Source organism: Rhipicephalus microplus, chromosome 1 (genome assembly GCF_043290135.1).
Source record: "Rhipicephalus microplus isolate Deutch F79 chromosome 1, USDA_Rmic, whole genome shotgun sequence".
NCBI lineage: Eukaryota > Metazoa > Arthropoda > Arachnida > Ixodida > Ixodidae > Rhipicephalus > Rhipicephalus microplus.
Window position 1 is genome coordinate 138798767 of NC_134700.1, and position 144179 is coordinate 138942945.

The 144179-nt window shown below is 43.4% G+C and overlaps 3 protein-coding genes across 6 annotated transcripts; 2 read left to right on the plus strand and 1 right to left on the minus strand.

Moving 5' to 3' along the window:
- The first annotated feature begins 5394 nt into the window (after positions 1-5394).
- LOC119177770 (neprilysin-1-like) lies at positions 5395-59892 on the plus strand. Of its 2 annotated transcripts, XM_075887435.1 has the most exons (17): positions 5395-5563; positions 6762-6821; positions 10570-10737; positions 11420-11503; positions 12350-12459; positions 13774-14077; positions 15455-15553; positions 16507-16584; positions 19054-19166; positions 20085-20143; positions 20704-20755; positions 23969-24033; positions 38285-38388; positions 39253-39312; positions 42872-42976; positions 44643-44701; positions 59634-59892. In XM_075887435.1, exons 1-17 carry the CDS (start codon positions 5516-5518, stop codon positions 59728-59730), a joined length of 1665 nt encoding a protein of 554 aa, XP_075743550.1. In that variant the 5' UTR covers positions 5395-5515; the 3' UTR covers positions 59731-59892. The 2 variants fall into 2 exon arrangements, with proteins under 2 accessions (XP_075743550.1, XP_075743551.1); XM_075887436.1 differs by lacking the exon at positions 42872-42976.
- A 2953-nt stretch (positions 59893-62845) lies between these two features.
- LOC119177836 (carbohydrate sulfotransferase 2-like) lies at positions 62846-77302 on the plus strand (the record flags this gene model as incomplete). The annotated part of the gene is made up of 3 exons (XM_037429024.2): positions 62846-62933; positions 68979-69433; positions 75098-77302. Coding segments are annotated over 3 exons (1101 nt in total), but the record flags the coding sequence as incomplete, so codon positions are not given.
- On the minus strand, positions 76262-120175 carry LOC119178265 (xaa-Arg dipeptidase). 3 transcript variants are annotated; one of them, XM_037429459.2, is made up of 9 exons: positions 120036-120163; positions 115574-115834; positions 114175-114297; positions 103232-103436; positions 99122-99291; positions 97224-97373; positions 83881-84010; positions 79207-79452; positions 76262-78230 (listed from the first exon to the last, which is right to left on the minus strand). In XM_037429459.2, exons 2-9 carry the CDS (start codon positions 115667-115669, stop codon positions 77935-77937), a joined length of 1416 nt encoding a protein of 471 aa, XP_037285356.2. In that variant the 5' UTR covers positions 115670-115834; positions 120036-120163; the 3' UTR covers positions 76262-77934. The 3 variants fall into 3 exon arrangements, with proteins under 3 accessions (XP_037285356.2, XP_037285357.2, XP_075743552.1); XM_037429460.2 differs by lacking the exon at positions 115574-115834 and having other exon boundaries at positions 120036-120175; XM_075887437.1 differs by lacking the exon at positions 114175-114297.
- Between the last annotated feature and the right edge of the window lie 24004 nt (positions 120176-144179).

Genomic DNA, 144179 nt, shown 5'->3' on the forward strand with positions numbered 1-144179 from the left:
GCTTGATCCTCAATACTTGGTAAATAAAACACTGATTCATTCAAAGTGGCCATTGTGCGAGGAAATCTTAATATATACATTTTCGTATATAGAAATAAAACACCGAATGTATATATCGCCTGGAAGGTTGGGTATGCGCTGTTACAAGAAGCAATCACTACACTTCCGTGACGCATTAAAAACCACCAGAGTCGTTGAAGAACTCTGGATTGCACACATATGTTCACTACATGCTTCAAGACATAAATTGGTCAGTATCTGCAAGTTTCTGCAAATGTAGTCAAAAGACGATAGTCTTGCGTGTGGAGAGAGTGAAGAAAACGTTTATTTGATGTTCTGCGCAAGAAATCGGTGAATGTTATTCTGGAGGCGCTGCGCTTGAGTGCCTCGTGCGTTCAGCGGAGGCGAACGAGCGCATCAAGTCACGTCACGCACGAGACATGACCGCTATCTGGCAGTTTTCTCGGAAAATGAAGCGCGTGGCTCTGAGACGGGAGTGCGCGCCCTTGTCAGAAGTGATTAGGTGTAGAACGCAAGGCGACGGGTAGGTGCCAACACCGTGTCGTCTTAGCAAAGCGTTGGAAACACTCACCTTTTCGTGCAAGCGTTGCATGGTAAGCGCAGCGTGATAAACGCTATGGTTCATAAAATTACCTATGTATGCCTTTTCTAGTAAACCACGCACATACAGAATGTACACGTGTTGTTATGGTGCCTAAGATATGCGCAATAATTGCTTTTTAATTGACAATCATACAAATATGAACACTGATTCTTGAGCAACATTGGTGGGTGCTGCGGATGGGGTGGGCCGTTTGGGGTATCGGCTGGTGCTGTTCAGAGCATCTGGCACCGTTAAGCGTGGACAAATAGACAAATATTCAGACAGACAGACCAAAACTTTTGCGTCGAAGGCCCTTAAGAAAGACTATTGTCTTTAAAAATAAGCATGCGATTGTAGCGGTAGCATATCTTACATTGGAATCAGCATGCTGTCGAAGTTTTAGCTTCAAGGCCTCATTATACAATAAATTTCACTGTATTGCAGCTTTCCCGAATTTTCCTGAAGTTGACATTTTCCTAAAGACGTATTGAGCCTTCAGGCCTTCATTTAATAACATTCAATCATTTAACGCGCAGATCAACATTATTGAGAAGCCAAAGAAAAACCACCGCCGTTGAAAACGCACGCGTAAGATGAGCTTGTTTTGCTAAATTTAGCAGCAAAAGGACATACTCTCTTGATTCTAGTTGGTAAAGAAGACGACAAAGAGCGCCATTTTGATACTTAGTTCACAACAATGTAGCGCGTGCGGTTCGCTGACGTTCTTCACCACGACAGAATTCTGCCTCATGTCTGAAAAGCTCCAAGAAGGTAAGCATATCAATATATTGTGAACACGTAGAAAGAGCCATGGGGAACCTGCGGTATGATTTTTGTGGCGTCGTTTAGCAGAGACGCTGAGAAAGAAGCCCGTTTCCGCGGTCCACAAAATTGTTGAGCTGCCAGACAAGGGTTGCGGAACGATGCGCGCGTTGTAGAATGGTATGGCTGCGGCATGCCTCGGTTCGCGCGCTTTTAGCGTTGTAATTGTTAACTGCTGCAACAGTTTTATAGGAAAGAAAGCCAGAAAAGCTAGTGCGTGTGCAGCCAGAGCCATGAATACTTAGAAGTTTTTCACCAAAAAAGCTTTGTGCCGCAAATCGGGTATGTTTCAAGAAGGAACGCTACGAGTGTATTTTCATAGAACTCACAGATCGTATTCATTGCAGGGATAGATAAAGCCATCTTTTATGGAAAGTGGGGCATGAAAAAGAGTTGTGCTCTTGTTTCACTGCGTTCAAGGGACTCTGAACTTGACCCAAGTGCTGATGACACCGGGGATGAAATTGCGCATGATAGTACTTCAAAAGCGCGCCCAAGCCAGGAGTCACTCAGGAGGTGCGGACAGACAGACGCAAGAACGGACAGACAGGCGGATAGGCAGACTGACAGACGGACGGACAAGCACACGGACGAACAGATGGTCAGAAAGACCATTGGACAGACAGATGGACGGAGAGACTGACAGACAGACGGACAAATGGATGGACAGATAGACGGAAGGACGGACACGCGGACAGACACGTGAACAGACAGACGAACGGACAGACGGAGAGATAGACAGATGGACGGACAGACAGACGGACAGACAAATGAATGGACAGACGCTTCGTCCCACTCATCATTCACTCTGTAGATACGCTGTGATACGTTTTTTGGAGCCCCGCCTTTTTACCGTTAACTGGCAGATCAACAAAATTGTTGACCTTCTCGATATTTTTTTAGTTTTTTATGAAACGTAATGAAACTTGTTTTGGTGGTTATGTGGTGGTTCTAGAGAAGAAGTAAACCAACAGAAAATATTTTCATTGTTTTTTTTATCTTGCCAGTTAAAGGGTTATTGCGGTTGCTCCTGTCTATATATCAAACTTTCGCCGAAGCTTGATGACCAGTAAAAGTATTGGTTAGTCGCTTTAGTACTCTTTCTGATGTTTCGCTTTTGAGCTTCCTGCGTGAGTTGGCCGGTCTACTTTGAACAAGTACGCTACCGGAAAAAAACTACCAGGCACCACACTCGTTGCTTGCGTAATCTTGATGAAAATGGTAACGTGTTAGCCCTAGACTGCTGGCTTCAAAACAGGTTGGCTTGAAAAGGTGACGTAGTGCTCCCCTTTTCTTTTTCTTGCTCCATGGGGCTGATACATCTGTGCTGAAATTGTCTACGGATTCGCGGCGGAAAGCTGCATTGGACTATCTGCAGCTGTGGTTGGCACTCCGATAGCTGATAGGTTAAATCGAAAACATCAGCATAAGGGCACACAATGGTGGGTTGAAACGAGTGTAGAACCAGAACTTCGGTGAGCTAAATGTCGAAGGAGGATACAGAAGGATGGCAGCGACGCGCTTTAGAGGTGGCAATGGATGCCCCGCATTTTATTTTGGTGACGACTTAGCAACTGATGCAACAACGTCAGTTAGTGTTCGCAGTACGAAACATTCGACAAGCCGTATCGTTTGGTTGGCAAACTGTGCTTTGGCTGTGAAAGTCCAGAAACATAAACAAGTAATGAAGCTGTTATTGGCATAACTGAGCCAGACCAAGTCACATTCATTTCTTCATGTACTGAATGCTGTGCTACGAATGCATTAATTTCCTGCTTTTGAGGTAACAGAAAAACCAAATCCTTATGAACAAGTGTATGCCCATTAAACAAGATGAGGAATCAAAGGGTTGAGCTACAACAGAAAACTGGTTCCTTTATACGTGTCTGTGTCCCATTTATATTGAACCAGAAGTCAATCAAGATGTCGCTCTGGCGTAAGATTGGTTTATTCTTAAGGTCAACCTCAAATAGACAGTCAATAAATAAAAAGCAATACATCACCAATAAAAAAGTGAGAATGTCTGAAAGGTTTGTAAATTATGTAGATGACTTTATTCAGGTTGGTAAATTCAGCACATGGATACCGTGGTAACAAAGGTGTTTTTTTTTAGAAAAGCTTTCACCGACAATCATATGCGGTTCGTTTGCAACTAACGCAGCTTTTTGAGTCACCTCATTAGTGTATCCACTCGCTCAAGACTGCCAAGCGGTGTTAGGAGAGCATGTAATACGAGAATAAAAATGAAAACGCGCCAATATTCATAAATGGTTTCGTCACCACACCACGACTGATGACAAGTGTAAGATAGGACGGTGCTAATGCTGTGCCTCACACATTTTGCAGGGCCTCCGTTGTCCGGCGTAATATACTGTAACACGTCATTCTGCGAAGCGGACGGTAAGAAAAGATTGATCTCTTTGTTAACTTGTTCGACAAAATTGTTATCCATAGCTTTCATTTACAATGGCGTTCTCCCATGCCACTTTTTCTCGCGCTCATCGTGTGCCCTGCATGGTTTCTTCGAAAATGTGGGTTCACCAGCAAGTTTGAGAAGTGGTAATTACGTGCTGGGTGCTGAAAACAGCCGAGTACTTGACTCATTGCATCTCAAATGACGTTCTGAAAAACATCGTAAACAAGTTGATTTGGTGAAATGAGTGAGCTACAGTGATAGCCACCCCAACATGCGATCCTATTACTAGAACTACCAACGTGGCGTATTTCTACTGGTCTCTTTATGTTTGTGAAAAGCAAGCACGTCTAGTTAGGCACCAGCGATTTTTGCGGTTTTATACAGTCCTTTTTATGATGTAGACCGAACGAAACTTTCATTTACCAAACTTGACTGGGTCCTTAATTTTCAATTTTTTAGGTATTTTTATGCATTTTTGCAAGCTGGTAGTAGCCTATGTATTTCATTGTGTATTAATGCAGAATCAGTAGAAACTTCGTAAAAATGTGCGATGCCAGTGTTGTCTGATCACTTGCGGCGATTTGGTATTTTTCAGAGATAAAGGAAGCGTGTTGGATGCAAAAAAAAGCCACAGTTTATGAAAGCTTGTCTCTGCATACCAATTTGCTGCATACCTCTGAATTATCGAAAAGTATTTTGTGCCACTGTTGTGTAATTACGCCTCGTGTTATGCAATTTTATACGCATCATATAAGGACGTCTATTCAGGAAAACGTTTTTCAAAGGAAACAGCTTGGCAACTGCTTGCTACTGGTAGAGCCAAAATAAGCTGAGGGCTTGTGTAGTCAAGCAACATCATGATGGCACAAAGGTAGCATTAAGCATTTATATATAGAGTGATTATAGTTTTTCTCGAAGATTGAAGTATAGTTGCTCTGGTAACCATATATTGCATGAAAAAAATGCATGATTGAATTAGGTGACAGAATCAGCCATGAGACGGGTTCGTAAATGTGTTGAGCTATTACTCACAAATTGTGATATTCGAAAATTGATAAATCATAGCAAGCTTCGACACGACCAGGGAGGGCCACTGAATGAAGGCAGGGTTGTTTCAACAATGATAAGTGGTACATTTATTGTCATCGCATAGCTCGCGCAACGTAAAGCTGCTCCAAAACTTGAACGGAGCAGGCGTTTTTTGGCAAGGCAATACAAAAATTAACTCCGGCTTACTTCATCAGAGAAGTGGTTGCTTATTTTTATACAAAAATGATGGGACTATCATTTGGAACACTTCTGAAAAAAAAAAAGATAAGGAGCAGTTTTGGTATGCATCGCACTAGCATTGAAGCTTGCGCTGCTTGGTCACAGCTTGCGTGCTCGGTGTTACTTTTGGAGCACCTATACATGATAAGTGGGTACATAAAGCGCCCCGTTATTTTGCAAGTCATCCAGTCATTCCACAACTTTAGTTGCGCTCACAAGATGTCATTGCCTAATGATGATCGCTGACTTTCCGGATATGGTCATTTACGTGTGTCCAGGGCAGTTCATCTCTGGAGTGGTGAAAGGGAGTTCAGTTGATCCGTGCGACAATTTCCACGCTTACGTGTGCGAACAATGGAGCCGGGCCTCACCGGACGCTACGACCGTGTACGCAGACGTGGCCGATGCTCTCGCTGGGACTACTGAGGAGACGGCCAGGCAAATACTCAGCGGTTAGGCACCATTATAATTTTGTTTACTAATATGTGACATAACCTCTCAAAACCAAAGTAAAACCAAATTCAACTTCAAAGTGGAAAAGTAAGCTAACCATAGACTGTGCCCTGTGAAACAGATTGAAGTGGATGGAAGCTCCAACTGTAACTTGCCCATTAAACGCAGGCTTTAAGCACTCAACTGTTTTGGACGCGCACAATCGTCCTTGCCAAACTATGCACAAGCCCTTAAGGACGAGGTTGGCTTGTCCGCTTGAGATATCTCCCAAGGAGTGGTTCGAATAGGAATCTCTCGTTTTCAATCTACTTTGCGTATCCGTTCACCGCTGGCAGCACTTGCCTGTCAATTTTTTTTTATTTTGAACACCATGCTCGTTTAGTCGCGACTTGTGTTTAGAAAATATTGTTCTGTGGTAATGCATGCGCTGATTGTTCATAAAAGAAACCACTTGTTCATTGTACAGCCTTATGGGTGTCAATTACTAGGATTCCCACGTTTACTGTGATGAGTTGTGATGTCAATGTCACCTGTTTCTCGGTGACAGCATTACTTTACTCATATTGTACGACACTAACAGGTCATGCAACAATAAAATTTGGTATGCTAATCATTATTATTATACGCTTAAACTACTTGTCGCCAATGAAATCATCCTTTTTAAAAGCAAATTATTGATTACCTTTTTGACAATAAAAAACGCTTTGGAGAGAAAAACTCGAGAAAAAACAGTTCAGTTTCCTTTATTCTCAAAACTTGTACCACAAACTAACACAATCCTGATCACCGTCAAATATCCAACGTGTTCACTGGTGCAGACAGCAAAACCACTCACTTGCAACAGTACGCTGCTCCAACAGCAAAGTGGGTTCACAACAGACATCTTGTCCGGCATTAAAGAAAACTAGAAAGCCACATGTTGGTGTTACAAACTTCACTTTAGAGTGCAAAGTTCACAGAAGTTTATTTTGATTCCGACCTCACCACGTAAAAGTTCAACACAAAATGTTATTGACAATGCAAGATTCAACGCTCGTTCAATTTTTTCCCAACAATCACCAATCTCAGATAACACAAAACGCGTAACAGTGTCACGAATCATATTTTTCTTTCGGAAATTTATTTCTTATTGTAAGCGAGAATAATATGAACTCAATATGGATTTACGATGGTTATTGACTACGAGTGCGTTTTCAGGTATTAAAGACGCAGACCTGCATCCGCTGCAAAAGCTGTGGGCTACATGCAATCAAAACGGTAAGAGAACGTTAATCATTACTCGCCGAGACAAGTTTATTCGTATGTGGTGACTAAGTTCACATATAAAAATATAGTGATCGCATTGATCCTTCGGTTTGATTCCCGTTAGTGAGAAGTTCTGCGTCCCCTTCAGAAACTGTTTCCTTCCTTTTTTACCATTACACTTTATATAAAATAAAAGAAATGCCTTGTTTGGTTATCTTTAAATAAGTATTCATTGGAAGCCCTAATTAACAAAACGTACTAAAGTTTTATATGATACTGTTTACACTCTTGGCGGCGATCTTTTAACATATATTGTCCTTACCCATACGCGACATTATTGTTTAGAAATTTTGCTCTGTGATGCGCACGAATATATTTGTGAAAAAGTTCACTTATAAGCCATACTGACAAAACAATGAAGGACGATGTGACAGACGTGTTCTTTTCAAAGAATGAAGTATTGTTGAGAAATAATCGATCTGTTTTCGGGGAGCTATCCAAGAGAATTCAGCTTGGTGTCGTCGCATAAGTTCGGAAGGCCGTGTCCATTGATGAACTTGATGTTTTTTTTCAAGAGAATCAGATACAAAGTATTTGGAAACGCAATATTGGAGTGATGCTTAGTGATTGTAATCATGACATTGGTACCAAATTTGAAAGAATAGTTGCGCACAAAACTACCAGTGGCTCGTTGTGAGTGACAGGCTCAAGGAGTAAAAGTTGGAATACCAACAATCGTAGCATAAATTGTGATTGTATCAATGTAGTAAAAAACCAGTTGCTGACATGGTAGTTCACAAAAGTCAGCTAACGTTTTGCTGAGTGAAGATTTCAGTGCTAATTGTTAGAATGATACGAGCTGGGTGAGATGAAAGATAAACTAGTGAACTTTATATTGCACAAACCAGCTTCCCTACTAGTATTCCTTCTTTGTAGACATTTATAACGTTTTATTTGTACATTATACATATGTTGTAAAGACATGATTATATTTTTACAGACAAATTTTATTTTATTTATTTATTTTATTTATTTTCTTTATTACATACTGCAGTCCGTAGACCAAGCAGGAGGGGCACAAAAAGGGAGCATAGCGAAAAAAGTGAACAAGTTATACAGCAAGTTAGAATACACAAAGCTACTGAAAAACAAGTCATACTAAATAGGATGCTTAGTTATACATATCTAGAAAAAAATAAATTTAACCGGCAGGAGGAAATAACACATTTTCTTACATAACAATACATAATATTCCCTAATGTTGGTAAATAATTTTTGATGTAACGTTAAAAAGCCAACATTACATTATAAAGGACGCTTTAGTTGGGGCTCCAGAAGTTTCTACCGCCTGGTTTCCTTTGACATGCACCTAATTCTAAGCGCGCGGGCCTCAAGCATTTTCGCCTCAATCGAAAATGTGGCTGTCGCTGCCGGGATTCGAATGTGTGACCTTTGGGTCAGCATCCCAGTGTCTTAGTCGCCACTCCACCATGGTTGAAGATAATATAGCTTGTACTAGATATAACGCATTGGATGTCAACAATAGGCACCTTTGGGACACAAGTACATTAGACGTATTTTTAGGCCGCCAAACGTAAAGCACATATGCATTATGGCATCTGTGCGCCCAACAATTCAATTTACAGCCTCAGCCACCAAAACCATGCTTGTTGAGGTGCTCTCTTCTCTCGGCATCGACTTGACGGACGTTCAAAAGGCCTCCTCCGAAGAGGCACTTCGAGCTGGAGGCAGTGTTCAATTCAAGCTGGGCGTGGCACCACTCGCGTTTGTCTCGATGGACTCGTACGTGGCCAAGGGTTACACGAAGATATTAGCGGTACGCTGAGCTTGCGTGTATATCCCTGTTTCATGAATCAGTGAGCCCTAATCTGGTTGGACTCGCATTCTGCTTTGAATATTGATTGATATGTGGGGTTTAACGTCTTAAAATCATTGTATGATTATGAGAGATACCGTAGTGAAGGGCTCCGTCAATTTGGACCCACTAAAGTTATTTACCCTGTACACAAATCTGAGCACACACTCAAGTTCCGCAGTGGTTCCATTTCACTACACTGAGTGAATCTCGTATATCTAAAGCGCACGCTGTGGATCAGTTAGACCTTTTTACCTTCAACGTGCTGCATTCATAACGAGTTTGCTTAGCACACTATCATAGCTGTTTGTCCTCACAGTGCGTGACGTATGCGACCACGCGAAAGTTACGAGGTGACATTAGCATGTCAAACAAGATAGTGGTCGTTCAGATAATAATTAGAGAAAAATAGTAGCCAATATTTATTATAGACTTCAACAAGGTGCACTTATTTTTACTTTGGCTAGGATGTTGAAATAAATTTGTCACTAATAAACACAAAAATATGTGAAGCTACATTTTTGATATATTTATGTCTTACTTTACACGCATAACATTCCATGAACACTCGTCTTGTCATTTAGCATCTTCATCACTGACATCGTGCCAGTCACCAAACAGTAACCAAACCGAAACCGAAAATCATTACGTAACAACAAACCCCCAGCATCCGAAAAGAAATATAAATACACGGTGTCGAGGTATCAGCTCATAGCCGTGTAAATCAAAGTTTTTTTTTGAATAATATGTAATTTCCGCGTCAGACAACGCAACAAGTTTTCACCATACAAAAAGAAAAAATGCACCTTGGAGTAGAAACATTCAGGTATTTGTAATGCTCACGATAAACAAAAAAAAAAAACCATGCAAAGGTTGAAATCACAAAAGAACACTTGTTTACTTAGCTGCACTTTTTTGTGTTCAGTATTCAGCCAGCGCCTACATTTTTTTTACGCATGTCATGTCTCAGAAGGGCCTAAACACTCGCAGTTTTCAGCACAAATATTCTCAGATATGTCAGGATTGTATCATAGCTAATATAGAGAAACAAAGCAGAAAGGTTGTTTTTGTTTACAGTGGTGGCAGCCCATATCATTTATATAAACTTTACACGTGTTTTAGGTTTCTTTAGATAACGCGATATCTGTTCTCATGCAGGTTTCTCATTGATAATACTGTTACTCATATTTACTGTAAACTTTAACATTTTCTCAATAATGTGCTCCATTATTATTTCGTTGTGGTATGATTGCTAAGAGTGTGCTCACATAAGCCCAAACACCAACTTCGCTTGCTCTCACTTTAGCTATTGTTTCATGATTACTCTCGGTACATGGCGATGGTGGTATATTGGTGTCTCGTAGACAAACCCTACAGAAAAGTCAAGCAACGTGAGGATAACGGCTCATCTGTAAAAATAAGCACGCGAAAGCAGACAGCGCAAAAAAACAACAGGAACAAATATACGGCATACCACATAAAGTACAGCGAATGCGCTGTGAAAAAGATGAACCAAATATGTGCAAAACTACACGCCAAACTGTTTATTCTGGAAGGCTCTGTATCCCCCGTCTTTCCACTTCTGGAGATCACAATTTCACAGTGGATCACCATTTCACAGGAATTTATGAAAAGTTTTTAAAATAAAATTCACTAGATGCACCAGCCTCTGTTCAAATTTCCGGCATCTGTGCAAATATTCGCATTCAGCACGCCATGGAATTCAAACAGTCGGAAAGGCTGTAGGAAGTCCTTATGCTTGCAAAGGGCACTGCGCTGATCTGTACTCCTTGTTAGCCAGCTTTAGTCGTTTGAATATGGTCAACCTAAGAAACAAACGAGTAATGAAACCTGGCAATATATAAAGTATCTCGAATTTAACAGCTCGAAGATGGCGATACCTTGATGAGCCCTGAAGATGCCGCCACAAGCGGTCAAATGGAGTCCATCTCTACTCTAGCCTGCGTCTACCTGCAAGCTGTGGCACCCGCGGATCAGCGCAGCAAAACCTTGTGTGACTCCATAGCCGATGTGGCTCTACAGCTGGCCAAAGTGAGCTCAACGTTCATCTGAAATTGCGTCTCCACTGTGTACCATTCTCCATGCTACACCTACCATGTACGATGCTTCCAGGTTTGGGACAAAGTCCACTGTAATTGCCATGGGAGCCCGGCTGCACTCGCAGTTCAATGTTTGGGGTGCATGAGTGCAAGAAAGGTGTGACAGTGATCGTGTTAGTCTTACCTGATTGTTGTTTAAATAAACTCTAGGGAGACAGAAAATACCCGTGAATTGATTAAGGCAGTTAGCACACCAAAAGTTAGGCAAATCAGTCTCCCTGTTATGCATTATCCCTACACATACACCCTGCTTCACTGTAATGCTATGATAGCGAATATGCGTCTTGTTTTACGCCGCCGTTTCTCTCGCACCAAAGGAAAAATATTTACCAGGTTTTATAAAACAAGTAAAAAAAGCTGTAACATGGTTTTCTTGCCTCTGACAAATATGAGACACTCTGGGATATCAGAGATACCTTATTTGAAGACAGGCTGTACTGATTTTGCCTTGCCTTTACCAGCCGAATTTCTCAAAGTATGCTCTTTAACATGGCTGCAAAATTTAACCAACCTTGAAATTGTTCATTTAGCACGGAGTCCGTACAAATGACCTGCAGCAATATCATCACTTTACGAACATTATGCGCTCTGCAAAATACAACTTCTCTGTGCAGATATCGCTTCTAGACAAGCCTCCCAAAGAGCGGATGACCAACTATAGCCTCGAAACCTGGGATACAGTAGCCCCGCTTGAAGCGGTAAATTTTTTTCTCCATGATTATTTGTACACATACACAATAAGTAACAAAATGTATCTGCCATTCTTCTAGTAATTCATGAAAGACAGGTAGAATAAAAATAGATTTGCAATTGAATCGCAAGCACGCATAAAAACGTTGCCGGATATTTACAGAAGTTCTGCATCAGCCAGTACCTAACATTAGAAGATAACAAAAACACGCGACTCATTTACCGATTCAACTTCTTACCACATGCCACTGCAAGTCGCTGAAACACATATGTTAGAAAAATACAAACACACCTTGAACACCTGAAAATAATTTGTCGGTGCATGTCTTCGGTCTTTTTCTTCCTGCCCGTTTTCTTTAACAAATGCTATCCACAAACAATTTGTATTTCTGAACGTCACATCACTGTAGCGTCAGCAGCAATCTGATATTAATGATGCAGATACATTTTGCCTTCTTTTATATTTATGTATTGTCTGCACAGAAGGTGACAGTGTTAGTGCGTGAGCAATATATAATTTACTATGCAGTTATGTTCCTGCTACACTTAGAATGAATGTTACAGTTTAAATGTGAATGTGAACGGTAACATAAATTCAGTTGTGACGCACAGGTACCAGAAATATTTTACAATGTGGTGGTATGACATGTGCCGCCACTGATGTGGGTGAACTTGAAGCAGAAAGAACGTGGGAGGTACACCCGTTAAATCGAATAGTTTGCAGCGGAAATTCGATATCATTGATTATTTGTATGAACGAGTGCTTTCATTCTGCAAATAGTGAAATTGTGGTGTTAATTCAGGCCGAATCCACCGAATAAAATGCTTGCATGATGTATTCTTTTGCATGGAAGCTCTTCCAAGCAATGAATGGATCCCGCAGCTACATGGGTGACAACAAGCCAGTTCTTCTCAAGAACCAGAGGCTGGTCGTTGTCATCAAAACCCTCAGCCAGACTATGCCGTGAGTTAGAACGTACATTAGTGAATAGAGACGGTAGTGCCCAGAACTGAAACTATTAAAAAATCAGCGCAAAAAAGTGCTCCCTATTGTTTATGAATACGACGCAATGTATCAGGAGACAGATGCTATAGGAAGAGGGAGTTAGAGGGTACTTAGCAGAAGTTTTACAGCTTAGCGACTTCAAGAACAAATCATTCTTAGATATTTAAAAACGCTTCTTGTATCTGGAACCCGTTTCGTGGCCCATTATTAGCGAAAGCACTGTCTAGTGGTGGATGTTCATGTGTGGTTCTGCTGGCTCTGAGGCTTACAGGTAGGCGAGGAAACTCTAGGTGCTTTTTCGCATTGAGAGTGAGTGCTCAGTTCAGCAAAATGCAAAAGCAAAAACATGGATATATAAATGATCATCAAATACTTATGCTACGCTAAGATATTTATTCATTGCAGTTATTGCACGATCAAGCAAAATGCGTGACGATTGTGACGCTTATTGGTGAAGACAAAATGCACTGCATTGACTAGCAATACAAGCTGCGCATTTCCATACACCAGGCTTTCATTAGGCATGAGAGCTGAAATCGAGTGCTTGGATATCTTTTCTTGAATGCAGAACAGGCGGTAAATAAGTACCTGCTTACAATCAGAAAACTGTGACAGCAATGTAGATCTACGCTCAATGAAAACGCCCTCAGGACCAGCCGACCAGTTTTGTCTACCCGTTCTGAACATGTCAAAATTGAAATCGATTGCGAAAACAGTATTTTGGTATGCAAGACCAGTAACAAGGATGGAAGGTAGAATGTGTCCTAGATGAATCAGGAGCATTGCCTGATAAAGTAATCGTTTGATGATGATAACACTAATTCATCGATATCTGTTCTTTGTTATCTCTGCTAACTGCAATAGGATTCAAGCACGCTAGCCAGTTACTACCGCTAAATTGGTGTTATTTGAAGTTCTGCCGCTATTATTGATATGAACGAGACAAATGATGATGAAATTTGGCAGGCAAGCTTGAATGAGAAGGTGCCCAAATAAAGAATTCCCAATGGAGTCTACAGATGATTACGTACTTTGACTTGAAGCCTCTACACTTATTTCTTTCTTTTTACCTGCTGTTAGATGTAACAGAAAATATTTTTTTCTATGAAATTCTAGCGTTGAGGGTATCTTAAATGAACGTTTTCTCGACGTACAAGCAAATACCTCACGCTTTTCATTGCACTTGTAGATTTACATTGTCTCTGTGTTGCTCGTTAGTCACTGCACGTGAATTATTGAAATACTCAAAAATGGTTTGCGTTGACATTACAGTGAGCACGTGTACCGATACGTTGGCTTCCACGCAACCGCCTACTTGTCACCGTACCTGGATTCCATGGAGGCATTCTGGGAGATGGCACTTTTTGCTACTGCACGACGCGTGCCACGCCGCAAGATGCCGCGGGAGCGCATCGGTCGGATGGTGGACGAGCTGTCACTTGACAACGCGGTAGGCCATTGGCCACCGGAAAAATGGCGTATTTGCCTTCACGTCATAGATCGGCTGCTTCCTGGGGTGCTGGTCGTGGCATTTTCTCGGAACGCGAATGACACTACCTTTTTCACGGAGCTTATGGTGAGTTCGCTGCTTGGTCCATAACCCATATATGCATGTCTAAAGGGGTGTACGCAGATATTTCTTTCCCTGGAAAAGGGGGCGGGTGGGGGTCGCCTTCTTGGAATGACTATTTCTACCTCTGTATGCCACTGCAAACACAATTTTTGGAGGGTGGGGGCACTGGCTCAGTATGTCACTGTCTGGTTGCGCCATTGTGTGAGTACGTGGTTTATAGTTTCAAGAACTTAGTTTGTGATTTATTGTGTAAAATATTATAGAATGATAAATTATTTCATTAGGTAACAGGTAGTGATACACAATATAAACTTTCCTGTCTGTGCAGCAATCACTAAGAATACCGTCCGAGAACTGTGATTGAGGAATATGTGACTCGCTAATTACTAGCCACCAAAGATTTTATTATGAATTATTTTATGTTTTCAGCTGTGACGTACGCAGACACTAACACCAAGGTGTCGAAGCGTCACCGTACGTGAAAGGCAGCAGTCACTCATTGATTAAACTTATTCCCTTGAACTGTCAAATTGTCTATTGCTCCTTCCCGATACTTTCAACACTGTTGTGTTCAATTACCATCCCGACATGCAAAAACCCTAGCGACAGGTGTAAAAAAAAGTTATATTTTCAAGGACCCTGAGCTTTGCTTTTATGTTCACCTTACCATGAAAAAAGTGTTAAACGAAATGCTAGGTGAAGAAACATAACAGATACCATGAATAGGATATACTTTTAAAATTCACAAATAAATCAACACGTGCACTTGTCCCTACATTTTTCATTGGAGAAGTGTGCCATCCCGAGCAAGCTCGCAGACAGCCACATGATTTGTCTCGATAGGTAGCAGCTTGGACGTTCACGATTGCCAGATTTATGTGCCGAGCTAGAGTCTGTCGCTGCGTACAGCTACGCCCAAGATGTCCACTCAACTGGTCAACGCCATTTGTCGATGCGGCGCAGGACTCTTTACCCGGTTGTTTACGCGCTAGCGGCATGATGGCGCTACAGGTGATTGGTTCGTACGATGCCTCTCGCACTCTGTAATGGGAGCGGCCTCGGAATCTGGTGACATTGAGCCAGATGACCAGAGAGGTCCCACGAATACGCCTAAGTAAACAGGTTTCGAATATTTTCGCTTACGTCCAAAATGTAGCCACTGCAGCCGGGATTCCATCCCGTGACCTTTGGGTCAGCAGCCGAGCGGCATAACCACTACACCACCGTGGTGGGGCGTGGACGCGATTCCGTACAATCGGATGTGTGTGCCATGGAACCAGCCGCAAGTGGTCGTATTGGATCACTGTAAATGGATAAACACTATTAGCAGCATACAGACCTTATTGAATGGCACCTAATGTTTTTTTGTCGCTTCCATAGGCTGACGTCATCGCCGAGGAAGTGCGAAGCACTTTCATTGACCACGTAGGACGAATGGCCCATTTTGACAACTGGACCAGGCGTGTGTTTAAAACGAAGGTCAGTTGTGATTTGTGTTTCACTCAACTGTTAACTTACAGCCAAAGTTGGTACAGCTAAAGCTGTCGTCTTGTAATCTTACACTCCTGTTTAGAGACAAAGGAACTAGCCTTAAAGAAAAATTCAAAGCGAGGCATTAAACTTGACAATGAAGTATGGCGACGCAGAGCCACACAGCCAGAATCTCCTCGCTCGTGTACATGCACCATGACTGGCAAAGATAGTTCGCATTGCCAGATATTTTATTAAGCTTAGTAGAAGAGAAGAATAACACCAGGTGTGACACAACACGAAGTGTGTAAATAGGTGGGGGTTTAAAGCTTAGCTCCTATCGTAGAAAGCTCCGCCCCAATGTTTAATTTGTTTTAATATCACAGTGCACATAGTGCCTAACAGACACTCAGCGAGTGCAGTGTTTCTCCGCATAATTACAAGTAATAGCATGACTCGCAGTCCAGCACTTAGCAAGTTTACGACCATTTATGGCTTAGTGGGTAACTACCAATCGTCCTTTTGTATAGTCACACCAATACAGTCTGCAGAGGCTTCTAGAAGGCTGCATGTCTAGCTTTTCTTTGCATTTTCGTTGCGGGCTCGGCGCAGGCCTGGTGATATTTATTATACTATAGCCTATAGCAGGACACACAGGGTGAATTGACTACGAGCAAAAAAAGCACACAACCAATGCTTCGTATCAACATTCCACCAGTAAAGCGCCTTAAATATAAATTAATTATCTACCAGGTCATCTGATACCAGTTTTTTTGTATATCTGGTTTTAGGTAAATGATTTTCTGAACACCTGGTTTAATTGTCTTCAAGGAAATAATGATTTTATGCTAGGGCAAGAAGGGCTTCTACACTTGTATAACCTATTATTTTTCTTTCTATGCAAGTTTGACACAAAACGGACCCTTTTTGTCGTAGTTGCCGATGGTCTGTCTATATTTCAGGCGAAGACAACGAACCTGTATTCCATGTTTCCTTTGCGCCAGTTCTTTCACGCGTCAATTCTTGAGTACGCAAAGAAGGTGAGCTAAAGCTTGGATATATTGGCATATCTTGTCTAGAGGATCAATCCTTGTCTAGAGGATCTTGTCTAGAGGATCAAAGTTTGTTTTGCGAGACGACAAATATTATTATCTACAAATTATAACATGTATTAGCACACAAAGCAATGGTATCTTTATAGCCAGAAGAGTGTCCGTGCGAAGCAATAGAAGCTATTCAAAGTGTACTGCGCCATCTGTTGATAAGCCCGCAGGCTCATACCACCATCTCTTCCTGGGTGTGAAAATCAAACCAGTATCATATCATGGCTGCTAGGGTGCAATATGCTGTTCTAAATGCAAAGCATTCCTTAGCGAACTTCAGCGACTTTGAGCATATCAATCAATCAATCAATCAATCAATCAATCAATCAATCAATCAATCAATCAATCAATCAATCAACCAATCAGTCAGTCAGTCAGTCAGTCAGTCAGTCAATCAATCAATCAATCAATCAATCTATCTATCTATCTATCTATCTAGCCGCCTACGGCTTTTAGCTCTCTTGGCTGTTTGGATAATGGTATCGATACCAAAGTTGGTATGGCATAAAATAACATGGCCAAAGTTGGTATGGCATAACATGAAAGGCACCGAAGTTCGCTAAGAAATGCTTCCTATTTAAAAAATGACCCTCTCAAAAGTGCTCTTCTACCTCTATGCATACTTTGCCATGCATTTTTTTTTTTGCTCAGCTATCATGTAGTCTAGGCCTACAGAACAAAATATTTATATACGCATTGTTAAACACACAAATCTGGCATGTCCGCGGTAGATGTCGATTGATACACATTTGTTTGGCCATACTGCAAATTGGCGAAAACGATTATTTACCGATGTATACGTACGTTAGAGTCCGTCCATGGCTTAGACCAAGAAGCACACGCAATAAAAATTGTCGTTACATATACTGCTTTGACCGTCCACTACCCCAACAAGCATCTCTGTCAGAGCTTCACAAAGCCCCCTGCGCAAAAAAAAGTTCTCAGCCTACACGACGCAAGCGGCATTTTTATACCCATGTATTTCTCAGCTTCTAATATGATTATTTTCTTACTTTCTTTAGTTAACCTGCGTGGCGAACATACTGGAGTTGTGAAGTTCTTGGTGTAAATTAAGTAGCTCTTCAAGGTGCACGTGAGCATGAATTAGGCCATCTTAGATAGATCATCGAACAGTTATCCTCACTAATCGCGGGCCCTCGTTTCGTGCCACTACCTAACACTGCGTGTTTGTGTGGATGTCGAGTTTTATTACATTGCGCGAAGGAGATTCTCAGTTATACTTGGTAATAAAGTTAGCCATCTCGAGTTTTCCACTGATTATCACAGGCAAAAAAAGCGCTTGCCATCTTTGGTGCGCAGATTATGAAATTTTCAGTGAGGGATAGTGCTTGGTATTTATCATCACTATATATGTCATCCCACCGCGGTGGTCTAGTGCTCAAGTACTCGGCTGCGGACCCACAGGTGGCGGGATCAAATGCTGGTTGCAGCAGCTGCTTTTTTCTTGAAGGTGGAAATGCTGTAGGCCCATGTGCTCCGATTTAGGTGCACGTTAAAGAACACAAGATGGCCGAAATTTCCGGAGCCCTCTACTACAGCGTCTCTTATAATCATATGGTGGTTTTGGGACGTCAAACCCCACATATATAATAATCAATCAGCTTTTTATGTCCTCACATGTATGCTTGGGGGAATTTGCTTGAATATAAAGTGCAGCGCATGTCCGTTAAATTTTCTTTTCTGTTCTGGACGCTTGTTTGAAAGAAGGTCATGTCACTTCCACATGTCATGGCTACAGCAAAGAAGACAAGGGGAATGTTTATGAGACACACCAACTACTAGCATAAAAAGAACAGGCGCATTGAATCCCGAGATCTAAAGGTATTTCAGTGAAGCCCTGATCCCAACAAAGGCTGTTTTGACATAGGAAGAAGACCATAGTAGAGCGGCCCTTCCTTCAGTTATTGGCAACAATTTTTTGAAGGAGATGCCTTCTCACGCCTACTACTGGCGTGTCCAGTGAGCGCATGTTTTCGACTGTAGCAAACACCGTAAGAATATAGTGAATAACTCTGAAACCATGACACAACCTGTGCTTCTGTTTGACAATTTGTACTGTTTCGGTATCAGTCACTCAACGCGTTATGTGCTCTAGAACTTGAGCAAGTTTCATTTCATCGTTCAGTCTTTCAACGGTCCAAGAAACACTTTGTTCCTATAAGCAAACAGATATTTCATAATTTTGGCTGGTATCCCGAACTATGAATTTTTAATTTTATTTAGGACAAAATTGCAATATTCATACACCCCTACCTGATACACTTCCCTTGAAGCGACAGCACAAGAAAAATGACAATTGCAGTCAATGTATACTAGCTCACATGTGCAATGAAAACTCACATACTTCATTCAAGTGAGATTGAAACTGCTTGTGATCTCCTCCAGGTGCAGGCAAAGGTGCAAAATGCAAATACGTCGCTCGATATTTTCCTGAAAGCTAGTGCCTTTGTCGGGTCTACGTGGAGCGACCCAAAACAGGACATCATGCACGAGAACAGGTACGAATTCATTCTTTGAGCACTGATCCTTCGTACGTTGTACAACGTTACCTACACGAAGTTGCCCACCCCTATTTGCAGCTTTTTAGAGAAACGTGGGTAGAAGGCGATGAGTAGCAAAGAGGTCTGCCAAAGACAGGTCCGGCGCTTCATGTGCGTTTTACGATATGTAAAAAGGATTCTCTCAATAAGTAGCCACATGTATATTACGTAGTCAAGATGTCATAACTGTCTAACTTCTATCTTAGTTCACGTGTACGGATGCCTTTTGTATGTTTATGTTCGCTGTTCAATTATTATTTAAATGTATCCTACTTACAACACTCATTTAAAAACATTCACTGAAGATTTTTATGACTCTCATCGCTGGCTTCAAGTAACCTCATATTTATAGTGTTGTCATTATTCGAATTTTAAATTACAAGGATGCAATATTGATAAATATATGTATGGACCTAATTTTGAAGGATTCTAAGCACGTAGTTACCAGCTGTATACGCTTTATTTTCCTCCAGGCAGTGTGGCTGAGAGGTCTGTGGTGCGCGATCTTCTTCTAGCCGTGTCCTTCTGAATGACTTCGGGCTGAGAAATCAGACAGCCCATTTAATAGCGATAGAATGATAATGTTGGATCTAGCAATAATAATAGTGAACATGAAGGGAAAAGTTATGTGTTTCGTGCAAGACATCTACATATATTGCGATTGTTATAACCTAGCAATTTTCTTTGTGCTCCCTCTGCAAGTTAGTAATGTATAAACTTAGTATACACAAATATGACTTAAAGAAGTAAAGCAACATCCCTTTGCAAACGAAAGACTGCAGGCCTTCTAAATCGTAATTATGAAGAAGCTTTGTTGACTTTGTATATCTGAATTTTCATGTTGGTGTGTTTTCTGACCTTTACTATTTTTTTCAGGTTCGGGTCAACATTGTTCGATACCGATTGTCTCGATTGGCCTCAGCACGACACTGTCAGTGAGTCATTTCTCCTCGTATTTCAAATAAATTTATTATGTTCAAATGCGTGCACACGCCTGAAGATAATACCATTGTAAATTCTTGCGCAGAAATAGATATTTCAGAACGAAGAAAACGAAATGTTGACAGAATCGCAATGCACTTACATCTTTTACATTCCTTTGAGCAACAGGTTACAATTTGCAGCCTTCGGTGTAATGTCCAGTTAATAATTGTTGCACTCGTAAGAACATCAACAGCTATAATATAGATTAGTCGATAAATTGGTCCATAAAATGCACATCAATGAAAGATAATAACACAAAGTGGTGCAGTGGGGGAACCAAACAGTGGTAACTTTTTTTTTATTCTGAATAACGTTTGCTAACCAGAAAATTACAAAAAATTCAAAGAGACTCAAAAGTATCGGTTCTAAGCATATTCAGGACCACTGGCATTGCCACCACCAAATCTCTCTTGTTCACTGCTTTATTGGGTAAATAACAATATCTCTAGATAAAAAATTGCTGTACGTTCTCTTAATTATTTCTGATTTTTGTTTCACGCTGCATACACAGTGATTCCCATGGGGATGTTCAATCATTCTATTCCGACTTCACCCAGTGAAAGGTAGGAATCAAAGGAATTTCCATTCTCTGTATGTAACCACTATTTGCTTTCAACCTTTCTTTTTTCATACTATATTGTCTTATCGGCTAAGATATAGAATGAAAAATTGTTACGGCAAGCTAAAGCTACTTTACTTATAGATCTCAAATTTAATTACCTGTGATCACGTTAAAGCCCAGGCATTATTACATATGCTGCACGAAAACTAAATACATATGCTGTGTTATAATAAAACAATTTGTCGCATATGCAATATCTAACAAGGCACAAACTGATCTGAAGAAGAGGACGCAGAAACAAGCACTCTACCAAACACATTTACTTAGAAGTGAGCGCACGTATTTCAACCTCAAGTTTTGCTATGAATGTTGTAATGGGACTTCGCTCATGCTGCATGAATGAAAATACAATTGGCTTATTATCACTCCACGTTTTCTTCGATTTATTCGTTTATAGATTTTTGGGGTTAGAAACGCCCTCTAAACTAACGGACTGAGCAGACACGGTTGGGCCAAAACCAAACAGGTTTTTGTTGAACTACTGTTACAACGATGATATCGTCAGCAGAATAAAAATACATCCCTAGTCATCAACCGGCTAAAACAACCTTGCACAGTATTCCCATACACTTAATCGAACATGCAAGCTAAAGAACTTGAACGAGCAAGCCCTAGGCAGCGCAAAGGTGGCCGTCGCCAATGCCCGACTCACCTCGAGGGCCCTTGGCAGACTGCCCGCAGTCTACTTGGAACCACCGCGAGATACTACCATTCGCGCAAGCCGCCACACGCCCAAGAGACTTGCCAATCTTTTCTCCCCGGTCTCGCTTCCAGGTGTGACTGGCGGCGTAACCGTGCTAACCAAGATGATGATGATGTCGATGATGATGATGATGATGATGGTGATAAACACTCGCGAGCACAATGCCAGCTACCGCTCGATAGTTGCGCACCCTAAATGCGGCCTATGCGCGAAATACTGTGCGCCACGAAGCGCAAACAACTTTACGGGGGGGGGGGTGTCAGCGCCTCCAAAGATTCCTAGAGTTATCCTAAGAGAGGTACAGAATGTTGTCTCTCTGAAGTGATCTCATGCTTCGCCAGTTCTTCACACAGTGATTATGAAACAGAATGGTGCAATACCTAGGGTGTAAAAATACATACAAGTTTTCAGGAACCCCGAATCAGTTGTATTCGATTAACCTTATCGGGACAAATACTCTGCGAGCATGTTAACTATTTTAAATTGCGGTTTTGAACTCCAGAATCACTGTTACCAGCTTTAATTTAGTGACAGTAGTGAAATTTTTGTATATGACAATTTTTGTGCATGTTTTGTACGGTACGCTTGGGAATAGGAAGCCACAAACCTTCGAGCACCCGTTCTGCGGATAGCGAAGTCACAAACCCCTTGTTTGTTTAAGCAACGTCTTAAAAACATTCACGAGCCTTGAGCGTCAAAAAGAATTGTAAATGCTAAATGGCACACTGGAATAACAACATTGCTTATTAGAACGAAAGCGCCATGCAAGTCAATGAGAATTTAGGGCAACGGACAGAAAGCTCAATTGAATTTTATTCTAGCAATAAGGAAATGATTACGTCATGTTAATTTGTAATTTAGATGTAATGCACATAAGATAACCTAATTATTTCAAACTTAGCCTTGTACTGTTTTGCAAAGCTTCATTCAATTATTTGTCCCGGGTGCTAACCAAGAATAGCACACGAAATTGTGTGGCGACTAATGCAACATGTACACAAAGTGATAATGAATTTTTTCAAAGAATACACACAGTAATAAGCTCTGGGATGTACAATCTTCACCCGATGGCACACACATAATTTTACATCAGATTGAAATACAATGTCATACTCGCTTTATTCAGGAGAAGTGCCTGATACTGGTAAATGATATGTCATATTTTCGTGACGCAGAACGTGTCAGTGTAAAATAATGATGTTGTATTGGACGAGAAGCGCTGTAAAAGTGGGCATTTGCAAATATACGGGGATTATTACTGATTTAGGGGGAATACTTGCGCCCTTAGCGGTAGTGGTACCATTACCACACAATGACATCACACGATTTAAGATGCCAGAATTGATGTTGGTGATTTCTGCTAAAAACATTGAACACAGAAAGATGGCAATAGGTTTAGGCATTTTTGTGTCAAGATGAATAGTATAAAACTAACATATAAAGAGAGAAATATCTTTATAAGTATATACATGAGCCACCCCTCACAGACACTATGGGTGGACTCCTCATTACAGAAGTTCATTAGCGTCCAACGCGACTCGGGCTTGGTTGACCAGTACCTTCCGGCTCGCTAAGTCAGAACAGCAGAGCAGGGCTGCCTCCCTGTCCTCCCGGGTGGGGTTCCATTATGTGTTATGGCGAGGAGTTGACCGACATGCCCAAACCATGTTGACGACTTCCGAAGACTTTTCCGCACAGTGCGGACACTTTTCTGCACAGGCATGATCGAGATATTTTAAAACTTCTGGACGCAGCAGTGTTTTGGTGTAAATGTGGAGGAGTAAACATTCCTCTGTCATTGTAAGGCCCTTGAAGAGTTTGGGTAAAATCGAGTAGTTAAACCGATATACTTCAGTCATTTCTAGTAATGTTGAGGTCGGATTAAGTTCGGGATAGATTAAGGGATAATTAGAAAGAAAGTGCGGCCACGGGAAGTGGCTTCAGCCATTTCATTTCCTTCGAAGCCCGTATGATCTGGAGGCCATACGATACTGTGGGACGTGGGGCCTGGGCGTAAATGCTGTTTTGTAAGATACGGTATGCCAGGTGTGGGACGTTCTCATGTTTAATATTTAAGCAGGCTCCTGTTGAGTAAGCAGTGATGACGCACGTGCCCTGGTCTGTGGCAGCTAGCCCGATGGCAACATAACGCGAAAATCTTGGAATGTTTTACCGGTAGTGTCACCCCTAACGGGACACTTTAGCGCACGGTCTCACCCAATTCTTCGAACAATAAAGTGAATTAAAGGCAAAACTTTCAGATAGCAATTAGGAGGCGCGTTTGAACGTTTCGAATACTTACCACGTTATTGAATCACTGAGACACGTAGAATATGTCATATGAAATTAAAAATATTGGTACGCACCCAACAGAAATTGGTAGCAATTTGAACGTCACCTGCGGTAGAATCTGTTTTAAATATAGTTATTTTACTTTTTATTCTCTCTCAGGATGTTTCATGTACCCTCAATCGGGTACCGTCTTGCCGCCTGCTTGTTCCAAGAAACATTTCCAGGTACGTGCTGCTTCCCCCGCCTCTCTTTTACTACATAAGAACTGCTCTTATAGTAACAGTCTTTTGGACCCGGTTGTCCCCGAATCTCATTAAGTATCTATGATCACCTGAGCTGTGCCTATTTTAGGAGCTCCTTCTGGGAATATTTCCTTCTGTAGTGCCATGTTTTTAGTGACTCCTAAAGATGTTAAAATAGTAAAAATGAAAATTAAATACTTTAGGTGCTGGGTGCACGTAGGTTAAGAAAAATAATATCACATCTCTGGTTGTTCTCGGAAATACTGTTGTCATAATCGTCGTCTTACAATAGTTTGGCACGTGTGCTGCTAGGCTTTTTGTTATAAGTTATACTGTTCAATTTCATTGACATTTATCACACAGCAAACATTCACAGCAGCATTTTTGTAATCTCAACCAGCTATATGCTCTTTTTCAAGCAAGGCTTCTAGCTCTACTTTCACAGGCTGCCTCTAATTAATGGGTGAAGCGGGCAATACATCACATAATGTAATTCTATAACTAATTCCGCCTGATTCTTTAAATTGTCTGCAACCACTAGAGTAGTAAGTATGAAGGCCCAACGAGGCAATATCACACCTAACTTCTAAGGAACGTCATGCGTTTCTTGGAAGACAAGACCTGAGATGAATTAATTTTTGACGTGCGCCAGACTGGCCGATGTTGAGCGGTTTCGCGTGGCTTGGTGAACAGTTCTATGAAAGCATGAGGAGCAGTGACGTCACACGGCGCACAATTTGCGCTCCGAAAGCATGGAAGCTTCTTGGGTGACGTGTCACTAGTGAACTGGAGCTGTAATTGCTTGAGATGACTCGCTCACTCGCTAGCACCTCCGTCCGTCTATCCATGGTCATCCATCCATCCGACCACCCGTTGATCGTCCGTTCATCCACCTGTGGTTCATACATTCATCTGCCTGTCCGTTCGCAGCTCATGCAACGTGTATCCCTGCATAGCCGAGCTAAGCTACAGCTAATGTTTTAATGTCCCTAACATTTTCTTCATCTACATAATTTTTATCAAAGCTGCAGCAGCCTATTTTGACTAAAAGAAATAGATTTCCTTCGGAACGTTAGCACACGTGTTGTTCATGGTGCGTTGTGGAGATGACTACGTGGTTGTTAGGTGGATTATGTTTTGTTTGTTTTGTATTTATCTTTTTTGTCAGATGCTGCCCAAGTATATGTAGTGCGGTTCTAGCAAATAAATTCTTGTTGTAAGTCAGTGCCGCTGTCTGCCTCCTTCTTTCTCTTGTCCCTCGTTATTGGCGCTGTTTTTTTTTAAGTGAATCATGTCGTACCAACTCGCCCAAGCAACCACGTTAGCTAGTTTTGACCAATTCGTTGTGCTGTTGACGAAACCGATATCACATGCATTAACTAGAAATCAGGCGTGTCAACACAACAAGCCAACCTCAATATTAGGGTTATCTGGTGATGCTAAAAGTGAGTTCGACGTCGAAAAAAAGATTGTAACCTGGCATCCTTTAATGGTCTTAGCTTGTTACGTACACTGAACACCACTCTTTGGCCACACTTTGACGACAGTTTTATAACTTATATGATTGAAGCTCATCAAATTGAATTCTGTTATTAGACACAAGGTTGTGGTGACCTCTCTGACTGATTCGAACGGATCTATTTATCAAATAACTATGCCTCAGTTTTAAGAACAATTGTTTATAAGAGCAATACTAACATGACTTCTTGTTGACGCTACAGAGCTGAACAGATATGAATTTCTCCTTGCATCAGAGTAACCAGTCAACTCTGTAGACATCATGGTAGGCATAGAGAGAACATGCAGTGAACCGATAGGATCGCGGTGTGTGAGGGCACAAAGGCAGCTGACATGTTCCGTGCGCCATACGTGTTTTGGAAGTGTGGTCTGTCGCGAGCACATAAGCGGCAGCATGTGAGGTGTTACAATATTGCGTACGAATCATAGTGTCGTAAACTGTAGCGCGAGCTTTTAGGGACTTCTCTTAGAGACAAAGTTTTATTGCGTAGCATTTCATGAGCGAGCTTTATCTGGTAGCTCCCACACTCCACTGCACATGCATGTGTCTTCGCCCTCTCCTACGCTCTATCCTCCCTTGCCTCATAATGCCGACGGAAGCAAACTCTGCTAGACTACGCTCACTCTACCCTCTTTCCTCTACGCATCCCTAACCAGGAGTTTCCGCCCTGTTGACCTTGCACGCCCTCTCTCGTTTTTTCTTCTCTCCTCCTCTCCTCTGCCTGTTACCTCCCAACGCCGATGCTGGCAGCGTCTGCTAGCGAGTTCCTTTACTGAAAAAAATTACCCTCTCCTCTCCGAAGGGAATCGTGCGGAAATAAAAAGGCATTTCTTGCGATGAGAGTACAAGGCGTAGTAATTTAATGGCATAAGCTAATGACAAGACGATGATTTTCACCGTAGCTATTCATTTACCTTCCCCTTGAGGGATAGTGACAATCTACCTGTCATAATTTGATAGTGCTTGCCAAATGTGCTCCACCCCATTCTTATTCTTCTAGTTACTTCAATCTCGTGGTTCGGCTCCGCGGTTATTACCTGCCCTAAGTAGACATAGTGTTTTACAACTTGAAGTGCACTATTACCTATCTCGAAGCGCTGCTCTTTTCTGAGGTTGTTGTACATTACTTTCGTTTTCTGCGAATTCATTTTAAGACCCACCTTTCTGCCCTCCTTGTCTAACTCCGTAATAGAAAGTTGCGATTCGTCCCCTGAGTTACTCAGCAATGCACTGTCATCGGCGAAGCGCAGGTTACTAAGGTACTCTCCATTTACTCTTATCCCTAACTGCTCCTATTCTAGGCATCTGAAAACCTCCTGTAAGCACGCGGTAAATCGCATTGGAGAGATTGTGTCCCCCTGCTTTACACCCTTCTTGATTGGTATTCTGTTGCTTTCTTTATGAATCACTATGGTAGCAGTTGATCCCCTGTAGATTTCTTCCAGGATGTTTATATGTACTTCATCGACGCCCTGATTCCGCAGTGTCTGCATGACGGCTGATATTTCTACTGAATGAAACGCCTTCTCGCAATCTATGAAGGCTATGTATTGTGGTTCGTTATATTCTGAGCATTTCTCTATTACCTGATTGATAGTATGAATGTGGTCGATTGTTGAGTAGCGTGTTCGAAATCCTGCTTGTTCCTCTGGTTGATTGAATTCTAATGTTTTCTTTACTCCGTTAGCAATTACCTTTGTAAATAGCTTGTATACTATAGAGAGCAAGCTAATCGGCCTGTACTTCTTCAAGTCTTTGTCATCTCCTTTTTTATGTATTAGGATGATGTTAGCGTTCTTCCAAGACTCTGGTACTCTTCCCATCAGGAGACGCCTCGTAAACAGGGTGGCTAGTTTTTCTTGCCGGCACTTAGCTACGGAGTAGAAACCTGGAGACTTACAAAGAGGGTTCAGCTTAAATTGAGGACGACGCAGTGAGCAATGGAAAGAAAAATGGTAGGTGTAACCTTAAAAGACAAGAAGAGAGCAGAGTGGATTAGGGAACAAACGGGGGTTAAGGATATCATAGCTAAAATCAAGAAGAAGAAATGGACATGGGCCGGGCATGTAGGGCGTAGACAGGATAACCGCTGGTCGTTAAGGGTAACTAACTGGATTTCCAGAGAAGGGTTAGAGGAGACAGAGGGTTAGGTGGGCAGATGAGATCAAGACATTTGCGGGTATAAATTGGCAGCAGCAAGCACAGGACCGGGTTAACAGGCGGAACATGGGAGAGGCCTTTGTCCTGCAGTGGACGTAGTCAGACTGATGATGATGATGATGATTCATTTACACACTCATCAGCCAGTGAATGGTCTGGAGCAAGGAGAGCGCTTCACTCAATTTACGCCATAAATACCTACGAGCGAGCGGACGGGAAAGTGGGGAGGAGATAGAGTGAACGGCGAGAAAAAGAGTGGCGAAGCACTAAACCTACCCTATCCTACACTCTTTCCACACACGCGGTAGCTCCGACGAACTCCCGCGATGCCAGCACGGGCACACGCCACAGCGCGCTTGTTCTGTCCGCTCTCTCACCGCTACTTCGACCATACCACCTGCTCTAGTTGACAGGATGGATAAGCGCGCGCTCCCCCAGCTGTTGCTATCCGAAAAAGAAAGGAAGCTCAGACATAACATCTGCTGCGCAGGGACACCGACAGACACCTGACATGCCCCGAATAAGAAATGCATTCGAATTTAAAAACCGAGTGCTCGCGTTGCAGCCGTTCACTGGTCACCCTTATATATAGGCACTGGAAAGAGGTTGGTATAAAAGGCGTATTGATTAAAAGCAGGTAAAGTATGCTACCGTGCCACACTGCATAGAGCACCCGGCATCCATTGTCCCGGACTCACGGGTTCTAGGCTCAAATCCAGTTGACGGAACTTTTTCCTTGCCTCTTTATCGTACGTATTTTTCGTCGTCATTTACGTGGCGGAAATATGTCACTGAAGTCATTGTGGACCCCGGCATGAAAAATTTTGTGCTAAAACCCACTCCGCACACGGCATATCTGTTCACTGGCCACGCCGTATATATAGGCACTGCAGCTTGACCTCCCACACTCTAAGCAAGAACCATGCGAGTTAGGCGTTTTTGCGGCTCATGACCTCTGAAAACTCTCTCGCGTTTAAAATTACTTTCCCGTGTTGAAGTAAAAGGTCGTTTTACCGCCACCTCTGAGGCACGTATTAAAAGGATGTCAAAATCCAGTTATACCTCGCGGATATTTTTTTATAACGTGACTTTATAACCTGCCCATCGGAGATAATTATCACGTGACTGCAAGCTGCAGCTGTTTCTGTGGCTTTTTCCCCACACCCCCCTAGTGACGCTATCAGTGAATTCTGAAGGTACACGAAGACTACTAATGTTATTATTGTTTTCCCAAAGTTTGGTATGGCATTGTGGAGCCTCATGAATGAACTCGGTTCAACGCACTTTCACTGGAACTGGGAGTGGCATAAGCACAATGAGCGAGGAAAACATTTTGTGAACAAAAAAAAAGGGGGGGGGGGGCACGCTCCAAGAAAAAAAAAAACCGTGCTAGAAAGTTGTCCTGCATATTTTCGCAAGTCGTAAGCTTTTGCTGTGTGGGGGCCCTGGAGACAGATGGTGTAAGAAGCTCAGAATACATTTGTCTGGTTGGGCTGATGGATCTCACGTGTTTCCCACATCATTTAGCGACCATGCGCTTCCGAGAGCGAGCCTCCGAACCTGTACGTCACGGATACCTCGCTTCCGTATCGAATCGCGAAGAGCAGCTAGCCGTAACAAATTCAAGCTGGTGTCATCGTCCGTCGTTGCTTTCTGGAGAAGCGATAAGCAATGCGCTTCACTATGTCACCGGCAAGGAGCCGGCCGGTGGCCAGCGTGAGTGCTTCGACGAGGCAGGCGCACATAGCATCGCATATATTTTGTTCCACAGAAAACGATGTCTGCTGCAGTAAAGTGCAGCCTGAATTGTCCGCCCCATGCGCCAACTGTTGTCAAACATGTATAGACGAGAGCCGATAAGAGGCAGACGGAACCAACAAGCGGCAGCAGGTGAGCGCGAAGAAAACCCGGACAGTAGTCCATCTCTTTTGTTGGAAGTACATACATCACCCCCTCCCCGTAAGACTTTGCTGATAGCGAACTCGTATTCATTTGTGTCTCAAATGGCAATGAAATTCGCACAGGATCTGTATTATGTGATCGCCAGCTCTCTTTCATCGCACAGCCGTGCTCCTCAAAAAGGCCTAGTACGTCGTCGGTATGAAGCTTGAATACAGGCGTGCTGCGCTCTTTTACGCCCGTTATCATGAATACATGCTGCTTGGGCGGCGGTGCTTGTGCACCGCCGCCCAATGAGAATAATTTCACGGCCGTGGTTTGTGTGTACATAAGTATATTTCATGAACTTGTGCATCAGCAGTGCTAATACGGGTGGGCCCAACACAATAGTGTGGCAGCTGATTATACGCTAATCAAAAAGGTGAGATCAGGTGAGTTTATAATAGAAAGTTGGTGTGACTCTTAGCGAACTGCAGCCCACCTTAAGTTTGCGCTTGCACTTTTAACCGCTATTGTTAATCGATGCAAAAAACAGCACTTCTACTTCCACTACACGGCAGATCAAAACGTCGTGCCTATACATACCGGATTGTCGAGGCAGAGTCGAGTGATGTGCGTAGCCCGTTAAAGTGGTTGTTTACTCTGCACTTGTTGAGTGTGCGTGTTTGTATGTACGTTACTTTATGTGTCATCAATTTCGTCGTCATATGATATTTAATAAATCTGTCGACACTTTCAGCGAATGCGCCCGCCAACTTTTATTTTACTTGCCACCTGAAATAACTCCCAGAAATCACCTCAAAAATCTCGTGAAGGCAGTAAAAAATTACTCCTTCTATACTCGCTCAAAACCTTAGTCGCGTGAGGCATTACTACCCTTCTTGCGTTCCAAAAGTAAGCTAGCACAAAAGTAAATTTTTACTTCGGCTGGTAGGTGGTAAAAAAAACCACAGAAAAGGTAGTGTGCTAGAGGACCAGCGGTTTAGCCAGTTTTTGAGGTTATTTCAGGTTATATTGGTTAATTGCGCAGGTAGTGCCCGTTTGAGTTTTCTCCTGTTCGCGGTTGAACAATGAAGCTTCGTAGCGTACTCCTTAACTAAAGCTTACTATGGGTCTCTGTGTAAAATCGGAGTCTATTGTGTCTCATTGTCCATTAGCAATTGGCATGTTTCAGTGGTTCATCCCTGCGTTCTTTGCGGCTCTCCAGGTTTGTCTTTGGGTGAAGCCACGATTAGCACCTTCGTCAACGCCACCGCACGTGTAAGCGTTAACGCCCGCTGGTTCGCTTCTAGACATGGTTTCCTTTCGCAGGTGGGGGGGGGGGGGGTAATTTTTCAGTTTGCAGCTATGACCATGGATGCTTCAAAAACCAAGGAGAGCCCCTAATTTTTGAAGCATGGTCATAGCTGGAAATTCGAAAACACTGTTCTATGTGGCAGTTCTTGAAAGTTTGTGATGCAATTTACGACACGCTTGGCAAATGATCCTAGGCATATTTATGACGTACATGATTTAAATAAGAACTGAAAGTTTAGGTTTCCAGCAGGTTCGCTGATATCTGGCAGTGCTGATGGAACCAATTGACAGCTGACAAGATTATCTCTACTCGGAAATGTACGTGTCTTTGGGAGAACGTCGTTGACAGATTCAGCAATTAGCATTCGTAAGCCACTGTTACCCTGGCGTTGGGCTATTCATCGAGGTTGGCAGTTCGCATATTATGCCGTTTATAAACGAGACCAGTATGGAGGAAGCCCCGGGTGAGTTGCTAATTGAGGCGATCAGAACGAAACGATTGGCTGCTTAACAGCACTGCGCATGCAAGGGAAGCTGCGCCGTGGCGTTCCATTGCGCTATTTGACGGCTAAAATATCGCGTGGGTTGTTTGCAAGTGACGAAGTTACTCAAACTCTCTTGTAGACATGCTATGTCAACAAGAGTGGCTGAACAAAGGCGGAGAACACGTTACAAGATTGCTAGGAATTATTGCGCCAATTCAGCTTCTGAACTTCAAAATACGCTTTACTTGCGTACAATTTACTTGCGCCCATCGCAACTGGGTATACTACAGGTGTCTAACAGAAATGTTGTCGTTTCTCAACGATAAAGTTATAAAATGGCAAAGAATACGTATAAACCTCGATAGTGATGGCTCCTGCTTCCAGATTTACGGTGACTTGCTGCATAAACCCTCCTTTCGAAACACGTCTGTCGCACTTCCATGCTTTCTGTGACATCGGAAGCGTAATCGAGGCCGCGTAATTCATGTCTTGTTTCTTCTTTTGAGGCCCTCTAATATTCCTGTCCTACTAACTTCATTAGAGACTACTTCTTTTATCAAACATGGCTCTGAGGCGCCATGTTTCATAAAACATGGCTTTGAGGCTTGTATATACATGGCTCTTATAAACATGACATGGATGCAACTGTGACATAGCAGGTAGACAGACAGTTCGTAGCACTCTAATGGAAACTCAAGTGGGCGCAAATGGCCCCTCGGGGCACGGCGCACCGGTATGGTGGACTGTTTCGCCATATATATATATATATATATATATATATATATATATATATATATATATATATATATATATATATGGAGAGAAGTGTATACCTAAGGGCTCGTATTTCCGTGTTTTAACACAATACTAATGAGATGTAACAGATAGTAATGCCAAGGAATGTACAGGGGAAGTTATTAGAACCAATGGAATGTAAATAAGAACAAAGAAGAAAGCAAAGTGGATGAAAAAATTATCAGCTGTGAGCTGGGCTCACAGCTGGTAATTTTTAGGGGCGAAGCTCCTTAGGGCGTGGGCTGTGCGTCCCCTGTAGCCTGTATGTAGCCACCTCTAGTTTAGTTCTTGCAGTGTTCACTAGATGGCGGTACCGTCCCCTGTATGTAGCCACCTCTAGTTTAGTTCTTGCAGTGTTCACTAGATGACGGTACCGTCTCCTGTATGTAGCCACCTCTCGTTTAGTTCTTGTAGTGTTTACTAGATGGTGGTACTTGTAGCTGATGATGAAAAGATGCAAGATGTTATAAACTAGAAAGCGGTACTTGTAGTTGATGAAAGACGCGAGATCCTATAAAATAGGAATGATGTCACATATGGCGCGTGTCATTGGTTGAAGGCAATCGTTCGATTTAGTGCGGCAACGTACGCTAGGGAGAGCGATGTAATAAAATCGAGTGGGCAAAATGTACAGAGGATTCATGGTTTACCAGGTTTACCTCCGGAGCTTCGCCCACTCATCATCTTTCACTTCGTGGATATGGCGGAAGTTTTTTCCACTTTTCTTTCTCCTTTCTTCTTTTTTACATTCCATTGGTTCTAATAACTTCCCCTGTGCATTCCTTGGCATTACTGTCTGTTACATCTCATATATATATATATATATATATATATATATATATATATATATATATATATATATATATATATATATATATATATATATATATATATATAAATATATATATATATATATATATATATATATATATATATTGGCGCGACAAGCGAATGACTCTTTATTCTCTTTGATATCATCATCACCTGTACATCTTCTTCCTCTGCAAATATCATCACCAGCGTGATTTAGCTCGAGCCTGGCTGAATAAACCGGTTCCTCACAAGTGGTGGACGGTGCTATTCGTTCCCTCAAGTCCACTCGCCCGTTCTCGCTGGAGCTCCGCTTGGGTCGCCGCATACAACCGTTTGCCATGGCGGCCCAAGAAAACCCTGGCCCATCCAACGTCGTCGTCCTATTGCAGCCACCGTCACCCGCTCCGCCCAACAACATTCGCCTGCGTGATCCACCTGTGTTTTCCGGTCTCCGAGGCGATGATGTCAAAGACTGGATCAAGAACTATGACCTCGTCAGCGATTTGAACAGGTGCGACAATCCACAGAAGTTGCGCAGCGTTCCATTTTACTTGTCCGATGTTGCGAAAACTTGGTTCTGGAACCACCACCTGGATCTTCCCGACTGGGACACTTTCGAGCAGCAAATTCGTCAGATATTTGGTGTCCCAGCGGTTCGCACTGAGGCAGCAAAGAAGAAACTCGCTGAACGCACGCAGCTGCCGGGTGAATCTTACACCTCTTATATTGAAGATGTGCTTGCACTGTGCAAGCGCGTTAACACCGGCATGTCTCAGAACGACCAAATACGCCACATTATTAAAGGCATTAACACCGTCGCCTTTAACGCCCTCGCCACGCAAAATCCTGCCACCACCCAGGACGTTATAACCATCTGTCAGCGACTTGACGAGCTTCAGTCTCTTCGCCTTTGCTACGATGCCATCGACGTTCGTTTGCCTGCACCCCTCGACTTGTGTGCGCTTATTCGCGACATCGTTTGTGAAGAGCTGCACGGGTGCTGCTCTTCCTGTGCTGCGGAAGTTACTTTCCCTTCTGAAAAAGATAGCTTGCGAGACCTGATTAAACAAGAGAGCGCCTCCGCATCGCGTGCGACGTGTTCAAACAGTTCCTGCGTGTGCCAGACGTGCACGTACGCCGAAGTTCCAGTGCTCTCTGCCGCACCGCACCGTTTCTGTGCCTACAACAGCAGATCATACGCCTGTGGCTTCGTTATCACCACCAGTGCGTGCACCACCTTACTACGCACCTCAGCGCCCACCTCGACCAATCTGTTACTACTGCTGCTATCGAGGACTAATCGCTCGGTTTTGTCGAAGGCGCCAACAAGACGAGCAACGTGGCTACGCTCCCGAAGAACATCGAAGCTTCCATCCGACCATGAACTACCTACGACCACCCTCCCGATCGTCCTATTACCGTTCACCGTCTCCTACCTACCATACTGATATGCCTGGGAATTCCCGTAGGTCTCGCCGCAGGTCGCCTTCGCCAGGTCACCGTTCAGTGTCGCCTCTACGTCCCACCTCCCATTCCACGAACACCCACGCGGAAAACTCCCCAATGCAGTTTTAGGAGAGGAAACTGCATCTCTTGGACAGCTAACAATTCCTCCAGAGCGGCCATCGAATTTTATAGTAGTGTTTATAGAAGGTGTACGTGTTGAGGCTCTTGTAGACACTGGCTCTGCCGTTTCGATTATTTGTGCTGATTTTTGTTCTCGCCTTCGAAAAGGCGCCACACCTTATGGCGGCCAACCTCTACGTGTGGCGACCAACACTCTCATTCGTCCACTAGCACAGTGTACTGTTCGTGTCTGCATAAAAGGCATTCGTCATCACATTGTTTTCGCGGTATTTCGTGGGTGCACCCACGCTCTCATTCTTGGGCGGGATTTCTTGTCTTCTGCGTCCGCTTTCATATCATGTCATCAGCGCCTCCTGCATCTAAATGCCACTGACTGTTCTCCGCTTGAACACGATGGACGCATCCGCCTTGTCACCAAGTCAGATTATGTACTTCAGCCATACATCGAAGGAATTACAAGTGTTAATTGCACCAACAATGTGGATGGTGACGTACTAATTCTCCCTTACGGTCATACCCTACGTAGGGGCATTGTGATCACACCAGGGCTTATTCGCTTCTTTGATTGGTCTACGTACCTAACCACCATAAATCAAACGCCCGAGTGTGTACTGCTCCCCTGTGGCTCAACAGTATCTTGCACGGTCGACAGTGAGCCTGTTGCGATTGTTACTCTTTCGAACAACAACCACAACGATGTTCCGAAGTCACAATCACTGCCATTCAATGCCTCTGCCACACCTGTGTCGGCAACAATAAGCAATGACTTAACACCTGATCAAACTGAAGATTTGCTCGCCCTGTTAAATAGACACCGTTCTCTATTTGACGTGAACTCGCCCGCCCTCAGCATGACTACCACCGCTACTCACAGCATCCAGACTGACGGCTCTCGTATTGTACATCGGCGTCCATATCGCATGTCTCAGGCAGAACGCAAGATGATCGAGGAAAACATCTCAGACATGCTACGACGCAACATCATACGTCCTTCCTCGAGTCCCTGGTCATCCCCAGTTGTTCTCGTTCAAAATAAAGATGGGACAGTGCGTTTCTGCGTCGATTACTGTGCGCTAAACAAAATAACGCGCAAGGATGTTTATCCCCTCCCTCGGATCGACGATGCACTGGATTCATTACAGGGCGCAGAGTATTTTTCTAGCCTCGACCTTAGGTCAGGCTACTGGCAGATACCAATGTCGGAGTCTAATAAAGAGAAGACTGCCTTTTCAACGCCAGATGGGTTGTACGAGTTCAATGTGATGCCTTTTGGACTCTGAATGCGCCCGCCACCTTCGAACGCATGATAGACGGCGTATTGCGTGGTTTGAAATGAAAAACATGTCTGTGCTATCTATATGACATAGTAGTGTTTTCACCCACGTTCTCGCAGTATCTACAACGTCTTGGCGAAGTCCTCACATGCCTTGCAAAAGCCGGTCTACAGCTTAACACCAAGTAATGAACCTTTGCTAGCGAGAGAATCAAGGTTCTCGGCCACCTTGTCAACAAAGAAGGAATTCGGCCCGACCCCTAGAAGCTTGCCGCTGTCCTCGATTTTCCTCGTCCACTACGTCAAAAGGACCTGCGCAGCTTTCTTGGGTTATCTTCTTACTTCCGGCGCTTCATACGTGGTTTCGCGGAACTTGCGTTTCCGCTCCATCAACTCCTCGCAAGGAATGTCCCCTTCATTTGGTCTGAAGACTGCGAAAGTGCTTTCACGGCATTGAAGCAAGCCCTCACGTCGGATCCGGTACTGTGCCATCTCGATTCCACTGCACCCACCATCCTTCACACCGACGCAAGTAGTCATGGTCTTGGTGCGGTACTCTTGCAGCGTGACAAAAACTCACGCGAACGCGTCGTTGCTTACGCAAGTCGTGCTCTTACCGCTCCAGAAAAGTATTACACTATCACCGAGCAGGAGTGCCTTGCTGTTGTTTCGGCAGTGCAAAGATTCCGACCATATCTTCACGGCCGTCATTTTGCCGTCGTGACCGACCATAACACTCTATGCTGGCTTTCAACGCTCGAAAACTTATCGGGTCGCCTCGGTCGCTGGGCGCTTCGCTTGCAGGAGTATGATTTCGATGTCGCCTACAGATCTGGGAAGAAGCATCAAGATGCTGATGCTCTATCGCGCTGTTCTTTGCCCAGCGGAAGCCACTCACCATCGATACTCTAAAACGACAGCACCTCTCCAATCGAAGCGCTAAGTTCATCACCTGCCACCCTATCCGTCCTTGTTTCACAACAACGTGTCGACCCATACACACTGCCGCACCATTGTTGACCGCTTGACCGGCTCTACTACTCCTCCAAACGCCAGACTCCGTTGACAACTTAAAAAATTGAAGCTTGTCGATAATACTTTATGTCGCTACATTTACCACATCGATGGCAACAAGTGGGTACCCGTCATCCCACGTTCTCTGCAACGTGAAGTTCTGGAAGCCTTTCATGATGCTCCAACCGCCGCTCATCTAGGCTATCACAAGACTTACGACAAAATACGAAGTCGTTGTTTTTGGCCTGGCCTCTCTTCAGCCGCAGCTAAGTAGGTCGCCTCCTGTGTCCATTTCTAACGGCGAAAACAACCGACAACTGCTCCGGCTGACTTAATGTAACCTCTTCCTTGTCCCGCCTCGCCTTTTGAAGTCGTTGGAATCGATTTATATGGCCCTCTTCCTATATCATCTAATGGGAATAGCTGGATTGTCATGGCCGTCGACCACCTTACCCGCTATGCAGAAACAGCTTCTATACCAGCTGGGACTGCCACTGAGATCGCCGATTTCTTTCTTCGCCCCGTCTTTTTGCGTCATGGAGTTCCACGCATACTTCTCAGTGATCATGGCAAAGTCTTCCTATCTTCCATTGTCGAGCAAGTTTTGCGTGCCTCGAACACTGTTCACAAGACCACTTCTAGCTACCACCCGCACACCAACGGATTGACTGAACGGTTTCATCGGACTCTATCGGACATGGCCATGTACATTCACCCCAACCACACTAACTGGGATGCAGTTCTACCCTTTGTGACATTCGCCTATAATACGGCTGCTCAACGCACTACCGGCTTTTCTCCATTTTTTCTCGTCCATGGTCGCTCGCCTAGTTTCGGTCTGGATGTCTCTTTCCTTTCGGCCCCTGCACCCTCGACGGCTCCTTTCTCTGAAGAATTCCTATCTCGTCTCGCACACTGCCGTCACCAGGCCCGTGTTAACACCGGCCTCTGTCAAGACACTCGAAAATCTCGCTACGACTCGTCTCGCCGTGTTGTGAGTTTTTCCCCTGGTGACGAAGTTCTTCTATGGACTCCACTACGCGTCCTTGGCCTATGCGACAAATTCATCAGTCGCTTCATTGGGCCGTACACGGTGGTCGAACAGACATCTCCTGTCAATTACCGCGTTTCTCCTCTTGGCGCTAGTCCTGATCATCGTTGCCGAGGAACAGAGATAGTGCACGTATCTCGTTTAAAGCCTTATGCGCGACGCATTTTATAATACTGTCAAGCGACCAGGCGGCCGCTTTCACCGCGCGGGGAAATTAGTGTGAGCGCGACAAGCGAATGACTCTTTATTCTCTTTGATATCATCATCTATATCTGCCGTATATATCTGCGGCACGTATCTCACACCTTTGATACTATTGTTCCTGCTATCTGTTTTTGCAGAAAACTTTTATAACCCCTTTAGTATCTACTGGACGAGGGAAGCAACAGCTGCTTTAAAGGCGAGGCAAGACTGCTTCGCTAAACAATATCGAGCCAACGACTACGTAAGTATATTTTAACCCATTACCAGTTTATACCGCTATTAGCCTTCGTAGAGGAGCTGGAAGGCATCACGTATTTGATATTCATGTCTCCTGGTATAGAGAAGTTTGCCAGAACTGGAAGATTCTGCTGGATGATCTTGAGAGTATCGTGTTGCTTAGTGGCAATTCAGGATTTCCAATATACGACGAAAAAGTTGAAAAAAACAACAACCCCTTGCACCTTTAGGTAAAAGGGCATTGCGTTGAAAATGTTGCGTGGTGCAAGCTTCGCCCAGTGTATGTAAAATTCATTGAATATTGTTATCTTAAATGATAAACGCCGTGCCACCTTGCTTTCTCGCATGACTGCTTTTGAACATCTTTCCTCATCTTTGTCATGAAGACTTACCAACAACCACAACTTCCTATCGTTCTGAACCCCGTCGCCGATTGCTTACATAATGTCTTGAGTGACAAAGCATGCCTGCCGAAAAACCAAGTTTTGTTATATTACAATATCAACGAGCAGAAACAATTCATTTCTGGCAGTTGACTAGTGTGCACGTAAAAATAGCTGGTGACTAAGGTTGTTCGATCGCTGTAAAAATTATCATTCACGTTGCGTGTGCTCCTTGGTTTGAGTTCTAAAAGACAAAGGACATTATTTTGGATAGTTTCTATTCCTTTGAGGTTCTTCACTACCACTGAAACTTCAAACTATGAGGTATCCCTTGACAATTTGAAATAGGCAGCGAGCAGAAAACTATTTAGGAGAAGTGCTGCTCGGAAAAAAACGATAACAAAAGTACAGTTACCGTGAAGTTTACTCAGCCCTATCAACACCACTTTTATATTACGTAACGTGTATGTCATTTTCTCTTAAAGCGTACGTCGTATGCATTCACGAGGATTGCTGAAAACGCCGCGCTACGCGTCGCATATGAGGTAAGTGCACAGTGCGCCATGTCCTTAATATATGCCAATTTTCGGCCAACGTCATAAATACAGAAGTAGCACCTGGCAGTACCAGTGAAGTGATGCGAAAGATTACCGCAATGCTTCCTCCAAGCAGTGAGGAGACTCGAAGAGAGTCATGCTTTGAACATGTACCTTGCATATATGCATAGGCCGCATAATATTATGACTCATTTTTCGCTATGGCGGCCCACTAAACAATCCTGAAGCGGGTGTTCAATGATTCAGAATTTCAGAAACGCTTTTCGGAGACTAGAGTTGTAATGTGGGCTCGTTGGTGATGCATTTGAAACAATGTTTTGTAGCGCGAGGCGAAATACGGAAACAGGAAGGGATAGACGAAGAGGATGAAGCGCTACTAGCAACCACATGTTAATTTTCAAGCCATATTCGTCAGGCAGACAGAGAAGCACGTGGGATCAATCAGAAAATTGTGTGACAATGTAATCTATCTGAATAAAATATAACAGACAAACCATGTATCACCATGTACGCAGGAAATCAAGCTCATTGGTTGACAGAGCGATTGAAGGATTGCTGATACCGACATCGCCAAGAGCGTCAATAAGTTCGACTTCCATGATGAAACGAGTCAAATCATATTTATGCCGACCAGCAATGATTGTATTCTAGAACATGCATGAACTTGAAGAACGAGCAAATCTTCCGGGGCAGTTTATTCGATTGATAACTGTGCTCTCTCAGTCACTCATTCAAACACCTATTGGCTTGGCCGGCACATTGCTTCCCTCCTGAGAAAGAAATAAGGTAAAGAAAAAACTACTTGCACTGAAAAACTTGATGATATGCCTTTTTGTGCACACCACCCTATTTCGCGAGATTGATTTGTAATTACACCTAATTTCCTAAGTTTATTCGGCACTGAACGTACCACCCAATTATTGTGACAAAACACTACCTTCTCTTCGTTATGTGACAGCTGATGAAAATACGGAATTACGGCCATGCGTCTTGGTTCTACTTATATATCGTCGTGAACGTTCGGTTGGTTTGTACTTCCCCTATTTATTTTCATGTCCTTTTATGCTACCGAAACTAAAACATGGTCCGGATAGCCAGATTCATGCATTTGTGAGATCTGATTATGGAAGCTCTGCTTCATTAGGTGCACACATGATTGGTTTAATGCGTTCCTGAGACAAGTCGTCACGATGACTTTCTTGCTTAGTTTGAAATGACATGAATGAAATGGGAGTAAAACTTTCTGAGCATAATTTCAGGCTTGAAAGGAGCCCGAGTTCAAAAACAGACATGCTGTTGCTATCGTAGTGCTGTATGCTCTTTTTCTATATCTCCCTGTTTCCGCTTTTAAGGCTTCACGCAACACAAATCAGGCTTGTACGAACCATTCGCCAGCAAACGTGGACGTATAACCAAGGAAGGTACGGCCTCCCTCCCCCTACCTCCCAATTTTTTCTTGTATGTACAATATGGTCCACTGTTAAAAGGAACACTCGAATGCACACCATCAATATTTCTGGCCCTCTAAGAGCAAACGGATTAAGAAACATCCTTCATTCAAGTCAGTAGTACGTCGAGACGAGTCGGAACATTCACCCACGAGTAGTCTCATGCATATCTAAGCCGCTATGATTCCGTAAGGCAGCGAAATATAAATATGCTGCTCACACAGCTGTTCCCAATAACAGTGGACCCATCTGTACATACATGCAGACCCGAAGACACACACGCTAACATACATAAAGTATGATTGACTCCCCCTCGCCCCCCTCATGAAAACATTTCCCGGTTACGCTTCTTGTATATACGAAGGGCTTAAACGGACCCTAAACAGTGCCAAGTTAAAAGGCAATGCAGTAGCTTCTTTGTTGCCTTGCCTACCCTTCGTACAAGCGCTATCTTCTTCCCCCACTTATTCATAAAATACGTGAAATGGCAGCAATAAGCACTTGAACCGTCAGGATTTTGCGTTTTACACGCTTCTATCTCCGGTTGAGCCGTTGCTGATGTAGAAAAGAAGGAAACTCAGCATATCGCGCACAATGTCATGCGAGACAAAGAGCAGGTAAGAGGCTGCATAACAATTAAAGGAGGGTATTTGGCATTTCTCAAATGATATAACTCGTATACCAACGAATAAAGAGCTTACGTTATCACGAAATCACGAGAGCAATGTGCCGACGTCAGGAATCGTGCTGCGAAGACGGGAAATGCCAAGAGAAAATAACACGCTGGCTTTTGGTAAATTTAGAGGCTCCTTAGGGGCCTGTGATATAGGCGTTTCTATTTCCGCTGACCATACCTCCTGTATTATCTCGGGCTTGAGCTTCCACTCTTGAAAGTACAAGTGAACGAGAGACAAGCTAAGCACGTAGTCTTAACTTAATTAGGCGTTGAAGGTGTTCGGCCTCAATGCAAGGTAGCGCTCACAAACATCCCATTTTTTTTCGTTTTAGAAAATGGTGTTTGTGCATGAATGCAGACGGACTTTTGGACGTCGGAAGGGGGTGGGGGGTTGGCATTTCCTTTATCATGATGATAAATATAGTAATAATCTCTACTCTTAAGAGCAGCAATTAGGATGAGCACCCACTTGGTTTTAAGCGATATTATTATTGAAGATAGTAGGAATTATACCTTTAACGTTGGCCATGATAGCATTTAAGCGACCATCTAAAAAATTCCGCCATATCCACGAAGTGAATGATGATGAGTGGGCGAAGCTCCGGAGGTAAACCTGGTAAACCATGAATCCTCTGTACATTTTGCCCACTCGATTTTATTACATCGCTCCCCCTAGCGTATGTCGCCGCACTAAATCGAACGATAGCCTTCAACCAATTACACGCGCCATATGTGACATCATTCCTATTTTATAAGATCTCGCGTCTTTCATCAACTACAAGTACCGCTTTCTAGTTTATAACATCTTGCATCTTTTCATCATCAGCTACAAGTACCACCATCTAGTAAACACTACAAGAACTAAACGAGAGGTGGCTACATACAGGAGACGGTACCGCCATCTAGTGAACACTGCAAGAACTAAACTTGAGGTGGCTACATACAGGGGACGGTACCGCCATCTAGTGAACACTGCAAGAACTAAACTAGAGGTGGCTACATACAGGTTACAGGGGACGCACAGCCCACGCCCTAAGGAGCTTCGCCCCTAAAAGGAAGACTTGATGATATTATACCTGCAGTTTGCAAATTGGAGCGGTCTGTAAGAGCTTGAGAGAAAAGGTAAGAGCTTAGAGCACTCGTACGCATTGTATCCGGGGCTGCGCTGTATGGAGGAAATACGGGCTTTCTCTTCGTGGGTATCAGCTCAGTTGTTTGGGCGTTAGTTATGTATCATACTATGATCGACCTATAAATATGACAGTCAAATTTGTGCTAATGAGGTAATCTAGGAGGTATCCTCGCATATACAAAAACACGCATTTCTGCCTGTAAATCTTGAGAAGGGACAAATGTTGCCAATACATGAAATTGATATTTATTTTAGTGGCATCTTCATAATGCTATCATTTTGTCATTTCAGAATTATCAGCAGAGGCTGTACACGAAGCGTTACCTGAACAAGGACTACCGTCTTAATCATTTAAATATGACGGCTGACCAGCTTTTTTTCATCTACTATACACTGGTACGCCCATACAGTTCAGAATATTGTCAATAACAGCCCACTACTCAAAGTTGAAGGTCTTCTCACGGCAGACCTGTAGTGTATATCCTTTGGTACAATAGTTCCCTGTGATTTTGGTAGCTAGGGATTTTAGCGAGTGCCCATGGTAGAGAATAGATGGGCATCTCTCAGTTAGGTAAAAGGATGCAGCCGGTGTGCAAAATCTGGACGCATGGGATGTTTCAAAACCAAGTTTGAATTGAAGAAGAGTACCAATGTTGTGTTCCTTTTCGTTTTGTTACTATTACACAGTAATACGTGTGTCATTTGGCCGGAAATATGTGCACAGTGTACATAAGCATTTTTTCGACATTTTGGTGCAAAGAGGCGCCTATTTGATAAGAACGAATTTCTATTTCTATAGTCAAGAGAAACCTCTTGTTTCTGCTGAAATTGTTATTCATTTATTTAAAAAAATATCTATCAGAACTGAAATGTCTTATGCCAGTGCTCTACATGAACTACACGAAAAACACTTGCGAAGCCATAATACTGCACCACACTCCTGTTCTATCGCACTCGGTTCCGGCCATCTGATGAGAGCGCTATGTACAATCAAAGGTGCAATATACACAATGTGCAAACGCCTATATGCTGTTCCTATCACGAACGAGTAGGTAGCTCCTGTTCTTCATATAGAAAGATGCACGGGAGCATCAGAGTATATTCTTAAAAACGCGAATGATAGCACGACGACCTGTTTATGAAAGCCGATGCCTGATCAGACAAAGAGCCTGATATAAATGTCCACTATCTTCACACCCGCATGTATGCCAGGGCAAAAGATTGTACAGTCAACTGCGTGTGAACGTGCACAATAAAATTTACGTGTGCTTGCTTCCACGTTAACTGACATGCTCCCAAGCTGGACCATTCTCTGGAACTGCATCAGGTGCTAACGCCGGAACCTTTTCTCCACCATAGGCCGCTCGCTGCCTTGCGCAGCTTCGGCTTCGGCGACCAAGTTTGGGCCGTTCAGTAGGCCCACGAGGCGGCGCTGAGGCAAAGCATCGACGTCTTTGGGAGACCTAAGGCGCGGTCAGCCAAAGCTCTGCAGGCTTATCAATAAAATTGTAAAAAATTGGTGGTATGATAAAATACGCCGTACAGGGACCTATTTAAAGCAACATGATGTAGCTCCACCTCTATAACGAGCTAAAAAATATAGGATGTTAACACGCCACTAAACAAACTTCACGCCACTAAACAAACAAACGCCACTAAACAAACACTGTTCACGAAATAATGCTGAGTTTCCCACTAATACATTATTTCGGCAACCTATTTGCTTTCGCGAAATGACCATGCAGGAATGATAACCTTGTTTAAAAATGTAATGCCGCTAGATAAACGGTCTGGTTGGTGATTTCCACCAGACAAAAAAGCCTTGGGTGCAAAAAATGACCAAGAACTTATCTTGCTCAAGATGCTACCGCTGTTTTCGTAGCGTAAATTTGGTTCCGTGGAATGCATTCACACAGGCATACCCGTTTTACCCGAATATATCTGGAAGTTCTTTTTCATGCTCAATATTCTGCAATAACAAATGGTATTATATTTTTGGCCCTCGTTAGCCTGAAACGCCTCTTCCACAAATGTCACGTTCAAAATGTACATTCTTTCGCAGAGCTACTGCAGCGATTATACACAAGATAGCGCCGACAAAAAGATATTTGTCCAAGACAGGTAAGCTACTTTGTTATTATTGGAGTTCGCCTTTTATATCTCCGATGTGAAACCTTTGCTGCCTTCAATACTTCTACTGCCTGATGCCTTCCTAATAGTACTTTCGTGATAGTACGCCACCACATCTGGGGCAAGTGTTTGTAATTTAATATTCGCAGATGAAATTTTCTTGCTGCGTTTTCTATTATTCGAGCAGCAAATGTTCCAAAGGAACAGTTCTGCAAATTTCTCTACAATTGCGCTTTTTTTGTGTAGTGTCCGTCACACGCAATGTTGTGGCTGAGATATATTCAAATTCTGCAAGTCTGGCTGTATAGCCCAGTACAGCCAGATGAAGAACCATTCGAATAATTGCTGTAATGTCATAAACGACGCAGTAGCGGCCCTGTAAGTAGACTTGAAAAACACATTATCTTGCGTTTTATATGAGATTTGCTGACTATACTAGAACTTTCGAGTTGAGGCCATGTTATAAAGAACGAGAGAGATCATGCGTTTCAGTTGACGTGCATGTGACGTAACAACCATTCACTAACTGAAAGCACTCAATTCGGCAGCGCTGGCCTATTACTCTCGTCACGTTTTATTTATACTTCGAGACATTGTTTTGCTTTTTTGTGAAAGCAAGTGTTTGGTTGCGAACAGAGGTGATCTTATCGTGATATCCAGACAATATGGCATTCAGCTGTTAAGACGTTCACAGTGTAGTGGGATGAAGTAGCGTCGTCAGCATATTTGTAATTGACGAATGGCTCCTGCGCTAGCAGAAATTGCCTGGCTTTTGGCACGGCCGCTGGGTGACTATTCCAGAACATGTTCCTGATATCTGAGGTGCGAGAACGCCAGTGAAATAGCTCGAGGTACGCTTTGTTAGCTACAAAGATAGGGGTGAATTGTGAAAGAATTGAACACGCAAGAGGGAAAACAAATCAGGCAGATAAAATGGCAGACCCATGTTCTCATTCGTGAGAGCGACGGTGTGCAACATATCCAGAATTATAAAATCTAATTCTTCAGTAGACCTGATTAACTTGCAGAAAGTGCATCATGTGTTTACCATTCTTGCATCGGTATTAGTCTGAAAGAGATGCAGCCGAGGTGATCTTTTTTTCCGGCTTGATGATCCACGGTAGCCATGGGAGAATGTGCTCCCTCCTGCTCTGAACTGTGTAGTAGATTTTTTTTTTAACATACTGATACAAAGTATCACTACCAGGAAAAACAAGGGAAGCGTGGGCAGAGAAGGAAGACGACGTTGCCTCCACTGCGATCCCCCTGAGTGGGTACGAGCCATGGCGGTGATCATCATCATTATACTGTGATCGCGGACTCAGGGCCCATTAAAACCCCCCATTAAGTTACCTTAATTTGTGTAACAATACAAACAACACTACTTTGCACACACTAACCAGAACAAGGCTTACATTGAGCTCTCGCTCAGCTTGCGGTTGGTAAATAAACCACCATGGGATCGGTCAAGTGGCACCTCCGTGAAATGGTCGGTAGTGAAGCCTTTCTGCATGTTTGCATCTGACTTTGTCGAATGTTGAAGGGGTAAAAGTTGTACAAGAATTAGGGTGATAATATTTTAAAGTTTTTCATGCAGACAGAGACATGCATAGTCGAAGCTCCGGTCTACATGTTTTGCAACGGGTTAAAACCATACCACCGCAGAACGTTGCTTGGTAATAACAATCTTGAATGTTCTGTTTTCCACATACTATGTGGAATTCTCAGCAAACTTGTGCGAAAACAGGTCATAGATACCATGTGGTCATTCGCTGCTAGGAAGTGGTGTATTTCTAGAACGTGCAAGGCATTACTGCTGTGCGTCAGTTTCTGGCGGTACAGGACAATGAAGGACTGCCGTGTTATCAGAGCATACCCAAAGTAATTAACTCTATATTCTCCTAAAGTATGCTTGGCTGCCATACTGACATGAAATACAGATAGACACGCGCATATATTTGTGAATTCATTTATAGCTGAACTTGCAACACCTTGTGCGTGAGCGGCTGCCCAGAATTGCAACCTTATCAACACTCATGGGACTTCAAGAAGAGAGTTTCGCGTACGAAGGGGATGGTAAATAAAGTTTACTTTGTTTCAGGAATCGTTCTCGCTAAATGTGTGTTGACGCGTGATGGCTTTTCCAATTAAAAAATAAAAGATGAGTATCCAAGCAACTAGGGAACTTGACTTCCCGGAACACAAGCCTGGTTTTGAAACTCATCACCACGTAGAAAATCTGTGTCTTTATGAAGCTTCATATCTTTGTGGTAACTTTTTTTGAACTTTGAACTTTATTATGAATAAACAACATACACTAAAGAAAAACATGTTAGCAACATCTGGATCCTTAGCAGAATGCTAGTATGGATCCATGCAGATATAACATACATTAATTAGAGGCAAGAGAAAGAGTTGTATTATGAACGACATTTTAGTTTAAGATGCAGATTGTTTTGATAAACATATCACTTATACACAGATACCGAAAACATTGAGGAGGAAAAGTCCAACTTATACACTACACTTTTGAACACGTTTTTGGTTTGCATACTTAACGTAATACATCTAATATTTTTGTACATCTGGTAATAGCATTCCTGGTCAGCATACAAAACATTAGTTTAGAATTATGTCACTTTTCATCATTTCACGAAACTTAACAGTAGTCTAATAGAGCTCTTTGTAATGACGTTTGAGCATTAATGTGAAAGCATTATGTTGTTTCACTTCCACTGGTAGGTTATTCCACAATGACGTTCCAACACTATAAAGTCGTCTTTTGCCATAAACATTTTTAACCAGTGGTTTTAGGAAGTTACCACAATGACGGGCTCTTGTTTGCAATTGTGAGGGAATAAAAAGGGAGCGGTGAAGAGGGATATTGCATTTTAGAGACTTGTACACCATTATTGTTGTTTTATAATTTATTACTAGCTGTAGAGGCATTACCTGGTACTGTCGAAAGAGTGGTTTAGATGAGGCCATATAGTTTGCGTTTGATATAAATCGGATAGCACGTTTTTGCAGGACTATAAGTGGCTTTAGGTATGAATCGTATGTATGGCCCCAAGACTCAATACAGTATGAGAGTTGGCTGTGAAATAGGGAAAAATATATTGTTCTTAAAGTTTCCGCATCGAAGTACTGGCGACATTTGAAAAGAGTATAGCAGACTGTCGCGAGTTTTTTGCAGAGAGAGTCTATATGCATTTTCCAGCTGAAATGATGATCCAACACAATTCCAAGGTATGTTAAGCTACTTACTCTTTCTATTGTTTCGCTCTCAGCCTGAAGCACACACGAATCCAGAGCAATAACTTTGTATGGGGAATGAATTGCCATATATTTTGTTTTACTAACGTTTAAAGCCAATTTATTGGCTTGAAACTAATCACAGATTTGTTTCAATTCTTTGTTTGCCATGCTTAAGGCTCCATCGATGGACTCGTGTGCGCATATGAGAGCAGTGTCATCAGCGTACATGACTGGGGTGAAGTTATGTAATATTGAAGGGAAGTCATTCATGTACAGAGAGAATAAAATAGGTCCCAATACCGATCCCTGCGGTACTCCCGATGTAATGGGCAAAAATCCTGAATTAGTGTTACAAAAATGAACCGTTTGTTGTCGGTTCGTAAGGTAGCTTCTAAAAAATTCCAGACTCCCCCCTTGTATGCCATACCGTTCTAATTTGTTGAGTAGTATATCATGATGTACGGTGTCGAAAGCTTTTCTAACGTCAATGAAGACACTAATCACTATCATGTTGTTGTTTAGAGAGGAATTGACCCTATCTGAAAGAAATAGCACTGCAGTGGAAGTGGATCGATTGCTCCGAAAGCCATGTTGGTTATTTGTTAGTACAGACTCTCGATCGAGAAAATTTAGAAGTCGTTTCGAGATAAGTTTTCCGAACACATTATTTATGGAACCTAATACAGATATGGGGCGGTAGTTTTCGGGAAGGCTATGGTCTGCATTTTTGTGAATTGGAACGACCTTTGCGATTTTTAGCAAATCTGGGTAAGTCGACGTGTGAAATGCGTGATTAAAAATTTTTGCTAGAGGAGTACATAGAATGTCTATGAAGTTTTTAATTATGAATGGTGATATCTCATCACACCCCGCACTATATTTGCATGGCATAGCTTTAACGAGAGTTACGATTTCCACAGGAGTTATGTCGATGTATCCAAAGGAATTGACAACTCCATCCGGAACCGCATCGACTAACACATCACGGCAGGAATACGCAATTTCTTTATCAATGTTACAAAAGAACTGATTAAAAGTCGATACCGAAATTTCTGCTGATATTCCCATTATATCTGTATCTGCCATAACGTATTGATTAGGAATAGGTTTTATAACAGAGTTTATAATTTTCCACGTTATCTTTGAATTTTCAGAGTTTTTTGTATTTAGCTCGGAATAATATTGTTTTTTACGATTACGGGTAAGCTGCGTTACCATGTTGCGGGCCACCCGAAATATTTCTTCATAGTACAAGTTGCCCTTATTTTGTTTAAGTTTGTGCGCCAATAGTCTTTTTTCTTTACCAATTGTAAAATATCCTTGGTCATCCAAGGACAAATTGGCTCTTGGTGATACCTTTTTTTGTACGGGATTTTGGATTGTGTAATCGCTTCCCTTATCTTATCACTTAGTGCGGCATATTGCTGGTGAGAGCCACCAGAGTCTAGTATACTGTAATCAATTTCTAATAAGCGTTGTTTTAAACTGCAAAGATTAATCCTATTGCGGTACATCATGGGTGTGTTCCTAATATTTTCAGATAAGGGAAAGAAAATGGTGGTTGGATAATGATCTGAGATGACTGTATGATAGATGTTGCACTGACTGGTTGTAGTGTCGAAATTGCAGAGTATATGGTCAATTGAAGTTGATGAATTACGAGTTGCCCTGGTGGGTCTTGTAATTACATTATGGAAACCATAAGAGTTTACAAGATGGAAGTATTCATTGTTTTCATTTTTCAAGGAGTCAATGTTAAAGTCACCACATATGATTATTTTTGATTTGATGCTGATAAAATATGCTAGTAATGCCTCGAAATGTTGCATGAAAGTGTGCATGTTTTGGTTCGGAGCACGATAGATAACAGCAATAAAATTGGAGGTTGAATTCACAACAAGAAAGTCAAATTCCTGGAGATGAGAGTAAGAAAACTGAGGGACGAGTTCGCATTTGATGTTTGCTCTCTTAAATAGGCCAACGCCTCCTCTTCGTGCGCGAGAATTTCTAGAAATAGAAGTGAATGAATAACGTGGGATATTCTGGACTTCACCAGGTCTCCGAAACAGCTATGAAATTGAATCGAAAAGAATTCACCTCTAGAAAAGAGCATAGTGCGTCAATATTTCTGTTCAGGCTGCGCACGTTGCATTGCATCAGAGGATGTTACATGAGCGAGTCGTGTATTACTTACATGAGCGAGTCGTGTACATGGGAGCGCGAGCAGTTTTTTTATAATTTAAACTGCACGCTTAAATGCGCTCAGCCAGTGCCGAGGGTTACGGAATATGACACGAAGCGTGGAACGAGCGCTTGAGACAGTGGTATAAGGATTAGAAGTAAAAAGTTCTGCTTGTGACAGAACGAAGTCAAGGAGGCAAGCAAGTTTTTCCTTCTTTGCTTAAACGAAGAATGAACATAGAAGTAGAAGAAGAGGAGCCTTAAATGTTTCGACGCCATTTGAGAATACGCGTAGCATTGTAACATTAGACTTGTTTATGAAACTTGCGTGAATTGAAATCATTTGCTGATGAAAGTGCTATAGCACATTGATTCACACAAATTTCAACTAAATTGTTGCTCCCCCACGAGAAAGACAGCCCACGGTAGATTACATGTACTAGTATTTTGTCTTCAACATTTTTATCACTCGCTTTACTCAAGAAAAAAATTTCACAGTATGTCCATGGAGTGAATGATCAGTGCGGCGAAGCGTCGGTCTGTTTGTCTCTTTGCGGGTCCATCCGCTTTTCTGTCTTTTGGTCCCTGACTGTCTGTCTGTCCATTCATACAAACGGTCGTGCGTCGTTCGTCCGCATGTCCATCTGTACGTCCGTCCATCCGTCTGTCTGTTCGTCCGTCCGTCCACCAGTCCAATCCTATCACACTAGAGGAAGCATAGTACGGACTGGTGGACAGACGGATGTTTTGTCCCAATCATCATCATTAACTCAGTGGACGTACGCTCAAATTCTCATTAAACTAGCGCCATCTATCCTCTTTATTATCAACTATACGAGTGGCTGCATACATACTACGTACACGTGGAATACGTACATACATAGGAGGGAACAACCAACACCCAAGCATCTTCGCCACTGAACAAAACATAGACGTTTCGCCTCCTATGCATCGTCAACACAAACGGCATCAAGAAAGAGAATGTCACCTTGCCATGAATATCCGTCAGAGGGCTGCGATTACTAGTGCACGTAGGCTGATGACAATGAAAATACCATGATTCCGCAGATTTTCGGGCCGCCATCAGTGTTCTGGCACCGGCATCGTTACATTATCGAGGTCAAACACGTGTTTTTTAACAGGCAGTGGTCAACTCAATATTGCTTAGCTTGTGTTGCATGTGTGGCTTTCGTGACATCTTTTGCGTCTTCCTTGAAGCGGGTGCAATGTAGTTGCCCCATCTCGTCGATGTGGCAACATAGTCCATGTACTCGACCTTCCATATAACTCCGCTTTGTTGGTCTAGAAGCGTGCGGTTCTTTGTTATGGAAACACACTTTCCAGGGTGCGCATGAGCTTCTAAACAGCCCGACCACCTAAAAAGCCCAAGACAATATGCACTGCTTCGGACACACTGCGAACATATGGGTTGCACACAAAGGATGTTGTTTCACTGTTTTTACTGTCACGATGTCTTCGCATGCGGTGCAGCGTATCGTCAACAAACCGCTGAGTGTAGCTCCATTCATTAGAATACTGGAAACATTTGTTTCTTCACGCTTCCCGAGGGGCTTCGTCGACGATAGCATGTCACAGCTTCACTGAAGAGTACGAACAATTACATACTTGTGTTCTGCAGGGTGGTGCGACTGGGAACGGAGCACAGTGCTGCTATTGCAAGATTTTTGTATGTGGCTCCCTCCAATGAACCACGCACGTTTGGAAGTATGAGAACATCTAGAAAAAGCTTAAATGCCATTATCCTCTGTTTCACCAGTGTATGGGATGCCTGGCTGAACGCTATTTCACGGCACATGCAAATGTAGTGTCCACGTGTTGCATTACCATACGTGCCACGATTACTGACACGGGACTTCTAAGCGGGACACCTGCTATTTTGTGGTAGCCCAGCCACGGTGGTACGCTGGCTAAGGTATTCAGCTGCTGACCCGCAGGCCGCTGTTTTGAATCCCCACTGCGGCGGCTGCATTTCCCGTGGAGGCGGAATGGTTGTTGGTCCGTGTGCTCAGATTTGGGTCCACGTTAAAGAGCTTCAGGTGGTCGAAATTTCCGAAGCCTTCCACTACGGCGTCTCTCATATTCATATGGTGGTTTTGGGACATTAAACTCACATATCAATCAATCTATCTATTTCGTCATATACAATTCGCGCAAAAGTGAAAGTTTGCTTCACACTGCACCTCTACAGTATGTCGACGTCATTTACAGTCATAGAAGTGTACCTTGACAAGATAAAATAATCCTGCAGACGTTTTCTTTATTATATCTGTAGCCAATTTTATAGGTAAATTTGTGAACAAAGGCACGACATCGATAGATACCATAACATCCTCATCACCAAGCTGCTGTTGCTGTATCGCAGTAACAAATTCTTCGGAATTCTTAACCGCGAGTGTGTTTTCTTCTGTATGGTGCTTCAAAAGTTCAACTAAACACTTTGACAAGTTGTATGGCGGGCCAGATCCAACAAAAGAAACAATAAGCCGCAGGGGTAGCTGTTTTCATGAGCTTTTGGCAGTCCATATGCTGTTGGCGTCACCCATTCAGACGAGAAAAGACGAATGTTTAATGACTGATCAGTCATTATTTTCGTTTTTTGGCTGTGAAAACACTCAAACGACTGCCTTTCACAGCTTAAAGTGGGAACCTGCTGAATCTTCTGAGAGTACAAATGATCATTCAAAATGAGCTGAATTTTTCTTTCATAGTTTTTTCGATTCATAACAACGATGCCTTTACCCCTGTCGGTTTCCAGGACTGCGACAGTTGGATTAGACCTAAGGTCTTTTAGCATAGAACGTTCATTTTTAGCATAGCACGTTCAAGAGAGATTCGACCAAACCAACTTGAAATTAGCAAATAGCGGTAATTGCGAGAGGAAATAGTGTGATAGCTCCACTGTGCTCAGTTCTTACTTCCAGCAACCTGCAGAACACAAGTATGCGGTTGTTCGTACTCTACTGTGAAGCTGCGACACGCTATCGTCGACGAACGCCCTGATGAAGCGTGAAGAAACAAATGTTGCCAGTATCTCGAATAAACGGGGCTACCCTCAGCTCTTTGTTGACAATACGTTACGCCACATGCAAAGACCTCGCTTGAGTAGGAAAAATAAGCAACATACCATGTGTACATCTCGTATGTTCGCAGTGTGCCGGACGCAGTGAGTATATGGTCCCCGCGGCATTTGAGTGTTCGGACTGTTTTTAAGCCGAAACGCACTCGGGCGAATGTGTTACTAAAACCAAAGGACCATACAAGGTCGACTACATGGTCGACAAGGTCGACTACTTAGACTATATACAAGGTCGATCGTATGAATTGTGAAGCACCTACATCGGCGAAACGGGGCGACGACGTCGTACCCGTCTCTAGGAACACGCAAGAGACGATACAAAAGCCTTACATGCAACTCGAGCTAAGACAGAATTAGTTGACTACTGTCTGACGAAAGGACACGTGTCTTATCTCGATCACGGAACAACGCTGGCGCGAAAACGATGATGGGGTCCAAGAGAGGTTGTGGAATCACAGTTAATTCATCGTAATCAATCTTCACACAGTAATAATTGTGGCTCTCTACCGGATGTTAACGGCATAGTATAAGTGTGATGTATTCCGTCGTCTGATGCCATTGGTGCACAGACGACGCCACCCGCATGGGTGGTGAAACGTCTTTGTTTTTTTGTTTGCAATGTGAGGGATAAAAAAAAATTTCGAGCTGAACTCCCCTGGCTTTTGAAATACTATATAGTATTTTTGTATGAACACCTATAGAGTTTCACTTGCATGGCCTACTGTCTCTGAAGTGTACTATTAGTGCTAAATATTTACTTTATACGTAAAGTGAACTTTGCTTTGCCCAGTCCGGAAAAATGTATAACGTCTTAGTATTCGTTCATAAGCCGGGTGCTTCAACAAATGTTTAAAATTCTCTTTGCGAAACGCGATATTGGTTTGATGCCTTCACAATTGTTCTCTCATCATGGGCACTCTAGGGTGTTCGATTGAACATTTGAAACAGGAATTAAAATTTGTGATTCAGATTTCTTTTTGTTGCAAGTCGCGTTTGCCTAATTAAGTCCTTCCTGCAGAGAATCCGTTGTGACATTGAGATTACAAAAAATAACCCGGCCTCTTGTGATAATTGCGAAGTAATAAAATTCAACCAAATTTAGCAACGGGACTGACACCAAAACACAAAAGAATGAAAATGAGCAGATTTCGTGTGAGGCTTCTAATATGAGTGAGGATCGCTATATCCATTGTCAACCAACTCCTTTGGGCGGCTGTGAGGGCTATAGTCCTACAAATATTGGTCGTATGACACACATACGTTAACGCACGTGAAACAACTACACCTCTGTAATCGTTATCTTGAGCAGTTGCATCATTTTGATCGTTTGCTTGTTTCGCTCAATGGTGTTTCGGTTTCTGTTTCCACATTGGATGTTGATTGGTTTGTTACAGCACAGCTTGAGGCCACTTCTTCTACAAATGAATGACGGCAGCTTGTTTGTTCAATCAAAGCTAGATGGCACCACCGCATGAAGACCTACCTTTTCTGTGGTCTTTGGCAGTGCCAGAGCCCCATCCCCAACGCGTTTTTGCACGACGTCGTCTTAGTACACTCGTTGGGCAAGTAAAAGCAAGCAGGCGGCAGCGCAGAATAACAGTGAACGCGAGACACATGCGAACGCGATTTTCTTCCACCTTTTATTTAGAACGTCATAATCATGCACTGAGTAACCATTAAGATAAAAGCGTTTGCTTTTGTTTGCTTGATATTCCCAACCTATTCCCGAACGATGGTCTAGTGGCTAAGGCACTCAGGTGGTGACACGCAGGTCGCGGGATTGAATCCCGGCAGTGGCGGCTCCAATTTCTATGGAGGCGAAAATTCTTGAGGCCTAGGGGCTTAGATTTAGGTGCACAATGAAGAACCCAATGTGTTGAAAGTTTCCGGAGCCCTCCACTACGACGTCTCTCATATGTGATAGTTTGAGACGTTAAACCATCACAAATATACTAATATTATGCTTGATATTCTTGTCCTGGAGGTTCGAAAGCAATCCATTCACCGGTATTACATTGTTTCTCGGAATAGTTCTCTAATTATTTTTCAGAGACAGGTTTAGCTAGCGTGGCTGATTCAATGCAGAATATCTCAATAATGACGCTGTTACATGCTTGATGCTCATTCCCGTTGTAATATTACCCAAAGCGGTAATCGATCTTGTCATTTACTCATTCCTGTATAGACAGGGGCTAACAGCAAGTGCCAGTTCGGGCTGAAAAGGGCGGTAAAGTCTGCGTGCCTGCTGCCATGTTGCTGTAACCCCAACTAATCGCAGTGTCCGATACCGCAAATAAATGCCTTCATAATTAATTCGAAGTAGAATAAACACTTCATGTATTGCTGCGGCAAAACTAATCCAAATGTCCCCAGGTGGTTGAAATTTCCGGAGTCCTTCACTACAGCATCTCTCGTAATCATATGGTGGTTTTGGGACGTTAAACCCTACATATTAATCAATCAATTAATCCAAATGTCATTTCTATAATAAGACGGTTAGTTGGGGCAGTTGGTTAGGATCCATCGTGAACCTACTTACAGCGCAACACCAGAAAAAATACAGGACAGGGAAGGAGCAAAAAAGAAAGAAAAAGAAAAGACGGCACTGACTCACAACTGTTGTTTATTGGAAAAAACGGGGTGTAAATTATATATATATATATGTATATATAGGTGCAGGCAGCCTACATCACAACATGCGCAGAATACGAGGTGCACCGAGGTAGCGTTATCACACTCATGGCAATAAACAAGATTGGCCTAAATAACTTAACTATTTTTCATGCAGTGTGACGGATGGTTCACTAACGCACTTGCTCCCCCAAATCTTTATATGATATGCCTCAGCGATTTCTCTTGTTAGCTGGTTAGGATGCTTGAATATGATGGCGGTTTTCTCAAAAATGGGACGACAACCGCATGACCTGCAATGTTCTGGCAGATGAAGTCGCGCGATTCCTTGAAGAGATAACTCATGCTCCTTTAAACGAACTTTGACAAATCGTTTCGTTTGTCCCACGTACTCCCTACCACACGATAATGGAGTTAAATACACAGGTTTTTTTACGCATGCGATGTACTTCTTCTTATGATTCACCGTGGATCTCCCTTTGGCTTGTTTGTTCCTCAGCGCATGATCAACCATCGGGCAAATGCGATCTATCTTATGTTTGGCGGAAAAAAGAACGTCGACACCATATCTTGAGCCTACGTTTTTCAGCGCCAACTTGTGTACATAGAAAAAACCGCTCTTTTTCTTTTTCTATCAGAATTTTCTTGAGCTCCTCTGTGTTTCACGAGCTTAACGCTCCGAACCATTGACTCACATACAGCGGAAATCACCCTGTCAGGATAACCAGCATCTACTAACCGCTTCACCTGGTTATGAAAAGCAGTATTCGACACGTGCACACAGGATTTCCTGAGCGACGCATTTAAGATTGTCTTTGCAATCGCTGTCTTCACAATCTTAGAATGGCCAGACTTGTAGTTTAAGATAGGCTTCACTGATCTTGGGTCATATTTCCAACACAAATGATCTTTACCAAAAGTTAGCTTTAGGTCAAGAAACTGTAGCTCGTTATCCTTACAGACTTCGTGAGTGAAGGTAAAACAGGTAAAACCTATACCATGCTGAATGAACAATTTGAGAATGTGGTCAATGTCCTTATGGTGAATGTCATTGTGGGAAAAAATTAAAAAATCGTCGACGTAACGAAAAACAGCACTGCAGCACTTACTAAGGTGACCTTCCAGCTGCCTGTCAATGAAGCCTAAAATAATGTCACTAATAATGGGGGCCACGCTCGACCCTATGCAGACACCACACTTTTGTACATAAAGATCCCCCCGCCACGACACAAAGGTACTTTCAAGGTAAAATGACAAAAGTTCAAGAAATGATTCTAAAGAAATACCGCAACCATCGATGAAAGATTGTTCATCATTGTCAAACACAATGCAGGCTTTTAGGCATTTCATAACCTGGCAATGCGGAAGGGAATAATATAAATTTTCCACGTCAACACTGAAGGCGCAACGTAGGCTCATGAGTTATTTTTGAGGTACTCGAACGCAGAATCCGAATTCGGTATGCGGAAAGGGTCAACAATATTCAGGCATGCTAGGTTCTTTTGCAGAAAACGCGAAACATTCAACTGCCAGCTACCTTTTTCCGAGACTATGGCCCGGAAAGGCATGTCTTCCTTGTGCGATTTCAACGTAAAGAAAACTTCTAACTTCAGGTTCTTCGCCCTCTTTACGCTGGCTGCCAAACGTTGCAGATTCATTCTTTCTAACAAGGAAAGTGCTTGGTGTTTTACTTCTGTGGCCTTAACACTGACACGCCTGAAATTTTTCTTAACTGCGGCCTCGCTCTTCTGTGAATACGCTTCAGAATTCATAAGGGCAAAGTATCCTTCTTTGTCGGCTACTAGTACATGCAGCTTGTTTTAACAAAGAAAATCAACTAGTGGCCTTAGTGAGTCCCTGCCCTCCCGCACCTTTCCCGTTCTGGAAATGGTATCTACAAAGTCCGAAACACACCTTGAACGTTCATCTTCCTTGGCACACCTTGAGACCGCCCTCGCTATGGCTACCTTTTCAAAGGGATTCAGACGGGGCTCGAAGCAGTACTTCGGGCTAAGTCCCCGCACCCTCTCATGTTCCTCCGGTATTGGCGTTGCGCTAAGGTTGAGCACATGGCCCTGTACCAAGTTTGCTTCCTTCTTCACCGGAAGCGTCGGACGTACAATGCGCCAGAGGAACTCGCTTCAAGGAATCGCGCGACTTCATCTGCCAGAACATTGCAGCTCATGCGGTTGTCGTCCCATTTTTGAGAGAACCACCATCATATTCAAGCATCCTAACCAGCTAACAAGAGAAATCGCTGAGGCATATCATATAAAGATTAGGGGGAGCAAGTGCGTTAGTGAACCATCCGTCACACTGCATGAAAAATAGTTATTTAGGCCAATCTTGTTTATTGCCATGAGTGGGATAATGCTACCTCGGTGCACCTCGTATTCTGCGCATGTTGTTATGTAGGCTGCTAGTACCTATATATATACTTTTCACCCCGTTTTTTCCAATAAACAACAGTTGTGAGTCAGTGCCACCTTTTCTTTCTCTTTTGCTCCTTCCCTGTCCTGTATTTTTTCTGGTGTTGCGCTGTAAGTAAGTTCACGATCATTTCTATAGGTCTTTCGGTTTTGCTGCCCAAGCATGTGAGTTGGTTACACCCTGGTGCAGCCAGCATTTGTGATACGGTAACTGCAGCTTTTCTGGCCCAATGCGTGGGCGCACGCTGACAAATTCAAGATAAGATCAAATGATCAAATATGACCGCGCCGATGCACTGCGGCGGGAGGTTGTCTATAAGATGGTCTATATCTCAAAGCAGCGATGGGTTCTAATCAAGAATTTTCGGCATCACCAACTAAGTTCATTATTTAGAAGTTTGTAATTGATATTTTATTATTTCTTGCTCTAAATGATGACTTTAGCCATTTCAAGAATCCTGTGCCTAGAAGTACTTATTGTAAAAGCTCTGAAGGGATATTATATTTCTCTCTTTTTTTAATTGTTAAAACACCAGATATAATATTGCTATATTTAAAAGACACGCCTTTTCAATCTTAACCCAAATTTAGCTGTAGATTCACAATAGAAATCTAGATATGGCATCAGCTGCTTCCAAGCAGCACTAAAACGCTGCCTATAATGCTGCAGTAGCACGTAAAATTTCGCAATACGTACTCAAGTGGCAGAATTTAGGAGAACGAAATCTTGCTTGAAGTGCATCTTCGGCATTTGCATGCGTACAGATTGGCGTGGTTGTAGGAGTCTAGCGAGTTGACAGTAAATGAAGGCTTGCTTAATGAAGGTTATTTCACATGAATGCTAGCTACGTAGTCTGACAGAGTGAGGTGATTGATTGATTGAAATGTGGGGTTTAACGTCCCGAAAGAACCATATGATAATGAGAAACGCCGTAGTGGAGGGCCCCGGAAATTTAGACCACCTGGGGTATTTAACGTGCACCCATATCTGAGCACACGAGCCTACAACATTTCCACCTCCATCAGAAATGCAGCCGCCGCGGCCGGGATACGAACCCGTGACCTACGGGTCCGCAGCCGAGTACCTTAGCCACTAGACCACCGCGGTGGGACCAGAGTGAGGTGATAGGACGCAGATTACATGTCTGTGTATGGAGGCTCATCTAAAGAAAAATACGTTAATTAGTATCGCGTCAATGTCGCTTGACAATACTGATTTTGACATTTTTTCAAACGGCAACTCTTGTGCCTTAAAGATTCTCATGACTCGCAGTTTTCATGTGTTGTCACATAATAATTTTTTTTCGTGTTCTTTTTTTCATTCCAGAGTAAACGTGCCACTTATGAATATGGAAGAGTTTGCGACTGCATTCCAGTGCGCATCTAAAAAGCCGATGAACCCTTCAAAACGATGCTTTTTCTGAAAGTGAGAAGTCACCGGTACACGCACTTTTCACGCCACTATGTCTGAAGCGTGATGTAGCACTTTCTTACGAAATTTTCAGCGTTTTTATTACAAAAACACAAATGTACGTTATCTTAGCGATACTCTTGTTGCTGGTTAATAAACGTTCTGCAAAAAGACATCACGCGAGTTCTTGAGCAAGAAAAGTGTGCCCCCTCCACATATGGGCCCAATGCGATATTTAAGAGTTCTACGAGAGCACGTGTGGTGCACATTAACGCGATAGCGGTAAAGAGCTCGTTTAGCAAAAATGCGGGCTTTGGCGTCGTTGGTTGTGCGCTGAAAATTGCTGAAAATTGTCTAGTTCATGACTATAAAAACGAGAAATACGCAAATGAAATAAATGATCAATAATTACGTGTCCTTGAGAAGCGCAAATCAAGGCTATTTGTGTGGCAAGCAGGTGTCTTACAGTATAGCCACGCGTATCGTTCAGAATTCAGTCAATATCACTTTCTGTGCATGTAAATGTAGTGAAACAATTTTCATGAATGACGAACACACGCGTCCTGTATACAGCCTTCACAATACGTGTGATATTGCAGTAAAATTGTGGGGTACAAGCGTACTTTACCGTCCAGCGTCAGAACATGCGATTCTCATTACATATTTGTGGTCCAAAGCCAGCCGCAAAATACAAACGTCATCTACATTACTGTGCGCATTCTCTTATGACCTGCTACTGGGTTCGTAGAGAACTCGAAAAGGTATCAAGCGCTTAATTTCATGTGGTTTAAAGCATGCTACTCTTTACAGAGAATACAGCCTTCTGCGAATGCGTCACCAACACGAGCCACTTTCGAAGTTATCGATCACATTGTAGTAATCCATAATCTAAACTTCTTGCGTAAAATCATACAATAAAAAATGGAAGCATACTCACGGAGTGAATAATAATGAGTGGGGCAAAGCTCTGAAGGGAATCATCGCTAAACTGTGACCCATCCGCGAATAACGCCCACTACATCATCAAAGACGTGACAAACTCTGTATATATTTATACAAAAAAACTATTATTCGTAAGGGGTAGCTATACGTCACTTTCGTGCCCCCTTCCTTATAACGGCTTTATCGTCGGTGAAGTGGTAGATCGGTTTAGGGGCGTAGTGGGCTGTTTGCGAGGACGAAGTAGGGGGCAGTTGGAAAAGGTGGAACTTTAGGCGGTCAAGTACTCTTTACCGCGCACCTGGATACAAGTACACGACCATCTTGCATTTTATACTGGCCACTTCTCAACAGTATTTCCTTTATGGTCTGTAAAGTGGTAGATCGTTGATGGGGAAGTGAGGGGGGGGGGGAGGGTATTGGAATGTTTGCAAGCACGATGTAGCAGGCCCGTGTGCTCAAATTTGGGTGCACGTTTAAGAACCGCAGGTGGTAGAAATTTCCGGAGCCCTCTACTACGGCGTCTGTTATAATCATAAGGAGGGTTTGGGGCGTTAAAACCCACATATCAATCCATCAACACCAAAGCACGAAGTAGCGGTCAGTTTGCAAAGGTAGAACTATAGGTAGTCACGTACATACATGCAAGGAAAGGAGAGACCCTTGTATTTAGGAGCTTCGCCTTTAAAAAGTGTGCACTAAGTGGTTGAATGACGCACTACGGACAGGATATTGCTGTCGTTTTTAATGCTCAAAGTCGAAGCCTAAATATTCCCAAATTCTGCCAGCCTCTTGAATTATGCGCGTGTATACCGGACAAAGAGAAAGAAGTGGATCTCTTTTTGCTTGGGCTTTGGGCTCAACCGGGCAGTGCTGAAACCGCTGCCGTAAATATAGGGAGTAAATAGTCTACAGACTACAGTAAACCGAGTTCACGTAACAATAGCGTAAAAAGCGTGATGTGTCTAGAATTCTCACTCATGAATATAAACCAACGATCACAGTGTTTCAACAATGCCTCTTCTAGAAAGATGCCTGCGACGTCACAGGCTTTTCCATGGGAATGGGAGGTTACTAGTGGTTCAGTGCGTTCTCCGCGAGGAGCGCTTGAAGCTGACACAACTAGTTCCGTTGAATTTAGAAGTGACGCCATCACGGAGTCAAGACTGTGTTGCCTCCGGGACGGCATTGCTGTAATCTCAGAGGCCGCGAGGTTTCAAGCGCCAGCGCTAGCAAGCGCTCGCAGCCGACACTGTTCGGGGGAGCGGAGGAGGAGGGCCGAGAACCAGCTTTTCGGCTCACGTCACCGCCATCTTTCTGGAGGAGGCATTGGCTTCAATTATTGTTAGACGCACTTCACATCTTCATCGAGAAGCTTTTATCACTGCAAACTCACCCTGTACATGGGATACCACAAATACCTCAAGTCCACTAACCACAAGGCAATATAACCTGCCGATTTATTTCGTCAATATGGAGGTCACTGCAGCGGAATGTCCTACGTTTAATTGGTGCTACAGTTCAGTGATTACTTCCATAATGTAAAGGTGTAAGTGGCTTTCCTTCTAAGTGAATTGGCCCGAACAGTGTTCAGTACATCAATACTGTTTTAGAAATTCTACCCATATTTTCTTTTACTTTCTTCTTGATTTTTAACCCCTTTCCTCCAATGCAGGATTGCAAACCAGGCGTACGTCTGGTTGACATTCCTGCACTTACTTACTTCCTTGAATAACTCCTCTTTTTTCTCCAATAAACTTACACTGAAAATGTGTAGAAACTCAATCTTCAGGTTGCCCCGTACCACACAGGTGCTATCAAAACAAAAATCATAGAAAAATCGTATAAAAAAGGTACAAAACAAAGAATATTGCACATTTATGAAAAAAAAAACCTTTCGTTTTTCGTAATGCCCCGGTGCTATTTCGTTGACGATATTTTGAAAATAACTAAAAGAGTCACGTCTACATTATCTAGCATGTTGACAAATAACACAAACACGCCGAAGAAACTTGAGCAGGTACACCTAGTTCTGCTGTGATAACTTTCTACATGCCTAGTATAGAAAGTGACATAGGGTTATGCAATCTGCTGCCACATGTGTAGAGCGAATAATGCAAGTGCTTTGTCAAGTGGAAGCATTACAGCTCATAACAGCTGTGCCGACATGATACACGTACGGCTTTCCGCTTGAACTCTGTGATCCCACAATTAAGCGATCATCTCACCGCAAGCTGTGTTCCACAGCCCCTTGCAGGAAGGTGCCGTATGTTCTGGGTAAGTTCTATTTTCTCCAAAAAATAGAAGCTGCTCACAGAAGATTATAAAACGCTAGTTACACACCTGAAAGTGTGAGCGTTCTTTTAAAATTTAAGTACGTTGAGGGGTTATTCGTTATCTCATAGCTTGACTACAAAATGTTAAATGATAGACAAACCAAACCATTTTAGGAATATGGTCTGAAGAAGGATGTAATGAACTAGTATATGTGACAAATAAGCTACGAAGCTCTCTTTCTGCGTAGTGCGTTTAGAGCAAAGTAAAGCATACATTTCCTATTCTGTAGGATTTATTTAGAAAATTTGCTGATTCTGTGATTGAGCAGTCTGACCGATATTGAGCATCCCACTTTGAACCTTAGCTCGATGAGAATCGCTCAACTGACATAACCGTGTGCTTATCTTATAGCATCCATACCCATTTTTGAAAGTGCTACTAGGTAATTTCCCTGTATTTTCCTTCTCTCTATTTCTCTCTCTCTCTTTTGTGAGTAATACGTTTTCTCGGAACTGCGTGCTTTTAAACGTCATCTTGGAGTATGAAATGTGCAAGCCAAGTTTGCTAGGTCCTTCTTCCATTGCGTGTATTGCTAGGGGCGTGAACGTTTTCTTTAAACCTTTCTTTGAAATCACTACAGCGTTTTCTATGGCTGCACAAACATGACCGTAAGTCAAATTAAAAGCATGGCATGACACAGATGTATTGTTTGCCATACGAGTATTTCTTTGCACGAGAACGGCTTGGTGAGAAAATGCGAGGGCAAGTAAGAAATTGTCTACACTCTTGTCAACATAATTCTGATACTGCGCAGTTTGTCTTCTGCCCTCGCATATAATACTGTTGTACTGATTTCGCAATGCTCTGAAAGTTTACCCTAAATTTATTTATTTTTAACCCTCCAGTGTTGATATATCCCTGTGGCTCCAATAAAAGTTTGCACCAAAGAGGAACAACGTGAATTAATCCGTGTTTTGTAGTCGGAAGTTGTGATAGGTTTAAATATTCATGGCAAATTCTGCTGGCAATATTGAAGACATGTGCTATCATGTAAAACTGTGTTTTGGGGGATCAAGAAACGGTAATTCGCAACAGAGGCAACAAAGAATTCGAGACAAACACGTATCGATGTTTGTTGTCGAAGAAAGTAGTGTTGATGACGTTGCATGGTCACACACGGCTCATCACACTATTGAAATCATCAATAAGGTAAAACTTCATTAATGAAAACACCCTTCTTAGCACCGCGAAGTAGTTACATGCGACATCTGCTTCTTTTGGACACTCGGAGGGGCTTTAAAGCGTCAATACGCCTCGTACTTAAATGTGCAAAATGTGGTGCAAAAGTGACCTGAAACTCAACCGAAAACACTTTATATGAAAATATTGCATAATCTCATTAACCATTGAGCCAAGTGTATTGATAAGGAGGGCTATTACGTAGAAAAACTTTGGCCATACTATAACCCTAGCTTCGGGTTAATAAACTGAAGAACGAGAAGTGTCTATAATTTTTACGTCGTAATTTTATACGTTTTACAGTGTGCATCTACACCTTTAGTATTTACTTTCAGACCGTAGTACAAGTGCAGACGTGAATCATTACTACGAGCGTACAGATAAAGACTAATAAGTGCAACCACATAGAGAAATGCACCTCACATTATTGTGCACATTTTGTTAGGGGCATTGATATCACATGTTTCGTTTGGTTTTAATGCCAGCTGATTGCTTGCGAATAAAGCATCTGCTGATTTACCTGGCCAGAAGAAAAATATACTGCAATGAAAGATTATTTTAAAAACAAAAATTTGCCAGCACACCTTTATTCAGCACTATCTTTTCATGTAAAATCTAATATTGATGAAAATGAAATTCCTGAGGCATAAAGATTCTCTCACATTTATTCAAACAAAATAAATTGATTTCTGATATTCCACAAGTCTGTAACATTCAGCGGCATCCTACGCACGCATCGTAACGAGAAAAAACGTGTTTGATATGCAATATTCCGTAACTTGATACACGAAGTAGGCGAAGCTGTTAGCCGCTTGCTTGCACAGTGAGAGAGGGGCACAGATGTCGATGAAGCTCCGAGGACGTTAGCACAGGAAAATTCCCATTCTCAAGTAGTGCGTGAAATATGTCGTTCTCTCACTCAAATTATTGCAATAAGTGCGTGAAGATGAGCGCATGATCCGCGTGGGTAACTGCGTGAGTTCAAGCTTGTTTCGGGTAGGACGTAAAGGGTCCGTTATTCAATATTTCCAGATATTTCTTTTAAACAGGTGTTGAGGGTAATGTTGAGCTTTCTCTCACGTACCATCACACGCAATATTACGTAACATCAATGATTGGGTGTATCTGTGAATACGAGTTTGTAAACATTAACTTGCTGAAAACGCAACATATGTTAGAAGAACAAGAACATGACGTAATTTTATTTTTTTTTCAGTTGGAACCATTGTGTAGAAAAACATTATTTATAGAATATTTGTTTTGCTTTCGTCATTGCAGATGTTTCATGAAGGAACGTAGGTGTGTTCTACTGACGGCAGTGGGCCTACTTTTCATAGTAGGAAATATTCTGTGTATGTGGAAGGCCTTTCACTTTATTAATTCCTGCGATCAGCCGCTCTACGGTAAACATTCAGAGCCCGATAAAGGTTAGAAGTACTTTATTATTTTGAAGATTTGTGTAACAGTGCTCTAATTATATTGAAACGTCCTATCGGCAAAAAAGCAAAAATTCACGCTTCATATTTCGTTGACATCTCATTGGCTTTACTGTATACTACGGAAATCGATTCATTGATATGTGGGGTTTAGCGTCCAAAAACCACCATATGATTATGAAATATGCCACGTAGTGGAGGGCTTAGAAATCTTGACCACCTGAGGATCCTTAAGTGCACCGAAATTTCAGCACACGGGCCTACAGAATTTCCACCTCCATCAAAAATGCAGCTGCCGCATCGGGGATTCGATTCCACGACTTGCGCATATAATGAAATGAGCTCGTATTATTGCAAAACATCATTCTCTGTTATTTTCTAGAAGATTTTTGTGTACAATTTCGCCTCGCAATAGTCATAATGCCATGGTTTATATTTCCGTGTTTTCCTCGCCACTGCAATTGCAGCATGAGTTTGTTGTTACATTCAACGGTGGAAAAAATTATAATGCTTTATATTTGATCACATGTTACAAAACACGAGAAGCTCAGATGTAACGACGACAATTTCTGTAGCGTGCCTCACAAGGATGCCTTCATGTGACATGTAAACACCTAAATTATTGATTCGGAAGTCGTTCTCAGCGTCTGCGAGAACAACACCCTATTTTGATGTCGCGAAATTTTAGTCTTTTTCAAGCAGCACTTTCAAGCGAAAACTGGCAGGAAAAACGTTATTACTGCTGTTCATATTATCACCAACACTGCTGGTAATGTTTCAACATTACAGATATAAGAAGAGAAAAACTTCTGACCTTTAAGTTAACATCGTACGTGAATAACGTCTGAAAACGCCCACTGTATTCGATTGATTGATATGTGGGGTTCAACATCCCAAAACCACCATATGAATATCAGAGAAGCCGTAGTGGCGGGCTCCGGAAATTTCGACCACCTGAGGTTCTTTAACGTGCACCTAAATCTGAACACATGGGCCTACAACATTTCGGCCTCCATCGGAAATGCAGCCACCACAGCCGAGATGCCCACTGTATTCACAGAAGGCATTGAAACCTGAGTAAAAAAACATAGCCTTCGTCTTTACCGAGAAATGTGGTTCAAGGCACAACGACTTCGGGCAGAAGCGGACAGTGTACAAGCTACTGTGCTCCCTTTTCAGTGAAGTATTTTGAAGTGTTCATTGTACGAAAAACGAAAGTAGGTCAGCATGGGCTCTACGTTAAAACACACCAATCTCCGTGTTACAAGAGCAGCGGACGGATTGTGAAAGTCGACCATGAGTGGACGCTATTCCGTACTTGTTTACTTAATCCAGATTATATATATATATATATATATATATATATATATATATATATATATATATATATATATATATATATATATATACATTATCGAAATATACTAGACCTGTTACAACTTCAAAAAACACGTTTTTTTTAAAAAGGATCAAATGGCGAATAAACCAAATAACTGCAGGAACATAACCTTTAGCGGTGAATGAAAGCTAATAATGCACATTGAGATGGAGCTCAAAAGTGATGTGCGGGGAAATCGCTCCAAAGATCTGGCTCCTTCTTATCGTATTTATCTTCACTTTCACATTTCCCGTTTTGGTGTCTTGACGACAGTTATAGCGCGAGAACAGAACGACGACCCAGAAAAGAAGGACACGAAGGACACGTCCTTCTTGTCTGTGTCGTCGTTCTGTTCTAGCGCTATAACTATCGTCATGTCATACGAACCAGCCCAAGCTGCCACACTTCTTGGTGTCTTGATCATTTATTATTTGGACATTGCCATGTGGTGTTCAAAAGTAAAGGCTTACGCTGGCAGAGTTACCGTTTCTGTAATGAGCTCATATTTTTTTTGCAGAACGTGTCTTTCTTTTTTCAATGACACTTTTTTAAAGTTATCTTTTGCGCAGTGATCCGGCAACACTCAATATTTGCATTAAACATCTTCACATACAATCTCTCCTAAGATTTACGTCTAGAGACTGTACTACCCTTCCGCCCACGGTGCTTGGCTGCTGACAGAAGGATCGCGGGTTCGATTGTGGCGACGGCAGTCACATTTCAATTCAGTGGAAGTGCCAGATGCCCTTGCACTGTGTGACGCCAGTTCGCGTGGAAGAACGGGAGGTGGTCGAAAGTTCTGGAGCCCTCCACTATTGCGTCCCTCATACTCTGGTTCCGGGACGTCACACCACACATAATATTAGACTCTAGAGCCCATCAGACTCACCCTTTCTGCAGTGTATCAGTGCATTTCATGCTCGCACTTAGTAAATAATCAACCAGGAAAATGCTTCTCTTCAAGCAAACTAACACTACTCAAATCGCAGTGTGCGATGCAGAGATTGATTTTCCGTTGTGGTTTCTTTCAACAATTTTACGTCTTACTTTTAGAGCACGCTACTCAGAGCCTTCCAAAAACTTGGTGAAGTTACTGTTTTAAATGCTTGTCTGTCACGCATGAGTTGTGTCCAAATGAGGTTCATTGGCTCTGCTACAGTCCAAATACGTAAAACTAGCTCTAAAGGTCTTAAACAGAAATGCACGTAGCGTGTTTCTTTTTTACTATGTGAACATTGTAAGTATTTCTCCCTTATTCATACGTACAGAAGTTTTCACTGAAATGCTCTGTGGCGCAGCCTCAAAGTACTTTAAATAGCTGGGGCGCCACTCTTCTCTGGTTCTTAGGGGATGTAGTACACTACCATTGTGAAAGTGTGTCTCCTTTAAAAAGGCATATTTTCTGCTAAATCCCCTCTTCTTAAGGCATTCACTAATTTTTTTTTTGTGATAAGAAATAGTTTAAAAACATGATATGTGAAAATTTCCCATGACTTGTTCACATGGACCTAAACATAAATTTGCCTGATCCTATCTCGACATAAACAATAAACAACAAACGAGCAAACCCTTCAACGAAGCGTTCAGCCGCCAATTATTTAACGAAGAGCGCTGAGCTGCCTTGGTGTCCCAATTTTAGCAAGCGAGGTAGTCAAGTGACTTCCACAAGTTGGTGCAGGAATCTGAAAAAAGGTTCACATTATTGAGCGGTATATTGGTTGTACAGTGTGTGACCACTACCTACTTTATCCGTCGAAACACTACTTGCGCATTATGTAGGCTTACGGAGAAGCTAGTCTTACTAACACTGACACAACCATCCAGCAACCACAAGATTAGCCGTTTGGTGCTGCTCCAGACATCAAATAATTTCAAGTAGCTAGTTAAAAAAGGACCTGTTCATCCATCAAGTCAAGATAAATATAGAGAAAAGCACATTCATAGCAGATAACACATTTTCGTAATCATGGACTCTCTGTGCATCTGGTGCAGGCCCGAGCATCGAGGATGACGGTGAAACACTGCCCACCGCCTTCAAAGCTGTTCTCGAAGCTTATCCCATAGTCCCGTTATCGGTCATCAAACGACTGCTGATCGTCACTTATCCCCAGTCCAGTGTCACACTGCTAGGTGAACTGTTGGCTCATGTGCCTAGGACATTCTTGCACTTTGAGCCCTTCGCACTGTTCAAGCAGGGTAGCCGTATTCGTCCAAGCAAAGAGCGCTACGCGCTGCAACTGCTCGACGAGCTAGCAAGATGCCGCTTTTGGAAAGTGCCGCTTTACGCGATCTCGCTGGGTGGCAGTGGCGGTTCCTACAAGCACAATCGATTTCTGGCTGACGTCTGTGAAGAAGGTGATTCTTGTTCTTCTCCCTCGTCGGTCTCATCTCTCTGCCTGCGAGCGGAAACTCAAGCGTTCGAAATTAGAAGACTTTCGATTGGTCAGGTAAGACAGACTTTTGATTATTTTGCTTGATGAGTGCAAAATTATTGTTCTTTTTATGCTACTGTTGATTGAGCCCAAACGGTAGTGCTTTAGTTATATATATGTTCAGTGAGCACAGACTTGTTGAGAAAATTTCGCAGTACTGACAATGGTGTGAAATACGCAGTGATTGGCTGACGAAGCACAAGAGTTTCATACTTACATGTAATCAGTTTTTATTCATAGCTAAACAAGCAGAAACAGCACTGCTCCAGCATATATTATTCGGCATGTGTGCGAGTTCATTCAGAAAGCACGAAGAAGGGCTCCTACACTACCACAGACTGCAGTCTCAACGCCACCTTGTAAAAGCGTGTTCTCTATCAAGGAATCTGCTGACGAGGTTGTGATGCTGCGGTCTTTGTGATATCCGCTGGTGGAGCTTCAAGCTTGGTGGGCGATTATGAAATCTGCGACTACTTTGATATACTAGCGCGACGCTGGCTTGACATTTCCAATGTGCATTCTTAAAAATATAATAATACTTGCTAACCTTAGGGTACCAATGGTTTCTCACTTATGTTTCAACCCTGCTAATCACTGAAGTTGGTAATGAAGAGGGTGGCTACAGTTACTACATTTGCTCTTACTAAAAGCACTTGGTAACTGTTACTACTCTAGCCTTTACCAACCATAAGTAGTAACTTTCAAAAGTTTTAGTAAAGTACTAACCAATACTACCGTGTAAATTTAGCAATATTTCTGCTTTTTCTTACTTGTCAACAAAATATCGTTTCATTACAAAAGAACTTCGCGTAATACTACGTGGTGCGTCATGAACACGAGAAATACTTAGACCTAAGAAGTTCATTAGGCTGCAGATCAAGTTGACTACCAGAGTATATATGCAGTCCCTACATTCAAAATGTGTGCCTGGCACAGGTAAGCACTTGTCCTTCAGGACGACTTATAAAAAATGTGAGCCAACAGCACTGTACTGTACTACTACCTAGTTACGTGTGTTTTAAGACGTAGCATGTGCCGTTTAATCAACTGTACTTATAAAAATATTATGTCATACTAATTCTTTATTAAATGACCACAAAGAAGCGTATTATACAGTGGCTGAAACAAAGTACTGAACTCATTACCATAGCATCAGTGCATTAGAATGTTTTCAAGTGGTACAATTGGCACGGACATGTAGTGTGCGTAGTATTACTGTGACAATTTATTGGTGTTAAGTGGTAATAACCATTCGGGGCTTTTACGTGCCAAAAATTGAGATAATATTGCAAAATACGCCATTGTGCGGGATTCCGGATTAAACTTGATAATCCAGTTAATATCGATCTGCCTTTCTTGTTAGTTTGTCGTAAATTACTCAGTTTGTTGTAATTGTCTATTGCAACAAGAGTAGCACTTGCTTACTGTTCATTAACTTGAACTTCATTTGGACAATAGGAAAATGCCGCTTCCATGTCTTGGCTGCATGATTTAGAATGAACGTTTTTTTTTATCTCATGGATACATCTTGCGTAATGTTTTCGTTTAAATAAAATGCGTCGAGGCGGTATTCTTCAAGATATTACGATAAGAATTACCTACTATTTTAGTGGAGATAATCCATGGCCAGGTAGAAAACTGGCTGTAACGGTGGAAGGAAGCTAGTAACGGCTGGAGTTACAACCTATTTCATTCCAGTTACCAAGTGCGTACTAACGTAGGTAGTAAACAGGTAGCAAGTTAATAACAGTTGCAGCTAGTAACTGTTTACGAACGTAGGCAATAACCAGGGAGAAAAAAATGTTAGTAACAGTTCAATAAATGTGGTAAGCGCTGCAATTACCATACATTTGCTTGCTGTTGCTACCTTTTTAATAACTTTATTTGAACAGTGTGGGCTTCAATCGCAGTTTTCAGACCTCCACACTTCCTTTCAAGCTCGAACAAGTATGCCACAACGCAGTGGATAGGTGACGACATAGGAACAGCGGAGGGCATAAGCAGAAATAAACAGGTTGCACTGCGCATTTGTATTTGTGACAGACTGCTGAAGCCATTCACCATGAAACTGTAAACAAAATAGCGTTGGAATGCAATGTACAAGAGCTGTTGACTGCTTACTTGCCAGGGTATTGTATAGTTCACTTAAGATAGTTGAATTCATCGTCCACTATGGAATATCAGACATCAAACCCCAGAGATTCGTCTCTTCATGATTAGTAATTACGTGCAGGTAAATGTGTGCAAACGTGGCATGAACTTCGTCTTTTCTGAGCGGTTGTGCCTGTGGTGGGTATTCTTTGCGCCAAATCGACAGCATTAGGAAACATTCTGATAAAAAAAATTCGAGTTGGCACCATGGCTGATCGCTGGGTACTTTCAGCTTCTACTTTGGTGCATTAGAAGCCATTTTTTCTGCGATTTATGAATAAATACACTGGTGCAGGAGGACACCATAGAACACCATGACGGATGCTTGAGCACAGTGCGTGCTCAAGCATGCCCCAGGGCACTCCAATGAAAATTCCAACGCTTTCAGCACCTCCCAGCGGGCACCAGTATCACAGCGGTCAAGCCAGTGCGATATCTCAACGCGCCCAGCGAAGTGCCACTAAATACGAAAATACGAGCGTGTGCTAGTGTTTAGAGCATGTACCAGTGCCGCAAAACGAACTGGCATCATGCTGGGGAGGCAGTTTCTTTTTTTTCCAGTAGGGCGGGTTATACACTTGAGTCTGCACCATCCAAAAAAAAAAAAAAACTGCTGCCATACTTCATATTCTTAATTAGTGGTTGGCTTGAACATCAAGTGTTTACTCGCTCTGTGAAAAGAACTCAACCTAGTCGGCACAACATATATGCCAGCGCTCTGTACTTACAATGGCGGGATCATTTATTGGCAACCTCCTTACGGCTCCAAAATTAGGAAAAAATTAAGCAAGCGTGTTCTTTTGTCTACGTGTATGGCCATTTAAATTAATTTTCATTTAGTTCAAGAGAAAAAATGCCGTTTTTAACCCCAGTTTTCTACTGCTTGGCTACATATCTGGCAATACAGGAATATGGCAAGTCTACTTTTTTTGCCACATTTTGGAGGTGAAGCTCTTAAAGACGTGAGTCTATTCATCGCTTGTATGTATGTACATGACCGCCTATAGTTCCACCTCTGCGAACTGCCGAAGCCTTCATCCTTGGAAATATCCCACTATGCCCAAGACAGATACATCACTTCACCGATCACTAAAGCTAATACTGTTGAGCACTAGCCAATATAAAACGCAAGAAGGTCTTGTATTTGTATCCAGGTGCGCGTAAAGAACCGTAGATTGTCCTACTGGGTCCATCCCTTCTTTGTACGTGACTGCCTATAGTTCCAACTTTGCAAAGTGCCCACTACATCGTCCTTGCAAACATGCCACTACGTCCCATCACCCATCCACCCCTTAATCGACCATAAAGCCGTCATAGTGAAAGGGGACCAAAAGTTACATATAGCTACCACTTGCTAAGCATAATAATTCTTGTAAAAATATATGCAGTGTTTCTCACGTCTTTGATGATGTAGTGGGCGATATTCGCGGATGGTTCACGGTTTTGCGATGAAACCTTCCAGTGATCCACCCCACTCATCACTTCGTGTGATTGGGGTGATTTTTTGCGCGGCAAGAATTTAAGAACAGTTCAGCCAAAACTTTCTCGGCGGTGTCAGTGATGTCATGATGGTTCGTAAAAGGTCCATGTGCAATAAATTTTATCGTGTGCGTCTTGTATTACGAAAGTAAGCGCAGAAAAAGCATGCAACAGCTTTCATCGCCCTCGCATTCTGACAAAGGCAAACATGCTAAGCACGCCCGTGCAGAGGGGCGGCGAGCGTTCGTTTTCTATTTTGTTCTCCCTGCTTGGGATTCGTGGTATTAAAAGCCGCCTTGCTATACGCTTCAGTTGTGAAAACCAATCCACGCGCCCTATAATGCAAGTAATCACAGCTGGTTCTTGGCGCACTCAAAGCCTGATGGCTTGGTTGCACACTCACTGGCAGCATCGTCACGTTAAGTAAATCCGATCAGTGTTACGAATGTTGAAATTCGCATTGTCTAAAAGAAGAAAGTCTCAGCTTGACGACTTTGTAGAATCCTGTTTGTTCAGGTAGTCGCGCAACCGTTTGTGAACCAGTGGTATCTGCCTTTGATGGAGACATACTCGTGTTCGCCTATGCATCCATGAAGAAAAGATCAACAGTATCGCCATACTTAATATTCAAAAGCCGACAGCCTCTCCCGCTGATTTCACCTTTACGTTTTTTTGTAAAATACTTTACTTTATCCTGCCGACCTTTTAAATTTTGTCGCTGATTATATTTTGCTAGTCTTTTCCGTGGAGTTTCCCATCCCTTGGTGCATATTTCGTTGCTCTAACCTGCCGCAGATTGTTGGTACTACGTATTACGTGGTCGCCCCCGGGTAAATTTGTGTCGGCTAATATTACATGAAATATTTGAAGGACACTTACACTGTCACCTAATGATTCGCCTAATGGCACTGATCAGGTAATTTTACGCCTACTAAAAATTGTTGCAAGGTCCTTCACTTTTATTTCAGTGTATATACATGTATTGCCAATAAATTACCACATGCCCCCCACACCCCCTGCGCAGTCGTTTATAGGACTGGGAAAAAAGACATAAGTAAAATAGGAATCGGAAATTGTCCCCGTGGTGTTTACAAAGGGCACGTTATCACATTACTGTAGACCTATCAAAGTTAAGTAACGTTTCACTGCTTGGTTATGACTCCATGACAAGAAATCCGCGCAAGCTAGGTTGTGCATTTCTTATAAAATAACAATGTTCATAAATCATTTGTACCCAACACAAGTCAATTTTTGAAAAGACTGAACTCGCTGAGGTGTTTTGTAATGCTAGGTTGGTTTAATAACTCAAAGAAATTTGTGATACAGTGGTATTTACTCACCCACTGACTTCGATCGAACGTTATGGAGGGTTCATACAAGGAGTGTACTGCTGTTAAACGGTGAAACAGTTTGGACTAAAAAACTTTTACTCTGAAAGCTTAAACGTCAATAATTGCAAACCTACATGTCAGTAACTGATTAGAAGACTGATGTCAGGAGTGCCATTTTTTTCAACGTCGTGCTTATTCGAAGATAATAACTCAAAAAATTTCAAGGTGTTTTTTTTCCTCACTTGTTGAAATTTGCTGAAAAATATTTGTGAAACTTACGTCTCTAATACGTTAAGTCTCTGAGGTATTAACGAGACACTGTGCTTCATTGTTACCCTCTAGTAACAAAGTTAACCTCAGTAAAGGCAGTCAAAATTTGTGACGACTTGGGAACTAGCGTGGAAGCTCAAATGTTGCGCCACCATCCACGTCAGGTTTTGGCGCGTTTCCTCACTTACCAAGCCGCTCTTTGCAGTAATCGTGAAAGACACGTTTGCTAATGCTAATATGAGAAAAGCCATTTTTCTCTAATGTCCTTTAAAAGGCAAAAAATACTGCAGGAAACACTTTAACATTGTACGACGTATCATGTAGCTCACTTAGACAGCTGCTTCAAACAACAGGTTCCTACGCATAGTTTTTTGATAAGGAGCCAGAAGTTTGTTACAATATAAACGATGAACTTAATCTGACTTGGACATCTGTATTTTCGGCGCAGGTAGCAGAATGGGTTGAGCGTAACACGGACATTGCAGAGTCCGTTCGAGTGATACACCTGGTTCGAGACCCAAGAGAAATCTATGGCAGTCAAGATTTAGACTCGTGCAGGGCCAGTGACTCCTGCATCAACGCCAGGACGTTATGCTCTCAGATGCGCTCTGACCTGCGCGTCTTCGAGGAGCTGTTGCACCAACAAGGGCGCGACAAGATGTACCAGCTGCGGGATGAAGATTTGGCTTTGGACCCCGTTAATCAGACGAAGAAGCTATTCGCCCGACTCGGCCTAGATGTACATCCAAACGTGTTGTCGTTTCTGAGGCAACAGGAGAGTGGTTTCAGTTCGAAAATGGGGAAGCAACATAAGATTGCTAGCAACGCTAGCACAGTCAGAGACAGTTGGAAAACTAGGCTGCCAAAGAATGCCATTCGCGAAATTGAGAAAAATTGTGGGGATGTTTTGTTAAAGTTGGACTATGAACTCATGTTTCCCTCAGTGAACTCAGCTGAACAACACAATCTCGCTCAAATACCACCACCGCCAATTTTCGCAAAGTAATATAATATTTTAACAATAATATTCAAATGATGTATGCAAGCCGCACAATATTCTGCAGTAATACTTAGTTATTTAAAAGACGCAGCAGAAAGTCCTTATGGGGGGGAGGAGCTTTAGCCACATATTTTCAAGGTATGCTGTATATCTCTATTATTACGTGTGAAATGAGTTTGATTGTTTCCACTGTTGATAACATACGGCAATATATTGAAAGAATCGCAAGAATATTTTAGATTCCGAGTTCCACTAATATTTGCACCACGAACATCAACTTCACTGCCCGGGTAATTCTAATTTCCAGGTTGTTTACCACCTTACAAGATATTTTATGGAGTACGTAATACTTGTCGCCACCTCCTATTTTGTACAGAGGTATTCTCTAATAATTAGAAGATAATTATGATGACAGTATAAAAATGTCTACGAAAAAAATTTAGTGCACCAGCGTAGCGATGTAGGTGTGTTGGTGCATACTGGAAAAGCAGTATTCAGTGTCTCTTCCTATTTCTCGTAGTCCACACTAGCGCTAAGAAACTGCCTTTTCATTACTAAAAATACAATAGTGATTCACTGAAGTTCTTTTGTCTAGACTTCTGAAGTTCGGAATTGAAAAAGCAGCATCTATACTTCTTTATTTCAATTAGGTAATGACAAAGTTCTAAGAGAATGTAAAGCAAGAACATGCAGCATAATGTCAAATGTCTCAACAACTGGATACAATGCAGTAATTTCAGTGAAGACAGCAGTAATATCAAGTGTTTCACTGAATGACAGCCGGTTTGTGCGTGGCCACTGTTGCACATAAGCTATGCGATCTTCAAAGTGCTCGCAGACTCAAACACTCCCTAGGATGTTTCAGGTTTATGAATATTGGCATCAAAAGTGAAATATCAGCGTCCCATAGAAAAAACCATCTAATAATAAACACAAACAACACGATAAAGGGTGTGACTGCTTCAGGTATGAGAATCAACGCAATTAAAACTGCGCATAATTATGAAGGGGAACCCACCAACACGTGATCTTGAGCTGAGCTCAGACGAGTTACCATAATATGCATTTCTCTCTCAAGCAAAGCTTCGCGCAGCATTGCATAAAAAATAAGTCAATCTCTGTGAAGTCAGGTTCACAAAAATCTTATTTAGGAGATGTTACATTCAGGCTCCAAGAAAAAAATTGAGAGCATAATTTAATTAGCCCCAAAAAATCATATGAACCATCAGGCAGTACATGAAAGGGGCCGCGTTGAGGGTCCACCTTTGAAACACTGCTCTGCGTGTCCATTTTGTAATGATTCTTTCCTTCACTCACTCTTTCTTTCTCTTTCTTATTTCCCTCCAAATGTGTTGGGCTGCAAACTGGACGTGGTATAGTCAGCCACCCTAGTCTTGCTGCATTCCTTATTCCTTTCTCTCTCTCTCTCTACACACCATCATCAATTCGCAGTACAATAAATATTACAAAAATATTATAAGTTAGTTTTCACTGCAAATACTCCGAAAACGTTAGACTTACACCTCACAGCGAATAAAGTGGCATTCTAAGAAGATTGTTATCTATTTTTGCTGATACCTATAGTAGAATCATTTATGATAGTTTTATGAATAAAGTCACGAATGTGGTGAGCCAAAATAGGACAATTACGAATTTGAACGTATTTGTGTTGTTTGACAGTCACGCACGTTCGATGTATTTGGCCCTGTCATGCTTACATTTTTCATTTTTTCCAATGAATCACAGCTTTCCTAAAAAGCTTGGCTTATTTCTAGAACCATCGCTCAAAGACCAGAAAGATACCAATAAAGGAAATTCTGCAATGAAATTAATGATAATGTACACGAGAGCTTAATAGGGCTATTTTCAATGTCTTGTTCGCTGAACACGCTATTTCACTGTTCTTAACTTTTATGCTCACGTACTTCAAAAGAAACACCGGATGATAATGTAGTTTTTTTATGCAACTTCTTTTTAGTGCTTGGGTTGTTACCAAATGCCGTGCTTCAATTTATTATGTAGGGCTTCCTGGTTCACGTAGAAGCCTAAAGGGCTGCATCCCCACATTGCAATTACTGCTACCAATGAGCTGAACATTGTAGAAAACGAAGCCATGACGATGCGTACCGATCAAAACAATTTTCTCAGCTTTTTCAAGCTTACGTCAATATTACAGGCAGGTAAACTTTTTTGTACCGCACTGAAATATACGTCAACTGTCAGCGTTCTATGGCTCCACAGGGGGAATGACAGCGCACTCAACATCTGCACGCGAGAACTGCTATTCAGAGAGAATGATCGCTGCGTCGGCGTTCAAAATCTTCTCTTGCCGAGTCCAGAAGTCGATGGTCGCAAAGAAGCTCGAAGGCTGTGAGCGCTAGTGCCTTTCCAACTACGAGGGACGTTTCCTGTGACTGCCTGGTACCTGCGGCACGGCCGAATTCGACGGTATGATTCAGAGATGCAGATTCGATGCCAAACATGGGATGAATTGTGGGCACCACGTGGGACACGTTGCCAATGTCTGACGTTGCGCCTGACAACTGTACCCGGCAGGCATTGTTGTCTTCGAATAGCAATCCTACGAAAAGAGACAACATTCGGTGCACGTTAACCAAAAACGGTTCTAGGAAAGAAGCATATTTTCTATAACAATCTGCCAATTATTCTCTTATATTGTTGGACCAACGTTTGCTATTGCTCTTGGTTTCTTGATAAGCAAATGCGTCAAATAGCGGCGACGGCTTACGATACGTTTAACAGATGTATATCCCATATTGTGACCTTCAGAGAAATGAAGGTGCAGTGGAGTACAGTTTGGCACTTCGTACAGCTCAATTGATGTAGTGCCTGCTCGTTTGTCGTTTCATCAAAGTTGATCCCTATCTGATCAACCACTTTCGAAATTATCAATAGTGTTGTACCATAAATGCAAATCATTTGAGTCAACCTATATAGACTCATTTGCTACTTGCAGCATTCTGCCTTTTGCAGTACATTTTCATTATCGAGATAAGTGATATATGGAGGGACTTTGGTGAAGAGAATGTCAAACTTACCTCACTCATACGCCTTTGCACTTCTTGAGAAACATACGCATAAAAGAGCTTCAGGCTAGTCTACTTACATATTATCTAATCGGTAGTGATTATGCAGCCTCATGCATAGGACAACTAATGGTAACATCATATTGAACGCGCACAGTGCTCTTGCATCTGCATAAAAACACTCAACAAAGAGATCTCGTTTTCCGCGACGGCAATGAAATCTCCAGGGCACATCACAACTCTATTGACCACAAACGTATTCGGTGTATACGTCCTCGAGCTGAGTCAATCGCTCATTTAATATTATGTCCCCGAGGTAGAAATATTCTGTTTACATTGTTCAGCACCTTTTGAGAAATATAATTCTGAACACGAAAAAAGAAGTGAACTTCACAGCGCCCATATTCAGAGAAAGTGTTTAAGGATTTAAAATATAACCATACGCCAACTTTCCTTTGGGTATTTAACTGACAATTTGTCTTCCTATTTACGAAATAAGTGCTGCTGTACCTTGTGCCTCTGCGTGCCGTTGGAAAATTCTCAGCAGCGGTTCATTCAGATTCATGTGCTTGCAGAAGATTTCCTTTTCGGCAATGTGGACGTTGCAGCCCGTGGCCTTGGCGGCCGCTTCCATGCAGGCTTCGAGCTGAGTGCGCACTTTCAGGAGCCTTTCACCACTTGGAGCCCGCACACAGAAATGTAACTGGCTGCGATGAACCTCTAGTTCTGACGTCGCCTCTGATCGCAGGAACACGCCTGTGATAAAATGATACAGTTCAGAGTGACTTTTGAGCCAGTTGGAGTAATTAGTATACCGGCTTGTATTCTATATGCAAAATATGCGAATAAGAACGAGGAAGCAATCGTGGTGTCTACTTCCTCTTTCAACTTCGTGTATTTCGCCTACCCAGTAAAAAATATGTTAAGCGATAGTTTACTGTTCTTTAAAGGGCATACATTAGCACAAATGCAGTTATGGAAAGGATTATTGAAACTTCTTTTGAGTAAATTATAGTGCTGGAAAAGCCTATGAAGCAAAAGAAATCCTAACTTATTGACAATTAACACTGAAATGGTGAACAAGAACCTCGAAATGTCCGTAAAAATATCTTCATTGTGCTCGTGCAACATATGGCTGTTTTTTCAACAGTTTTCAAAACTGCTATAGCGAACGAAGTCAGAGATACAGTTTGATGATTGAGGATGGCCATGAAGGCATGATTTCGTGGTAACTAACATGTACCGCTTAGTAGCCTGGGGACAATTCAATCATGCTGGTTAGTTAAGCATTAACTGAGGTCTCAGCCCAGTTAGAAAAAAAGAAATTTTTTGTGGCTTCAAAGTAATCAGGGTTTATGCATTCATTATTTAAACCCAACCTAAACGCCTCGTGTTCAGACTACCCCCCCAGCACTTTATGAGAAAACATTCCTTCAACACGTAAACTTTTCATAGCAAAGCAAGCATTCACTGAACAACTGAGACGCAGGGACATGAAAATAATTATGAATAACTAAAGTCGAATGTGCCACATAAATTGCCAATATTGCACCAGTGCTGTTTTGCCCATAGTTAGGTTTTTCAAGGCGAAAACATAAACATCAGGAATGTATTGAATAAGAAGCGCTAGATAAATGGAGTCTGGATGCATTGTATTACACAAAGAACAGATATTCACGGGCAAAAACTAACTACGTATCTTTAAAAGTAATGCATAGAATCACTGTTCACCTCGCATACATGATGGAAGTTTACAGATATTACTAAGTAAGCACCAGGAGTCCGGATAGAGCGTCTCAAATAATTAACAGCAATTGTGACGTCAATTATTAGTGTAAGACTGGCACATATATACATACAGAAGTCAAATTCGTGAAGAGAAATATATAATATCAGGAGGGTGAGTATGCGTTAAGCAAGTTTCATGTAACTATGCTATCTATAAGAGTTAGGTAATTACAAGTGAATGGTAGAACCTCAACGAGCTGCTAAATATGGAGAATATCAATAAAGATTCGGCACATTCCACGTACCTAGGGAACCGATTTGATGCGAAGCAAAAAATTTACAACATGGTCACTTTCCCTCCGCATGCTTCACATAATGTCAGCTCTCAAGATACGGGAGCACGTGGGATGGCTTGGTATGGTGACCTTTAAGTCATTACGAAGCTGTACTCCAGCATAGTGCTCGTGCAGATCCCAGGTAACTTGGGAAATGATATTATGCGAATCATAGGAACGAAACAAAACCAGACATAAATTAGCTCAAACAGAGAAAGTTAAGTCACTCTATATATATAAGATACTTCTTTGTTGTATAATCAATACAAACTAAGACTACACTCAGAATTTAGACACCCTATACTTATAAATGTTCTGTAATAAGCTAACTTCTTTATAATACAGCGCATCGCAGGTTTAAGCGTTATTTCCGCATGCTTCACTGCTTCACTTTTGCGGCCGATTTGCAATCCTTAGGACGTGAGAGATGGCTGCTAATGAAACTGCGGCTCATAGAAAAGAGCTGAGCGTGAATAAAATTCTTTCAATGTTTTTTGTGCTGACGAGTCCGGCTGCTTATTGCAAGTTGAAGATGTGAACTTTTAAAGTACCTTATCGTACTGACAGGAAAAAAAAAGATTTTATAGCATTTAAATCCACCGTGAAAACACGCGCCAGAAATCCCCCAAGGCGTGAATGATCATTCTAGGTGCGATAACTACAACCTTCTTACACTCAGTGAGCTATGAAAAATACACCAAGCGTTTCTAGATGGTGCCATGGTGAAATTGTCAGTTTTGTGCCAACGCGCCAGACATCTGAACGTACTTTTTTTCCAGAGGCACACCGCCTCGAAGCATTTAGTTGACGTGATTAGGCCTGCTTCTGTGGCCTACGAGTTAAAGCGTAGCATCTCCAAAATAGAAGTCAGAAGATCAAGCCCCATAATGAGAATATTCTTCTTGGTTTTTAAGTATCTCTGTTCAGTATTTCCATCTGCGTATCTCTGACGACAATATCATGCACATGTGTTCGTGTTTCAGGCGTTGACGTCCAAATCAAAAATGAATTGTCCTGTCATCCGGACATCATCTAACTAGCGAATGGATGATCTGCACATAACAAAAGTTTGCAGTATAGCTATTGGGTCGTGCAAGATTATGCATTAAATAACGTACGAGCGCTCGCTCCATCTGTTGCTACCCAAAGAAAATAGGCCGACGGCCAATGGGTGGTAAAAACTGGGCAGTGCTCGGCAACCGCTATTGTTGGCCGAACAAACAGGGCATAAAGTGGGACTCTGATTGGCTACCAATTTCGCTCATTATTAGTTCGCCAAAGACGTTCAGCCAACAGCCGGTAAATGGTAAAGAAATCGTCAGCACCCGATTTCCGGTAGACCAAACGTGGTTATTTGTAGGGCCAAGCTCTGCTAGCTACGACTTTTACCAGTTAATATAGACCAGCCATAAGGCAGCCTTGCAATGCATCTGCGGGCACATTTTTTTTTACACTGCTCGCATTTTTTTCTCGGCCAGCGAAAATTTCTTGTTTAAACGTTCAGCGTCAGCGATCACTAGATTGTACTACAATTTTTGTACAACAATATTTAATCCAGACTTGAAACATGTGCCGTCTACAAGGTCTGCATATTTCCTTGAGCCTATGTTAGCAGCAAACGGTTGGCCAGTGTGAGGCAGTAAATGAAAACAAAATCATCCTCGCCTGACCTAGTTGACTAAACTTCGGTTAGGTCGGTCATGCATGCTTGGCAAGCATTGAGTCAGGATAATTTTTTCTCACTTGGGTAGCAGGAAAAGGAAACTATACCGAACATTGGCAGAATAGAAGTTTGGCTTCCTTGGTTTTCCCAGCTAACGATTACGTAAAAAAATTGCGTAAAGAAATTTACCAGCCCAGCGAACAACGAGCGAAGTCACGTTGAAAGCATAAAGAGTAGTGTTTGTAAACACTGGTGTACACTCTTCGGAGGAATGAAACGCCTGGTTGTTGTTTTACTGTTCTCTAACAGTATATTACATAACCCAATTCTTTGTCCAAAATGACGCCTGCGTAGAGTGTTCTTGCGAAAGAGTTCTGAGCGCTGACTTGTCTGTGTATAAAAATTAATGAATTTCACCCCACGTCTCAAAACCATGGACTCAAGTGCTTTTTCTGAGTGTTACTATATTAGTCACAAAACTACGTCGTATACATTCCGCTAACCTCACCTTGTCTTCGCCGTCAGTTCTCGAAAGCCGCATATTTATACGGAAAACATCATTCACATGGAGAGCAGGATGTTCGCAGCCTATCGCTCTAGCAAAGCCTACTGGGTATGTGAAAGTCGCTTGCGAAACACACACACACCCCTACGTTATTGCATTCATTGCACGTTAAAAATACCACGGGTGTGTTTTGGCTTGAATTACTACGCTGGCAGGAATCAAGAACGCGGAGGGCTGCACGATGTACCTGAAGTTCATTTCTCTTCATCTTCAAACGCAAAGTCTCAGGTAGTATGACCTCATCCTAACATACCGTAAGGTGCACATGCAGGCCATGTGTGTTCAACAGATGGCGTACGTTAACGTCATCCGTCATTTAAAAAGAAGTTTGAGTGATAAAAAAGAGCTATTGTAGATGAGTTTGGTGTGTTATTTACATACCTGACTTTAGAAAATTACGATATAAAAGAGGCACCACGTGCCAGGAAATAGAAGAGGCGCTGTTGTATTGCTAAAACAAGACGGGAAAATTATTTTTTGACGGACAAGAAGGTCACGTATAGCGAGTTAGATTCCTTGTCTTTAGTTACGGGTATACGACAACTAACTGTCATCCGCTGATTTGAAATAATCAGGAAGGGCCAAACTTAGTACCATGGCTTTAAATTTTTATATCTCATCTGTTATGAATAAGGAAGCCTTTATGGACCATTAATCTCATTTCATGTGTTCGTTTAGCCACTTAGTGATTGAAATTACTCTTATAAGTAGTTTTATTCAAACTTTTCGTGAAAGTATGCGTTGCTTATATGCAGAGGGTAGCAATGGCATACAAAAACGGGGACGTCAGAAGGCATAGTGAACTGCTTTTTATATATATTTCTAGTGTGGCTCAATTTTTTCCATATTGCGAATTTCCAAAGTAACTCAATGTGCGCAATATTTTCGCTCACCATGCATTCTGCACTCAGGGTCCATACGAGCCCGTATAAGTGACAGGCCCGAGTACGCGAGCACAGCGGCGTCCAACGCGCTGGATTGCACGTCATGCTCTTCTCCGGCATACTCAAATAGAGCTGTAACCTGCACATCGAGGAAATACATTTTAAAGTAGGACAGCAACAATAGCTGTGCGACCCCCCCCCCCCCCCCCCCAAAAGAAAAAACTTGTCGAGCAACTCTAGCTTCCTGACCAAACCCCCAATGCAAAATAATGAACAGCTCTCGCGAACATTTTGCGGAACGTACGTCAATATTGTACTTCATTTATTATTGTAAACTGTATAGAAATAGGAGTTATGCTGTTCTATTTCACGAACATATATCGTGCTCTGCAAGTGGAGAACATCAGCACGAGTGTTATAAATCTATAGCTGGTGGTAAAAATACATTCTGATGAGTTCAAGACGATAGTGATTTTGACATTAAAAAGGCAAGCAGAAGTTGTCATCTTAGTAAATGGCTCACTTGAGACTAATTCGATAAATAAGAAGCTATCGCGAGATGGTACTGATGAGTATGTTTCTAATCTACAGCGAGTGAAATGTATTAAAGAAGTTCCTAACGCTGTCAACGCAATCACACTTGATTTTTGTATACACGTACTATTGCATGTTATTGATTAGCTTTCTGAATCTTTAGAGCTAATTTATTTTATCAATATTTGATAGTTCCTAACCACATTTTTGATTGACTGAATGATGTAAATTGTCATCTGTTTTTGAGGGTATTGTATTTTACAACAAAACCTACAGTCACTTTGGAGTAGACACACTGATTACCAAGACAAAAGCAGGGCTACGTTTTAGTATAATACAAAACGTTCTTTGAAGTACTTTCCCTAAGTCCTTCTACTTTCGAAACTACATCACTGGCAACCAATTATGTGACAACTGTGGTAGCAAAGAGAGAGTACACCGCATTATCAGTGACAGTCTTGCATACAATGTGCCGAGAAACTCACTCGCAGTCGTGCTAGCTCACTAGCTCACAACAAACTAATGATGGCAGACACCGTTCTGGGATGTCATCCTGAGAGATGATCGCGTATCAAGGCGATAAGGGTAGTGCTCAATTTTATGAAGGCATCAGTCGTACACTGGCAGCTGTAGACCACTAGTGTGATTATCACTGTGAAGTGTGTGACCTTATGTGTGTGCTATCCTCGCTCTCTCTCTATTTGCGACTCCCACCCCTCATTCCTTTCTCCATTGCTACGTTAAAATCCCTGCCTGCCCTTTTTTCATTCTTGACTCATTCATTGAACTAATTCTTTCTGTGCACTCTCTTGTCAGCGTGATGAGGCTATAACAAAGGTAAACAGCACGTAGCGCAAGGAAGAAAGAAACCTAAACACGCAGAAATAGAAGTGGTTATGTATGTTCAAGTACCTTTCGACCATAGTCCTTCGTGTTATTTAACTTTTCAGATACGCCACACGTATTTGCCCAGCCCGAAGCATTCTAAAGTATTGAGTCCAGTATTTCACGCTGGGCTGGTCGCATGTCACTTGCAAAGGTCAGGTATGCCGCCGTGCACGTTCACAGCAGTTTTAACTTACAACATCTGCTTGGGGAGGGCGCAGATCGTAGACACCCGAACAATGTACATCTTTCCAAAAACAGCGCCAACAGCTGATCCGTGAGAGGACTAATGTTCGCTGAGGCGGTGCAGCTGTCCGGGCTCAAGAACCAGTCCAGGTGGCAAAGCGCGAGCAGTGACTGCACAGCGTAGACTTGGCAGCCTTCCGAGTCGAATGCAAGCACCATCGAACAGCCGAGAAAGCGGCATTGTGGGCAGGACAGTGCCAACGCGGCAATTGTGAAAACGCAATCGCCAGTGCTACCGCCCGATTTCGGAGAGAGTTTCTCAAGTGGCACTATGGCTTCGCCTGCGATATCTACAACCACCTGTCACCGCACGTTGCAGTTTTGCCGGTTTAGCATATGTACGGAGTGCTTGGGTGTTATTCTTTTGCTTATTTGCGACTCAAATTTACGGTGCTTTCCGCGGGGCGTGCTCCGACTATCGTCTGAATTAACCAAACTTGCGGTGAAATATGACCGTATCAAGGAGAGTGTTTGATGCCATCGAACAATGTATTTGCTGGCCGGTACCAGACGACAAGTTGAAATCTCCCATAATTTTTGAATTAACGACTGTCGAATTGACGAGCTTTTCCTATCACCAAAGAGTATTCGTTTTGTATTAGTAATCGAGAAGGTTTTATAAGTAACTAATTGCACACCCCTACAAAAGACATTTTCTGCGGAGTTTGCTTGTTTACCCGTATCATCGAAATTTATCCCAGTCTATACAATGCAGGAAATTTCTTCCTCGTAAAGGAAGCAGATGATCATTGCTATGTGGATGGTACCTCTTTCACAGGGCCTCCTTGAACACCATAACTATATCAGTGAAAGAACAGTAACACAAGCACAGTGGCATTCACATGAGTAGTTGTTTCTTATAGACAAATAGAAATGCGTAGAGAAAAGAAGCCAGTGTGAGCAGTAAGAATTATTAAGTGCTGGTTGCCAGTGGCGTAGCCAGCGAAGGTGCAGGTTGGAACAATCTTCTCTGAAGTTTGTTGGGCAGCTGTTACGTTTTTTTTTTCATTATGGCAATCCATGTTGGCCTAAACTATCATCATCTGAAATACAGAGGGTCTTTCCTACTTTTTTTTTTCATTATGGCAATCCATGTTGGCCTAAACTATCATCATCATGAATACAGAGGGCTTTTCCAAAGTTTTTTATGCAATAGACTATAATACGGACGATATGAGTGCCGAAATTCTGAACTGTTATCCTGTCGGCTTTGCGTCTTTAACAACTAAACGAACAATGTTATGGTAGACACACACACATGAAAATGATTGAGTTAGTGCATTTAATGTTAATGACTTTATTAACTGAGATCGCAATTCACTAAAAAATGCCAGGCCTGTGTGGAAGGCGGAGCACCGTCACAGCGAAAGCTAGAAGAGGGGCCTTTCAGAGTATTTTCAAAACACTCATTGGGTAACTACTACAAGCACACTTGCTTGATATCCGGTAGGGTGTTAATAATAAATTTTTAGAATAGTGGGCCGGCATTCACACTGCTACTTTTCGTCAATATTTCTTTAGAAGCGTGGTATCAGCTAAACACTTTCAAGGAACTTTGTGCCAATTGCTCATGCAGTGGCTGACGACGATGACGAATCATGGCCGAAGTGGGTACGCACCACAGTTAATGAGTGGACAAGAACGAGATTTTATAATGGGTTGGATCATTCGACGGCCTACTCGTCACGCTATTCGCATTGTACGGCGACTGGTTGTCCTTTGACTGTTTAAACACGACTTGTAAGTCGTAATAACGCGATTGCTTTAAAATATTTGATGTGGACAAATGCATGGTACTTATGGGGGATTTGAACTGTATGTGTCATGCTAATGATCGTAACAATCCTTTTTGAAAAGAGAGACAAGAGTGTCAAGCTTTTATCTGGTATTGTAGATAGTGCAGGACTAATTGACATAGGTGTCTTGACACTAGTGCAGGACTAATTGACAAGAATACATGACTGTTCTCATGCTCGCCTTGACCAGATTCACGTGTCCTCAACACTTCTCTCTCGTAAAATGTCCTGCAGCACTGAACTATATAATTCTCAAACCATTGTACTGTTATTGCGCAAATTGGTGAAAATTGTCACAAACGATTCCGTGCTCAGTGGGTCCTTTGGAAAATGAATGCGAAGCTCCTCTGTGATCAGGAATTCATGAATTGTGTCCAGGTGGTAATGAGGCAATCCTTTTCAATTGGGTGGCATATTTTCGCTGCTTGGAAGCCTTTTAAACAAGAAAATCGTGACATAGCTTTAGAAATTGGGCCTGCTAAGTCTTTATATAGAACGAGTAATGAAAAGATATTTCTCAAAGGTCTTGTAATCTTTAGGAGATGGGGTGGGAAATGCTGGGAAAGTACATCAACGACATCGAGAATATTAAATGCCAACTTCAAAGATATGATGCTGCTCGCTACTAAGGGGCACGTATTAGATTTCGGAACCAGCGCACTTTAAACTCGGAGCAATCGACGTGCCAAGCTTTACTTGATGAGCAACGCCATGCGATTTCAAAAGTTATTCAAGAATTGTACTCTAACGGTGGGCTAATAAAAGATACAAGATACATTACCTTGGCGTTCGAAAAGTACTATAACAATTTATTTAGCTCTCCCTAAGATGATCCTGACGTTCACCTCAAGCTTAGTTTTGTTTCTCTTGTGAATCCTTTGTAGGATAATGATTGTACAGTCATAATTGCAAAAGTCACACTGTATTAATGCCGAAAACAACTGACAAGATAAAACTTCACTTCATCGAGGGCTACAGGCAAATATCGCTGTCAAACGTGGACTACAAAATTTTCACAAAAGTATTATCAAATAAGTTGCAATTTGTGATGTCAATCCTCATTGGGTCTCTTCAGAGATGTGCAATCATAGGTAGATTCATACAAACCCATACCCATGTCACTCATACAGTGGTTCAATACTGTCATAGTTTTCAAAAACATCTTTCAATGCTACAGGTAGACCTTGTAAAAGCCTTTGACCATGTCTGTCATTCCTTCTTTTCTTATCTTTTCGAACAAGCCAATGTTGGAAAAGTTGTTCTTAAAGGAGTTAAACTATGCTATAATGATTGTTCAACTGGTCTGATTGTTAATGATAAGTTTTCTAAGCCTGGCTTATTTCGCTGTTCTGTAAAACAGGGATTCCCGGTTTCACCTCTTCTATGTTTAACCACTATGTTTAAGAACCACTATGTTTAGGCATAATACAGTCTAGTTACAGTCGTGGCTAAGTATATTAGACAGTGAAGTTAAAGTATTAGCTTATGCAGACGATGTCGCATTTTTTGCACAGATAAGCCAAATGTTAAAAATGTGATACCTACTATTGAAAAGTTTGGCGCAGTGTCAGGAGCTCGTTTAAATGCCTCTATGAGTTTAGGACTGTTGTTTGGTTGGTGGGGTAGCAGGCCGAACCACTTAACAGGGTTTGATTGGACAACAACACATCAAACATACCTAGGTGTATCATTGCATGCATACAGATTCAGTGCGCGTTACTGGAAGGAGTGCGTCCCTAAGCTTGAACGACAGGCCCAGACATTTGTTTCCTATCGACTCTCAATCTTTAGGAAAGTTGAAGCTTGCAATACTTTTTTTAGCAACGATGCTCTACTCTTCAACTTTTCTCTATTGCGCAAGATTGTATAAACAATGCTTTCATCAGACTTTCGCTAATTTCAAATGGTCCTCGACTTTTGAGCCCATGCATCGTGACAATATATTCAAGACAGTTAGGGAGGGTGGGTTAGAATTAAAACATATTAATTTGTGGCAAATAGTGTCGCGATTCTTCTTTTTTTTCGAGACGATTCCCATTGTATAATACGTTACTTCTTGCAGGTTACAATTGTTGATTGCTTACCAGACTAAATTGTTTCATCAAATTTCTTCGAATGCCCATGCTTGTGGGGATACATGCAGGAAGTTTACCTCGCAGTAAAGTTTTTTAAAGCTCACTTTTCTGTAGAATACCAGTACATACACAGTATCGCGCAAGGTGCTGTATAAGGATCCACTGATTATACTCTTCCCACCTCCATTGTACCGCTCACTGTACTCCAATCTTCCAGGCCACGATGTGTTGAAGCGAGTGCGCAAAATGTACATTCCACAGAATTCAAAAACGTTCTTTCATAAACTCAACTCTGAAACATTGGCAATAAACACATGGTTTAATAAAGGGTATTTTTATTCCGTCTGTTAGCTGCTGTCTATGTCGTGTGCCAGAAACAATTGAACGTTGCTTTTGTTAGCTGCAACGATGCCATACTGTTTTGGGATGTCCTTCAGCGAGCACTAAAAAAAACGTTTCGTCATTTATGGTCACACAATACGTTATCTTGTACCAGCAGCGCTTGATGAAGTGCCATATGATATGTTTTTCCTCATGGGTATGCACAGCTTGTGGAAGACACGAATGCAGGACTACAATGCAGAGCCCACCACCTCTTCAAGCAGGCACTTCATTCAAATGACTATTTCACCTCAAAGACATTCACGACGAGCTATACTTTAGACCCGGCTGGTACTCGATCTTGGAGAACTGTTGGACATGACCCGTTTCTTGTTTGCATAACATGATCTGAAGAACTCTCGACATGAAGAACTCACGCTGTGTTAGGCATTGAGTGTTTTAAGTAAAGCTTGAGCGCTTGATGTCGCCATGTGATTGTACTTTTGCTTGCTTTTGTCTTTTCTACGCAAACACTTTAATAAATACCACGAAAAAAAAGACATGAAGCCTGCTAAGCCAAGTCTGCCAATAAGTCACAAGCACTGGTGTAGGTCAGTGGTAGTATGCTGGGCTGGCATCCAGCGGACCTGGGTTTGAGCCCCACTGTGTGGTGAAAGCTTTTTTTTTTAATTTCACACGATGTGGTTACGGACACCGGCGGTGGTGGTGGCGGCGGACAACTGCGCGTGACCCGAGTTGCGATCTTATAAGTTTCACTGTAAAACGCGAGATTAACAGCCGAGCACTACAGCACCAACATGTCTCACATAAAATAGTCTATACTTCATTATCGTCTTTCTCTTCTGCTTCATAACCAGATTTATGTGCACTGCACGCGTCCTCCCGCTGCTCCAAATTGCCAGGTGTAAAGATGAACGAGTACGGATAGAGGAAAACACTGATAAAAACAAAATAAGAATTTTAAGCGGAAAAAAATATCTCGACGAGGCATAACGCGAACCAGCATACCAGCGAACCGAAGGCGAGCCAGGCATCCAGGCATGACAGCGGGAAACACAATGCCTTTTATAGTATAGTTTTTTATACAATGAAGGGTGTGTATAGGAAGGCAGTAAATATTGGCATAGGTTCAATGAGACAGAGAATTACAGAACTAGAATACAATTTTATTAAGAAGATCAGTAATAACCAATAAAAACAGAACAAACAAAGAAAGAGAGGGATGATATAGACAAAAGAAGAAAGACATAGAGCAACAGTGACGTAGAACTAAACAGAGATAAGAGAGAAAAGAAAACAAGAGAAAAAGAAACAGAAGCAAAAAAGACCATTCCACTTCGCACTTGTTCGAAGCTTTGAAGCACTCATGCAAACTTTGCCTCATTTTTTAAAATTTTGCATGTGCATGCATCGGGGCGAACGTTTTAATGCAGCGTCAACTGGTACACTGTAAACAAAAATATTTCCAGCTGGGAGGAATCGGGGAACAATGTGCCCACTCTGCTCTGGTGACCTCACTCAAACCGCATTGTACCGGAGCAAATACATTCCATTTCCACCGTTTTCCTCCGAAGATCGCCGGACGAAGGAAACCGAAGGAACATGGGGCCAAGCCTCTGATTATGCTCCCGTGGTTCTTCCGGAAATGCTCTCGCGCATCGCTTTTGCCTCGTTGGATGCTCCCCGATTGCTCCGGGTCATCTCTCACTGGCATTCATTGGCTGTTCGAGGAGTGACGTAGGCAGCCTTGTCGCGGGGAGGCCGTTCCCCACAAATCAACATGGCGCAGACCAAGCCGGTGCAATGGGGATTGTGCGAATCGTTCGGCGGCGTTGGAGAAAAGGAAATTGTTCTGAGCACTTTCTGGAAATCACAAGCGACAAGCAGCAACAAAGGTTATCAAAGAAAAAAGGGAGTTGTGCGAACGGTAATCGTGTGATGTTTCCTGGCACCGAACGACACATTGTGATCTCGCAAGTGTGGAGGGACCAGGCGGTTGCTGGTGTGGCGGAAAAATGGTGAGTGAGCTCTTCTTGAATTACCTGTGCTATTCTTGTCAGGTAGGGCTAACATTGGATAATGTTTGGTTGATAAACGAAACATGTGATCAATATTTGGTTAATTTTACAAGGCGTCAGTGAATAATCAGCGGAATTCGGATAATGCGTTGTTTGAACTACCTGTTTTTTTTTCGCAACAAAACTTCGGTAAAGCAAAACGGAGAGGTAAGCGAGTTGGCACTGATTCATTATGGCGTAAATGTATCACAAGAAAAGTGAACACCATAAGGGCTTGTGGTTGTTCAGTTTGTACTCGTCCTTTTTGCGCAGCATTAACGCCAAATTAACTTCGGTAAATTAAATCAAATTGCTGTAATATTTGGAGCGCTGATTAAGTATGTAACAATAGATAATATGAGTTTTAGGTTGATTCTATCAAACGTTATGAATTGTTATAGGTAAACTTAACTGGTTAAAATATATTTTTGGTCTTCTCAGTACACATACGATGGGGACGGAAATGTTGTAGGCCCGTATGCTCAAATTTGGGTGCACGTTAAAGAACCCCAGGTGGTCGAAATTTCCGGAGCCCTCCACTACGGTGTCTCTCATAACCACATGGTGGTTTTGGGACGTGAACCCCCCCCCCCCCCTATCAATCAATCAATCAATTGTCAGTACACACAACCAGCAACATTTGTCCACTTTCTATACTAATGAACGCCACGTTGAGGAATACCACTGCGAAAAAAATTATTTTAGTAGAATATGTAAGCTGAAATAAAAAATAGATAACTAAAGTCAGTGTTAATTCTTTATAAATTTAGTGAATTAAGGTAGGGCATACGCACTTATACTTGTGAAAAAGTTATTTGGTGGGATAATTGGCATCTGAGATATTAATCTAGAAGTATACTAGACTCTTCGTTGGACATGGTGCTTTCAGAAAAAGAAAGAGATGGGCGAAACAAACTGACGATACTAGAGACGAGTATTGCAAAAAAAGAAGAGTGGTTGCTTGGCAGAACGAGTCTTGCAGCGTTAGACGTTTCTGTGAAAGGGCGGGGGGTAGTAAAGTTTACCCATATGACAGCCTAGCTCAATATTCTAAGACGGAGGGGACATTGTAGTGAAACAACGAGAGAAAGGAGAAGGCACCCTTTCGAAAAACTAGCCGTATATTCTGTGTTGGTGATGGGGGAGAATACTATCCGTGCTGCTGCATTTTTTTTTTGCTCTTTCCAGTCGTGCTGCCGTGGCTGTGGCTGCAGTTTTTCTTTTTTTTTGGCAAAAGACGGGAGTGCCAACAGTGCTGAGACGTAGTTTTGACCTGGTAATTGCGACGACACAGGCTTGTGAACAGAAGAGGGGGAAAGAAAATTTCTTCAAGCCTAGGACGCTCATCGTGAGGCTTCCACTTGCATCGACTCCTGTGGCCGCCGAACGTCTGCAAGGATCTTTCAGTTGAGTAAACTGTGTCGCCTTCCCTTATTTCTATAAAAATGCAGTTGGCTTAGGTGGCGTATGATTTGTGCCCTTTATTGCTTATTTATTTTGTTACGTTGTAGCGAGCTTTTCCTTATTTTGTGCTTGAAACTGTTCGTCTTGAAGAAATACGTGCTGATACAAGAACTACTTTGAAAAGTGTTCACAACGACAAGTATCAAAAAGAGTGGGCAGTGCAAATAAAAAAAAACTAAAAATGACAACTTATCTCGAAACTTATTTCAGGACGGAGATGAAGCTAGGATTTCCTTAAGGACAGGTCGCAACCACGCAAACTCTAAGGCACATTTTGCTACAAGTATGACGATGACCACACACTAAAATGCGACTGTAATAATCAAAATGACTGTTTGATAAAATTAGGAAATTATCGGGAGGGGCATTGCTTATCCCATCTTCTAGAGTACCGGAATAAAACTTGTTAGTAAAAAGGTCCTTTTGAATGTTTAAGCAAAGGTAGAGCTATCAATTTAAAAGTATATAGAAAACTTTGTCCAGTTTTGAACTTTGTTTGCGTCAAGGAGGTGTGTTCGTATCATGTTGCAGCTGTCTCACACCGGATTACATAGGATATGATTCTTGATAGTTAACGCTCATCCTGTCTTTCTCTGTGTGTGTGTGTGTGTGTGCGTGTGCGTGTGCGTGTGCGTGTGCGTGAGCGTGAGCGTGTGCGTGTGCGCGTGTGCGTGTGTGCGTGTATGTGTGTGTGTGTGTGTGTGTGGTCAGTTTTAGAAATTTAGTGTGTGTCCGTGGCTTCTGCGAGTATATGGCAGGACCGGTGACATGCGTGGCAACGCCAGCGTGACACGACGAAATGAACGCCAGCGAGCACGTGCACCTCACACGTCGAAATGTATTGGCACCTTGACTGTGGCATGTAGTCATGTTCTCACATGACACGCATCTCACTATTGTCATGTTCGCACCAGTCACATACCAAATTTGGTTCACACCAGTCAATACCAAATTTGCACTTCTGAAGCTAGAGAAACGGCCGAGAGCGCATCATCAGTGTGGCATGTAGTCAAGTTGTTACATGACACGCATGTCGTGATTATCATAGTTGGATGTGTCATTTACCGATGTCTTCCGTTCGCGTCGCGTAATACCCGAGTTCGGTACACGTGAAGCTAGCGAAACGGCCGCGAGCGCATCATGAGCGTAGCACGTAGTCATGTTGTTACATGACACGCGTCTCATGTTTATCATGTTTGCACCAGTACCATACTTTCGCCATTTAGTCACGTCCCGTAATACTAATTTTGGTGTAAGCGAAGCTAGTGAAACGGCCGCCAGCACATGATGAGCATGGCATGTAGTCATGTTGTTACATGACACGCATCTCATGATTATCATGTTTGCACCAGTCACATACCTTCGTCATCCATTGACGTCACGTAATACCGAACTTGGCATATGTGAAGCTAGCAAAACGGCTCCGATCGCATCATGAGTGTGGCATGTAGTCATGTTGTTACATTACACGCATTTCGTGATTATCGTGTTTGGACGTGTCATTTACTCATGCCACGGATTTGCCGTTCTCATATATAATTGTTTTGATGAGTTATGCAGGAATCAATCAGCTCAACCTTTGTTTCGTCAATGAATCTGATGGACGGTCCTTCGGGGATGGTGAAGAGTTGTTCTCGGTGACCACGCTTCCTTCGTTTGTCGGGCATCGTTTTGCAGCATTATGAGATTCAATATGTAGCGCTGCGCTTCAAGCTTGAGTGCTGTTGATTTCATGGGATCTGTCTTTTTGTATTTTGTTTTTGTTGACATTTGATATTTGTTCGCTCTTGTCTCTCTATCGTTAATTCTGGGTAATTATCCAGAAATGGCACCCTATGTTGAATAAATCAAAGAATAAGAACTGAAGTGATTTCTTGAATTTCTTCTGCTAGAGCTTTGTGGAAAAGAATACACAGTAACTCTGCCGTGCTTGCATGAGAAGTGGGACTTCCTTCATTTAACAAATGCTTGAAACGATCAGCATACAATAAATAAACAGCGGAGCAAACACACTAAAAATTGCCTATCTACCTCACTGAAATTCTGTCCGGACGAAGTGAGTATATTTGTAAAATACTCCGGAGGTACCACACAGAAGCTCCGGATAGCAAGAGTGAGAAACCCGCCAAAATTGCTCCTGAGGTGCCACGTAATCACTCCGGCCAGCCGGAGTAAAATGGCAGTAAAAAGTATTTCAGCAGCGCCACACAATCGGTACGGTCGGCCGGAGTGGAATATCTGCTAAAAGTACTCCAGCTGGTGCGCCACGCAATTCCTCTGGTGAGCCGGAGCAAAATTTTGCTCCGGATGTCCGGAGCGAAATTGCTTCGAATACGGGGGACGCTCCGACCATGGAGAAATTTTCCCACAGTGTATGGCTGGAACTTCTTGTCTCAACAACATAAAGACATTTTTGCTGAACTAGAGTGCGCAAAGATATTTTATAACTGGCAGTATACTGCCGGATATACATATGTGATGATGAGACACAAAGATGCCACTGAGTAGACAACAAAGTGGCACCGAAAACCGGCAGGCACGTGCACTGAATCAAGAGCGGTTGGCGGCACGTGCCCTCATGGCACGCATGAAAGAAGTCAGAATAGGCCACATTGGTCAATCAGACGGTACCAGAAGCTGGAGAGAAGACGCATTGGCCTGGCCGGACGTCAACGTACGGGATGGCAACGTTTCCAAAGGAGCCTCTTTGGACGTTCATGCCCGAAGTACTTCATACACGGCACGTCCTCTGCTCCGGCGCCCAGCGGACGCAGCATCTGCGACAACCCGCTTCGCCCCTCTCGTCCGACATCGACGCCACCGCATTTGCTTCCTCGGTAGTCAAACGCGTGAGCGCGACGTTCGTTTGAATTGATGTGATTCTGGACACGCTTTACCATTTCATATTGCTTGCTGTGCTTTGTACATGTTTGTTTTCTTCCTTGCTGCCCTAAACAGGGTCGCTCGCACCACTCTCAAAGAAGGTGTCGTGCACCAAATATAGGGAAAGAATTGTACACTTAAAGGTTCCTTTTTGCATGTTTGACACAATAATATTGTAATATAGCAGACAATAATGCCAAGAAAAGTATAGGGAAAGTTAATAGACTTAATTGTAATGTAAACGTGAAGAAAGAAAACAGGGTGAAAAGATAACTTGCTGTGGGCAGGAACTGAACCTGCGACCTTCGAATAATGCGTTCGATGCTCTACCACTGAGCAACCATGCCGGCTATTCCCCAGCCACTTTATTGGCTAGATATGTGAATTTAAACATCGGAGTTTCAGTCAGCGCCATCAGTAGCCATGGCGCAAGTGTGATACAATACTTATGAGCCCGTTTGGCGTCACGTAGCACGTGAACTTATTACGAACCTAAAGACACGAAGTCGGCCAGTACGAGACCCTCGTTAATGAGTAGGGGAAGAATTGTACACTTAAGGTTTCCTTTTTGCGTGTTTGACACTATAATACTGAAATATAGCAGATAATAATGCCAAGGAAAGTATAGGAAAAGGTGATAGACCAAATTTTAAAGTAAATATGAAAAAAAGTTATATATATATACATATATATATATATATATATATATATATATATATATATATATATATATATATATATATATATATATATATATATATATATATATATATTAAGAACAGGCTTCTTCGAATGGCACCGCCAACTGCATATAGGCTTCTTTTTTTACACCAGCAAGTACATATGCCCAGTCACTCACCTGATTAGCGTGGAAGGAGCTAATTTAAAAATATCACCAAGGTAAATGAGCTAGCTACTGATGCCTGTGTAGGCAATACCACTGCCGACATGGGACCACGCTGAAGACCAAGCCATCTCCGTAAATTAAGGTGATCCATTCTTATGAAACCTGTCATCCTAAATAACAAAGTGTAATATACTCATCTGTTGATTTGAGCACGTCTACTTACTCCGCATCGCGCAGATAGGATTACGCGTAGAGCGTTGTCTTTTTCTGGATGCGCCATGAGGGCTGCATCGACGCCGTCTAGGGCCCCGGCTCGCAGCAGCAGCTCCTTGCCCATACCGCCTTCTTCAGCAGGTGTGCCGAGCACCACCACCTGTGAGCCGGTGCAAAAACAGTGTTCAGTCGCATTGGAACACATCCACCACACTGAACTCATTTTGACAATGAGGGTCACATGATAGGTAACGTTTTTTGTTTACTTCAGCGCTGGAGTACACAAACTGACGCCGTTATCGATGCGTTGCAATGTACGAATATCTTTTAAATGTATGTGGAGAAAACTGGGCAAGATCTGTCAAAGGAGACACAATGCCACCTTAAAGTTTTTCCATTTAAGGCGCACTTTGCAAGAAATCAGAGAATTTCAAGTAGAACGGATTGAAGATGTTTTCAAAGTATTTTTCATATAGTTAGAAAATGACACACAAATACGCGTGGTTCCCACGCACCGTCAAGGTCAAAAAGGCGCACGCTCGCGAGAGCTGTGCTTTAACCTATGACGTTGCAACCAAAACCTTCTAGTTATAACAAGCCACCTTCAAAACTATAAAGTGCCGCTTTTCGCAGGACTTATATGTTGTATTTTGGCTCAGCGATTAGACTTACAGCTTTCCGTGTGGAAAGAAAATATATCTGCATGCTTCGAAGCATGAAGCTATTTATAACTCATTGTGTCCTTTTCTCTGGAATAAGCGGAGATATACAGTTGTGGCTGCAATGGATGAGCGCAAGTGCGACCGCGCAATCAAACACATATGCTTGCGATTGATCATATACTACTTTGAATAAACACCTATGTAGACTGGCTTGATGTGGCGAGAAAAATTCTAAAATGTGGCTAGATAAAGTATATTCGGCTTGAAGAGGGGAATTTTCATCACAAAAACGACTATCACGATGAAAAATTCAGGGTTTCTATGATATTGCATGTTTGTTCTCGAATGTCAGCTGCAACATGATAAGAAGATCGCTGAGTTGAACAAAAGTAATTTTGCGTTGATATAAATTGATTCCTTATGACTATATGCATCTGCTTTTTTTTCAAGCTAACACATGTTGTTAGGCTAGACAGCGCGTACGCGATCTTGATAACTCTTAGCGGCTAAAGTAAAAAAAAATGGACACTGATTATTTTTAATTATATGAAAGAAAATTGTCTCATTATTTCTTTCTTGTGCTTCAAGCACTGAACTAAGGGCTACAGTTCAACTCCGCATTGAAATTCTGCTAGTTATTCATAGTAACGTCACGTTTGCTATCATGATAGGGCATTGTTCACAGACCAATATACATTGGAACCCTTACTGCAAGAGCAATGCAAGGCTCCTGTCTCACTTGTGGAGTGATGGCGAACAGAGGGTAATGGAAGCGATATGACGAAAGACAACTTCTCGATCGATTAGCACAACAGAGTGCATGATTGTTTTAATCAACCTCATTGATTTTTTGCATGCTTATTCTTTAATATGTATAAATTTAGCATTGTCGATTATGACCATTTTTTAAAGCGAGTAAGTCCCACTTTGGTAAGAATGGTGCTGTTTTGCTGCCACAAGAACATTTCGATATATCGCGCCAATATATTACACTATAGGGCCTTCTTATGTATTTTTGTTTTGACGGGACAACGTCTTATCAGGTCGTTCTTTTCTCCTTCTCTCACGTAATAATTAACAGAAATGTGCGATGAAGCTATCTGGGACTGAAATAAAGATCCAATTTTTAAAGAGGAGGTATTACTTTTGTTAGAGCAGAAATTGCCCTGTGTGAGATATTTCTACATAACTCTTGGAACCGCTTCTGCTAACCTCCGTTACTGATCATACATATGCTCTTACCTACCCTGCCTTGTAGCGGCACTCCGGACAACTGCTCGTGAGACTTCATCAGCTGACGCACTACCACGGCAGCAGTCAAGGCACTCTGGGCAATCAGGTTGTGCCCGCACGCGTGGCCGATCCCCGGTAGAGCGTCGTACTCGCACAGCAGGGCCACAGTGGGAGATGAGCCTTCTGCGAATTATAAACCAGAATTGACCCGCCGCGGTGATCTAGTGGCTAAGGTACTCGGCTGCTGACCTGCAAGTCGCGGGTTCAAATCCCGGCTGCCATGGCTGCATTTCCGATGGAGGCGGAAATGTTGTAGGCCCGTGTGCTCAGATTCGTGTGCACGTTAAAAAACCACAGCTGGTCAAAATTTCCGGAGCGGTCCAATACAGCGTCTCTCATAACAATATGGTGGTTTTGGGATGTTGAACCCCACATATCAATCAATTAACCAGAATTCTTGCCACGAACATCTTGCTTGGACTTAAGCCCTTATTGTAACATTAGTGCACGCATTCACAAACATGAAAATTTCACCGCGTGTTTTCAACAATAGCATGCCAGTAATCAGCGCAGGTGTGATCTGATTCACAGCTTATCAAAACAAAATAACGCTTGCTTAGCCGAAAAGAGTGGACCGACGGCAATCAAGATGTATTACACGTGTTGTACATTTCGTCCTTTGTGTAGCACTGCAAAGTCAAATGTTGTAAGAAAATCACGGGTTACTAAGTTATTATGTGCTGCCTCATATCCACGTCTTTTGGTAAACCTGGAATCTGAATACCACAAGCAAAACCGAAGGAAGATAATTGGAGGTATCATGCAATCCTGCCTTACACTTTTCCTGGACAGACAAAGCATATTAGTGGGTCCTAAATATGTTTACACAAAACGAGCCAAACATTCGTCGATATATTCGGAAAAGAAGAAGAATAGTTGAAATTTATAACGTGTGGTAGTCTAGCAAATAAAGTGGAAAAGCACGGCATATATTTCAGACAGGTTGTGACCACAAATTGAAATCACGTAACAGAATTAACTTGAATACTGTGGAATGCAGAACACCTACCAGAATTTATAAATCATCAGCGCTTCATGAACTTTACATCTACGGAAACTAGCATGACACGACATGAGTATCGTGTCCTTTATGACCTTAGTTGTATAGCACGCTGTTTTCACTTTCGCGGGCGTTTCGAAAGCTTGATGGGTATGAGCAGTATGACAAATGTGTTCCTCGAGATATGTTTCTTACCTTGATATATAGTAAAATTGGCAAAAGGGAAATATATTAAAATATACATATTTGTGAGTTTATGCCAAATAACAACATGCATCTTTTGTATGTTGCAACATACATGACAAGACTACGTCATCAAAACATCACGGTGATCATTTCAACACCCCGTTATATGGAAGGATGACCAATTAATGACGTCCACGCTTGGAGATCTTGAAGAACCGGTGTTTACATGATTTTTCAAGACTTACCTAGAATATATAAAATTACGAACTGCCATGATTGTTTTATTAGACTGGGTCTATACTAGGACACACACGTGCAGGGTCGCAACTTATAGCTACATGCACCAATTTGGACTTTTAGAGGCTGGTAACAGAAAAGAAAGTATGTTGGCTGCGTTGATACTCTTTAGCTTGCTTGTTTTTCCGTTGATTTCGGCCAAATTTTCAATGTCTGGTTACATACAAGCTGTTGACGTTCAAGTATGAGCCGCTAAAAAATGGTAACTAATTGGTGTTTCTGTTTGGCGTGGTGGCGTAGGGGTTACGAAACCCGGCTGCTGATCCAAAGGTTGCGGGTTCTCTGGCACAGGCGTTGGGCGCATTTAAATAAAGGCACAAAGCAAAACGCCCATGTACTGTGCAATGCCAGTGCCCGTTAAAAGACCCCACATGGTCGTAACTAGTAGTGCCCTCCAATTTGGCGTCCCTCATTATCATATTTGGTACGTTAGACCACAGACACTAAAGTTAATAAATCCTATTTCTAGCTCTCATAACTGAATTCCGTTCTTCGGCTACACAGAAAATTGACTTTAGCTCGGAAGAATGACGACGAGGCATAAGCAGAGGTAAGGGTGGATGCCGTAATCTGCTATAAATATTAAAACTTCACGTTCGTAATCTGCAACTCGAGTCGGCCTCGCGTGCACAAATGAAATGTATTTGGTTACGTCGCAAGTGCACAGAGAAAACTGTTCCATGTGGCAGTATTTGTCAAGCCACCTATTCCTCATCGCGACAGTGAACTTCAATGGAAAGCCAAAAAGAATGGAAAGCGCTTCGCATATAGGGTTTTTTGCCCTTGTGTACATAATAGAATTACAACATCTGACGAACTGTTGACGACATTTCCTATTACTTTGTGCAAGCATTGACTTTGCAATATTAACTGCGTGGACTTATCTGAACGCGAGAAATAATCGCAAAAGCGAGTACAATCTATGCTTGAATTCAAGAAAGTGTGGTTTTTATTGTAGTCGCATCATGAGGTCATTTCCTTTGTCATTACTTCTAGGCTTTTTCAGAAACGTGAGGCGAGGTGCAGTATTTGTCCGTACAGGAACTTTTCTCTTGTCGGGGAATTCTCAGGCTTGTTTAAGAACAAAAAAAATATTAAAATTTTCACAGTATTACTAGGTATTTCAGCAATTGTTAACCTCACCGATGAGGACTGAATTACTGCGGTCAAAATGCGGTTTTGGCACATGCAGCACGTAACCAGAGCCCTTGATATCGGTTTGACAATTATGAGTAACGTTCACGAATGAGGACCAATTTATTGTGGTCATAGTGCTGTTATGGCACGTACAACACGCAAACATAGCCCTTGATATCAGCTTGATATTTATGAGGAACGTCTTGTAGTTCGCTGTGGACTCCCAGCCCGCTATTTGTGATGTACTTACAGCACATGAGTGAGGAAAACCACGCTTTTGTTGTGCAGAACACAAGCGTTAGTCTTGATTTCATTAGTCGCGAAAACACTACACACATGTGTTTATACGTATGCTTTTGTGTGACTAGGCGCACTCATAATACAAATATTGTGCAAGAAAATAAGCTGACAACTTTAGGCAGGAAAAAATGCCCGAAATATAAAATTTCCATGTATTGAAATTGGATTTGTTCAGTGTGGTACTGAACATCACTGGAAAGGCGTGCGATGAGTTTTATGTTTTGCAACAGCATGAAGTATTGCTATCTTGCAGAATTTTTTTTCAACCGAACAGTTGATGTTTGAACCTCAGAAATTTTGATATCGAAGTGCTTAGTCAGACAAGTCTAGGTTTTCAACTAAAGTCTTCTGGATTTCTTCATTGAAATAAAGATGGCGAGGCCATTTTCACACACGCTTTGCTATTTTACAATTTTCATGCGCAGTTTAATCTGGCTGGCTACTTTTTTCGTTTTGTTATTTTCGGGCTATTTTTTTGCCTGTTTCACCTAGCAACTCTGTGCATGCAAGTATAATAAATATTTGATGGCTAATGCGGTGACGTATCATAGCGATTGACTTATCAGCGCAGCTCTACATTTTATGAAACTTTTCACAGACTGATTCCCATTACACAATTTACCAAATTGCGTGGGATGTGCAATTTTTTCCCAAACCTTTTCTTCGGAAAACAGGCAAACATTAGGCTGACTCAGTATAGTGCGAAATAACGCAGTTCTACAGCTAATACTTTAGCGCAGAGCTTTGGGCCTTTTAAGATGAACGCATGCACAAAGGACTCAATTTTTTATTATCTTCTGAGGACATCATATGACAGATCTTGATAAGCTAGCAACTTCATACCTTCACCCCCTATACCGTTGGATTCAACTTAAGACACTTTTAGAAAATTTCGACACTTAGTTGTGTGCAACATTGTTCATATTTTCTTTATTTCTATATTTAAAAAAAACAAAAGCAAAAACAAGAATGTATGAATTAAATTGCCTCAGCGTTTTTTCTGCTCTTTTTTATTTTTGATAACGTCTAATCAGGCACTCGAATCCATACATTGAGCTAACCAGCGTCATTGTTTACAAGCACAGACTACAATGGCTTGTAGGAAGAGAATAACGTTCAAAAGGCGCATTACGACCATTTTACCTCCGTATTCAGCGCGGAATGCAGTCTGTAGAATGTAGTGTCGCTTGACGTCGAAACCTTCTTCTTCGAGGAAAGTGCAAAGAATGTCGTGGGCCTTGTGCTCCTCGAAACGAACCTCCGGGTTATCCCACAGGAACTTGCCGATCACGTGTAGCTGCTCCCTTTTTGCCGCCACCACGTCCTCCACAATCTTCTGGGCGTCTAACTGTGCCGAGACAAGATTTGAGAAAAAAATTTTCGGTTCGCAGTAAGAAAAACGCTAGACAATATATTTAAAAGGATTACTGTACAAAAAATGGCAAATATGGATAGGCAACTTAGACTTAAAGATAAAAATAAAAAAAGAAATAAGAACATTGACACAACAGTTCCGCAGCTTGTAGATAAACACTGTTACGTTTGGGAGTCCACACCGAACGTCAATGCCTCTGCAATAGCAATCTGTGTCAAGGCGAGCGATCGAGCCCGCCTGACGCAATCAACTCAACGATGTCATCAAGTGGCGGCACCGGTCTGTTACGCAACGCACAGCGAGCTACCTCACCCCACGGGCCCGATAAAGCAAGTGGCGCCATCCAGTCTGGCGAGTCTTACGCAATGCGTGGCAACATCCCTCGTCCTTGGGTGCAACCAAGCGCAGCGGCGGGTCCCCGTTGGAGGATTCTGACATCACGGCCAGCGGCGCTTCTGGTTAGACGTTGGTGCGCTAAGATCCACCCGGTGCCTATAAAAAAGGCAAGCGGCGCGTCGTCAGAAGCTGACCTATGTGTCATAGAAGGCTCTCGTTGTTTCGAGCCCCTTTCGCTGTCGCTGTGCCTGGTGTCCTTGGCAGCGGCGAGTTTCGTGGCGCCCTTCATAACGTCGTCGACGGCGCGCCTTCGTAACAGTGGATGGCAGCTGCGGGATCGGCCGGCGTCAGCGACATAGATGCGGTGAGTGCCTGATGTTTTCCCCTCAGCTCACAAACTACTCTAGCATAGCGTATAGTGGGTTAGAGGAGTCCTGTGTGAAGCATTATTGAGTAAGCTTTGATCGTTTCAAGCCAAGTCGGAGTGCTTTGAAACCAAAGTTAATGCGGATGGTGTAAACACGGCAGTGCTGAAAATTGCTTGCGCGTCTTGCTAGTAGACTTATATTGGGTACGGGAAGCAGATTCTTAACAGGGGTAAACAGAAAGAGGCTAGTGTGAACGACGGAGAACCTTAAAGTGAATGAATTTATCGAAATTTGTGAGGAACATGGCATTACTTTGGGCCGTGCGAAATGAAAGCAAACGATCCTTGAGATCACGAAGGATGAAGGAGCGTCGGCTGAGAAAGTCAATGAGGCCTAGGTAGATATCAAAGCACGTCGCGAGAAGGCCGAAAGGCGAGAAGTTCGCGAACGTGAAGAAGCTGAAAGACGCGAACGTCGCGAGCGTGAGGAGGCCGAGAGACAGGAGCGCCTCGAGTTGAAACAAATAGAATTGGCAATCCTACAGTGTTCGCAGGCGCCTAGTGTAGCTTCTGCGACAGTTCAAGTCAGCGTTTATAGAATTAGGGACGAACTGCCACCGTTCGCAGTAGGAGAGGACATGGCAAAGGATCTCGTGAAGTTTGAACATGTCTGTGGGGAAAATGCTTTAGAGCGTTCCCTTTGGGCGCGGAACTTGTTAGCTCTTCTTCCCGGCGAAGTATCCGACGTGATAACGTGCTTGTCGAGGGAAGCGTTTGAAAGCTATGACGAGGTTAATTAAGTGCTCTTAAGACGCTAGAAGTTGTCACCCGAGGCTTTCAGGCAAAGGTTCCAGTATGCTAAAAAGGGGAATGAGTCACACGTTGACTTCGCGTTTCGCCTTAAAGCCGATTTAACTGAATGGCTCAAGGGCGAAGTTGTTTATGACGATCGTGGTAAAGTTGTTGAATGCATTGCATTAGAGCAATTCTACCACTCCATTGAGAAGGATGTCAAGCTTTGGCTGCAGGACAAACTTGGTCAAGTACAGCTAAACAAGGCAGCAGAGTTAGCTGGGGAGCATTATACTCGCCGAAAGTTGCACAGCAGGGCAGTGTACGTTGAAAAGGATGAAAGGAAAGAGGGCTTTTCAAAGAAACCTCATTAACAGACACCCGCTCCGCTCTATAGCTTCAGGAAGGACCTGTCTCTTACAAAGGACACTGTCGGGGAAGGGCAAACGAAAGCGAAGAAATCGAGTGAGGTTCCTAAAAAAACGCACTGATACCACACGCGTGTTTTAATCACGGAAGCCGGTAATGTGCTACAACTGCAAACAGGACGATGATAATTATAGCGCGAGAACAAAACCATGACACAGAGACAAGAAGTACACGAAGGTCATCGTTTTGTTCAGGCGCTATAACTATCGTCATGCCATTCCAACTAGCCCAAGCTGCCACACTTCTAAGTTGCAAAAAAAAAAGCGCACATCGTGATAAACTGTAAGCAAAAATTTGCTTTCTCAACAATCCGAGGATCTGAAAAGAACATGTGGTTGTTAGAGCCGTATCTCCACGAAATAAGTGTGAATGGAAAAACGTGTCGAGCACATAGAGACTCACTAGCAACCATGGACGTTGTCCATCCTTCGTTTGTGTCTCCGGACGAGCTTACAGGAGAATGCGCGTGGATCAGGCAAGTCGCCGACGAGCAGAGTGCTTGCTTACCGATCGCTACCGTTGTCATTGAAGGCCCGTTCGGTAAACTTCGCACCGAGGCGGCTGTGTCTGCCGCGCTTCCCGATCGTTTTTCTTATCTTTTTTCCAATGACTCAGAGCAGCTTCTCAAAGAGCAGGGTAAATCGTACTTCTTCAACTTAGCATATATTGCCCTCACGCGATCGCAAGCGCGGAAGCTTTCGCAGCAACTTGATCTTGTTCAATGTGGTGAAGCACCAAGTGCAAAAGCTGCTGATGGGTGTGAACTTGGTGGCTAGTCGACGGAATATCAGACAGGAAATTCTCCGTGTGAGTCATTTGAGCAGTCACTCGAGCAGCCTGTCGCCCAAGCGACTGGCATGGTCTCTGTCTGCGGAGGAGACGACATGGCGCCATTGAGTCACAGCGAGAGGGGTGCAACGCTCTCGCCTGAAACGAAAAGTTGGAGTGAGCTGTCGAGGGTTATCAAGAAACGCTCATTCGAGAACCGCGTGAGGACCTCTCGAATAAAGCGCTTATGAAATGCGTATAGTTGGGAACAAAGAAAACAAATGTTTCTTTTTATGAGGTGCAACGTCGCAAGTATGAGCAGCTGTTGGTACCGCATAGGTATCGTCGCCTAAATGTGGCCGGTCACTGAGGTAGAGCATGATACTCCAACAGCACAACTTTGACGTTCATTACAAGAAAAAATGGAAAGCTAAACGCTAATGATTGAGCCGTGCGTTTTAGTTAGTACCTTCTACACCTTTCTGTTTTTCGCTAGCGATTTGTGGCAAAATTTTATCTTCACGGCCTTAGCTGAGCGCTCTCGTCTAGAGTGATCTCAAGAGGCCATCTTTATGTTGCAGTCTCTTTCATTGCGTTGTTGTACGTGTAAAATTTGAGTTCTCAATTTAAGTGTTTAGTCTCCCACATATGCCTGTTGATGTAGAGGGAACGAAATTCCGATAGACACGTAGCTAGATATATGTTGTATTATACTTTTCTGGTCTTCTGTCGGGTAACCAGGGGCACTTGCTTGTGTCGTGTGTTGTCTGTTGTTGAACCGTTCTTGACAAGTTGCAGAACCATCGACAAGTGCTGAGACCAAAAATCGCCCGAAGAGACGAGCGAAGCTGGCCGGCAAGTTGTGGCGACAAGCCAGTGGAGCTAGTACTCGTCCTCAAGAATGGGATGTGTTCCCGGAACTGAGCCTAGAGCTACATTCTCCCCATGGCCCTGGAGGCGAACCTGGAGGAACCTGGCCAACGAGCGCGCCCGACATCCGAGCCACGTGGAAGCAGCAGCTCGTCTTTCCGGCGCATTGTCTGATGGCGGGGGTGCTGTTACACCTGGGAGTGCACACCGAACGTCAATGCCTCTGCAAAGAGAATCTGTTGCAAGGCCAGCGATTGAGCCCGCCTGGCGCGATCAACTCAACGACGTCATCAAGCGGCGGTGCTGGTCTGTCACGCAACGCACCGCGAGCTCCCTCAGGCTACAAGCCTGATGAAGCAATCGGCGCCTTCGAGTCTGGCGGGTCTTACGCAATGCGTGGCAACATCCCTCGTCCTTGGGTGTAACCACGTGCAGCGGCGGGTCCTCGTTTGATGATTCTGACATCACGGCCAGCGGCGCTTCTGGTTAGACGTTGGTGACCCAAAGATCCACCCGGTGCCTATAAAAAAAGCCAAGCGGCGCGTCGCCTGCCGTTGACCTATGCGTCAGTGAGAAGCCGACGTATGCTTGTGAGAGAAGACATCTCGGCTCTTCAAGTCCCTAAGCTGTTGGTCCCAGTGCCGAATATTAACGCCTCTATTTCTATCCTGTACTTAAACCTTGCGTTAACTCACTGTCGTCTCATCCGCTCGTCTATCAGTTCAGCGCAGAAGCAGTCGCGAGCTGAGTAACACGCGCTACCGAACGGCTGGTGACTTTGGCGGCGGAGTTGGGAGCAGTGGCACCTTCGGGATAGTGTTGGCGTCGCGCCTTCGTAACAACACACATATATTTAAGCTGCACGTAAACTTTGCGATGTCAGTGCATGATGCATAACACCAGGAAGAGAAAATTTTTCAATCATAATAAATTTGGGGCATGAAACTCTAAGTAATAACATATTTATATTTAGGACTTTTATATAATAATAATAATAATAATAATAATAATAATAATAATAATAATAATAATAATAATAATAATAATAATAATGATAATAATAATAATAATAATAATAATAATAATAATAATAATAATAATAATAATAATAATAATATAATAATAATAATAATAATAATAATAATAATTGTTGTTATCCGTAACATATCTAGGCTGATATTAATAATACTATTTATTTGTACTACTACTACCTTTTTCATCGATGCATGAACGTTCGTTTACATGAGCAATGCACTATAAAGTATTTGACACCAGCATGTATCAAGTATTTCGAAAGGTTCAAATTCACACGTTTCAATATCACGATAACATTATGGTTTTAGAATAAATTCGTTAGAGTACGTATCGAATGATCTTGAAAAGAAACTGAAAGCAAGTTTTATCTTGATACTATAGTGCACGTTTAAAATTCTTACTAACCTCGAAAGTATTTTGTAAGAACGTGATTTTTCTTTTTTTTTTCTCAAAGCACTTTATTAGAACTTTAACCTAATGCTGGGCTCTGATGCCTTCAGCCTTTACCACATAGGTTTGTACCCACAGCTCGCAGAGGGAATGCATTGCTCTCGGTGTAAAATTATACTGTTTTTTAAATAAAACAAAATGTTTTCGACACGGTGTTGAAGACTGAATGAATATTCGGGCAGCGTCAGTATCTGTAGGCTGTCTTGCCTAGCACGTTGGGGCTTACGCACTGAAAAAATTCATATTACGGTTGTGTTTAAGTTGGGACGGCAGACTTCGACGCCTATTGCGTATCAAAGTCACAGACAAAGCATGACGGTGCCATAAAAGGTGAAGACTTGTTGTCTTTTGAAGTTATTGACACAAACGCAATTTCGTGTAAGCCGAGAGAATACAGCGAGTTGCTTCCTCTTATATATAATGTAGCGTGAGATACACTAGCCCTTGTAGACCAGTTCCTTGTCCTAGCTCCTGCAGAGCAGCGCTGGGCATGCGTAGTGCTTGTGGTGAATTTTTTTTGAGGCAGAATGGCTGGTTACTGCCAAAGAGCGTCAACACAGAGTATTATGTGGATGCAGTGGTGTGGTGAATGACGATATGTATGCTTAAATGGATGTAAACGGCCAAAAGTATGCGTAAAATAGACTTCACTAATAACCCTGTGGCAATGGTATAAATAACGTGCACTGAATATAAACATCAACCTAAATTCTTATACTGGCGGAGACTATTAAAAGCAACCCGCAGCCTCTAAAGACCCTTGCAAGTAAGACTGTCAAGGTGGGTGCATTCAAACAATAGTCTCGCAGCAACCTTCTCTTAAAGTGTATATAACACTAGTTTCTGGCATCAATAAATTGTAACACTGCGGTGTGTTTTAAAAAAAGCTTAAAATTGTTTTTGGATAGAAAACTGCTGCATTGCCTAAACACATCGATGAATGGAATGGGGTTTGCTGAAGACGAGCCTTAGAGAAGAGCTTCTTCCAGGGACTTTGCAATCCTTTTCACATTAGCGAAATGTAAAGTACACGAAAAGTTTCTTCTCATCTACTACACATTGAAGGTCATCCTCCTTCAACAGATAAACAATGGGTGCCATAATAATTCCTTATTATAAGTCTAGAGAGTAGGAGTTTTGTTTGTCTCGATTTTCTAACTGACGCCAAGTGCCCAATGCGTGGCTTAATACGATGAAGCTTGTTACTCGTCTGATCGTCCCACAAACGCCCCCAATACATTTGGAGCCTCCTACGTAGATACGCTTGAATTTTAAGACAGGAACAGAGATCGACGAGTTGCAGCTCTTGTGCGAATGAATGTGGCAAGCCTATCCACCAGCTCATTGCCTTCAATGTCAAGGTGTGCTGGCACCCAGCATAACACAATGTGTCGCTTGTTCGCAAAGAGAGTGCAAGGAAGAGAGCACGGTGACCGACGTACAGAGTTATTTTTTCAGATTTCGGTTTCTTTGTTTACCTTATCTGTCTAAGAACTATCAATATTCCATAGGATTCGGCTGTAAATATGCTTGTTGCGGCGTGCAGCACGCCTAAATTTGCGAAAAATTGGCTGACCGTGGCATAAGAAACACCGCCATGTGTTTTAAAAGCGTCATTGTAAAACTCTGAATAATCGTATTTATGCTTTAACTGAAGAAAGAGAACTGATAGTTGGGCTAGTTGGTGATACAGTATGGGCAGTACCATCGCACAAACTCACGCGACGAAGAGAAAAGACACAAACAAGCAATCAAGAAATACATGCGAAATCGTGCAGGAGGAGCATCTATGAACAATGTATCACAGTCCATAAGCTACCATTTGTTTAGTGGCAGTGGTTTGCCGAGGTCATTAGGTGGTGTTTAAGGAGTGGGATAGCAGTTTCCTCAACTAGGCCCCTCACATTGAGTGAGAAGGGCCGTGTCAGTGCAGGTCAGTTGTGAAAAAAGTTAGAACAGAACAAATAGTTTATGGTTGAGCATGTGCGGTGTTCATTGTCAGCGTTCGCCTTCAGCAAGTACACAAAATTCGAGTACTTCCTTTGCAGGTAGAGAGAGCATTCGTTTAATTCTATATTAAGCTTTCGACGGGGCTAGTTCGAAGTCCGCCTGCACAGAGCCGAATACCCAGATGTTGGGCAGGGTTCAATATCTTCGAAACACTTGGGCTGGCTAACTGAAATAAAATGGCTCCGTAGTGTATACGTGTGCGTACGAGGCTTTTCTACAAGCACACGATACACTTTTTAGCCCAACCCTAACTCGTGCGTGAGAATACCTTTACAATGTTCACGGTTCTCATACAATTGTTTTTAAAAGGGTCCTGCAACACTTTCTGAGCATGGTCAAAAAACGCTGCCGATCGGTAGTAGAGGCTCCCGACAACGCGCCAGCCAAATATTATAGCACGGCATGGGGCCAGCATTCACAATAAATTATCAAAGCCGCCTGAAATTTGCTTTCTCTTCTCTCGACAATTCACGTTATATGCCCAAAAATCACACGTCAGTGACCAGTCTATCAGCCATTGGCTGATGTGAACATGGCATGCTTGTTCACTACAGAGATTGCCACAGGAGGCGGTTACTTGTCCACGCGTGCGCGCGCGATCATACTGAAAAAGTGGGGTATTCGAAGAAAAAAAAGTGCTCAAGGTGGAGAAGCGCGTGTGACATTTTTTTTTGTGGGCCTGCCATCTCTCCCTGCTCAGCTTTAGGCGCTTTCCTCGGGACGAGAGAAGAGAAAATGCCCTTGCAGCATGCGAGAGACCTTTGTAACTCAACTTGCACTGGACGGATACTTAAAGTTTTTGCGGTGTTGAAGTTGTAAGGCAATGAGCTCTTCCAGTGAATTCATTTCAAGGTTACTTAAAAAAGTGTTACAGGGCCCCTTTAAAAGTTTTATTGCGTGACACAAAGGCAAGCTTCTTGTTCAAAATCGGGCACAGGCATTTATGATCCTCTTTACAGGTAACCTTGATCAATGTGCGTTAATTTATGGATCACAATTAAGGCATTTTCTTTAAGAAATGCAGGTGCTCTTTTGTGAATTTAGCTTGAAGCCGTTATTGTTTCCCATTTGGATAACTTGTTCAAAGCAAGCTGGACGTGCCGCTCAAAAAAGGCGAGATGGCACAATTTAAATCCTAATTGGGCACACACGAAACGAACTTATTTTGATAACGAAAACCATACAACTGAAGACCCACCCTGTGGCATTCCGGTTTCATGCAAAATTGGCCAGATATAACGTTGTCCACTCCTACACGAAATGTTCTACTCAACAGGTAACACTAAATTATATTTACCATTATACCGCCTTCACCCAATGCTGAAAGATCTTTCAAAATTTTTAACAGCCATGTTATGTCATACATTTTTCTCGTATCAATGAACATAGAGGGTAAGAATTAAGCAGATCTCACGGGCTTCGAGAACAGACGTTATGCGAAGCATGCGGCGGGAAGGTGACCATGTTGTGTCATTGAGCGACACGTTATCATATAACGCTAAATATAGGTACAGATGTTGCACACACAAGCATATATGTTGAATAGTAACCGATGCTTGTATAAGTTGTTTGCACTTACAACGATGCCAGCAGGAACATCTGTAATAGCAACACCAGATGCAATAAGCTGATTTGAAGCACCGGGGTTCGCAAGGATGGTAGCCCTGGACACTGCTACATATATCAGCTTGAGCTAATGGTATCCTACTACAACTGACGTTAGACGGATGTGACGACTGTATCATAGGAGGAAATGTGTAATGCTCATAAAAGTGAATAGCCAGCACTGCAACCACAATTGACGTTTTACAAAGATTAGGGTTTATAAAAAGGCATGTGCTACCGAGACCCTGTAGTACGTACCCAATAGCTCAGTGGTAGAATTCTTCAATGCCACGCAGAATGCTTCGAATATATTATTACTGGGACCCTGACAGTTATTTGTTGCATTCGTCTAGTCAACGTTGCCACTGTTAGCTTTTTCTTAACACTCGTGCGTTAAAATTACTCATGTATGTTCTCACCGTTCCTGGGTAGGTACTAAGCGTTCATAAACAATGGCACAAACCCGCCTACCATTGACACATACCCACCAGCGGGTGTGTGCCACTTTCTGGAGAGAAGCGTTTGACTATGTACACGACGAGATTGTCACATTATTCATGACCTCACCAGTGCGTCATATTTGTCAAACCATCTTGCCCTCCCATACTAATTTTGCTTCCCGCTACATTAGGGGATGACACTAGAGCAGCTAGTGTCACCCCCTAATGATCACCTCCGCTATAGTGTCACCCCGTTATGGCACTATAGCGGCTTGATAGATAGATGAATAGATACGCAGATAGATGCCGAAAGTGTTTCTAGTATTAAAAGAAATACTTCGCATTTAAAACTGTTTGTCAACAAAGGTACCACAAATATTGTTTTTTTTCAATATGTACAAGGAAGTCAGTTGTGCACCACCTTTCTTGAAAAGCTGCATTTATATGAGTCAAGTAATTTATTTTGCTGCAAAAAATGTAGTAACCGTCGGTAAACATCGTTTGTAGTAGCTTACAGAGGCAGCTTGTTAATGCTACCGGCCTATGACTTGAAACCAAGGAAGGGAAGTTTCCTTGTTGCAGAATAAGAATTTCGGTTGGCTTTTTAAAACAGAAGGGATTTTGCGGCAACACCATGCAGCATTATACAATGAAAGAGAGAATTTCGGGTCTCAAAAGGCAGGTGTTTCAACATATGTTATATTATACGGTCAGAACCAGGGGCACATTTGTTGCAGCAATTTGGCGCCGCCTTGAACTCTGCTATGTATAAATGTTGCTTATGTGATTCGCTTCTTGCGCACTTTCGTTTTAGTTCAACTTTTTTATCCGTATTTCGCAACTTCTTAACGCAATAGAGTAGTGCGAAGAGTTGGAGAGGCTTTTTAATGCGCGCCTAGGGAGTATTAATGGTCTTCTAAGCTTTCTTTTTTATTATTTACTAATGGAAGTTAAAATCTTTGAAGCCCAGAAACTTTTTCACCCTGTTTAATACTTTTGTCTCGTATGCCGATTTCCTCGTCGTGCTTCTCTGTCCTTTTTTTCCCCTGAGATTTAACGAGCTTGAAATTAATGGGATCCTCTGCCGTTGGTGAATCGTAAAGCAGACCCCATGCTTTCTTTCCACGCTTCCGACAGTCGTCATTTCAGCTCAGTACACATTGTTTGCTAATAGTGCCATTCACTTGAGGAATGCATTTAGACGTGGCATCAACAACAATCCTTCAATATAGCTAACTGCAGCAACTATGTTTAGGACAGATAGCTCTGCCCATGTTACGTAAGTGAGGATTGGATATCGTTTCCAATCATCATCAATATCACCATCAGCCTGACAACCCCCCTGCAGAGCATCGACCTCTTCCATGATCCGCCAATACAACCGCTCTTATGCTTTCTTCTGCTGCCTTACAGGGCACTTTCCAGGCCCCGTTTTGCAGAATTAGTCTTTGATGGAGTGGTCGCTAGCATCACGCCACTCCTTTAGCGCAGGCACTGCTTTCAAGCTAGTTGTGGTGTTCATTGCCTCCTGTGTGGCGCCGAACATATGCTCTTGCGAGCGAGACATCGTCCGTAAAAGTCTCACCACGAAGAAGAGACTTCCACTCACCAACGCAGTTGTGGACAGTGCCGCCTTTTGGTTCATACTGAGCTGATTGTTGCCAGCACAAGCAGGAGCCAATTGTGTTGCTTCAGAACTTGACGGGTCCGAGGTCCCAGATGTTGTTGGGTCCTACATAGAGGGGGAATTCACATTTGCTACGTTCTCCGAGGGTAGAAAAGGCTGTTTAAAAAAGGCCGCATTGAGCCGGTGCCGGGCTGGTGCCGGAGCAGGACTCGGCGCTTCTCACTTATGCGCCACCTCAGCATATCTGGAGAAATGCAGGAAGGAGACATATTTACGTGCTTCATAGAAACATACGATTTAATTTATTTTCAAAGTGATAATGTCATTTTTTTTTCGTCTAGGACAAGCTCTAGATTATGCTGCATGTTCATCATCACATTTGAGACAGTGGAGCGGGCCGTCACATACGTCTGTAGTGTCCTCATGGTTGCCACATTTAGCAAACGTTTATCTGCATCTACAATGCTGAGATATGTGCCCAAACCACTGAAATTGAAGACATCTACGTCAATAGGCATGTATGGTCGAAGTGCTCTTTTTGTGTTCCTGGTTACTAGAAAATCTCGTAGCCCACAAGAGAAAAAAAGTAATGAATGATCAAGAGTACAGTTGGTATTTCTTTGTTACGTTTAATCTTCATTAGTTCTATCTCAGTAACATTCCGCCATTTGTATTCTATAAGGAGCTCTCTTTCACTCAAGTTGACCAGCTCTGCATCGGCAATCATTCTCTGTACTGTTTCATCGATTGGTGGGGAGTCACATTAACTGCAACAGCAACAAACGCCACGTGGATTGAAAGCTCTGCACATTGCGCATGGTCGCGTACATCAAGCAGCTGGTCACCGCTGGCCACATTTATGGCCTTGTAACTTATTCTGATTATTTCAACGGGGAACATCACTAGCGTAAACTAGGAAGTGTTTTTACTGCCTTTTCGAGGGGAGTTCAACGGATCACGTGAAAACGCGCGAAAATTGCTCTCAGCTTGGTTAACAAGTCGTGAATTTATTCGGTGTGCCCTCTCTTTGCAAGATGGCGATAGCAAATCTTGAGGAAACTGCGCAGCCGTAGGTGTGTGATTGTTTTCGACAGCCATGACAGCTGCCCACCACCGAGTCCACCAAGGGGACGCTACGCAACACGAAGGAACCGCAAAGACCAGCTGTACATGGTGGCTAGAACCATATATAACAAAATTGGTTGGCTATTGTACACAAGTGTAATCCTTGCCGCCTGAAAAAATGGCAATAAAACGAGAAGGCAAGTAGATAGAAAAAACAAAAGAAGTGTCACAGAAATACGAAGATAGGGGAAGAGAGAGACAGGAAAAGATGTCTGCCGATTTCGCCTAAGTGGGTCAGCCCAGAAGTGCCACCTACGTGAAGTCGAGGCCAAAGCGGTGTGTCGCCTCCGCCACTCCCCGGGCACCTCCTCCACCCCCAGGAACCTCTTTTCCCCAGACACGGCTCAGCCATGCAGGACTAGGCAAGAAAGGGAGTCGAAGCCCCCCATTAGCTCGGGCCCGTTATGTCCCGCATGTGCAGATGCCTATGCGGTGTTCGCATGCACGAGTAGCAGTGACGTCACTTGGCAAACCGCAGGCGCGCTGGAGCAGCCACCACCGAGCGTTCCTCTGTGGTCTGCAAATATAAGAACAGAGACGTCACAGCCACAGCAGACCAATTCTGATCGTACCTCATCGCTCGTTCACCTCAAGCCACACTGTTTTCTTCTTCGGTCGCATCTGCCACGGTGCTACATGGTATAGCCATGGAGAAGGAGAGCGAAATCGCTGTTCTACGACGATAAAGAAGGTTCAAACCTAATTCAGTGCATGCCGAGGTAGCTTCCCGGTGATTAATGGTTGAACGTGGGAAAAACGTAAGAAGAATAAACGTGTATACGACAGGGCTATTCGTGAAAAGATGGTAAGTGCTTGCCATGGTGACACAACGCCCGGTCACCTCAAATGCACGCGCTACTTGACAAGCATTCAAACGAAATGCCATTGACCGAGGCTTCCACCTATTGTGAAACATTGCATGCGCAGCTAGATTTTTCTGAACCAGTTTGTGTCCATGGTGCATATTAGCCAAATACACTGGACCTTCTCACACCATTTCTGACTTCGTATAAGAGAAAGAAATAGGCAATAGTCTCTACCAATTACCTTACGCGCAACGCGGTAACAAAAGCTTTGCTTGAGTTACCACATTGGACACCACATGATTCTTTATTGAAATTATCATTCTCAGGCATAGAGCATCGACAGTCATAGTAACAGTCACAGGTGCTATTTGATGGCCACGCTTATAAAGTATTTTGATCAGCGAAACAGCTTGTCTGAAAACCACTTTTCACCAACCGCCAAAGTAATCTCAACAAAGCTATTGCCGACATTCCGAGTATGTACAAAGAAGTCAGCTTCAAGCCATTGTTATTTGGCCGTTCCAGCATGTGTGAATCTAATTTATTATAGCGGAAGCTGTTCTGCGATCACAAGGACAGTGCCGTAGCCTTTCGCCACCACAACCGCCACCGTTTCTGACAGCTATCATGTGAAATCTGAAATCAGTAATCAGACGAAAAAAAGATGAAGCCTACACGAGCCGGGCAAGCCTTGAAGCAGCGAAACTGGACAATTCTGAAGACTAATGTGCATGCATCAATGTTGATCCTGCACCTAAGCAAGGTGACGGAGGTTGTTTGTAGGATGCTTTTAGGTGGCAGTTTGGTGCTTTAGTGAGGTGTTGATAGGTTAAACAGGAGCGGTAGTTTGTTTGGCTGCATATTGGAAAACTTGCAGTGCTGGTTCCTGTGAACTTCTTTGTTGTGTCTTGGTGTGGCGTGTGGCAGATTTTCACTATTTTGCTCAGTTCCTTTTTTCGTTGTTAGTCATCCCAGAGAGGCTTATGATGAACACAAATGACCAGTTACACAAGAAACGATACGGGAACGTCTTTGGCATAAGCTTTCCAGCGCTTCGGGGTGTTCTCGCAGCTACCAGCGCCTTTCCTGTTCCCTAGTGTTTGGTTACGTGTTGCATTCCTCCCTTAGTGAATTATGTACAGTTGTTCTGAGGCCCATACCCGTTATATATGTGAACCATTTCTTAGCGAACTGTAGTGACTTTGAGCGTATCTATCTATCTATCTATCTATCTATCTATCTATCTATCTATCTATCTATCTATCTATCTATCTATCTATCTATCTATCTATCTATCTATCTATCTATCTATCTATCTATCTATCTATCTATCTATCTATCTATCTATCTATCTATCTATCTATCTATCTATCTGTCTGTCTGTCTGTCTGTCTGTGTGTCTGTCTGTCTGTCTGTCTGTCTGTCTAGCCGCCTACGACTTTAGCTCTCCTGGCCGTTTCGATGAAGGTATCCATACCAAACTTGGTGTGGCATAACATGACTGTATAAGGAGCATGACTAATTATTCATGACATGAAAACATTGAAATGTATGTCATGAATGTTATAAGTTACATTTCATGGTCTTGCTGCTCTTGTGGTGGTTTCGTTCAAATGATGTGTTGCAAAACCGGTATGGTATGACATGACTGCATGGCGAAGACAAGTGACAGACCCCCACATGAAAATCATGATATGTGTGTAATGTAACAACATGACTACATGACACTCATAATTCGCTCGTGGCAGTTTCGCTAGTTTCACATATACGTAACTTGCTATTACGGGACCGGAATGGATGACCAAGGTATGTGACTGATTCAAACATGATAATCATGGGTTGCATGTCATGTACAAACCATCACTTCATGCGACGCTCATGATGCTGATGCGTGCGTGGGAATTTAGCCAGCTTCATAATACCAAATTTGGTATAACGAGACGGTAACAGATGACGAAGGTACGTATGTGACTGGTACAAACATGATAATCATGAGATCTGTGTCATTTAACAACATCACTACCTGCCACGCTCTTGATGCACTCGCGGCCGTTTCGCTAGCTCTCGCCTATACTAAACTCGATATTACGGGACATTAACAGATGACGAAAGTATGTGACTGGTGCGAACATGATAATCCTGAGATGCCTGTCATGTAACAACAATACTGCCTGGTACGCTCATGATGCGCTCGCGGCCATTTCGCTACCTTCACATGCACTAAATTCGGTATTACGTGACACGAACGGACGATGTAAGTTAGTGACACGTCGAAACATGATAATAATGGCATCTTTGATAATAATGGCATGTAATAATGGCATGACACGACTACATGCTGCACTCATGATGCGCTCACGGCCGTTTCGCTAGCTTCATATATGCCAAGTTTGGTATTACGTCACGTGAATGGATGACGAAGGTACGTGACTCGTGCAAACAAGATAATCATAACCCGCGCGTCATGCAAGAACATCTCGACTTACCACGCTCATGATGCACTCGCGGCCGTTTAGCTTGATCTACATATACCAAATTTAGTATAACGTGAAGTGAATAAACCACGAAGGTAAATGACACGTTCACACATGATAATCATGATATGCGTGTGATGTAAAGCACGGCTACATGCTACGTTCATAGCTGCTCACAGCCGTTTCACTAGTTCCACATATACGAAATTTGGTATTAAGTGATGCGAATTGACAACGACTGTATTTGACAGGCCTAAACATGATAATCATGAAATGCGTGTCATATAAAGCTTGACTACATGCTACGCTCATAGAACACTGTCCGCCGTTTCGCTAGCTCCACATATACCAAATTTGACATACTAAGACGGAAATAAATGACAAAGGTAATTGACACGTTCAAACATGATAGTCATGACATGGAAGTCATGCGCGGCATATTCGACCTCCGCCTCGTAACGTTGTGTGATTTTAAAATGACACAGAAACCTTTCTCAATAGTTCTCCACATATCATAAATGCTCACTGTATTGGGTATCTGCCAATTGTTTGATAAAGTAACTTTCTAATAGGCCTTACACATTTCAGTAGCACTAATCTTTCTGTTGGTGTAACTTATGCCTCCTTCGTTTTTATTGGGCCAGTGCGTGAGTTGAGCGGTTTACCCAATTTCTGTGGCACATGTCACTTTGTGGTGAAGTTAGTCATCTCATAATCGATAGTCATCTGAACACTTGATTGTCACAAAGAGTGCTTAGGTTCAATTCCTGCTAGGGCAATGATTATTATTGTTTGTACTTTTCGGGCTAACGCATCCAATGTAATTTTTCTTTACGCTCTCACAATTAAGTTACCAATATCTATTCTTGGCGTCTCCGTGTAGATATGAACCGCCAATCACTTGCAGCGCATACCCACATACCGCAGCTCTTTGTGTATGGGCAATCACCACCTGTGTGCGGAGGAAAGTGTTTGACGACGTACGCCACGATACTCTCAAAGTATACATTTTCTGACAAGCCAGATATATTTGTGAAATTCTCTTACTATCCCGTTGTAAATTATATACGCCTCAAATTAAGAAACTCATTCCGAGAGCACCTACACGCAGGCTGCTAGATAGATAGATAGATAGATAGATAGATAGATAGATAGATAGATAGATAGATAGATAAAAGCGTTCAAAGTACCTGCTGTTTGCTGAGAACTGATTCGCTCTTCGTATAGCGTGGAGGAAGAATAAAATAGCATCCAGGTGTCACACGATGCTAAGCTTACACAATGCTTACGCATACGAAGGCCGTCCTAACTATGCATTACCGTTAGTTTATTTTGAAACCAAATCTTGATAGAAGCGTCAAAACTTTGAAATTGTGCAGTGTGAAAATTTCGTCTTAGAGAAATAGTTTCGACGTACAGAAAGAAGTTGGATACCTACCATTTTAGCTGCCAACGCCCGTGCGAGACCTTTGTACGTACGACTGACCAGCGTTCTTGCTATACGGAGACGCCACGCTCTGGTCTTCCCGACAGCAATAAAAAAGCGCCTACGTACTGAGATATCTATGGTGTGGCCAGCACTGCTGGTCTGATAACAGCAACGCGTACGCAGCACCTACATTAACCGTTCATCTAGAAAAACATTTCCTCCTTGCGCAGCAGTTCGAAGTTATTATTGTTTCACCACTAGCCACTTCGGGTATGTCCTTCCACTTGAGCAGGTATCAAGTTTCGATAAGCGCGAACGAGCTGTTTTTGATTATTACAACGGAACGAGCAAGGAAGGAGTTCCTATTTTTTGGTGTTTGACACGTGTTCTCATACAGCAACAGCAGTTTTAGTAATTTATTTGCGTGCAAAATCCAAACACATTGGCTGATAATAAACTGTTTGCCTAATACTGAAAATGAAGCGCCGTAAAGACAAGGTCTGGTTGGTTGTACAACATGAAGCGTATAATTGTCACCCGAAACAAAGTCAAACGCAAACTCTATAGCCCCACATGTTTGTAAACGATTAGTTACATCAATTTATGTAAAGCCACCGTTGTTATGGATCGTAAACACCATGACAACTTATATGACCAAATGAAAAAAAACAATAATTTCGGTGGTGAATAAACAAAGTCGCACTAGGCTTGAAACTGAGAAGCGGGACGGTTGTGAAAACTACTTTCGTTGCTTTTACGTCTTTGCAAGGCTTTAATGAGGTGTTTGTATGGATTCTCATGCATAGAGGTTCCGATTAAGCCAGAGACGGTCACACACGACACCAGCATTCAAACCATAGCGATGAAAACTCATGCTGGAACCAGGTGGCCACACCTGACACAGATCTACGGGTACGTCGACGTTGGCGCCGATGTTCCATCACTCCGAGGTGCTCTCGCTGGTGCTTGTGCTCTTTCTTTTCCACAGTGTTACCTAGTTATGCATATTCGGGGTCTTCGGCTCGTTGCAATCGCTTCGCAGCCAATCGTTCGACTGACTCTTGCCTTTTTTTATTTTTAGTGGTACAATGGTCAGTTGTGGCATATATCCAACCATCATGGCGATTCGCTGCTTATTACGGCACTAGATTTCTGACAGGCTGGATGCACAAATTAGGGCTAACTTGAACAGCATCGATGTTAAGAAACTGACGGGGTACTATTGCAGTCATGTACTGATTCGGCCACGTTAACCTCCGAAAACATCCTGCAACAATATGATGCGCCTTGGCATATACTCCTCTGATTTTGTGTTGCCTCTGTCATCCGTCTTTCATTCGCCCAGCTACGATTTCATGTGATGAGCTCATCACGTCACATGACGTCGTAATAGCTTCGCAATTTTCATGCATATGATGTCATATCGTGAAGTCATCACCTGAGGACGTTTCGTAAAACTTGTGTGGACGCTCAAAGAAGACGACACTCAACTTTTGCGTTTGACAAGGCATTTAGGGCTTGTACCTTACCAGAATATTCGAAATCGGTCTTACCCAGCACTGATAGTAGAAACGCTGCTCTATACATCGTTTTGCAAGCTGTTGGCAGTGCTGTCAGAGGTAGAGCCTTCGTTTATTGAGGACCGTGTGAGCAGAATAAATAGTCGCTGAAATATTTTAGCAGTGGAGAACTATCTTGCATGCTACAACAACATAATATGACAGAACGCTTAGAATTGATTATTTAAAGCGTGCAGAGTATTTAGTCATTCCGTAAATTCATTAAAAATCACACAATGACCATGAAGTGAATGGTGATGAGTGGGGCAAAACGTTCATCTGTCCATCTGTCCGCGTGTCCGTTAGTTCGTCCGTCCGTTCATCCGTGCTTCCATCGGTCAGTTTGTTCGTGCTTCTACCTGCCCGAGCGTCCGTTCGCTCGTCCGTCCATCTGTCTGTCTGTCTGTCTGTCTGTCTGTCTGTCTGTCTGTCTGTCTGTCTGTCTGTTTGTCTGTCCATCTGTCTGTCCGTCTGTCCGTCCGCCTGTCCGTCCGTCCGCGCCCCCTCTCGCCCGCCCGTCCATTTGCCTGCCTGTCCGCACCTCATGGGTGATTCATAGAACTATGCGGTCACGAACCTTATCTAGGAGGCACAGCCATACGGCTTAAGGATTTTCAACCCTAAAATCACCTCCCAAGAACTCCATACGAATGATTAACCAGTGAATGCTGAAACGTCTGGCCCCGGTTTTTAGCAGTGGGTTAAACGCAACGCTGCATTGAAGCCTTTCGCAATATTGGTAAGCAGACAGCCGGTAGGGACAAAAATACTCGAGCAGTCCAGCATCCACAGCTCGTGCACACTCTCACACTTCGCACTAAGAGAAGGTCCTACTTGTCATTGCGAATTGCCTACTACCATAACCCGAAGATGAAGACGAGCCATCCTGGCGACTCAAGGTGACGAGAGAACAGGAGGGTTGCAGCAGGCCTTCAGGCGACTGACGTGGACCGTCTCACGAACAAGGCGGTGCTTGTACGTGGACGGCTTGAGCGGTGCAATCACATAGGTCACAGAAGAAGGGCGCTGTATGACGCGGTAAGGGCCAGTATGCTTCCGTGCAAACTTGGGAGTTGGTACAGGATAGTGGAAAGGCAGTCGGAGCCACAAAAGAGAACCGACGAGGAAAGTGTCCTGAACAAGATCACGGCCGTGACGATCTTTTTGGAGGGCTTGATTATCTGCTGTAAATGACCGTGGAAGCTGACGACACTCTTCGGCATGTTCGGTCATTTCAGAAACTAGACTAAACTCGAAGGCATCAGGATTGTATGGCAGAATTGTGTCGGGTGCGCTGCACGGGTCACGACCAAATAAAAAAAAATCATAAAAAGCCTGTTGCTGATATAATCACCGTATTGTAAGTGTACGTCACGAAACGAAGGACGACGTCTTAAATGAAGTGGTCGGAATTAATATACATGGCCAGCATGTCTCCCAGGGTTCTATTGAAACGTTCCGTTAGGCCGTTCGTCTAAGTGTGGTAGGCTGTTGATGTGCGGTGTACCATACGGCATGAATATAGGAGCTGCTGCAGAACTTCGGACAAAAATACGCGACCTCTGTCACTCAGTAGCTCCCATGGTGCACAATGACGGAGAACGAACCGAAGCAAAATGAAGGTTGCAACGAGCACCAGCCGAAGGTAACGCTGCCGTTTCGGCGTACCTTGTGAGATGGTCGGCAGCCACAATCACCCATCGATTACCATCAACAGAGCACAGTAGACGGCCGTATAGGTCAATCCCAACACGGTCAAATGGGCGTGCCGGACATGGTAAAGGCTGCAGTTGACCGGGTGAATGAGGAAATGTCTGGCGCTGCTAACACATAGAACTTGAGCGAATGTGTTTGCGTACAAATGTGTACATACCCCGCCAGTAGTAACGTTGGCGGACCTGCTCATACGTCTTTAGCGCACCTGCGTTTGCATGTTGCTGTTAAGCATGCAAATATTCGCAGATATCAGACTGCATATGAGTGGGTATGAGCAGCAGCCATTTACGACCCACCCCTTGACAGCTGCGACGGCATAGCAGGCCATTCCACATGGCGGAATGCGTTGCTTGGCGTCGAAGAGCACGCGGGTAACAGAAAGTTGATGTGTCAGAGAGCATAATCAAGAGCGAGACAAGGGTCCTTCCGCTGTTCAGATGGTATGTGTGTGACGCTGACGGCAGAGAAGAAAAATTGAGGGCTGGTATTTCCAATTTATCAGATTTCACAGGGTATCGTGAAAGCGCATCTGCGTCAAAATGCTTTCGTCCCGATCGGTAGACGACACGAATGTCGAATTTTTGGAGGCGTAGTGCCCAACGTCCAAGGCGACCAGAAGGATCTTTCAGTGAAATGAACCAATAGAGTGCGTAGTGGTCAGTTACCACATCAAAAGTTTGGCCGTACGGATAGGGACGAAACGTGTTTAATACACACACAATCGCGAGGTACTCTTTTTCGCTAACAGAATAGTTAGCTTCTGCCTTAGTGAGGGTGCGGCTGGCATAGGCGACCACACACTCCGTGAAACATAGTTTGCATTGCGCGAGTATTGCACCAAGGCCGACGCCACTTGCATCCGTGTGTACTTCGGTCGGCGCAGTAGAGTCGTAATGGCGCAGTACGGGTGGTGAGGTAAGGAGTTGGCGCAGTGTAGCGAAGAATTCGTCACAGGCTGCTCTCTAATTTGAAAGATCCGCAGGGCCAGCAAGGAGCTTGGGGAGTGGAGCAATGACGAAAGAGAAGTTCCGGACAAACCGACGAAAAAATTCGGCAGGTTCCACGTATTTGGGAATCGACGTTATGCGAAGCATGCGCAGAAAAGGTGACCGTGTTGCAATTTTGTCATTGAGCGACTCGTCATCAAGTGGCGCTATATATATGTATGAACGTTGCACGCACAGACATATGTTAAACAGTTGCAGGTGTTCATATAACCAGTTGTTTGCACTTGCGCAACGATACCAACTAGAACAAGCGCATTGGCAATACCAGAAGCTGATATGAAGCGCTGATGCTCGCGAGGATGCTGGCCCTGGACACTGCTACGTAAATAAACTTCAGGGCATGGCACATAAACATAATTGACGTAACCTGACGGGACGGCTGTATCAAAAGAGTACATAAACTTGGGTAGACATCACTGCAACCACAATTGACGTTTCATGAAGATCAGCCCCTACTTGAACTGTACTTCCGAGGCCTGGCGTAGCTGAGTGGTAAAACGCTCCATTGCCACGCAGAATGCATGGGTTTGATTCCAGCTGGGACCCTGACATTTATTCTTTGCACTCATCGGGTCGACGCTACCGATGACGGGTATTTCTTAATGCACACGCGTTAAAATTGCCCATGTGTGTTCTTGTCTTTCCTGGGTAGAGATCAAGTGTCAATCACCTGTGGCACATACTCACATACCAGTGGAACATACCCGCCCGTGGGTATGTGCCACTGTCTGGCGAGAAGTGTTAGATGACATACGCAACGGCATTGTGACAGTATTCATACCCTAACCAGCGCGTCATATTCGTCAAACCATCTTACCCTCCGTTGCTAATTTCGGTTCACGCCAATCCAAGGGGGTGACCACGAGAACACCCAAGCGTAAGCGGCTAGACAGGTAGATAGCCTCAAAGTCGCCGAAGTTCGCTAAAAATGCTGTGGAGTTAATGGGAGCACAGGCCCTCAAAGCTCCGTAGTTCTTTAACTGTAGTCGGCTTAGGATATTCGGCAACACCACGAAGCTTGTCAGCGTGGGGAAAGATACCGGCTTTAGCGATGACATGACCAAGCATGGGGAGTTGTTCAGCCCTGAAGTGACATTTATTCAGGTTGCGCTTAAGCCTGGCGTTTGTAAGGCACTGTAGAATCTTACGCAGGCGAGTGAGCTGCCAAGTGAAATTGCGTGAAAAGACCACAACGTCGTCAAGATAACACAAGCACATGTTTCAGTTGAGACCAGCGTAAAATGTTGTCCATCATTCTCTCGAGTGTGGCGGGTGCATTGAAGAGTTTGAAGGGCGTTACGGTAAATTCATAGAGACCATACGCTGTGACGAACGCTGTTTTCGGCGATTAGACTTAGCTTTGGGACCTGCCGATAACCTGAGTGGAGGTCAAGCTAGGAAAAAAATTCTGCACATTGGAGACAATCGAGAGCGTGGTATATGTGGGGAAGAGGGTAAACATATTTCCTCCTGATGTTGTGTAGGCGCCTGTAGTCTACGCAGAACCGGATAGAACCATCTTTATTTTGACGCGTACAACTGGGGAAGACCGAGGACTACAATAAGGCTTGATGACTCCATGCTGTAGCATGTCGTCTACTTGTTCTGTAATTACGTGACGCTCCGCCGGCGACATACGATGGTGCAAAGGCGTGCTCGTTCCCGTGTCAATAGGGTGAACAATGGTGTTCGTTTTTCCTAGCACCACTTGTGTCACAGAACGAGCGCTCAAAAAGGGCGCGCCGCCAAGTTCTCGCGACGAGACGCCAGAGTGACGCCGCCGCGAAGCCAAAAAAAGAAAACAAACATCTAAAGGCTCCCCGGGCGCGCGACTCTCTCCTCTCGGAAGCGTGGCTTCGCTGACGAACCTCCTCACCCCACATCGGCGGCCGGGCAAGCACTCGAAATTTCTAGAAGGAAATAGGCGTGGTTATGCCGGGTTGAGTCATCTGTCGGGGATGGTCCTCGTGCCGTCTCGCGCATTCCCCCAGCCTTCGCTGCGCATCGCGCCAACGAAATGATGAGAACTTTCTGGAATGTCGCGCGGAAGGTATTTAACCGAGCAGCAGAGATGAGAGATCAGGAGAAGACGAAAGTTAGCGCCAGAGCGCGTAGGGATTCCGCCATGTAGTCGGCGAAGGTTTTGTCCGTAGAGACAAAGCAGGAGAAGGAGATGATTTCCACCTGAGGGGTGACGACTCGAGCTACAGGCAAGAGTGTGTGTTTACCGCTATCGAGCGAAGACGCGTGGCAACAGCTCCATGTGTGAAGCCGACGTGTTTCCGGCTAAGAAGTTTGAAGCTTGTAGAGTGGCCAATTGAAGACGCGAGGTTTCCTGGAAGAGAAACTTCGGCGAGGTTTCCTGGAAGAGAAACTTCGGGGCAGCGGAACGGCAACAACGCTGGACTTTGAGTGAGTGATTCTCGGAAGAGTATCATTCAGACTTTTGTTCCAAGGACTTTGGACTGAATAGGTTTTTTATCTCTTTAGTCTTTAAGTGTCTTGGTTGTTCAATGCATGCGACTGCATTGTAGTGTGTACTGTTGTCTGTGTCCGTTGTTCGAGTGTGGCTAATTGTACTGTGTAGTACGTTGTTTGATCGGTGGCATATTGTACTCAGCTATTGTGTAGTGAGCATATTTGTGTGTTGTTTTTCTGATCTGCCATCATTGATAATATAATTTTGTTGGTTTATCAACTCTCGGCTCTGAATTGTTCTTTGGGCCACAGCCGGCGTCCGCTGGCGCGCCAAAAAAGACCACTTCTAAATTGTCCGCGCTTTCGTGGTGCGGTTCGGGGGGCCGATACTTCAGCTCTTGGAATTAGCCTGGCGATCGCCTCCCTAATTAACGGGACTTGTGACAATTAATCTGGCGTCCGCGACGAGGACCTTTTGATGCACAGTGTGTCCAGAGTACTGAGAAAGAGCCTCGAGTTGTTGATAGTGCTATCAGAACGATCTTGTGTGTTGATCAGTGTTCTCGTTGACGAGTGCAGGGGAGTGTTCCGATAGACTGATTTAGGCAGATACTTCTTGCACGCGGCAAGACTTTATTTGCGAGACACCATGGATCTCGAAAAGTTAGTAGCTCTTGGTGAGAAGATGGGTCTTTCTGGCGCCGAACTACGGAAGTGGGTAAGCCAGAAGGAGAAAAAGGCGGTGGAGAGAGACAGGTTGGCAGCTGAGAGAGCCAAGGAAGAAAAAGCAGCAGAGTTGGAGAGAGAGAGGTTGGCAGCTGAGAGGGCCAAGGAAGAAAAAGCAGCTGAGTTGGAGAGAGAAAGGCTGGCCGCTGAAAGGGCTAAGGAAGAAAGAGAGCAACAATTCAAGTTGGAGTTGGAGAGAGAAAAGCTGGCAGCTGAGAGGGCAAGAAAAGAAAGAGAGGCAAAGGAGCGACAGATGAGAGAAGAAAGAGAGCAGCAATTGAAGTTGTAGCTGGAGAGAGAAAGACTGGCGGCTGAGAGGGCGAAAGAAGAAAGAGAGGAAAGGGAACGGCAGAGACAGCACGAGATAGAACTCGAGCGGCTCCGTTTGCAACAGCGAAGTGAAACTGCCGTCCAAGCTAGAGTTGAAAGCTGCGAACGGGAAGATCATGGCTTCCGCTTGAACTCAAGCAAGCTGCTCGTAGCGTCTGACGAAAAGAAGGACGACCTTGACGCGTACCTTCACCGATTTGAGACGGTTGCTAGGAGCCGAAATTGGCCGGAACATCAATGGGCAACTGCTTTGAGTACTTGCTTGAGTGGTGAAGCGCTCAGTGTGTACGGTAGGCTGACGCCGACCGATGCAGCCAACTATGTAAAGGTGAAAGCTGCTTTGCTGAAGCGATTTAGATTTACTGTGGAAGGATTCCGGGACAGATTTCGTACAGGAAAGCCAGCGGATGGTGAGACGGCTACGCAGTACGCCGCCCGACTTAGCCATTATTTCGACAGATGGATTGAACTTTCAGGGACAGCGCAGGAGTACGATGAGCTTAGAGAGCTCCTAATTAGAGAACAATTTCTTACTAGTTGCCACCCAAGCCTGTCGCTGTACTTGAAAGAGAGGAAGGCTGAGTCACTTGAAGGAATGCTTGAATTGGCTGACCAATTCTTGGAAGCGCAAGGTGCAACTAATTTGGCCAAGGTCAAGAAGGAGTGTCCCGAGGATTCGAAAAATTCGGCACCCGAACAAAAGAAGCGTGCACCGGAGAGTGTTCCGCGATGTTTTCTGTGTAACCGAGTGGGTCATCGCGCGAGCAACTGTCGTACTAACTTTACGAGCCCTACGGTAGTAAAATGTTTCAAGTGTAGTCTGACTGGGCACAAAGCAGACGCTTGTCGGAACGGAGTGAGTCAAACTCACCAGGTATCCTGTGTGCAAGGGGCACCGAAATCTGATAATAATGCCGTCACCGATGGATTTGTAGAGTTGAAAAATGGGGAGAAAATTCCTATTGTGGGTGCTGTAATGTCAAAACAGCCAACCGGTGTTAAGAAGGGAATGCCAACGCTGCCTGGAAAGGTTGCGAGCAAGAAGATTACGGTTCTAAGAGACACCGTTAGCTGCATGGTTATCGTGCGGAGAAATTTGGTACGGGAAAGTGAGTTAACAGGCAGAACGAAACCAGTTTGCCTAATTGACCGTACGGTTCGGATGCTTCCCGAAGCAGAGATTGAGGTTGAAACCCCGTACTTCAGTGGGAAGGTTACTGCTTTATGCATGACGACCCCCCTTTACGACCTTGTCATCGGAAACATCGCCGGGGCGCGAGGACCGAATGATCCGGAATGCTTGGGAGAAGACCCTAAGATCGAGCCCTCGCCAACCCAGCGACCGTGAGATACAGTGGAGGAGCATCCCGTGACGGATCTCACTAGAGCCCAAGGTGAAACCGCGGCACAAGAGACAGCGAATGAGAAGACGATCGTGTTGAATGAGTTCACGTGCTGGGCAGCTGGACGTACGTCGGCACGACCCCAACCGACCGACAGTGTAATGGTGACGGAGTTGGCCAGCCAAGCCCAATGCCGTGACATGAACGAGCTGGTAAATAAACAGACAGGACCCGTTGAACGTTATGACCCGTTAACGGTGTCGGAAGTGACAACGATGGCTGAGACGCCGCCTCAGATATCGTCGTTGGAAAGGGCTCGCCGAAAAAGAACGTGGAAACACAAGAAGAGATCGAGCGAGCACCGCAAGAAAGGGCGCAAGCGTTGCTCAAAGTACACAGGATAAGTGCTGAAGTCGAATCAGAATGTGTTTGGCAGTGCTGAGTGCCATATGTTGTGTTAATGTTGTGTTATCCTGTGTCACGAGTGTCGAAGTGTCTGTGCTGTGATGTCATGTATAGTGTTGTATATTTGTTGTAAAAACAGAACCTTGTACGTTTGTATTGTTTGGAATGTGTGATGAAGCGTTGTACTCATGTACCTGCGGTTATATTTCATGTGTGTGAGATTGAATTGTAATGTCCAATTGTATTGAGTGATATATTGTGAATGTGACGTGTCATGAGCAACGGACTATGTTACAGTCTGTGAGAGTGTTTGGTGACTGTTCGCGCTCGTTTGTGTGGTTTTGAATATTATGAGATAATATTCTTAAAGTGGGAGGCAGTGTCACAGAAGGAGTGCTCAAAAAGGGCGCGTCGCCAAGTTCTCGCGACGAGACGCCCGAGTGACGCCGCGAGGTCAAAAAAAAGAAAACAAACATTTAAAGGCTCCCCGGGCGCACGACTCTCTCCTCTCGGAAGCGTGGCTTCGCCGACGAACCTCCTCACCCCACATCGGCGGCCGGGCACGCACTCGAAATTTCTAGAAGGAAATAGGCGTGGTTATGCCGGGTTGAGTCATCTGTCGGGGACGGTCCTCGTACCGTCTCGCGCTTTCCCCCAGCCTTCGCTGCGCATCGCGCCGACGAAATGATGAGAACTTTCTGGAATGTCGCGCGGAAGGTATTTAACCGAGAAGCAGAGATGAGAGATCAGGAGAAGACGGGAAATAGCGCCAGAGCGCGTAGGGATTCCGCCGTGTAGTCGGTGAAGGTTTTGTCCGTAGAGACAAAGCAGGAGAAGGAGATGATTTCCACCTGAGGGGTGACGACTCGAGCTACAGGCAAGAGTGTGTGTTTACCGCTATCGAGCGAAGACGCGTGGCAACAGCTGCGTGTGTGAAGCCGACGTGTTTCCGGCGAAGAAGTTTGAAGCTTGAAGAGTGGCCAATTGAAGACGCGAAGTTTCCTGGAAGAGAAACTTCGGCGAGGTTTCCTGGAAGAGAAACTTCGGGGCAGCGAAACGGCAACAACGCTGGGCCTTGAGTGAGTGATTCTCGGAAGAGTATCATTCAGACTTTTGTTTCAAGGACTTTGGACTGAATAGGTTTTCTATCTCTTTAGTCTTTAAGTGTCTTGATTGTTCAATGCATGCGACTGCATTGTAGTGTGTACTGTTGTCTGTGTCCGTTGTTCGAGTGTGGCTAATTGTACTGTGTAGTACGTTGTTTGATCGATGGCATATTGTACTCAGCTATTGTGGAGTGAGCATATTTGTGTGTTGTTTTTCTGATCTGCCATTATTGAGAATATAATTTTGTTGGTTTATCAACTCTCGGTTCTGAATTGTTCTTTGGGCCACAGCCGGCGTCCGCTGGCGCGCCAAAAAGGACCACTTCTAAATTGTCCGCGCTTTCGTGGTGCGGTTCGGGGGGCCGATACTTCGGCTCTTGGAATTAGCCCGGCGATCGCCTCACTAATTAACGGGATGTGTGACAACTTGGGAAAAGTCAAAAGAACACCTGAATTTGTGCAACAGTGTAAGAAGCTGCTCTCGTTGAGCCGGGGCGAGATGGCTGTCACTGGAACGGTGAAATGCATCGGAAGGCACGCTCTCCGAATCAATGTCAGGAACCAACGCGTGAAGTTCTGCATTCGGCTTGAGGTCGAAGAAATCGGCGAACGCGATAATACCTTTATTGGTAGGCTGAATGTGGCTGAGTGTCTCATTGCGGCGCAAACTTAGGGGGCACGAGATAGGATTGGAAATACATAATCTGGTATAGGATCTTGATAGAGCGCCAGAACAGCGAATGACAGTGATGTGTGGTGGCGGCTACCGACGATGTCAGATGGCGTGAACAGGACGGTTGCGTCAGAAAGTGAAGCACAGTAGGCAGGGATAAACTGGGCGTTGAAAGGAGGAAAGTGAATGTCCGTCACGACGGCAAGGTTAGCCACACTAGATACAGTTGCATCAACTGAAGGCGCATCACGAAACGGTAACAGCTACACTGCGGCAGGTCAGCAGTCCAGTAACTTAGCCACTGAACCACCACAGTTGGGCGCATTTTAAACATCAAAACACAAAAAATCTATGATTGGAATGGTAAAAGTTGACATCACGAGACGTAATGAGAAGCAGCAGCAGAAGTACAACAGAACAAATTTGATCAAAAAACATAGCTGATCCCCCTAATTGGGAACTGGTATAGCAAAAAAAGTGAAACGTATCTTTACGGAGATAGTTTAGCGTTTATTGCGCATTGTTTCAGCAGCAACGAATTGCTTCAAGAACGGCACGTTAAAATGTTAAGTCGCAAAAATTCACGTTAGGAACGACAAGCAGCTCAAAACTTGCAGTGCACACCTCAAGCAGAAAGCACACACAAAATTAGCATACCCAGGAAGAGCACGCACGGACAAGTGTCGCAGATCATCTATTAAAGCGTGATGTTCTGAAAGAAAGACGCAAGAAACAAGCGGACAAGTATACACAGGACAAGCGCGAACAACCATCTCAATTATTCCTGCGTCGTGTGTCAGCAGCGTGCTCTTTTTGTAAACGCGGCCACGGAAGCGTGCGAAGTGACCTTTGCCCTCTCCCAAATTCCCAGTCTGATAAGCGCGCACGCCGGAGAGAGCATGCTGCGTGGTGGCGACGTTCTTTAGAGCGCACTTAACGCGAGGCCGTCGCGCCACATCACCACATTAATAACGGAAACTCGCTAAAGTTTCAAAAATCTGAGGAGTGCCAAACGAGGTATGGTGTATGTATATAACTTGTAGTTAGCAATCCAGACAATGTACGCGACTTGGCTAGTGGTTGACATTACGCGCTAAAAATCGGTAGTGTGTTGATTTCATTCCGCACGACGAACGCTTGCCTTCTATTTTTTTTGTAGTCGTCTAAAATAGTTTTCAACGTTATTTCACTGACAGAAATACTGAAGCGGAGCCATGGAAGACTCTAGAGTAAAGCACTTTTGTGTTAAACATTATACGCGAAGTGATAAACAGGTATATTCACAAAAGAGCAATCGTTTTAAGTAACATATTACTAACTGTCATGTCCGCGATGTCACGAAGAAGGCCAATGTAACTGACACAGGTTCTGGGGCATGAAACATTTAGTGTGACACGATGGTTTTTCAACTTTATTGCGGTCATCTGTGCGAGCCGATATATATCAGCACCTTTTGAGCAATTTCTTTTTCCAACAGTTGTAGTGAATTTTATGAAAACCAACTGAAGCTATAGCACCGACCTGTGATGAAAGAGAGGAGGGAAAGGCAAGCTTGGTTTCTTAGTGGTTAAACCTACTTGTTCGGTTACAGTTAAAGAGTGTCAAACGAGAGGCACGGTTTTGCCACTATTGCAAGTCTTAAATGAGTGAATCAACGCTACGGCTCCAGACAGACGCAGAATACTGTAAATTTGAGCGATGAAATGTTTTTAATGCAGTAGTTTTATTGAATGAGTGATTGAAAAAAGTTTCGGTGAAGATACCCAGGTATGCGGTGAGCGTTACTTATGATAATATTGGTATGAGTTTTCCTGGACAGGTTAGAACACTTAAGTACTTGTAAGAGAAGACAGTTTCAAAAGTAACATGTTTAATGAGGTAAGTAGGAGGTTCGTCTGAATTCGATAGAGCACTTGCGCTTGCACTTATTAATGCTTAGTTTCATACACGAAAGGTTACACCAATTCAAAACCTTGTAAATGTCTGAATAAACGAAAGACACGACATTGTTGTCATTAGTTTCGTGGTAAATAACACAATCATCAGCAAAACGGTTTATGAAAGAAGAAACGTTCGTCGGTATGTCATTAGATAGATAAGAAACAGAAGGAACTCGAGAACGCACCCACTAGGCATGCCAGAGTGGACAGGTAAAGAATTTGAATCAATAGTATTGGCTCTTGAAAATTGAGAACGCTTTTCAAGAAAGCAGATCAACCATGCAAGTACATAAAGAATTTCTAGCTTTGTGCAAAAGAATCGCCCTCTCAACTTTCTAGTCACTTGGAATACACCCTCTTTGAAGAGATTGTTCAAACAAACTAGTAGGAATTGTGAAACGGTACAACTTAGTAATAATAACAAACATTTGAAATTGATGTTCGAAACGCCACAGGAAGAGGAAAGTTTAAGATTTTGTACGCTGCTTTAAGTTCCTGGTCCGTCGAAAACAACTGCGTCTAGGTGAGGAGCATCAAAAACAGGATAGTCACATTTATCACAAAAAACATCATTGAAAAAAGCCGTCGCAAGACATTATTGATAACAAATGCATATTCGTTCGATGGAAACACAACCCCATCAGGCGATGTAAGTAGCAATTTGCAACGGCGAATTTCGCACTATGTTTGAGATATTTGCTTGAAATTTCAAGTGCTTGCAACATGCATTTTTAGTCTGTGTATAACCTGTTTTACAATGTACAATGTGGCACCACTCCTGTAATAATCCCATCACGGGATTGACAGTATTCTGAATAAATAAATAATTATGCTGGTGTCTTTTTTAACAATCATGATCGAGAACTGTTTAGGGTTGTTATTCAACATAGCAGGCAAACTGTGCTTGATAAATGTAACCTTTGCGTTTCTTTACCGAGCTTATTACTAAGCAGCCGCGAGAAACTAGCATTTCAGCCCACTTTAAAGTTTAACCCGTTTGCCAAGCCAAACAAACGTTTTGTTGCCAATTGGACAGTCTCTTCAAAATTTTATTGAACCAAGGCGGTTTGCTCTTACACTTCGAAGACTTAAGCAGCACAAAAGCATTCTAAGGACGTTCAACGTTGTTCCCAAAATTCGCAACTTGTGTAGACAGAACGCAGTGAAGACTCCGGCAAATATTTAACCATAAAAAGGCCTAGTTGATGGGCATTAGCACTGAAGTCTGCCCGAATATAGTTCTCAAGTGTGCGTTACCTAATTAGTGTGCTTGTACACAGGAACCTCAACATCAAAAGTAGGTGCAACATTGAACAAAGAAGATGCGGTACGTTTATTAGAATAAGATCTAAAATACTGGTTGTGATTGAAAGAGTTCGAGCAGGATCAGTGACAAGCTGTCAGAGGTTGAAATGCAAACAGGTGATAAAAACTTATCATAATCAGTAGAGAAAGGACTAAGATAAGGTGGTGTACCACTCCACACAACGGTGGGTAGTTGAAGTCCTCAGCTAAAAGCATAAGAATGTTGCAAAAACACTCAGCGCGTTGTGCAACGCGTCAGCGAATGTTGAACCCGAGGAGGGCGAACAGTAACATAAGGCCATATAATCCTCTTTGAAGGTACACATAATTAAACCCAGAATTGCTTGTGGGTGTTTGGAATATTAGTGGGAGATGCAACAAAATCAACCGCATTAGCCATTAAAACACCTTCACCACATCTTAGGCCTCAATCCAAGCAAGACATGGTAAAGCTCTTTCAGCGGATAAACAGTTCTGTATTCATTACTTTTGAAAAAAAAAGCTTTAGAAGAACGCTTATTTCTGTGCTCTGTATTGTTTAGTGAAAGCCTCGGTTTTTCGAGGTGCTTCGCCTCCCATTCTTGCGGTGATGGCCACAGAGCATGATACAGACACCAATCAGCATTCTATGTTGGAAGACGACACATCTGATGACAGCTTAATACCTGTCCTGGGTACACATAATTAAACCCAGAATTGCTTGTGGGTATTTGGAATATTATTGGGAGATGCAACAAAATCAACCGCATTAGCCATTAAAACAACTTCACCACATCTTAGGCCTCAATCCAAGCAAGACATGGTAAAGCTCTTTCAGCGGATAAACAGTTCTGTATTCATTACTTTTGAAAAAAAAAGCTTTCGAAGAACGCTTACTTCTGTGCTCTGTATTGTTTAGTGAAAGCCTCGGTTTTTCGAGGTGCTTCGCCTCCCCGTCTTGCGGTGATGGCCACAGAGCATGATACAGACACCAATCTGCATTCTATGTTGGAAGACGACACATCTGATGACAGCTTAATACCTGTCCTGGGTAAGAGGGTGAAGAGAAGGACTGCGAATACATCAGCATCAGCTCCTGCAAGTACAGCGACAGTACAGCCAAGGCCTGTGCGCTGGCCGCATGTCACCATCTTCATGCCGGAAGATCCTTCAAACAACCCACGACTCCTGAAAAGGCAAGTTCTTTCCATTGCTCTAAAATGTGCGGTGCCAGATCAAATTAAGGACGCAAGAGTAAACCCAAGGAAGAATATTCTCGCCATAGACGTGTGCGAGGTGAGTGCGCTAGGACAGCTGCAGCAAATTACTGAGCAAGGCGGCATTAAAATGCGCCCCTTTATCCCGTGAGATGATGAATGAACCGTTGGTGTAATGTTGGACATCGACATTGTCATTCCTAATGATGATTTGCCTACCATCATCAAGCCTGCAAACGAGGGAACTGTCACTATGCAAGTGCGGCGCCTTGGAAATACTCACTGCGTAAAAGTGTTTTTCAAGGGAGATTGCATACCGTCCCACGTTAAAGTTGGACATTTCCGACATCCGGTTCAACCATTCATCCAAAAGCCACTTCAATGTCATCAGTGCTTCAGGCGAGCACACGTCAAGGGCGTATGACCCAACTCATGAGTGTGTCCCCGTTGCGCTGAACCTCATGCCGAAGACTACTCTGAAGTGCGCCAACTGCAGCGCTTCTCACGCTGCCTCGTCAAAAGACTGTCCTCGAATCCAAAAGGAGCGTGTGGTTTTCAGACAAATGGCCCGAGACAACTCGACACACAGGGAAGCAGCCGAAGTAGTCTGGCGTTGGCGTCGACGTCAGCATCATCGAGAGTCTTCAAAGAAGGCACATTCCCGAAATGTTAGTTCCCACTCTTAAGCGGTTCCACCCAGTAGCGCCACGAATGGACCCACCACTTCTACGAAAGAAGCGGAGAAGCCTCCTTCTCTGGAAAAATGGCCCATGCTCCCAACCAGCTCTTCTGCCAAGGAACCTCAGCACGTTACGGCTAAACCAGAGTCGTCTGCAGCCATGGAAAATTTGGCTAAAGCAGATCGTCAAGTGATATCAGTGCTACATTCCCTCATAAAAGCCATCCGAGTGATATCAGTCGACATGAAGACAGCATCTGCTTAAAGCGCACTTGGAGTTTTGAACGCCCTAAGCCTGCCGTGCTTGAATCTCTCAACTAGGAAGATGCCTACTCACACCTGATCATTTCGAATAGAAGTCGAGGCTGCATCCGTCTCCCAATGAAACGCCAGAGGGCTAAAATCATGCATTTCAGATTTTCGTCAGTTTTTGTTTATCAACGTGTTTCCACTCATCGTCATTTGTGAACCCAATTTGTCGAAACCAATAAGACCTTCGGGGTACGAAGCCGTCATGTCTTCAACAAACGGTGTGTGCAGCAAAATCATTGTCTTTGTTCGTCGTGAATTGAAGTATATTTTGCAACCGATTGCGCCTCACAATGAAATTCAGTATGTCTGCATCACTGTGAAAAAGAAGAAACTCATGTTTACTCTCATAGGCGTTTATATGACGGCGTCGAATAATCTCGATTCCAGGAGATTAGCGGATATTTCGAAAGTGTGTCCTGCACCATGGGTCATAATAGGTGACTTCAATGCGCACCATCACGCATGGGGAAGTACGTGGACAAATTCAAGAGGACGCAGGTTAACAAACATCGCCTACAACTATGGTCTTACTCTCCTGAACGACGGTAGCCCCACTTTTCTTCGAGCTGTAACGACCTTGCTTTTTTCTACAACTCCTTCGCGAGATACGTCAAGCGGTTTCCAGATGCTGAGACACGAGGAAGTAATCACATTCCAATCTACCTTAACATCAAAGGCTTGTCTAGTAGTGGTCCACGGACGACCATTCGATCAGCCTAATGAACCAACTTCAAATCTGACATGGAAGATGCTTGCAACGATCGCCTACGATTAAACAATTAGGTAAACAATTACGAGCACAATGCAAACGCCACTCGCACGGTGACAATATCTTTCACTTGAAACGACTTTGACATAATGTTGGGGCGACTCCGAGCACTTCGACGCTGGGCGGAGCGTCAGTATAGGTGTACAAAATCAATTCACGATCTTAGAGCCGCCAAGAGGATGCAAAAGAAGATTTGGCGTCACATGAATAGATTAGCGTCTGAACGATGGACAACGTTTTTCCAGTCACTAGACCCTCTCAAGCCACTCTCACACTTTTGAAAAACGGTGCAAGGTCTGCGTCATCTTATGGAACAGCGTTTTCCATTCAAAGCACTCGCACAATTTCCAGGGAGGCTAGACATCGATGTCGCAGAAAGTTTCTGTGCGCAGATCGCCAACCGAGCTACTCTTCCAGATTCTCCAGTGAGGGGTGACGTCCCCCGTTCCCGTGACTACCACATAGACCCCCCTTTTACAATGGAGGAGCTCGAGGTGGCAGTAGCTCTTTGCAGGCGTTCAACTTCTCTGGGCCCAGATGGTATTCCGCACCGAGCCTTGTGCAACCTTAGGGAAGGTGCGATGAGAGAACTGTTCAGCCTTTACAGCATCTCGTGGCAGGATGGCAATGTTCCTGATGACTGGAAAGTAAGCCGCTTGTACCCATCTTAAAGCAGGGCAAATCATCACTCGGGCCCGCCTCATACCACCCGAAAGCACTGGCCAGCTGCGTAGAGAAGATAATGAAACGGATAATACTAGGTTGAGTGGTATCTTGAATACTACAAGATTTATCCGAATTCCATGGCTGGTTTCCGACACGACCGTTCTTCTATTTGCAATGTCGTTAATTTAGTTTCGTACGTTCAGCACGAAAGATCTCGCAAGCGACTATCTACAGCATTGTTTCTTGATGTGAAAGCCGTGTATAATAATGTACTACATGAAGCCATTTTGGGTGCTCTTGTGGTGGTTGGCCCTGGTGGTCGAGTCTTTCGGTGTATTTCGAGGTACCTGGCTGCAAGGTCATTCTTTATGTTAACAGAAGATGGCCTAACTACGTGACGCTATACTTCCAGGGGTGTTCCTCAAGGCGGAGTTCATGGCCCGACGCTATTCAATCTTGCACTAATTAGCCTTGCTGATTACTTCCCAAGTGCCATTAAAATCTCAAATATATGGAGACGACATCTGTGTCTGGACTTCGGCAGTCACACGTCCTCAGATACGTTTCCGGCGCCAAAAAGCAGCAACTATGATTGCCAACTACTTGTTAAAACAATGTCTCAGCATATCACCAGAAATATGCGCGCTGGTGGCCTTCACTCGCAAAGCATTGACCACTTATGTCTTCTCAATCTGCGGGCGACCAATTTCGTACGCCAGAACCCACCGGTTTCTAGGCATCATTATTGATAGAGGCCTCTGTTGGAGTCCGCATGTGGCCTATATGAAGAAGCGCCTGACCGCTATTTCCCATTTGTTCAAGTTTCTGGCAGGAAAGACGAGGGGGATGTCAGTAGACGCAATGATGAACTCTACAGGGCCCTGTTTTTTGGTTTCCTGAGATATAGCTTGCCCGTGCTTAGCAATACCTGCAAGGCCAATGTTTGTATTCTACAGGCAGTACAAGCTTAATTACTGAGAGTGGGCCTTGGTCGGCCCAGATGTACGTCAATAGAGGCAACAATTGGAATTGCTGCTGACTATCCGATACAAACTCACATTGTTGGTGAAGTCCTTAGAACGCACATCAGACACTTCGCACGTGCTCCCTGTCATCACCTTGCACTGTTGCCTTCAGAGAGGCGCCAAGCATTGTTCGCTAAAATGATTGTGAAGTAGAGCGAGAAACTTCCCTCGGGCTTCAATCCTGCATCTAAACCATCAATAACCCCTTGGTGTCTTATTCGACCCGCAGTACATCTTAGTGTACCAGGGATCCGGAAGAAATGTGAGCTTTTATCACCCGCGCTGAAACAAGTGTCTGTTCTTCTTTTGCACGAGAACTATTTAGACGGTGTACATGTATATACCAATGACTGCACGAACCGCCAGTGTTCGTCAGGTGCAGTAGTTGTTCTAGCAAGAGGTGTTACCATCAGCTTTAAGACTGCCCATTTCACGGCGTCTACAGCAGCGGAACTAGCTGCTTTGCGCGCTGCACTTTGTGTTGTCAGTCGGGAACCACCACAACATTGGTCAATTTTCCGTGACTCAAGGGCTGCCCTACAATCTGTGCTCTCAGCACTGCGTCGCGGGCCATACGAACAGCTTCTTTTTGAAATTCGATTCCTTCTCCACACTTCACACGAGAAAGGGCGTAATGTGACGTTTCAGTGGCTGCCAAGTCACCGCGGCGTTATAGGGAACGAACATGCCGTTACTGCCGCGCGGGAAGCTCTTGGAGGAACGCGAGAAGAAGCCATACCATTTTCGCGGACCGATGCAGCCAGAAATCTTCGACGACTTGCGCGTGAAGTCACGTTTTCAATATTGTGCCCACCAAGCAACGAGACGAATCGTCCACACCACCTGGCCTCTTTGAGGGCTTTCCGCATGCCCACTGGGCTCGACCGAAGAGAAGCCACCCTTTATCACTTATGGCTAGAAGTGGAATTTACAAAATCTTATTCCTTTGTCTTAAGAATGGCCGACAACACTCTCTGCGATGACTGTCGTTGCGAAGAGACGCTACACCACATCCTGTGCGACTGTCCGTTGTATGACATCCAGAGACATTCACTGGCGTCCGTTCTTGCGCGCATCGACTACAGCCAAACGACTGTGAACACTATTCTGTCAAGTGCCCGAGAGAAGACGTTGCAACAAAAGGCGACAAAAGCTCTGTTGAAATTCCTACGTGACAGGGACTTGAACAAGCGGCTGTAACAGCAATGTCACACAACGCGAAAGACAAGAGTGAAATATGACTGAGCGTGCGTGCGCGTGCTGAGGAATGTGCTGTGTTTACTTTTCTTCCCTCTCTACTCTCTATGTTTCATCTTGCCCATCTCCCTCCCATGCACAGTGTAGCAAACCAGCTACCTATAGGCTGGTTAACCTCCATGCCGTTCTTTTTTTTTCTATTTTCCTTCCTTGAAAAAAGCCATGTTTCAAAACTTTAGAACAACATTGACAATACAAGAATCAATTGAACAATGAAGTAAATCGCTATCGTAGAATACTTTGTGAGCGATCAAAAACTTGTCGACAACGTTTAACAATAACACAAAAACAAACAGTGTTACGTAAAAGTTACCCGAGCACACAGATACAAGAGACTAAACTTCTGTTCTTTCTGTTCACTTTCGATGTGGTGTCTTTCTGACTTCACTGTCTGGCGGGATTCACTCAGTCTCGTTCACTGTCAACTGAATGTGTGTCATCACACCACATATCGGTGCTTTTTTCTCCGGAGTCGAGAAAGCACAGCGGCGGTGCCAAGTACAGTTGTACCGTCGCAGTAACACGATAGCTGAAGGTGGGCCCGCGTCTGCCCGAGACCGAGACTCAAAAACTCTTTCTTTTTTTCTTTCTTTCTTTCTTTCTTTCTTTCATTCTTTCTTTCTTTCTTTCTTTCTTTCTTTCTTTCTTCCTTTCTTTCTTTCTTTCTTTCTTTCTTTCTTTCTTTCTTTCTTTCTTTCTTTCTTTCTTTCTTTCTTGTCAGTCCGTATCCACTGTGCGCCCCACATCTCAAAGTGCGAAACACATATATGTAAAAAAAAGAAGCAACAGCCGAAAAACTGTAGGGGAGCACGGGGCGATGGTGGCTGGAGCGTTCGATGTAGCGCACATTTAAATGCGTTCCACTATCTGCCAGAACAAATGCATGATTTGTGGCAACTGAAGAACGATGCTGTTCACATTACCATTACCACGCTTGCAAAGTTCACGTGCAAGCGTAACCCTGCTGCGCCCCAGCGTCTTCAATAAAGCAAACAAAGGCACAGAGCCAAACACTGCTCAGCGCGAAGGAAGATCGTTTGAGAGCGTCAACTGAGGCTGCGTAATGGGCTGGTGTACACACCTGCCCGTTAGGCCCATAGATGATTTGCCACAGCTTAATGGTAATTAATATACTACCCCCAGCTCGCAATCTACGTAGCGCCTAGTAGGCTAAATTCGACAGGTTGTCTTTTTTTAATCTTACCAGGTATGTGCGCACACAGCTTTGACAGCTTGCGCTGACGTTTATAGAACAGCTAGCTAAACTGAAAGCTTGATGGCAGAAGGAAATGAATAAAATTGAAGAATAAAAGAAAAAAAATGTTTCATTTCATTTTGAAAACGTTCGTACAATGCAAATCATAAAGTGCGATGCCTCACACGCGCACTCACCCTACTCGCAAACGCTTCATGGTCGGTTGGCGCTCTCTCTTTCCACTCTGTTGTTCTTGCGTATTTCGCTCTTTCCCGGTAACATGTTCAGGGAAGCACTCAGGCACGCACGCACGCACGCACGCGCACACGCACGCGCACACACACTCTCACACACACGCGCATCCACACAAACCAACGGTTCCATGTATTCGGAGGCTGCGGTACTTCTTAACTCTAATAAATACGACATCGCGTGCGTTCGACCGGTGGCTTGCACACTAGGCTGCCTTCTGGCACCAGAGCATATAGTTGGGGGCAGATAGCGATGACGTGAGCGTAGATGTCCTGTCATCCAGACACACATAGCGCAGGGGTTCGATGCCTTACATTCACGCGTTTCGGACAAACTTGGTGTCGAAGCCCCTGCTGGGGCACGAAGTCACAAGGAAACACGTTTCGGATCTGGTGGATGCGATATTTGCACTGTTTTAGTCCATTCAAAATGGTCCCCATTCTTTTGAACGCAATACAGCCAAGAGTGCACTCACTTTTTTTTATTACAGTAATGATGGCCTGCCTCCTCTATTCTGTCCCAAAGCGAAAGAAGCAGCCCATCTGAACAGTCTCAAAAGAAGAAGGATGACCCTTCTAGCCACTGGTAAACAGTCGCACGTCAGAGCAAAATGAAATGACCAAAAGAAAGAAAACTCAATACATGTGGAACAGTCGTGTGCCCTACCTTTGTGTATTTTTACTCTGTAGGTGCTCTACGTTAGCTTCAGAAGCTAGGCAAGTCGGTGCACGCACAGGAACCCCTAAAGGCTTCATCGGACGAACCGAGGGGCCAAGTGACTCCGATTTACAAATTAGTGTAAGCGCGCGCAGTTGAAGTATAGCGGTGCATTGGCTACAACACATGATTTCACAAATGAATATTTTAGGCTCCTGTGTTTTGCTAACAACACTAGCGGATCGTTTAAATTTACGCGCATAGAAGTTGCCATGTCCAACACGCAATGCCATAGAGCACGTAAAGCGGATGTCATGCCCTAGCCGAGAGCCGGCGACATTGAATGACAAGCTCATGAAGCTGAGAACATCCGCCAGCAGTGAGCCAAAGACTCCGAAATCCGACCTTGTGAAGCTGACGCAGCACGGTATGAAGTGTTCCCCTCACTTCTGCCGCCTGCAAGGGCAGCCGCAAAGAATGCTGCCGGCGCAATCATTCCACATAGACAGCTCCACTGTACGATCATTTTGACGGAGGGGATGGGCTCTAGATACTTTTTGTAAAGCTTCTTCTCAGTGCAAGGATTTGGTTGATAGTACTTGTATTTGGTATGTTTGAATACATAACAGCCGATGGAGCACTAAAATTGTATGTGATTGAGACAGACAGACGAATTTCTTGAAAAACCTTTCGCCTAATACCTAGTTGATAATCTCTACTGTTTTCGTGCAATAAATTATTCAGTGGCCCGTTTTTAAGAACGTATTGCTATCGATCTACATTATTGGTATGTACTCTCTCATTCGTTCCCTCGTTCACCACATGGTTAACCTAAATTTTTTAACTTCAAGTGGCTGGCCCTTATGCTACAGGTATGTATCAGATATTTCAATTACTAAACACGGCACTCAGCCAGTGGCCGTTACTCAATAATGCCTTCAGTTATATTTTCGTTCCTCGAGTTTTTGAACAAATGTATTCTCGCGAAGCAATGTCCCACAGAAAGCTTCTTTTTTTTCCTTTTTCAACTACCGCTGGAGTTCTTTCTTAGTTAGAGGCTCTTGTTAGAGGCGCTATTTAACGACTTTTCTCGAAGAGGGAGCCTTGAAAAAGAATGAGAGTTGAAGGGAGAAAGCTGCATGGGGTCGGTCATTGTGCACGCCGCGCCCAAACGAGAGAGCCACCGCTTGGGCCCTCCGGCGCGACCGGGGACCGAAATTTGAGCTCTTATTTGAGCGTCAGGGCTGCTTTGGAAAATGTGGCCGTTTTCAGAAACTGCTACAGGTTTGTTGCAAAGCAGGATTCACGCGGCCATGTGAACTCGTGTTGAGGTTGGTTATCCTCGGCTTGCCTGAGTGGTCCGTATGAGCCGTTTTCCAATTGGTGCAAAACAGTGGTCTTCCGCGCGGTCCGCGCACCCGTGGATGCTGGAAAACTCGCAACTCAGGCTCTTTTTAGGGTGAGTGGAATGGTGGTCAACAGTGCATTTCACCACTGGAGACCATTCATGCAAGTCGAGGAGTATGCCATCATTTTACTATGTCTTGTATTTGTGACTCAGAGAATTGTGTAAATTTAAGGTGCGTTAGATAAATACCCCCCCCCCCCAATAAGTGC

What these genes read in the sequence shown, in the direction of transcription:
- LOC119177770 (XM_075887435.1), top strand. Translation starts at nt 5,516, where the DNA reads ATGCTCTCGCTGGGACTACTGAGGAGACGGCCAGGCAAATACTCAGCG. An exon ending in TTCTTGAGTACGCAAAGAAG is followed by an intron (nt 16,585 to 19,053) that starts GTGAGCTAAAGC and finishes GATCTCCTCCAG; the next exon opens with GTGCAGGCAAAGGTGCAAAA. An exon ending in AATATCGAGCCAACGACTAC is followed by an intron (nt 38,389 to 39,252) that starts GTAAGTATATTT and finishes TTTCTCTTAAAG; the next exon opens with CGTACGTCGTATGCATTCAC.
- LOC119178265 (XM_037429459.2), bottom strand. Translation starts at nt 115,669, where the DNA reads ATGGCTGAGCCGTGTCTGGGGAAAAGAGGTTCCTGGGGGTGGAGGAGG. An exon ending in ATTCCGCGCTGAATACGGAG is followed by an intron (nt 99,292 to 103,231) that starts GTAAAATGGTCG and finishes TATAATTCGCAG; the next exon opens with AAGGCTCATCTCCCACTGTG. An exon ending in GAGTGCCGCTACAAGGCAGG is followed by an intron (nt 97,374 to 99,121) that starts GTAGGTAAGAGC and finishes ACCGGCTCACAG; the next exon opens with GTGGTGGTGCTCGGCACACC.